General features: G+C 44.6%; 6 protein-coding genes across 16 annotated transcripts; 3 read left to right on the top strand and 3 right to left on the bottom strand.

Moving 5' to 3' along the window:
• Positions 1-23712: 23712 nt before the first annotated feature.
• C23H1orf174 (chromosome 23 C1orf174 homolog) lies at positions 23713-29582 on the top strand. Of its 2 annotated transcripts, none has more exons than XM_075018000.1 (4): positions 23713-23843; positions 24882-24995; positions 26746-27255; positions 28871-29582. In XM_075018000.1, the coding sequence occupies exons 1-4, from the start codon at positions 23829-23831 to the stop codon at positions 28877-28879; spliced, it is 648 nt and encodes a 215-aa protein (XP_074874101.1). In that variant the 5' UTR covers positions 23713-23828; the 3' UTR covers positions 28880-29582. The 2 variants fall into 2 exon arrangements, with proteins under 2 accessions (XP_074874101.1, XP_074874100.1); XM_075017999.1 differs by lacking the exon at positions 28871-29582 and adding an exon at positions 28074-28186.
• Positions 29583-29723: 141 nt separating this feature from the next.
• On the bottom strand, positions 29724-44113 carry DFFB (DNA fragmentation factor subunit beta). Of its 3 annotated transcripts, none has more exons than XM_075017996.1 (7): positions 43941-44113; positions 42636-42762; positions 41374-41562; positions 40497-40576; positions 40116-40286; positions 38967-39067; positions 29724-32338 (listed from the first exon to the last, which is right to left on the bottom strand). In XM_075017996.1, exons 1-7 carry the CDS (start codon positions 44052-44054, stop codon positions 32119-32121), a joined length of 1002 nt encoding a protein of 333 aa, XP_074874097.1. In that variant the 5' UTR covers positions 44055-44113; the 3' UTR covers positions 29724-32118. The 3 variants fall into 3 exon arrangements, with proteins under 3 accessions (XP_074874097.1, XP_074874098.1, XP_074874099.1); XM_075017997.1 differs by having other exon boundaries at positions 42705-42762; XM_075017998.1 differs by lacking the exon at positions 41374-41562.
• An 85-nt stretch (positions 44114-44198) lies between these two features.
• On the top strand, positions 44199-81729 carry CEP104 (centrosomal protein 104). Of its 3 annotated transcripts, none has more exons than XM_074975831.1 (22): positions 44199-44319; positions 47272-47398; positions 49117-49290; positions 51173-51311; positions 53560-53622; positions 54552-54628; positions 56011-56179; positions 56404-56562; positions 58454-58684; positions 60500-60703; positions 61688-61855; positions 62996-63169; positions 69920-70096; positions 70504-70710; positions 72858-72974; positions 73750-73780; positions 74221-74302; positions 74926-75034; positions 77518-77656; positions 78134-78201; positions 78884-78974; positions 79840-81729. In XM_074975831.1, exons 2-22 carry the CDS (start codon positions 47286-47288, stop codon positions 79974-79976), a joined length of 2829 nt encoding a protein of 942 aa, XP_074831932.1. In that variant the 5' UTR covers positions 44199-44319; positions 47272-47285; the 3' UTR covers positions 79977-81729. The 3 variants fall into 3 exon arrangements, with proteins under 3 accessions (XP_074831932.1, XP_074831931.1, XP_074831933.1); XM_074975830.1 differs by having other exon boundaries at positions 73747-73780; XM_074975832.1 differs by lacking the exon at positions 53560-53622 and having other exon boundaries at positions 73747-73780.
• Positions 81730-94844: 13115 nt separating this feature from the next.
• Positions 94845-106427, top strand: LRRC47 (leucine rich repeat containing 47). Its single transcript, XM_075018201.1, has 7 exons — positions 94845-95517; positions 96367-96828; positions 98963-99079; positions 100352-100467; positions 103379-103481; positions 104885-104974; positions 105537-106427. The coding sequence occupies exons 1-7, from the start codon at positions 94858-94860 to the stop codon at positions 105777-105779; spliced, it is 1791 nt and encodes a 596-aa protein (XP_074874302.1). The 5' UTR covers positions 94845-94857; the 3' UTR covers positions 105780-106427.
• Positions 106428-111747: 5320 nt separating this feature from the next.
• SMIM1 (small integral membrane protein 1 (Vel blood group)) lies at positions 111748-117488 on the bottom strand. The gene is made up of 3 exons (XM_074975736.1): positions 117376-117488; positions 113997-114131; positions 111748-112961 (listed from the first exon to the last, which is right to left on the bottom strand). The coding sequence occupies exons 2-3, from the start codon at positions 114098-114100 to the stop codon at positions 112835-112837; spliced, it is 231 nt and encodes a 76-aa protein (XP_074831837.1). The 5' UTR covers positions 114101-114131; positions 117376-117488; the 3' UTR covers positions 111748-112834.
• A 3896-nt stretch (positions 117489-121384) lies between these two features.
• CCDC27 (coiled-coil domain containing 27) lies at positions 121385-137835 on the bottom strand. Of its 6 annotated transcripts, none has more exons than XM_074975679.1 (12): positions 137774-137835; positions 137111-137242; positions 133646-133775; positions 130707-130835; positions 129494-129654; positions 128924-129085; positions 127815-128048; positions 126061-126271; positions 125198-125328; positions 124956-125033; positions 123408-123620; positions 121385-122452 (listed from the first exon to the last, which is right to left on the bottom strand). In XM_074975679.1, the coding sequence occupies exons 3-12, from the start codon at positions 133698-133700 to the stop codon at positions 122075-122077; spliced, it is 1752 nt and encodes a 583-aa protein (XP_074831780.1). In that variant the 5' UTR covers positions 133701-133775; positions 137111-137242; positions 137774-137835; the 3' UTR covers positions 121385-122074. The 6 variants fall into 6 exon arrangements, with proteins under 6 accessions (XP_074831780.1, XP_074831778.1, XP_074831779.1 ...); XM_074975677.1 differs by lacking the exons at positions 137111-137242; positions 137774-137835 and adding an exon at positions 134803-134943 and having other exon boundaries at positions 121385-122251; positions 122348-122452; XM_074975678.1 differs by lacking the exons at positions 137111-137242; positions 137774-137835 and adding an exon at positions 134803-134943 and having other exon boundaries at positions 121385-122212; positions 122348-122452.
• Between the last annotated feature and the right edge of the window lie 3411 nt (positions 137836-141246).

Below are 141246 nucleotides of genomic sequence, written 5' to 3'. Positions count from 1 at the left end.
TGTCCCTAGCCTTTGTCTCTCAAAGGCTGGAAATGGATGACTGGAGAGGTGTCACTTGATGAGTACCTGTTCTATTCAATCCCTCTGAGGCACCTGGCATTGGTCACTGTCAGAAGACAGGACACTGAGCTAGATGGACCTTTGGTCTCACCCAGTATGACCATTCTTATGTTCTTTAACCCTACTAATACCTGGACTTATTTATGTCCATCCAAGTGCTTCCTTTTGCTCCCACTGGCCGTGGGAGGCCAGGCAGTGCCTTGCAGTCCATTACTTGGTTATCTTGTGGTTGCCCCTTTAGGGAAATTTTTCTTCATGCCAAGAGCCAATTCTCCAGTGGTGCTAGAGGTTTATGTTTTGTTTTCTGTTTCCGGAGGGACAGGGGAAGGAGAAAATAGTTTTTTTTTCTTTTATGGGGTCTCTCATGTTGGCTCTTAACATGTCACAATGCGACCACGCACAACCTCTGTCCCTTTCAGATGGCATTTGAGGGACTGAGTCTTTGGTTGAAGAGTGATCACCAACTGCATTTGAGTAAGAAAGTGCCTTTGCTTAGGCTAACAAGCGTGAGTGTCACTGTTATCTCACATGCATGCCTAGTGCCTGTAGTCCTGAAGGTTTACAAGCGGTGGAGCCTCCAGCAAGCCTGGCGAAGGCCCAGTTCTCCTTTCTGCAGGCACACGTCCCATCTGCAGTGCAGTGTGTGTGCACCCCGCCATGCTTGCTCATCTCACAAGCTAATTTGCATCCTTGATGTGTGGGCAGACAATGAGGGTGCACATTTTACAGGCTCAATCTGCACTCAGCATGGAAGGTGTCCTTTCAAAATAAAGTCACACAAATCTCTATATCTGGGTAATGGAGCCGGTAGAGTTCTCCCACAAGTGGATTTAGCCACAGTGGATGACTCCTTCCGAGTGTTGTAAATGCCCTGACTTTATAACCAATTATGCTTCTGAGCTTTAGCTGCTTTAAGACGGCAGTAAGGTCCTGACGTCTTTTCAAGTGGCGAAAACCATGGCAGACATCCCTGTTAGTATTTCCAAAGAGCAACAATCAGCGTGCCTGAAGAATAAGTGGAAACCTGCCCCTTTTCAAAAGGCACAGGGTTGTATTGCACAAACCTCATCTGAAACTGCTGCGCAAATGGACTGCAAATACAGATGTCGTGGAACTGTAAAACCTGCTATTTACTGTGCCACATCTCAGCTATCCGGATGGATGAAGATGGGAAGTGACAGTTTATGTTTATGCCCTCAAAGCAAAGCCAACCCAAGGCTCTGCAGACACATGCTTACAGTGCATTCCTTTCTGCCAGAGTTCATAACTCAGCACTGGCATAGCAGTCAAAAGCCCAGAGGTGTCACTCAAATCAAAACCTCTCCAATGATAAAAGGCTGTTTTTCTTCCCAGCAGTCCCAGGGGTTTGTTTTTCAAGAGAGTTAGTAAGTGGAGGGCAGGCAGGAGATACGATGTAGGTTGTCAGCCAGAATTGTGCAATTTGATAGCACTTTTCATCCCAAAGGTTTTATTATTTAGTTCTGTTTCCAAGTGATTCCGCTTCATGTGCAAACAGTCAGTGTGCCCAGGACAGGCCTAGAGGAGCTTACCACCTGTCCTGGAACAAATGGCTGCAGAGACTCTGTATGATTACAGTCACACAGAACAGGAAGCTGGTGTGATTTACATCAGACCCAACTGGCAGTGCAGAAGGTCTGAATCTGGCCTGGACACACAGGCTACTATTCCAGCTCTTGCAAAAAGTGCTTTTAATGAATCAGTGATGTCAGGTTCCCCATATGGTTGGTAGGAGGATGCTGGGGGTGGGAGCAGTATTTGCACACTAGCAGGTGAAAGCCCATTCTCTTGCGTGGGTGTAATTCATAAGCCATCTGTGTAAAGAAGCCAAAAATGCATGAGAATTTAAAATTGTATGGTAATAGTCTTTGAATCCCTGTGAAGATTCCACCTAGTGATATTCTAAACAAAAAGTTCTCACTGGTGCCTGTAACTGTTTCTGTCACTTCACCGTGACTCAACAGATGTTCTAGGCTTCTAAGTGATGTTTGGAGTTATTGTGTGTTCTAGTTTCATCGTTCTTGTGAGCGGTTGTATAGGTTTTTGGGGGGTTGTGTTGTGCTGGAAGAGTTGTGTGGCTGATGACTTGGGAGGGGAGGCCTCTGGGGAGGGATTATGTGTAGGAGCGTATGCAGGTTGTGTTAAGGTGTAGATGGTTGTATTGATTTGTGTATGGACATTATACTGGGAGATTTAAGTTGATTTGCACATATGGGCTACGTCTACACGTGCCCCAAACTTCAAAAAGGCCATGCAAATGGCCATTTCGAAGTTTACTAATGAAGCGCTGAAATGCATATTCAGCGCTTCATTAGCATGCGGGCGGCAGCGGCGCTTCGAAATTGATTCGCCTCGCCACCGCGCGGCGCGTCCAGACGGGGCTCCTTTTCGAAAGGGCCCCGCCTACTTCGAAGTCCCCTTATTCCCATGAGCTCACGGGAATAAGGGGACTTCGAAGTAGGTGGCGTCCTTTCGAAAAGGAGCCCCGTCTGGACGCACCGCGCGGCGGCGAGGCGCATCAATTTCGAAGCGCCGCTGCCGCCCGCATGCTAATGAAGTGCTGAATATGCATTTCAGCGCTTCATTAGTAAACTTTGAAATGGCCATTTGCATGGCCATTTCGAAGTTTGGGGCACGTGTAGACACGGCCATGGTGAATGAAGCGAGCATGCTGCAGTGAAGAGCTATGTGTGTTTGAAGTTATTCTGTGTGCTGGTTGTGTTGTGCTAGCAAAGCTGTGTAGCTTTGTGTGTCTGATAAATGGGGATGGGTGTAGCATTGAGGCACTGTGTGTGTGTGGAGTTAGGTAGGCCAGGGTGTAGTTTCATGGCTTATGCTGAGTGATTTGTGTTGATTTGTGCTCCTGGCAGTTGGCCCCTTGAGTGTGGCCATTTGCTCAAGTAAACAAGCAGTCTCCTTCCGCCCACCAATAAAATTGTGGAATGCAAATCAGTTGTACAGTCAGGGTGGTAGCTGGTTGAGTCAACTCTGATATCACTGGGGACATGTGTCATAGTATAAATACCTGCCCTACTGTCGCTGTACACCATTCAAACTGGCTGAGAACTTAACAACCAGATAGGCACACAGCCCTAAACCCATGGTGATTCAGCCTAATGGTATCTTGTACCAAAGGGGCCCTCAGCCATGCTTGGAGCTGCTCCCAGAGAGACACACAGACAGTGACATTCGTGGTCTCTTATCACAGAACTGAAGTGTCAGGGAGAAAGGGGGAGCTCTTTAAAGGACACATCTGGTGATGCTCTTTCTCTAGTGTGCACTCATTTGTAATGAGCCTTTTATCTTGTGTGAAGCAGTGAACCAGAATGCAGTGGCTGAAATCCCCACCCTGTAAGACACTGGAGAGAGATATACCTGCCAAGGAAAAAGGTTGTGGGGTTCCCCCACCCCCAACTGTGAGATGCTATTTGACCTAGCTAACTTTGTCATTGCTTGGTGACCAGCACAGAGTTTTATTTCCTATGCTGCTCTGTTTTGGCTGACTCAAATCCACATGGATATGACTCATCTTCTTAGGCACAGGCATTTCTTATGAGGCAGAAATTGAACTGCTGGTGTTTCCCAAACTTTATTTTATTGAATTTTCACAGGATGAGAAATAAAACCAACAATAGTGAATTTAGCATGACAAGAAGGGAGAGAGGCTACATGGTAATCCCTTCACAAAGCAATATGGATAGTGAAGGCTCCCATGTTCTAAACACTTGCTACTGAGCCTGCTCCTCTTTAACACAAGTCTCAGTAACCCACAGCAGAGAATCAGGGCGTGGCCTTGATTTTGCAACAACTTACGCATGTGCTTAATTTAAAATCGAAGACACCACTCAGATGCTTAAAATTAAGCATGCATATAAGTAAGTCTTGGCCAGATCCGGGCTTAAAACAGTCTGAGAAACACTGTCAGAATAAAACTAATATTATTTATTTAAAATGAAATAAAATAATATTGTAGCCATTGCTCTACTTCCCAGTGCTGCTAGTAACACCTTGGGCTGGTGAATCTGAGAAACTTTTCAAATGTCTGTCACAGTTACTGGGCTCATCACACTTCTTCACCCCTCCCACCGTCTCTCTGCATGCACACCCTCTTCTGTCTTCAGTCCTCTCGGGTGGTATTCAGCCAAACAGTGCCACTGGTAGGCCAGAACTCAGTGCACCAGGGCAGAAAGTGATCTGTCTCTCTAAGGGACTGTGTGTGTTTTGTTTTGTTTTAAATATGAGTAGCTGGAGCTAAATATTCACCTGAGACTCCAATGAGGCCCCCTCCGTTTTGCTTTTCATGCCTCAGGCTGGCCCTGCTCACCTGCTCTTAACCACGGTTCCACTTGGAGAGCTAATGTGCTGCACCCTGTCAACTGGCTAGCCAAACACCGATGAATTTGAAGTCATATTGACCTTTAAAGCACAGTTCTTACTTGCATAAGCAAAACACAAACACCTGGGTCCCTAAGGAACAGCAGGAACAACTGGGCATCCTAATGTGTTTTAAGGAAACGTCTTGTAAAGAGGAAAGATGTGTCATGCGTGGCTGGTGGCGCTTCTTAGGGGGTTGCAACCATTATGTTACAGACAGAGCAAAGCCAGCCCCTTTTTCCTACCTCCCTCCTTCCACACCCTTTACTGCTTTTCCTGAGCTAAAAGAAGCAAAGAACCCTGCTTCCCCTCCCCTCCGCTGAGCCCAGCCAATCTGAGAAGCTGCCGTTCTGAGCATGAACAACTGGGGCAGTGGCCTGGAAAACCCAGGACTTAATTATGCAGTGCATTCTAAAGGACTGAGGGATTCTCAAGCTTTTTGTCTTCACACTCACTCACATGCTATAAAAACTCCATGACACTGTTTTTTCTGCATATAAAAGCCAGGGCTGATGCTATGGGGTAGCAAGGAGTATAACTGCACAGAGACCTACACCACAGCAGGCACTGTGAAGTTAAGCTGTTCAGGCTTTGGGTCCTACCCTGGGTGAGATGACTTAGAGGCCCAGATTGCCAGTCCTGCCTGGCTGGACTTTGGCTTTCTGCCCTGAGCCCTAGTGAGTCTGATGACAGCCATGCTTGGCAGCCTGACGCAAGCTGCTCTGGCCCCTCTGTGGGCCTTGGACCCCTGGTTGAGAACCACTGCTTAATAGTATTAGTGAGTCAGTGAAAAGTCCCATGGGCTTCTGAAGGAGCTTTGCTCGAGCAAGGAGTGCTGAATGGAGCCCAAATCACTTGGGGAACTAACACAGAAAACCTTTTCAATATGGCTTAGCAGTAAGAACCTCTTGGGTTTTTCACAGGAAAGAAGACATCACCTGGGATGTCCCATTTAACGTAACACTCCACTTCTCACAAAGAACCCTCTTTGTGACTGAAGGTGGTATGGTAAGACTCCTTCTAGGGTCTGTCAGGACCACTTCCTGCATCTGTCACATCGCTCAAAGCCTCTTGAGAAATGCTCCCTTCCAGTCCCACCTCCCTAGGAGAAGAGGTTCCTGGCTCAGCAGTTTCTCAGCTCATTGTCTGATTTGAACTCTACCGTAACTGTCTCTGGATGCCACATTTTTTTGCCCTCTTAGGAGCTGAAACATGTATCATTTATGTCAGGAGGGAAGTTCTCTTTCAAGCATCCTTCGATTTTTCCCTCTTCAATGCAACATATCCAGTGTTCACTGCCTCTCTATCAGCTTCTTGCTTCAATCCATTCCCTATGGCCAAGTGCACTGGATGGGGACAATGAAAGATACTACATCAACAGTTTAAAAAGTAGAATACCCCCTAAACATGCGCTCCCACTACTCAAGCTTTCAAGGCAGCACAAAGAATGTGCCTTCGCTGTTCTACAGAATGCCGAGAGATTATCCACTGCTTAAAGACTGCTAGAGCCTTGGCTGATGTAAATCATCAATGATTTCAATGGGGTCAAGCCAATTTACCATAGCTGAGAATCTGACCCATCTTATTTTGTGATGTTAACCCCAACCAAGTGTGATCTGGTGGCAGCAGAAATTATTTGCTATTACCTGCAGATGATTACAGGCAGAATGTAGCTCATTACCAGCCCCAAAGCAATCAGCAGGGAGCTTTGAGATGGGTTTTAAATGATCGCTCTGCATAGACCACCGCACCGCTTTTAAAAAACCCTCCTCATATTTAGCAACAACATATTATTGATGGAAATTTAATAAAACTTCAGCATCAAATATTTATCCCATCACACTGGCTTAAGTAATTTAAGCTGCTGAAACCAACATAATGTTTATATTTTTAATGAGCTTTCTGTAAAACAGGCTCCTCTATCACTGTCAGGTGTGTGTGGCAGAGAGCTCCATTTACACAAAGCAATTTTAAGCTCCCCAAAGAAACAATGCTAAATAATGCAGAACATGTACTAAAACATTTTCTGTGGCTGAAGGAACATCAGCATGCAGTTAAGCTTGATATTCATTAGTGTGTAGGATGAATGCTCATGTATTCGTTAGCTATTTCCTTTTACTTATATTCTGCAGGGAGCTTTGATACAGGCTGACCTGAGCAGTTTCAGCCTTGAGCCATGTTTACTGCACCTAATGTTTGAATTTGTATCCTAGACTTGAGATTTACAGAAGTTAGAAGCAGTGTCTTGTCTATGGAAAACTCTCCTTTGCTTCATCCAGGCCGGTGTTCCAAACTTCCGGCAATGAGGTGTCTGGCCCTTCTTTTGGAAGAGATGTGCTGCTTCTCCTAATACTGCAGTTCACTCTGCCTTTCAATCTGTGATCAGAGATCTGACACTAACCCAGCCATGAAATATCTGAGAATGGGAAGGGGGTGGGACTAGTGAGCATAGAAGGTTGGCCAACTTTGCTTCAGAAGCTGTGGAACTGGGGTGCTGAGTGAGGTAAGGCCATGCCTTTGAATTAACACACCCAGGTCTGCTTTACGTGTCCTGTGTCTCTGGCTTTCAAGGATGTCTAAGAACTGGAGAGGGGCTTAAGCCACAAAGGATACACCTAGAATCAAACCCAAATGGGATTTCCCCCAAACTTGGGGAGTGAGACAGTGGCTCACATGCAGCAGTCCAGCTGGGACCTCTCTGCACTAAAACCCCTCCCCACATACAGGCCAATCTTCTGAGCAACACAACTTTGAGCCTTCAGTGTTGTGGGAAACTTTGCGATCAGTTATTGAATGAGGCAGTTGGTGCTCACGGCTTGGGTCAGAGGGCTGCAGCCCAACCACAGAGAACTATTACCAGTCTGAATAAAAACAGAATAATGACTGGAACTAACAGGCCTGGTGCAGGGCAGCAGCCGGAATCCCTCCCCAACACTCACTGAACGACCCGGCAGCCAGTTCCTCCCCACTGCCATCCCACACCTAGATGGCTCCACTTCACCTCAGCAGACGGGAAAGCAGAGCAACATGGCCCCAGCCTGCTCCACTCCCCAAGCCCATGTGGGGAAGGCTGCTGCATCACTCTGCTCCCCGCAGCTCCCTCTGCTGCAGTGAGTGCAGGGGACAGAGTAATCCCTGCTGTCACCCTACACCGAATTCCCCAGTAACATTCTGGGCCTCGTGAGCTAACATCAGTATGGGGAACTGTCCCATACATAGGATAGTTGGGGTGCCTGCCGCGGGCCCTCCTCTTCCCCGCACTGGGCCTGGAGCAGCTGCCCTGAACCATCCTATGGACAGGACAGTTCTGTGCTGATGTTCATGAGCAGATCAGGCAAAGCCATTGGTGAGTGTCTTGGTAGCTACAGCAGTGGTATAATGCTTTCCCCTTGCAGCTAACAGTTGATTACTTCTGTCCTCTTCAAAGGCTTCCAAACCTCTGAGCATTGTGTGTTGCCCTCAGTGTTCCCTCTGTTTCCCATTCATGGACAGAATAAATTTTGTTATGTGCACCAAGGCATGTAGGATGTGCACCATCATAAAAAACACAAGCTGATGACTGTGGATGACTGCGGGTGCTCTGCTAATCATCTGGGTAGCATCTAAATCAGTCCTGGGTGGCCACCCAAGCACTCAGCTTACAGGGAACACTGTTTGCCAAGCTAGTTTATTTGATACAACCTTCTAGAGATCATGTGGTTTTATTGTACCAAAGTGTAGACTGGTTTTGATGCAGTTTTTGTAGTGTTTCCTGGGGTGGCCTTAATTCCAGTGTCCTGGTGCCAATTCTCCATAGAGAATCTTTCTGGGGAGACCGATCAAGGTAGTTGGATTTATCAGCAAGGTCCCAATGCTTGTGACATTTGGAGAACCTCTAGGTTGGTAATTTTGTCTTGGCAGCACATCCCCATAACAGCATGCAGAAATTGCGGATGTCAGGGCTTCAGTTGTCTGATATGCCATTTACATGAAACTATGAGTAGGTGGAAAGTGGTCACTCGATGGTGGAACAAGTTATCTGTTGAGTTGTGTGAAATCTTGCTCATGTGCCCATAGGTGACATACCAGATGTATTTTACACATCTTTCTAAAGTAATGGAGAGTAAATAAAAACAAATAAACCATAGGAAGAGAATTTCTGCTTCTAAACGCAGACTTTTAAGCATTAGCCAAGTTTAGTCCTGCAGCAGACAGGAAGTACAGCTACCAGAATCTGGATTGCTCAGCAAGGTTCCCTCTAATCTTTTCCATCTATGTGCAGAATAATTTTTGTTATGTGCACCAAGATGTGCATCACCAGTAGAAACAAACAAGCTAGCTGTGGGCACTCTGCTCGACAGCTGGGTGGCATTGAAATCTCTCCCGAGTGGCCACACAAGCACTCAGCTTACAGGGAACACCGTTGCTCAGCTAAACTTCAGAAGAGGCAGGGACTCCGGGACCCCGCTGTTTACCTGCACCCAACCAGCAAACAAAAAGAGTGATAATGGACTGAAGGAAACAAGAGTGAAGCTTTTTGATGCCAAGTGCCACGTTGGCTGGGAATAGCAGATTGTCAGAGCTATTAAATAAAATAACAGCTCTGGCTCCGTGAATCCCCATGGGCCCTGTGGCAAGAGAATAGTACTTGGAACTGAGTGTTCTGGCCACCTGCAAGAGAGCTAAATGGCTTAAAGCAGTAGGTAAGTTTCTTTCATGATAATCAGTTCAGTGCCAGAGACCAGCTGCTCCTCACCCATTATTACATTTTTAATATTACATGTTCATTCCCTGTTTGTCTCAAGGGTGCTGAGAGGGAGTCTGCAAACAGAGAAATGGCAAATTGACGTTGTCCCCAGCCTTGCTGTGGCTTTGGGCTGCAGTCCCCTTTACTCTGACAACCCTGGTATTCAAGAGATGTGCTGCTTGCTCCCACTCCTTTTCAATCCCCATCTCTGGGACACCTCCTCTCCTCTCTCACATAGGGACAGCCAAGGTCTAAAACCGCTAAAAACTCAGGGCAAAGAGCGGCCCTTGCTGCCTGCTTCCTTTTCTATGTAGTTAATTTCCTATCTAATACTGACCCCAAGTGTTTGTGATCCTGGAGCGTCAGAGATTCCAACCCAGCTCTCACTATTTGACCTGTTTAGTCTTTACAACGCCAAAGTGAGAGAGGCACCAAGAAGAAAGACACACAGACAAACAGTGGACAAGTAATTTGCACTGAAGGATTAAAAACAAGTACCAGCTCCTGCAAAGCAATCCTGGTTCACCCCAGTGAAGTTTGCTGGGTGCAGAGTTAAGACATTTGACTTCACTTCCCACCTCCTCCACACGTTTTCTGTGTAAATTGGCAGGTCGTTTAGCCTGTCTATGCCTCAGTTTCCCTTCCTTTATACTACAAAAGGGGAGAGTGGAGGTTGTGAGATACATTCACTAAGGTACATTTGGCACACAGCTACTCCAGTCAGGGGACAGTATAAGTAACTAGATGTCTGGAAGCATTCAGTTCAGGTCAGAGCTTAATTCATTTCAGGACATGGAAAGCGATTGAAAAGTGGGTGTTGTCTTGAGTCACTTAGCCATAGTCAAACTAATGGTTAAATTAACTTGGAACAAAAGTTCTGTGGGTCCCTGATTTCCATTGCTTCCTCAGAAAAAACAAGCAGTTCTGTAGAACCTTAAAGATTCACACATTTATTTCTTAGTTATTGCTATAATTATTTGTTAGTCATTAAGGTGCAATGGAACTGCTTGTTTTTTTGTGAAGCTACAGGCTAACGTGACTACCCCTCTGAGCTTGTTTCCTCAGGACAAAATTCATTCCTTCTGCCCTGCTCTGAACGATCAGATGGGCACCTGAAGCCATGGCGGTAATTCTAAGGGGATATCGGTACTGCAATTATATACCTGCAACTCACCTCTCCTAGCTAACTCAGGCCAATGGGCTGTTTCATTACAATGTAGATGTTCAGGCTTGGCCTGGAGCTGGGGTGGGCAATAAGCAGCCTGCGGGCCACACATAGTTTGCCAGAGTTAGCCCTTGGCAGGCTGCCAGATGATTTATTTACCGGCATGTCTGCAGGTACAGCTGCTCACTGCTCCAGTTGGCCACAGTTCGCTCTTCCAGGCCAATGGGAGCTGCAAGACGTGACATGTGCTGGGACACCACTTCCTGCAGCTCACATTGGCTGGAAATGGTGATCTGTGGCCAACAGCAACTGCAAGTGGAGACGCAGGTAAATAAAGTGTCCGGCGGCTCATCAGAGGCTGTCCCTGGTGGGCCATGTCTGATCCACAGGCTGCTTATTGCTCATTCCTAGGCTGGAGTCTGCACAATAGGGCATTCTGGGGGGCAGCGTCATCAGTGCTGACAGCCACTGGGGGCCCATGGGCAAGGTGGGAGTGGGGCTCGGCTCCCCCCCGAAAAGGGACAGGGCCCAGCACAGAAGGGGAGATTTAAGGCAGTCAGCCCTGCCCCATACTCCTTCAGAGCCGTGCACTGCTCTCTGGCATTTCAAAGAGGCCTAGGGGGCAACTGCCCCCTTTGTCCACCCCACCCCCATCAGCAGGCCTGGGCACAGTCCCAGAGCTTGGGTTGCAGCCCAAGCCTGAACTCTACCATACAGTTAAACAGTCCCTTCACCCGAGCCCTGCAAGCTCAAGTCAGCTGCCATGGGCGTTTAACAGCAGTGGAGACGTTTACTTGTAGATGCTTGATGGGCTGTTTGTGTTGGCACAGATTGACTTACATTTGATTAAATTATTTGAAAAAATAAGCATGGCACAAAGTAATTAAGCATCGTGAGAGACGTACAGCTCAGGCCGACCTATTTCAGAGACATCCATTCATGAGCTGAGGTTTGTAAAGTACTTTGAGGATAAGTAGCACATACAAGGACTAAGGATGGCTACTATCACCGAGTAATTGTGCTGATTCCTGAGACTTGTTAAATGGATTCTGTTGCCAACAGCAGGGAACACAGGCCAGGCTCCAATATCTTTTGTAATATCAGAACCATTCAGAGGTTTGCAAGTTAGAACTGTATATTCAGGCAAATAACATTCCCCCAACCGTGAGATTTCAGATTGCCTATCTCCTTCCCTTAGGAGTTTGCCTAAGGTCAAGCTAATCAGAAATCCTCTCCCAGCTAGTCATTAATGTGGAACTTGCTTAATTTTGTCCTTTCTGACCACACCCTTCCAAGGCTTTGCAGTGTCTGAGAAAGATCCAAAGTACAGGACACAAAAAAAGCTATTCATGCAGAAAACTAAAATGCCAAGGGAGTATTTCCTTTCATGTAAATGAGGTCATCAGCAACCTCTGCTTTGGGACTTTTTATTTCTGATGTGAATACTTTGCAGTGATATAAATAAAGGTGCCCTAGTTTGTGTGGCGTCGCTTTGGGACATTTGAGAATTAGACTCCAGAGCAGCACTCACTGTCATTAGTGCTGGGCTGGGATTGCAAGCACCACACCTTAGAGAGTTTGAGGAGCCATATAAGGTTTATTTTATTGGGACACAGATGAGGTTATGTGAGGGTGCCCCACGCAGCTTGGGTGACAAACACCATCTTGACCAAGACAGTAACTTGAACCAGAGAACTGAAGAGCTAAAAGCAAACGTCTGGACAGCTTGAGCTAACGACTTACCTTGCCCAGCTGGGACAGTTTCCAATTGACACTTTTCCAAATCAGGCACAGAAAGAGATGGGTAGCCCACTCTGAGCAGAGGCGTTCTACTGATTAGTAGAAAGTTCCCTCCTCTTCTTGATTTCTCACTCTCAGTACCCTCCCCGCATCCCCACCCCCTGAAGAGGAATTTGGACACCTCAGCTCAAGATTGTTACGTTCTAATTCAGGAAAGCATCACCAAGTACTTCTGTTGGATAATTAGTTGGCCTGGGTGGGGAAAATCTTCCAATCGTTAATAGCCATTACATTCACAGGCAAAATTCATTCCTTTGACTGCTGTCCCTAATGTTCAACCAAATGAGCCCAGAAAGTTATTAATAAAATGGAGCCACTGATGAGTGTGGCAGGCAAAGAGAAATGTGCTGCGACAGACTAATTCACACATTTGGTTTTCACAGCTTGTACCTGGCTTCCCATTTAATAAGATTACAGGCTGATTCCCCCCTCCCACACACCCCTTTGGTTAAAGGCAAGAGAGCTCTCAAAACAGCACTTCACATCTCCCTTTTTTTTAACTTCCTGTCAGTCTGTAGGTTAAAAAAAAGGCACTTTTTAATCTCATTGAAAATACATCCTCTGTTCTGCAGAGTCTGAGCCCCCTGCAGTGCTCTTTGGCAGTCAGCAGTCACATCATAATTTCTCATGTCACTTGTCCCCTAAAAAAGTCTGGACTGGTCTCAAAGGGAATCTCCATTCCCGTCCCCTTTACATGGTGCACTTCCCATATCACATTATAAACATCTATTCGGCATGGTATCGCCACTTCAGAAAAGCTCCTAAGAACTTCAGCTGCAAGAATTCATGAATTCTTTGCTTTGGTCTTCACTGCAGATAAAATGGAGGAGACACCCACTACTATGGGGCATTCCATATTCTTTGTGGGATATGGTTATGAATATAAATATGATGTAACTGGATATACTTCATGTAAGAGATCATTGGAAAGGTTGTAATTTACTGAATATGATTATTCCATTGCATGTATCACTCCTGTATTTAACATTAGAAATATGAAGTATAAACCTGTGTTGCTAATGTAATCACACTAAGTGAAAGTTGTTAATAATACTCAAGAAACTTAATGGCCCAATACTAAAGACAATAATGTGTGAGTAGACATGTTTTTCCTGAAATCCTGGGAGGAGAGGTTTCAATGGCTCCTACCAAGACATATGGGCATATCACCTGATGCTGCGATCCATCCTGGAATGCTGTGTTTTTTCCACAAGAGCAGAGGGAAAGTGAAGGCTGAACACAAAGGATTCTGCTGAATACAAAACCTACTTAAAAGTGAGGAGTGAGGTAATCCAGGCTGTCAGTTCTCCACGGCAATGCCACCCAAGACAACTGCTGAAAATATGCAAGATTGTAGTGGGAGAAGTCTTGGGCCCAGGCTAGAAGGCTTTCCACTTTGTGAAAGAAGCACATTAGAACAACTTTGAGAGTAACCAGTTTCTTAGTGTATTAAGTTTAGCTTTTATGTTCTATTTTATTTTTCTTAGTAATCTACATTGTTCTGTGTGTGATCTCTTACCTTATAACAGTTTTGTTTATTAATAAACCCAACATACCCATATGCAGAGGGGTGCAAAGGGTGCAAACACACACACACACACACACACATATATACACCTGTCATGTCTGGTTTCTCTCCCTTTCTTTCTGCTGCGCTATTCAGGGGGAGTCTGCAAGGCATGATGGGGGAACCCAAGACACCCTGGCAGCTGTCGTTCCTTGGTCATCTCCCCACCTAGAGAAGTGGCCTTGGAGCAGGGGAGGGACTACATTTCCCAGCATTCTCTGGGCCACTAGTGATAGGAAAGGTAAGGGGATGAGGGAATATAGTTTTTCACTTATGATATTACAGCAAGATCCCAAAAGATAATTTCTATAACACCTGTATGACTGCATAAATTTTAGTATATTATAACAAAATCATTTTGCCAATCACTGTGTCTACTCATATTTTCATTAATCTCTGTTATGCACACTCACTGCACAACTATTTGAACTCCTTTATATTTTAAAATAGTGCAGTTGACATTTACTAAAAAAGCACACTCACCCCCACAGAAGTTCCCAGATATGGGTCTGCCCAATGTAAATAATTGTTACCTAGGAGGTGGGGGAGGGAGTCTGTGTGCCTCTCTTAACATCAAGAAAGAAGGTAAATGTCATGAACTTGTACAGATCTCTGTACGGCATAAGATAAGAACATAACATAAGAACATAAGAATGGCCATACTGGGTCAGACCAAAGGTCCATCCAGCCCAGTAGCCTGTCTGCCGACAGTGGCCAGTGCCAGGTGCCCTAGAGGGGGTGGACCAAAGACAACGATCAAGTGATTTGTCTCCTGCCATCCGTCTCCAGCCTCTGACAATCAGAGGGCAGGGACACCATTCCTACACCCTGGCCAATAGCCTTTTAGGGACCTAACCTCCATGAATTTATCTAGCTCTTTCTTAAATTCTGTTATAGTCCTAGCCTTCACGGTCTCCTCTGGCAAGGAGTTCCACAGGTTAACTGTGTGCTGAGTGAAGAAGAACTTTCTTTTATTAGTTTTAACCTTGCTACCCATTAATTTAATTTGGTGTCCTCTAGTTCTTGTATTATGTATCAAGTAAATAACTTCTCTTTATTCACCCCCTCCACACCTGTCATCATTTTACATACCTCTATTATGTCCCCCCTCAGTCTCCTCTTTTCTAAACTGAAAAGTCCCAATCTTTTTAGCCTCTTCTCATACAGGACCTGTTCCAAGCCCCTAATCATTTTAGTTGCCCTTTTCTGAACCTTTTCTAGTGTCAGAATATCTTTTTTTTAGGTGAGACCACATCTGTACACAGTATTCAAGATGTGGACACACCATAGATTTATATAGGGGCAGTAAGATACTCCTTGTCTTATTTCTACCCCTTTTTTAATAATACCTAACATCCTATTTGCCTTTTTGACTGCCTCTGCACACTGCGTGGATGTTTTCAAGGAGCTATCCATGATAACTCCAAGATCTCTTTCCTGATTAGTTATAGCTAAATTAGCCCCATCATATTGCACGTATAACTGGGATTATTTTTCCCAACGTGCATTACCTTACACTTACCCACATTAAATTTCATTTGCCTTTTTGTTAGTCGATCACTCAGTTTGATGAGATCTTTTTAAAGTTCTTCACAGTCTGCCTTTGTCTTGACTATCTTGAACAGTTTAGTGTCATCTGCAAACTTTGCCACCTCACTGCTCACCCCCTTCTCCAGATCATTTATGAATAAATTGAACAGGACTGGTCCTAGGACTGACCCCTGGGGGACACCACTAGTTACCCCTCTCCAATTGGAAAATTTACTATTTATGCCCACCCTCTGTTTCCTGTCCTTTAACCAGTTCTCAATCCATGAAAGGACCTTCCCTCTTATCCCATGACCACTTAATTTACATAAGATTCTGTGATGAGGTACCTTGTCAAAGGCTTTCTGGAAATCTAAGTATACTACATCCACTGGCTCTGCCCTGTCTGCATGTTTGTTAACCCCTTCAAAGAACTCTAACAGGTTAGTAAGAGGTGATTTCCCTCTGCAGAAGCCATGTTGACTTTTGCCCATCAAATTATGTTCTTCTACGTGCCTGACAATTTTATACTTTACTATTGTTTCAACTAATTTGCCTGGAACTGACATTAAACTTACTGGTCTGTAATTGCCAGGGTCACCTCTAGAGCCCTTTTTAAATATTGGTGTCACATTAGCAATCTTCCAGTCATTAGGTACGGAAGCTGATCCAAAGGACAGCTTACAAACTAGAGTTAATAGTTCTGCAATTTCCCATTTGAGTTCTTTCAGAACCCTTGGATGAATGCCATCTGGTCCTGGTGATTTGTTAACATTAAGTGTATCTATCTGTTCCAAAACCTCCTCTAATGACACTTCCATCTGGGACAGTTCCTCAGTTTCATTTCCCACAAAAACCGGTGCAGGTTTGGGAATCTCCCCAACACCCTCAGCCATGAAGACTGAAGCAAAGAAATCATTTAGTCTCTCCGCAATGGCTTTATTGTCCTTGACTGTTCCTTTTGTATTTGTATCATCTAGGGGACCCATTGGTTTTTTAGCAGGCTTCCTGCTTCTAATGTATTTAAAAAACATTTTGTTATTACTTTTTGAGCTTTTGGCTAGCTGTTCCTCGAAACCTTTTTTGGCTTTCCTTATTACAGTTTTACACTTAATTTGGTAGCGTTTATGTTCCTTTCTATTTACCTCACTAGGATTTGCCTTCCACCTTTTGAAAGATGCCTTTTTATCCCTCACTGCTCGTTTTACAGGGGTGTTAATCCATGGTGGCTCTTTTTTGAGTCTCTTAGTATGTTTTTTTTAATTTGTGGTATACATTTAAGTTGGGCCTCTATTATAGTGTCTTTGAGAAGCTTCCATGCAGCTTGCAGGGTTTTTGTTCTAATCACTCTGGCTTTTAACTTCTGTTTAACTAACCTCCTCATTTTTGCATAATTCACCCTTTTGAAATTAAATGCTGGAGTGTTGGACTGCTGAGGTGTTCTTCCCACGACAGGAATATTAAATGTTATTACATTATGATCACTATTCCCAAGTGGTCCTGTAATAGTGACCTCGTGGAACAGATCCTGCAATCCACTCAGTACTAAATCAAGAATTGCCCCTCCCCTTGTGGGTTCCCGTACCAGCTGCTCCAAGAAGCAGTCATTAATGGCATCGAGAAATCTTATTTCCACATCTTGTCCTGATGTGACATATACCCAGTCAATATGGGGATAATTGAAATCCTCCATTACTATTGAGTGTTTTATTTTGGTAGCCTCTCTAATCTCCCTTAGCATTTCAACATCATTATCACTATCCTGATCAGGCGGTCGATAATATATCCCTACTGCTATATTCTTAGTAGAGCTTGGAATATCTATACAAAGTGATTCTAGGGAACATTTTGATTCATTTAAAATTCTTATTTCATTTGATTCTACATTATCTTTCACATACAGTACCACTCCGCCAACCACACGGCCCATTCTATCCTTCCAATATATTTTATATCCTGGTATGATTGTGTCCCATACATTGCCTTTATTCCACCAGGTTTTCGTGATGCCTATTATGTCAATTTCCTCCTTTAATACAAGGTACTCTAGTTCACCAGTCTTATCAGCCAGACTTCTAGCATTTGTGTAGAAGCATTTGAAAGGTTTGCCTCTGCTTATTTGTCTTCCCATCCCAGATTCATTAGATTCTTTTATATGTGATTGTCTGATCTAGCCTATTGTTTGATATCTCCCCTCTCTTTTTTACTAAAGCCTAGAGTACCTCTCTCGAAGGATTCTCCTCTAAGAGAAGTTTCTGTCCAATCCACATGCTCCTCTGCACCAATCGGCTTTCCCCCATCTCTTAGTTTAAAAACTGCTCTACGACCTTTTTAATGTTTAGTGCCAGCAGTCTGGATCCCCTTTGATTTAGGTGGAGCCCATCCTTCCTGTATAGGCTCCCCCTGTCCCAAAAGTGTCCCCAGTTCCTAACAAATCTAAACCCCTCCTCCCTACACCATCGTCTCATCCACACATTGAGACTCTGAAGTTCTGCCTGCCTACCTGGCCCTGCATGTGGAACAGGAAGAATTTCTGAGAATGCCACCATAGAGGTCCTGGATTTCAGTCTCTTTCCTAACAACCTAAATTTGGCCTCCAGGATGTCTCTCCTACCCTTTCCTACGTCATTGGTACCAACATGTACCATGACCACTGGCTCCTCCTCAGCACTACACATTAGTCTATCTAGATGCCTCGAGAGATTCGCAACCTTCGCAACAGACAGGCAAGTCACCATACGGTCCTCCCGGTCATCGCAAATCCAGCTATCTATGTTTCTAACAATTGAATCACATATTACTAACACCTGCCTTTTCCTAACAACTGGCGTTCCCTCCCCAAGAGAGGTATTTCTCTAGGGTTCAGTTCCCAGATGGGCTGTGTATTTGAGTGCTGTAGACAGTTATCTTGCTGTGCTATTTTTGTTAAGGAGCCTGCAGATTTTTGAAAGGGAGGGTGAGGGCTGGACCCTATCTCTATCTTGCAGCAGGCTAGCATGTCTGACTCAACAAGACAGGGTACTGGGGGCCCAAGCTGGCAGTGAAAACAGGCTCAGTGGGATCTCAGTACAGCAGGTAACAGAGCTGGCATCAGCAATCAAGACCCTGCACATGGGGCTGGTGGAGAGGACCCCAGCCCGGTGGCTGGGCAAGACACTGCATGCAGGACCTGGCGATGGGACCAACAACCAAGCGGGACTCAGGGCCAGCTGCTAACAGGGACCCAGTGCCAGAAGTACATTCCCCAGGCTAAGCAAGGGCCAGCACCTGAGCCGTTGTGTGCGGAACCAGCAGTTGAGCAGAACCCATGGCTGGTAGACAGGAACCTGGGCAGCAGGGGCATGTGACCAGCCTGCATAGAACCTGGGAGTGCTACAGCACCCCCGTACCCCTACCTCCTACACCTTTGACTTTATCCATGCTCCATGAGTCCTCCGGCTCTGTGAATGTTGCTCAGTGAGGGAGGCTGAGTGCTGAGTCCTGGGCATGGGGCCAGGAGCTGTAGAGCCCCAGCATTGACCCTGTAGCGTGGGGTGGCAGGAGGAATAGGCTGGGGGCTGCTGGAGCCCATAGGCAACACACAGCTGTCTAGGGCATCGTGGAATTTGGGGCAATTTGGTATCCCAAATTTCATGGTGTCCTGTATCACTGCATGTCTTGAGCATGGGTAAGGACGGCCCTGGCAGTTACAGAGTGGAGTATTAGAAAGGAACAGAATTCACAACTGAGAATGTGACATCTTCCCATACCTGCCTCTGACTCATTATATGAGCCTGAGTAAGTTCCTTTGCCCATGAACACCTCAGTATCCCACTAATAAAAATGAGGATGACAACATGCACCTCCTCACTTTAATGACTGGGGTGCATAGCTCTTTAGAACATGCTTTAAGACCTTCAGAGGAGAGAAGCTGTAGCAGTGCAACGTGTTACATGAAATTACTCCAATCTGAAAAGGAAAACTTGCTAATTTCAGGTGTTGGCCAAGACTGACCAAGGTAAAGCAAAGCTCGGTGTTTGTCCTGATGTGTTGACAAAGCAGGGTATATGTTTTCACTATATACTAAAAATGAAAGTGTTAGTATTGCGTGGCAACAACTGACAATACTGTAAGGCACTAAAGAGCTTTAGAGTGCTTTTGGAAGAGAATACGAATTACATTTCATCTACAGAACAAAGCACAAGACCCCTGAACAGTGTGATGAAATTGCAGAACTACATAGCAGGCATGTCTGTTTACCGCATGAAAACTTTGTGCTTCTGAGAAAAATGTCTCATTTGACTTTTCTCATAGATAAAATGTTAAACAGTTGTTGCTATTTGTTGTTATGACATAAATTGTCATTCACTCTTTTTAAGATCACATGGTGTGGACAAGAGCTATTCTCTGAGCAATGGGAACTTGGAGCAGGAAGGTGGGTAGCAACATCAAACCACTGACTTGTGTTGGCATGGTTTTGAAATGTGCAAACGTATGGAAACTTCCCTGTGAAGAAATCAGCTTTCAAGCCTTTAATCTGTCCAACTTGTCACCTCAGTCCGAGAGCTAGGGTATTGGATTGCACTGTTATTCAACTTCACTTCAGCTGGTGACATAGCAATAAAAGCTTCCATAATAGTCTCGATCCATTGAACCAACAAACAGCAGATGTGCGATTTAACATGAAACTCATGCGCCAGGCCCAAATCCAGAAGCCACTGGAGTCAATCGGGTCTCGTGCCACTGACTCAAATGGACAGGGGTCCAACTCTTGTCCAGCACGTGCTCTGGTTATGCTAACAGGATCAATTACAGACCACAGATAAAAATAATTACTTGAAATGATAAAATACTAAATAATTCTTTTTTCAAAATAACTACATACTTGAATCCAGATGTCTCATTCCTTGCTTCACATGAATTAGTCTCTTTCTATTGGTGTCACTGAAGTCCTCAAAGTAAAATGGAGTTTTGAGTTACTAACATACTTTGCTCATTTTTGCAACCCACAGGGAACAAAGAGGCAAATCTGAATAAGTCCCTAATGGCACAAATTATAAATCAAACAATTACAGAAAGGAGATGCAGTGGGAAGGAAACAGATTTGTAATGTTTAGAACTGGTGGAGCAAGACAGCGAAATCTGTGGGTTTTTTCCAAACATCAGCCCACTAGGGAACAACTTAAAGCAAGATTTTTCATTTTTACAAAAAAGGTGATTTTAACACTGTCATGTCTCTGGGCAAAATTTTTCACTCCCAGCTGCACTGCCAGCCTCCAATGGCTTTTCTATCTGTAATTATAATCAGTTGCTGCTCCACATACAAAATATACACTGGAAAACCAGCATGCATAGGAGACTTTTGTTCTTCTACTATTATATCCCCTTTAAATCTCTTTTTATGCCCTGAACCGTCTCTCAAAACAATGGTGATGGTGAGAGGGCCCTGGTGGGACACTAGTAACGTGGCTCCTGCCCCCTCAGCCCCAAGCCCCTCCCTGCCTTTGCTCTAGCCATGCCTCACCCCAAACTGCCTCTTCTTCCAGAAGTGTCATTCCATTGAGTGCGGGGGGGGGGGGGGGGGGTGCTCCCATCCCTGCCCTGGAGCAGGGAAGCCTGAGAGCAGCATGAACTGCTCTAATTTGCATTGCTTTCAGGCCGCTTCACTCTGGGAAGGGGCAGAAACCTCCCACACTCATGAGAAATGGTGCAGCATGGTGCTGACAGTGAGTGGGGGTGCATGTGATCCCTCTTGTGCTCCCTCATGTCACCCTTGTCCCAAAAGGTACCTTTTCTGTTTGTTTGCAAGCTTCTGGAGAGGAGAGTGGCTCTTCTTTGTTTGCCCTCCTTTCAGATAGGGGTTTCTGTGTTATTCCCACAATGTGCTGGTTTGTTGTTGTTGTTGTTTGTCTTTTACAAAACAATACTCGCAGAAAAAATCATAAATTTACAGGCAGTTAAAGGGGAGAACATTTAAATAATGAATTATAGCTGCATGCGTTGCTTCCTCCAAATCCCTGATGTGAAGGCCCAAGCGTAGAATAAATGTGACACAGACCCAAAGTGGGGAACACACGAAAATTATTCATTCAGGAAATTTCAAATGCTGCAGGATTCCATCATGTTGTGTAATCAGTTTTTGGATAGCACCAATTTCCAACTTCTTTAGTTGTGATGTGAAATAATTGTTCATAATAAGTTTGCCACAAAGGGGGAGGGGAGCATAAGTTCCTTTCAGACTAAAATGAGTGAGGTTCCCTAGAAAGGAGGGACATTTGAGAGCCATGACTCTGCAGGTTTGTGGTGTCATTGGAGTCCTTTGTTTCTGAGAAGGCCAGGACAAGAGGAAGCCTACACCACTGCTGGCCTCCACCCAGATATGCAAAGCATTAGCTATAGTACTGCAAAATCAGGCATTCAAACATCACGAGTGTGGTCCCCCAAACTTGGGGCGACCATATCTCCCTATCCCAAATATGGTTCAGGGAGATATGGGGCGAAGGAGTGGATTCTCCAAGCCCTGGAGAGCTGGGAAGGAGGCAGCAGCCGCGGGGCCTCCCCTGGAGCCCTGGGAAAGCGGCAGCCACCAGCCGTCCCCCAGAGCACTGAGAAAGTTGCAGCCGCCAACAATCCTTCAGGAAAAGGGCAAAGTGGCAGGTGCCCACACTCCCCCTGATTCCCAGAGGTTCAGGGAAGTGAGGGGCAGGGATGGCCCAAATACGGGACAATTAGCCCCTTTTAAAAAATAAGTTGGGATGCCTTTTTGGCATCCCAAATATGGGACTGTCCCACCCAGCGTGAGACGGATGGTCACCCTGCCCAAACTCTTGAGTTTAAAATCATGTTGGTTTTTTTTTCCTAAACCTATAAAGGTGGACTTCCTTTTGCTTTCTGCACTTTGAGCTTATTGATGGGTCACATTTTCAAGCTTTCCTTCATAACCACAAGGAACTAGAAATTTACTATATTTTAAATTAAAGCTGTGATTTCCACATTCTGTCATAACTCCAAGAACTGGAGCTTCCTGAGAAACACCAGTCATTTCAGGACTCCCACTCCAGAGGGCAACACCAAACCTCACAAGAGAAAAGGCATATTTTGACATGGGTTGTGTTGACAATGTCAGCTTAAGGCTATAAAGCGTTAGCTTTTTCAATTGCAGCCTAGACTGTTATTAAATAGTCTCTGACCCCTCCCCCTACAATTGCCCACAACTGATAGCATAAATCTATAAGAAGCTTGAAACCCACTTGCGAAATCTGGCCTTTTGTGTGCTTTTATCCTTTACTATACAGATTTCACAGGGTACATCAGTGTTACTCAAATTGGGAATCCTGGTTAGAGTTGCCAGACATCCCGCAATGTGCAGGACAATCCTGAATTTCCAGGATAAGCCCCACATCCTGCATTAATGCAAAAATGGCCTGTAGGGACAGGATTGCGGGACTTATCCTGGAAATTCCCAGCCCCAGCCAGGTTTCCTGCAGCTGGGGCTGCGCATCCCAGATGGCTCCCAGCCATGGTAACCCCAGCAGCCACACAGCTAAGACTACTGGTGGGGCTTCATGCCATAGCTGGCTCCCAGCCACAGGAACCCAGGCAGCCCTGTGGCTGAGGCGCACAGCCTTTGCCAGCGTAACTGCCCACAAGCAGACTCAGACCTGGGACCTCTGGAGCTTATTACAGGTACTGCTACAGCTTGAGCTAAAGACCAGCTGGTTTTCAGCACAAGCTGTAGAAGACACTTATTCTTTCTCTGTGATGTGGTCTAGGTACCACTACATGGGACATTCTACCACACATAGGTATGTGGGTTACACCAGCAGCCCGAGCCCCAGGGACCCCACCCGTGGGGGTGGGAGAACCTAGGCAGCCCTGCAGCTAGGAGCTGGCTGGCATCTGCAAACCCTCCCCAAAAACTTGGTGACCCCAATCCTGACCCAAAAGGGACTTGCAGGGGGCTCACAAGATTACTTTAGGGGGGTCATGGTATTGCCACCCTGATTTCTGTTCTGCCTTCTGAGCTGGGCGGCCAGAGAGCAGTGACTGTACTGCTGTCCAGGAGCCCAGCTAGCTCCGAGGGCAGCACCCCGCAGCAGCAGAACGGGGTGGTATTCCCATACCCACGTCGCCCTTACTTCTGCACTGCTGCCTTTAGAGCTGGGCAGCTGACGCCATTACATGTAACGTTTTAAAAGCCTGTGACCTTGACATTGACCAAAACGGACCCGATTTGATAGGCCCCTGCACAGCACTGAATTCTGCCCCATTGGCGGCTTATCCAGGGATCCCCCTGCTGACGCCTGTGCCCTTCACAAAGATGGCAGTTGGGCTCTCCCGGCTCCTTCTGAATGCCCCTCTTTAAGATGGCGTCCGCACTCTGCCCCCGCCCTCCCCGGCTCGCAGTGCGATGAGTGCCCCGCACAAAGATGGCGCCTCCTCTTTATTCTTCCTGCCCACCCCACGATGAGCATGCCCCTCATAAAGATGGCGGCCGCTGCGTAAGTGACGTTGTGCCGTGTACACGGAGGGACGGCAACCAGCTCACCCCGGAAGTAGCGGTCGTGGGGCCGGCTGGCGAAGGCAGCTGCAGTGGGGGTGCCCGGCGTCTCATGAGGACCCGAAAGGTGAGGAGGGCCTGAGACTGTCTCGTGGAGCGGAGCTGGCCAGGCTCCCCTGGGAGGGGGCTGCACGGTCAGAGCTCCCCCGCCCCCCGTTACCTCTGTGCTACACGGAGCTCCACTCCCCGTGCTCCATGGAGCCCGAGTTTTCCCCTAGTCAGAGCCCCTCCCCGTTCCCAGAGCTTCCGCAACCAGCTGTACCCTGCGCCCCACAGAACCGCAGCTCCCCCAACTGGCTTCCCCACATGGCACCCAGCCTCCGCCTCCCACAACCAGCTATTCCACCCCCCCGCACCCCATGCGGACCCCTAACCCCCGTCCCATTAGAATTCCCCAACAGTGCTCCCCACGGTTCACAAATCTACCCCCCCCGACCACCACCACGTGGAATATCGGCTTCCCTGCCAACTCCTGCGCCCCACGGAACACCAGCTCCCCCAGCCAACCCTCTGCCCCCCCGCAGCGTGCCCTCTGTCCCCCACAGTGTGACCCTAAGCAGCTCCCTCCTTCCCACAGTGCTCCATTTCCCCCGTGCCACAAGGAGCCCCAGCCTCTCACCAGTGCTCCCACCCTGAGCGCAGTGTGTGCTTCACCTCCATAGATTGCCCCCCGCATCAGAACACACACCCCGATTGCCCCAGTCTTCCCATGTGCTTATTGTCCCCACAGACTCTACTCAATCTACATCTCCTTCTCCGGAGCACTCCCATGTCCTGCCCTGTGGGAACAAATGCTCAGGACAGAGGTGGAAGCTGGTGTGGCAGTATGCTGCAGTTCTGTGGCTTCACTCCACCCAAGACTGGGTTCTTGCACATTCTCTCCTGCTCTAACCACTTCTAATTCTTGGTGGGGAGTAGCAATCTCCTGCTGCCTTATGTCCTTACCTAAATGGCAAGTGGGCTCTGCCCTGCAGTTCTAGAGAATTGTCATGGCTGTGTGCAGAGCTGCTGTCTGAGACTCCTTGTGGTAATGGATGCTTCTCCTGCTAAAGATTTAACAAACCCCCCACATCTCTCCTGCATTGTAAAACTGCATCTGGTTTAGCTTGCAGACAGAGTGCCAACTTCAGTATACCAGGAGGATGGAAACAATGCAGCCACCCAATCTTCATGTCCTCAAGAAGTTGATCTTTGCAAATCTACAAAAACAGTGTGCTTGGTAGGAAAAACCTATTACTTTTGCTGCATGAAATGTTTGAACATTCCATAACTGCATTTTGCAATAAGCTGTTCATTTTGGAATATTATTTAGGTGATTTTTGACATTTAGTAAGGCCATGAAAATAACATTGTGCAGATTTTTTAGTTTTTACAGAGGCAAAGTGGGTGAAGTAGTATTTTTTTGGTTGGACCAACTTCAGTTAGTGAGAGGGACTAGCTTTTGAGTCACCCAGAGTTCTTATTCACTTTTGGGAAAGGTACTCCATGTCACAGCTAAATGGTAAGGAACCATTCAGCAGCAGAAATTGGTCCCGTAAAAGATATGATGTGACCCACCTTAATGTAAGTACAGTTATCGAGAGGAAGGGGAGGTGGAAATAAATATGTATAAAAGACATGCCTTGTATTTGAAATTAATGTTCCATATATCAATATATTAAACATTCCTGGCTGTATTCTTATATGTGCTTGTTACTGTGGATGGGTCAGTAATTTGAGGTCTTGCAGATGAGATACAACTAATCCCAATTCCTCAAGTTGTTAAGGATATGAGAATGGCAGTGGTGTTTGGGATTTTTTTAAGCAATTAGTAATGCATGCACAGAAATAAATGCTTTGGTACCTTTTTACTCTAGAAACAAGTTTTTTGCATAATGTGTTGATATTGTGATTGAACTGTCCAAGTTTTGTATTGTAAAATCTAGGGAATGGTTCTAAGGCAACAGCATACTAGAGTGGAACACACTGGAAGTGAAATCCTGTCTTCCTCTTAGCTTCCATATTGGCATTTAATCAGTTCAGGAGGGTGGTATGTATGTGTGATAGGACTCCAGTAATATGGAGTATCAACTTGCAGTTTATAAAGTGATAACTTATTTTTCCTTTAAACACAGAGTATCAAGGCTTATAATGGCAATAATGAATAGTTAGGGCATTTTTCCTTTCACTTTGACTGCTAAGGTTAATGACTCTCTTCCTTCAGCAAGTCACTAATAGCTAGGAAATAATGTGCTCCCCTCACAATTCTCACTTTCTGTAGAGAGTTTTAGCTATAACAAGTGCAGTGTGGCCTTGTTATGACTGCTGTGAGAACCACAGCTTTTCTGAGGTTTGTAATCTGTCTAAAAACTGCGAGGCTTTTTTTTTTTTTAAAAAGCTTCTAATTATAAACAGGTACAGAATGAGTATCAGTGTAATAAGTTTAGCCTGAAAATTGTTGAATACTTTTTCAGACTTACTGTATTTATATCATGGTCATGCAAAAACACCATTGCGGGAACAAGTTTATACATCTTGAAGTCATTTTTTTTTCCAGATGTGTTGTTCACAGCATAAAGTGCACTGTGGTAAACCATGGGTTTAGGTACTGTTCTGTGAACTCCTATATAATACCTATCTCATAAATAGGGTGTATAAAGTTCATTTGGTTATGCTAACTGTGAATAACATGAAATATCTGATGGCTGGTAATTATTCACATGCTATGTTAGTTCTGTGATTTCCATGGGAAGATATTTCCAAACGGTTCTCAATTGTTTGTAGTTTTATGAAATGTAATTGCATCAAATTTTAAACCTACTCTTAATCATAAAATCAACTTTCCTTAAGGATATAGCTTTGGATCAAACTACAGCCCTCTAGAGAACACTCACTGCTCACTTCATTAAGCTATTCAGCTTTATATCCAGCCTGTCACTAATTAAGTCTATTGTTTGAAGTAGACCTTAAATCTTCTTTCTTTGTGATAGGCTTCTTCACACAAAGCAGCTGACAGACGCCCTTCAAAGAGGCTAAAATGTGAAAAAACTAATCTAGTGAAACTGGATTTACAAGAACTTGTATCTGGAAATGGAAATATTTCCCTACTGAAAGAACCAACAGAAACATCTGATGAGGCTAACCATTTGGGAGACTTGGTTAACCCCAATATGAGGCCTTTGCAGGGTAAAATGAAAAGTGCTCCAAAGATTAATGAAAATATGCAGGGGAATGATGATGATATTTCCATAAAACCATCTGCACAGAAAGAAAATAGCTGCCCATCAAAAAAACAGGAAAGTGAAACTTTCCTGCAAAACCATACCCCAAATGTGGAAGAGGAGAGCAGCTGTGGAACTGCATTTTCAGATGAGTCTGGACAGGAGACCATGGATCTCCAGAAGAAACCAATACAATTAGATAATAGTGCCTTTTTGGATGAGGACAGCAATCAACCAATGCCAGTGGACCGATTCTTTGGAAACATTGAATTCATGCAGGTAAGAAAAATAAAACTCTGAAGTTTATTTTTTGTTGTTTAATTCTGTTCTTATGAACTCCTTTGTAGTCTGTGCCCAAAAAGTGTTAGTGGTGCAAAAACTTTCAATATTGGTCAAATTTACACTCATGTAGAGAAAACATTCTGAGCTATTGCACAGAGCTGTCTGAAAATCTTTCAGCTGAACAATTTGCTGGGGTTTTTTTTTTTTTTTAAAGGAAGTTTCATCTAAACTGAAATTTTGCAGGAACAGTTGATATTGACAGAAGACATCTAAGGCTATGTTTTGTCAACAAAAGTGGTGTTTTGTTGACACCTCCCACGGGCTCCTGCCTCTCCTCGGCTTGCAGAGCCAGGAAGCTAGCCAGGGCTGGTGCCCTCATCAGTTTCCGCACTTCTATTGGGTGGCAGCTGAGAGCATGACTCTCTGGGAAACTGCTCCTATCGGGTCAGTAGCCTGACTCTTCACTGCTGCCTGTGACAGAAGCAGTTTCCCCACAGCTGTCGGGGCAGCAGTTTCATTAATCTGAGATATGTGCAACTCAGTTGTGCATATCTCAGGGGTCTACTGTAAAAGCAAGCACCATACACCAAGGCAGATATTTTTTGCCCTTAGCATGAGCTCATATAAGTAGTTTCAGTAAACTCAACCCTGGACTGCTTGCTTCTGCTTTTACTTACGTGAATAAAGTCAGCTGTACGAGGATAGAGGTTAATGTCTAGTGTATACCAGTTATATAAAGTGTGAAATGTCTGTATGGGATGGCTGTTTGGTTGCTGTAACAGCTGGCTTTTGTTGATCTATCCTCTTTCTTAAAGGATCTCCCATCAGCTGCACCCACATGTACTGTTATGAGTAGGCGAGAACTTAGAAAGCTGCACTTCATCGCAAAGGAAGATGATGATGATGATGATGCACTTTAAGTACAGAATGCAAAAAAAAAACAAACTTCAAAGCTGTTTAAATTGTCTATTTTTCTATAAGTCTGAGATGGAGATCCTGCTATAATTAGCCATTCTACCCATCGTACCTCATGGCATGACATCTTTCTACAGGAGCCTTTCCTAGACAGAAGCTCTTACTTCTGTAGGAATCCTAGACAAAATGCAAAAATCCCGAAGTTGATTGTGCAAGAGAGTGTCTTTACTAGTGAATGTGGAAGTATGAAGTGTGTGGCGATTTAGAAGGCACATCTACTGATTTACCAGTTTAACAGATTTAAAGGACTTGTGGGTTTTTTTTTTAAATGAGTGAAGCAATTTTACTTTTCTTTTAAGAATAACAGCTAGTGGAATATTATGTAAACTTGAGCTCAATACAACACAGGTTGCAGTGGACTAACGTTGGTGATCTTAAAGAAAAATACCTTAAAATCAAAATGTGACTAACTCTTGATTGTTTATTAGTACCATATATGATGATCTTCAAAGGTGCCTACTAAGTAAGCTACTGGTACCCAATACCTAAGGAGTATATCCTGTATTCCATAGTTTAGTGTTACCGTTTGTTTACTTCTGAAATTAATAAGTTCAACTTACAAACCTTTAAATTCTAGTTGCGTTGGGAAAACTGATCGTGTACAAATGTCATTGTGGCTTTTGTGTTTTGTTTGTAGATGACCTGACACTTCTATTTGCAAACAGGAGAGCTATACTCTTTGCCTACTCAACAACTCCACCTGCCATGTGACACAAGCTCGACTTTCTCCCATATTACTAGTTGTAAAGATATACTGCAGGATAAATATTGCACTCATTTATACCTATATAGCCTCACTTTTTTTCTTTGCTTGGTTTACACAGCTATTACTGATGGGATCTCAGTAATAATTGTGTTGATGCTTAAGAAGGAATGAAAATAATCTTTTTGAGCATTCCCTAGCAGTTTAGTAATAGGCGAATTGATGTTGGCTGTACAGAATAAGGATGGTCACTCTGATTTTCCCAGGTGACAGTGGTTTTTGGAAATTAGCAGCTTCAGGTGACTTCATGAAATTTGTTATTTCATTGAAAGTAGTAATTAGGCCATAAGCTTCAAGACTTATTTTTTTTAACTTGAAGTACTTACTCTCTATTTCTAGAATGGTAGGAAACACATCAGCAGATGGCTTACATAAACATTCATTTTCATGGCTATTGCCTATTAAGCATTTACAAAGCTGAACAAATTGTATAGAGCGTGTTCATTCACTTATCTTCATTTCATCTGATATGCTATTACTGTCAATGTCTTACTGCTTTGCTCTTTTCTAATGCAGTAATGTAAAGGCATTTAACTTTTTAAAATCGTGTGGTTCTCATTAAAACTAAACCTGTCTTTAGTCCCTACCAGCTTGTCCTTCCACCTTTTTGGGGATTTATTTGTGAACTGCTGTAACTCCAATGTATATTTAGGAGGAATAACATTTATTTGTAATAGCAGCATCTTGAAGGGTGATAGGAAATTATTTAGGGAACATAGTGTATAGACCACATTACATTTGTCATCAGACCAAGAACAGGATCTTCATTTGTTATATTTCCAAAAATGTCATCCTCAACTAAGTGTGTAGGTTGTTTTTATTTACAGTTATTAAAATATACTTTTTTTTTAACAAATCAAAACAGTTATGTTTAAAAGTTAATGGGGACAGGTAACTATTCAGACTGCACTCAACTGTATAGCAGCAATGCTGAATGCTTATTTTCTGAGCTTTATTCACATTTTTGGTATATAATAAAACTTCCCTGATTTGAACAATAAAATGGTACTTTAGTACTAATCATACCCTACTGATATTTAGAGTAGCTGTTCGAGGAGGAAGAAAGAGAGGAGCAAATACATGAAGAGATCTCTCCAGATCAGATAGGCGTGTTGTGCACATAGCATAAGTGTGACCAGTGCTTCACAAAGTGTAGATACACAGCTTTGTGGCCAACTATGATATTCTAGCCTGACCAATTTATATTTCACTCTCAGAAGTGGGTTTTAGTTCATTTGATTTTGCACTAGTTGCCTGTGGACACGCTCTCCTGTAAAGTTATGTACAAAGCAAAAGATGCCCGAGTTCTTTATTAAACAAATATATAAAAATACATTGAAGAATTACATTTACATAATTCCTGAGAATTCGGTTGACAAGAGGTGGTCTTTTCAAAAATAATCACATGTTACTACATAATTAAGAGGTGAGGTAGAGAGGAACACAAACATGATTATTGGAAATACCGAACAGACAGGACCTTTACTAATAACTTTTCTCATGTACAACACTGCAAGAAAAGCAGCCAAGGAAGCTGAAAGATAGTATTTAAAAAAATAAAAGGGGTGAGGGGGGGAACATGAACCAAGAGAAGACACAACACCCCAACAGAATATTTTTAGAAAAAAGTGTGTAAGATAAGTTATGTTGAAAAATGAGAGTTGGCAGTAGTTTATAGTGGAGATCACTGAGACGTGAGACTGGGAATAACTCTGCCACTGCCTGTGCACAGCAGTGGTCTTTGGTAAATATAAGGCACAGGAACTGTTTGCCCAGATGTAAACTCTGTAGAACTTAACTACCTCACAAAATTGGTGGCATGGCTTAATGTTTAAACTACTATTTAAGTGCACTGGTGTTCCAGAGTGCTAGGCAATTACTGATTTGCAGAAATAACTCAACTTTTGGTTTCTTGGACCTGCATTTCTAATGTAAGAAAAATCAAAGCCTGAATGGGTAATGGGAGATTAAGCCCTTCTCCTCGCAATCCGATCTAGCTTTGAACGTGTTAAGTCTTTAATCTTCTGGCAGTGTGTGGTCAGTTAAGGATATCTTCTGAAGTATTTAAGTACAGGCCCTAATGAATATAAGGGGAACTATACTTCTAACTTCCTGAGGCCCTCCTTCAAATTCTCCCCTGATATTATTTAGTAGGGGCCATACTATACAATTCTTTCCATTTTTGCCACTAGAGTATGAATCTCTCTAGTCTGAAACTCTTGGGTTTGGCACCACCCACGGACAGGCATGATTTTAGTTAGCTGGATGTCTACATCTACACTACAGAGATCTTTCAAAAAAAGCTCTTCCAGATCTCTTCTGAAAGAGCTTCTTTCAAGAGTGTGCCACACACAAAAAAGCAGATCAAAAGAGTGATCTGCTCTTCCAAAAGAGAGCATCTACACAGCCTCCACTCTCTCAAAAGAAGGGGCCAGGGACTGAAAACTCAGACGTTTTTCGAAAGAAGGGCCCTGCGGAGTGTCCATGCACATTTTCTTGAAGCAGGGCAGGACGAGTGATTCTGAAAGGAGTACCACATTCTTTCGATTTTGAAATAACATTTTTTGTGTCTAAATGCTCCATGGGCTCTTTCAAAAGATGAAGCCATCATGAATGTGGTCAAGTTTCCCATGGTCCCATAAAGTTTGTTTACAGCCACCAGTCCTGGCTCTCAGTTTTCTGTGCTGTTATTTAGCTCTAATTTATCCTAAATGTCTGAGTCCAGCAAACAGTGGAATTGTTGGTAATGCTGCTAGACAATAGTGACCTCCCACAATTTGGCAAATTCTCTGGTTCAGTGTTCAAGTCTCAAGGTGCCAGACAAGAGAGGTTTAATCTGTACTACAAAATGGGCCAGGACTGAATTGGTCAGACAGGAAACTTTTTCCAGGCAGCAATGTGGTCTGGCTCCACATGAGTTGGTTGGAAAAGGGTTTGGTGCAGTAGGAACCTAGTGCATGAAAAGTAGAAATGACACAGTTTGATGGCAGCCATATCTCTAAGGAATTTAGCCAGAAGAGATCAATCCATGCTGTTCTTTCACTAAGAATTTCAGAAATATTTAAAAATAGTGTACTTTCATATAATTTAGAAGACTACAGCAAAGAGCCCCCTCAGGGAAATCACTTTGAGACCTTCTGCCTATTATTTCTTTTTCTGTATATTTTAGTTCTGTCACAGGTGAGATTATGGCTGATTTTCTTATGGCAAGCAATGTGCACTAATTTTAGATTATCCAGCGTAAATAGCAACCGATAGAAGTATTCCCAGTCTACTTCCCTTCCATCTTGTTCTTTAACAGCTTCTGCTAGCGTTGGGACAATGGTACGTTTCTTCTCTATTCTGTAATATAAAATGAGGAGAGCATTTCATGTTGTTGGCAGTAGCAATTTTTTTTTTTTTAAGAAACCATGTACTTGCAAAAGGAGTGATGGCAGCTGATTGATGATGTGCCGACCTATTCCGGGTCCCGTGGGGTTTGATACAGCATGGGGAGTCAGGTGGCCCGGGACCGACCACCCCACCTCTATAGCAGCCTTATATAATGTAGCAGCAATATGTGATTCAGTGTATCTACTTTAAAACCTGGGTTTCCACAGTATTATGAGTACCAGGAACAATAACACTCCGATTGTGAACACCACAATGCCCTGTGGCTGTTCTAAGTCCCAGTACTTCTCTATACAGCCCCAGCTAGTGGTATTTACCGATAGTGACTGATTCATTTATTCATAACTACAACTACTTAACACTTGTCTGAAATATATTTATTTATTTGGCATAGGCTAAACACTAGGTTACATATAGCTGTATATAATTACATGTGACTTACCAATAACATCCAATGCTCCCATATGTTACCAACAACTATGTTACAGTGGCCCTTCAAGTCAGAGATACGGGTTGGCTGGGACCTTTCGTGGTGGTGACGTCCAGGTGATCAGGCCGGGGTCTGCTGTCTGGCCTGGAAGATGCTATCCTCCGCCTCGTGTCCAGGAGCCCACACCCTTATTCCTGCTAAATCACCTTTTATACTGTTTATTACTTGGGGGGTTCAATACCTGGCCAATTAAAGCGTTTGTTACCTAATTTGGGCTTTCTATCCTCCCGGTCTGTCAGAACATGTTACAAGATTTCCTCTGTCCTTGGTCATTTTCCGAACCTCCCCCTGGAACCCTCTGATATTGCACAACCAAGATGTTCTCTTTGGGGGCTTCCAGCTACTTGCCCCAGCTGTTCTCTTTGGGGACTTACTATTTGCTTGTCAGGATGTTCTCTTTGGGGACTCTCCAATTACTTGTCAACTTTCTGATTTCTTTCTCCTGACCTGGCTTTAGGCCACCCTGCCGTTGTATGATAGCGTTCCAAGATGGAGTGTATGGTCATTCTGCCTTGCGAGTGAGGCTCGGCCACCAGGTGCTCGTGCTCCCACACTGATCTTTTAGGCCGTGTCTACACTGGCCAAAAACTTCGAAATGGCCAGGGGCCTTCGAAGTAGCCAGGGTCCTTTCGAAAAGGAGCCCCGTTGGGACGAGCCGCGTCAATTTCGAAGTGCCGCGGCCGCCCGCATGCTAATGAGGTGCTGAATATGTATTTTAGCACTTCATTAGTAAACTTCAAAATGGCCATTTGTGTGGTCATTTTGAAGTTTCTGGCTAGTGTAGACATAGCCTTAGTGATGTGTAATATTTTTCTGTACAAATATTAGGATGAGTGGTGGTGGTGGTGGTGGTTTTTTTTAAAATTCGAATGGTAGGTACTTAGCATAAGTAATGTGGACCTGTAAAAGTTTTGCACACATCCTCATGGTGCCTCTAGCTGCCTGGTTGTGGGAATTAGCTCTTCCAGGTCTTGAGCACCCTCCTGTGGCCAGTCTCTCACCTGCTATTACTCGCTTCTCCCAAATCACCACCACTGCATGGTGTCCTGCTCTGTGTCCTCCCAGGCCCCAGCATCCCCTTCCACTGGGTATTGCTGTACTGCAGTGCCTGCATTCTGGGGTCCCCCTGTCCCAGGGAACCTGGTTACCCAAAGCCCACTACTTGCCTCAATGACTGTCATCCATCCTCTAGCTCAGGCATGGGCTATAATTTTCAGTGGGGTTCCAGTCCATCAATGTAGTCAGTGGTCAGGGACCAAACTTTTCTACAACATTAATGAAGGAGGGGCAGGATCTTGGAGTATGGGTGTGGGACAGGACTGGGGTACAGAAGGGATTGTGGATTCTAGGAGGGACTTTGGATGCAGAAGGGGGTTCTGACCTGGGGCAGGAGGTTGGAATGACAAGGGCAGGCTCTGGCTGGGAGGTGCTTACAATAGGTGGGTCCCTGCTAGTTGCCAAGCAGGACTCTTGAGTAGGCTCCTCAGCTTCTGCAGCGCCACGTGCTGTCCATGTCCGCAAGCACTGCCCTCTCAGCTGTGAGGAGTGTGTTGGGGCAGGGGCAGCACACAGAGACACACACACCCTTCACCTTGGGGTGTGCTGCACAAAGAAACACATTGAGCCCAGCAGTCAGCCACTTTGAGTGGTGTGTGGAGCGTGGCAGCTAATAAGCCCACCTGAAGGTTCTGCTGTGCAGTGGAGGGCTAGAGCTAAGTGTTTGGGAGGTTGGATCCAGACCATGGACTGTATTTTCCTGCCCTTTCTCTAGCTCCTTTCAGGGACAAAGTGCAGTCAAACTTGACATGCTCCTCATGGGCAAGCTGGGGGGAGGACTTTCTGCCTATTTATAATCCAGCTGTCCCTCTTCAACCCTAGTACTGCTCAGGCCTTTACAACAAGGTTCAGCCTGGTAGTTTGCCAGGCTGGGGCATCCCAGGTCCTTCTGCCCTTCCTGAGCACTGCTCTGTCCAAGGCCCCCTTATTTGCATCCACAAGGCCCTACCAAATTTGTAGCCACGAAAAATGCATCACTGACTGAAATCCGGCCTTTTGCGTGCTCTCACCGTATTATACAGATTTCACAGGGCAGATCAGCATTTCCCAAATTAAATTGCCTTCCGTCAAAAGATTTACACAGCTGAAATAACACATCTTATAATTCTATGACAGGGAAATTGACCAAAATTGCCTGTGAATTTGGCAGAGCCCTCTGTGAGAATCCTCTCTCCAGAACTGGAAAAGGATTAACTTCCCCCTGCTCTACACTGGGGTCTAGCTTGACTCTAATTGGCTGCCTCACACCCTCTCCTGATTGGCTCCTGGGACAGCACTCTTCCACAACATTTTAATCCGTTATGCGCTAGTGTAAGGCAGCAACACCACCTGAGGACCCTACAACTCTATCTAATTTCTATGTGCGTAACGCCTGAAAAAGCTTTTGGGCGGGGCAGAAATGGAAGAGAAGTGTCAACTGTAAGTTAGTTGAGGGGTGTTTGTAAGACACAGTGAAATTGAGGGGTAAAATAAATGCGGAATGACTGTCATACTGATTGTAGATTTCTATATTGCTATCCATTGCTGCAATGTCTGAGTACCTTCCATCTCAGTGGATTTTAAATAGAACAAGCTGACCAACTGTGGTGGGGCTCAGGGGTCCCCAAGCTCTGTACCCCATCTGCAGGCAGGAGTGACTCATTTAGCAGGTATAATAGTGAGTTTGTTAGCCAACAGGGCACAGCATTGTACAGAGGAGTCAGTGCAGCAGACAGACAGACAGTCCAATCCATGCTGGGGAGAGGAGGCCCCGAGGGGGCCCCCCGAGCAGGGGCCTTGCCTCCTCCTTTGTCTCTCTCTCCCCCAGCCCGGACTAACTGCTTTCCAACTCCCATTTCCAATTCAAACCCCTTGGGCTCCACCACCTCCTTTGTCTGCAGTCCAGACATCATACATCAATGTCAACACATCACATGGCTCTTTCCAAACATTCAGTACATGCAAGGCCTCCCTCTGTCACTGTTCAGTACATGATACAACATTTGGTACATGGTACAATTGCATAGCTCCTGGTAGCAGCACCCATTGGTTACAGCAGTCAGGGTAAGAACAAACCCACTGCAATTATACATTTACATTTCTCTTCGGTATACCACAACCTTTGCATAACATCCTTGAGAATCTGGCATTTTGGGGCTAAATGGCTGAGGCCTTTCTTTGCACCAACACGTTCTAATCTTCTCCCTGGGCCCATGGGGTGGAAATCTGATCTTTCTGGGTCTACCCTCCCTTCTAACAAGAGCTTGGCCACTGTTGATCCTCAGCATGACGTCCCCTTCCCAGCCAGTCTGGGTATTTGCATACCAGACTGCTTTCTGAAAGTTGTTTTGAGAGTCCCAGACACAGAATCCACATGAAGGAATCCCTGTTCATCCCTTACTGGCCCACAGCTCTTTTGTTCTTCCACCTCCAACTTCTGCCTCCCCATGGAATCAGAAGTGGAGTCCATTAGTGTTTCCACCATCTGGAGACGGAAATGCTGGTACTCTCTTGCGTCCTACAGATATTGCCTGTGCAGCTGTTTTACTTGGTTATCACAAGGCTGCTCACATTCCCTTGATAGTTTTCACTTTATTAGGACCAACTTCCAATTCCTGAGAAACGCTTACACTGCCTGCTTTGGACCCTTCCAGAGCACAGCCAGTGGTTTCACCCTCAGGTAGGTCCTGGCCATCAGGAGCTGAAACAAACTTCTCCACAAGCAGAGGGATAGCTCTGGTGCTTACAGACAATCACTTTTCCTGTTCACTCTCCTTCCCTTCACTCCCACTTTCTGCAGTCCCTACGGATTGCTCAGGAAAAGTTTCAGGGAAATTCTCTTCCTCAAGAGCTCCCCCAAACAACAACTCACTCTTGTCTGGCTCCACAAGGGCACTGCTCCCTTGAGCCACAACCAGCTCCTGGGTTTTACTTACACCCAAGATCACTTCTGGCTCATCAGGCGGATTCTCACATAATCCCCCTCCACGTAGACAGCTAGTATAACTACACAAAAGGTTAGGATCACTTCCCTCCTTTCTGCTACCAGCTTCTTTATCTTCATCAGGCACCATAACTCCATTGCCAGTTTGCTTTTCCTGTGTCCTGGCTAGAGGATGACTCTGGTCAGACAGAGTCCTCTCACCCCCTCCCAGTAACACCTAAGCATCAGGCAAAGAACAAGTACCAGAATCATCTTGTCTCTGGGATTCCCTGATGATACTAACTGGATCAGACCAAGTTAAAGCATCATCCTCCCTGAGAGAGACAGAGGCAGGCCCACTTCCTATTTGGGCTTCAGCTGCACTCAGATCCAACTCTGGGATCTTGGACCCATCTCGAGCCCCCACAGGCTCAGAGAAAGGATTCACTTCCCTAGAATCAGAAGCACCATTTCTTGCACCAAGGACCAGCGTCCTTATCAGGGACACCACTGCCCATCCCAGAGCCATTCCCTCTGTGCTAGCCCCCATGGCTGGATTCAGAGTCACACCTGGAATGTTCTTTCCTGGTGGTTCCCTCTCCAGCCACCCCAGGCTGGGGAATCTTCCTCAGACAATGGACTAGTTTCCTCATTGGCACCTTTTTAAAATGCAGGCTCTGCTCTCTCCCCAGGCTGCTGCTGCTGTTCAACACTGACAGACAGTCAGAGACACACTCCTTTGTCCTAGCCCCCCTGGCTGGTCTCGACACACACCCAGAAGGTGAGGCAGCTTCTCTCACAGACAACTTGCCATTCCCAGTGGACAAGCTGCTTTCCTGCACAGACACCCTTCCTCAGCCCAGACCTGGAAAACTTTTCGCAGGCCTGTCTTGGCTGCTAGTAGACAATGGGTTAGAATCGCTCCTTCCCTCTTTGAACTGTGGCAGGCCACTTGGTTCAGAGCTCCATGCAGTCCAGGGTTCCCTGCCTCAATCTGGGCTCATCCCTGCAGGAGTTTTCTTAACCCTCAGCTCTGCCGTTGTACATCCACACTGCCTTGTCCAGCTCCTTTAATCTTGATTCAGTTTCCGGGTGCTGCTGCTTCACAGTGGAGTTGCTAAGCATGGTTGCAGGCTCACAGGCCGATGCCCTCTGCACCCCACTATTCCTGGAAGAATCCCTTCAATGTGCCAGACTCCTTGCAGGTCACAAGCTCCCTGGGGTTAAGCTGTAGGCCCCTCTGCCCTGTGGGTCAGACTCCAACAGACTCCCAGAGGAACCCCTTCTTCGATGTGACAGCCGTTGTCAAGGACCACGAGCACACTCTCTTGGAAAGAACTCATTCAGCGAGTCAACCTCCTTGTGGGTCACTTGTTCCTGGGGGTTGGGCCCTCGGCCCCTCCGGCTTCTGGGGACAACTCCAACAGACTCCCAGGAGTTAACCCCTCCTGGGGTGTGACACCCCCTCTCAATGACTATGACCGCAGTTGCTCAGGTTCAACCACAGGCCCCTCCGCCTTGGGGAACTGCACCTCACTGCCCATCAGCACATCTGGTCTCGCTAGCTCCCCTTCTTCCTCCTGGGCCCCCGTCACTCACTGCTGGATGCTCCATCCTCGGGGTGCAGTAGATCCCACTTCTCACACCAGTGTGATGGGCTTGAGGGGTTTCCAAGGTCTGCACCCCATCCACAGGCAGGAGTGACTCTCACTCAGCAGGTAGAACAGCGGGTTTATTAGCCAACAGGACACAGCATTGTACAGAGGAATCAGTACAGCAAGCAGAGACAACCAGTCCAATCCATGCTGGGTAGAGGAGGCCCCAAGGGACCCCCAGAGCTGGGGCCTTGCCTCCTCCTTTGTCTCTTTCCCAGCCCACACTAACTGCTTCCTAACTCCCAGTTCCAGTTCAAACCCCTCAGGCTCCACCTCCTCCTTTGTCTGCAGTCTAGAGGTGTCACCTGGTCGCCTCGGTTACGCTCAGCAGGAGCCCCACACCCTCTGTGAGACACACACCTATCCCCCGCTATATCACACCAACCATCAGATAAAAACAAGTTGGATGGTAACTTATTTTACACTGAAAGTAAATAGTATGTAACAGGTATGTTTGGTCTAATGTTTTATACTTACATATGATCAAGATTCCATGTACTGAAGAGGATTCTGTTCTCCCTGTTACCATAGGGATTGATGGAATGTTTATACAGGCAGTAATCCCTGTCAAAAGGACCCTGTAAAAAGATGAAGGCAGTGAAATCGTATCCACCCAGCAAAATGTACTCATTGCATAGGAAAGGATATGGCAAGAATGAGGACTGTCCATCGAGAAAGTTTCCCTTTAGAAATACTAGAGATGATTCATGCAAGCTGTGATAACTGCAGCCCACTTTTAAGTTTTAATCATTCTATCCTGCAAGATAAACAACTAATGCCAGTAACCTAACCGAGGCTTGCATTTAAATAGTCTCTCTTTCTTCAAATCCCATCACTACAGAGCATGCCAGCACTTGCTGCAGCAGAGAACTCTGGCTAAGAAAGGACTGCAAAATGCGTGCTAATGTAGTAGGTGAATGGGGAACAGATCTTACTATGGTGGCACTTCCAAAAAGGATTTGAAAGCTAGTTCTGAGGCTCTCCTATTGTTGCTGATTTACAACAATTTATGGATGAGGGGTTCAGGACACAAGTTTTTTTTAGCTTAGGCAGGGCATGAAACAAGTCCTCTTGTCCTCATGCCCTGCTGAAAGCCTAAATGAAATGTCAGTCTAAATCAGACATTTATTTAAATGAAATACTAAATCCTGGAAAGCCCCCCTCCCCTACTAAGGTTTGAATTTGTTCAGCAGTATGACAGTCAGCAAAGAGACAGTGTCAGTTCAAAAACTGTTAAATAGGTTACTCCCATGATTATTTGAAGAGGTAATCTGTCACAAATTTTTCTCAAAAGTTGGATGTGCTAAAAGTAACTAGTCAATTTAATGTTCAGTGCTGCAATGTTTAAAATACTACTCCAAAAATCAAAACAAAACCAAAACAGTTGTTGGTCTCATTTCAATTTAGTAAAAACACCAAATAACTTTATCCAAGAACAAATTCGGCTGGTAATATCCTTTACTCGCTGTAGGAAGGTAACTTGTTTCTCTTCAGTTTAATAGTTTGCAGTGCTCAGAGGCTTATTCTGCCTTTAAATGTATAACTCCCATTACAATTTCTTTTCATGAGCATAGCACATGAAATATACCTTACATTCACTTATTTGTCTTAGAAACAGTCTCTTACTTGACAGGAGAACCATCCATCAGTAGTGCAGAGGCGGACCTCCTCCTCCTCTCTTCTGTCAAAGTAACAGCCATTATATTTAACAGACTTCAGTTTATCCAACATAAAGTCAGTTATTCTTTTATATTCTGCTTGTGCTGCTGGATGAACAGCTGACGTATAACTGCTAACCTTTAAGGAAATAAAAAGCACTATATCATTCCCAACTCAGACAACACCTACTATACTGTGAATCTACTTCATAAATCCAGTAGATTTAAATGTAAAAAATAGTTCCAGGGCTGCTTATAGATTTTTAAAAAAATCAGCTGTTCAGGTCTAATGTAAAGATTTATTTTTAATAACTTGAAATGAACCTATATTCAAAACGGCCGTTTTTACCTCTTTCATATAACTTCGTATTCTGCTTTCACAACTGTATCTCATGTAACTTGATTTATTCTTAAATCGAGACTCTATACCTAAAAGAAATTTAAAAATGTTTTATGACTTTCTTCTTATACAAAAAAATCTCAAGCTGTTTTACTTGGCTGAACTCTGGCTCCTCTTCTTCATGAAACAAAAGCTGTGTCTACATTACCACCTTCCTTCGAAGGGAAAATGGTAAGTAGGGTGTTGGGGGTTTACTAAGGAAGTGCTGCGCTGCATACGCAGCACTTCATTAAGCAAATTCCCCCCCGTGGCAACTATGAAGTTTTAAACTTCCCAAGGCCCTACTTATCCTCCCTTCAAAGGAAGGTGGTAGTGTAGACACAGCCAAAGTGAGTTTACTTGTTTATTTGCTTTGCTTCCCTATTCATAAGGTAAGTACTCTGAACCCAAAAATGCATTATTTTGGCCTTGTATACATTGTTTACACTTTGTAAATTATACAGCAGTCATTGCTCTTGATGTGCCTATAGCTGAAATATGTTTGATTCCAGACATTGCTGGGACATCTAAGGGAATATCTCTCAACGTGAACACAAACATAAATCAGAAACATCTAAAAACTAAAGAGTTGCCCAGAGACTGTATGTGTGGAAAAAATGGGAGGAAAGGGAGAGGAATAACTGACAGATCTACTGAACCATGCAGCAGTGTTCCAGGAAGATAGTGGGTCCCCTTCACTTGAGTCATTTTAGAAATCTCTTTCAATAAAGCACAGAGGAATCGAGGACATAGACCCTATATTCTGATCAAATCAAAGATGGAAAAAAATTTAAATTATCGGTTACACTGCAGATAGATTTAACTGTTATTCTGATACAGAACTTACCTTCAAACCACTTTCTGTCTTCCTCTCTGCTTTCTGCCAAAATGTTCTCACTTAGTGTTTGAATGAAATCCACTAGAAGCTTTTGTCTCCTTGGAGCCTGTTCATCTGATAGCAACTTTTGTGCAGCCTCAACAATGTCATCTTTTTGTGTGTAGCATGTGTTTAGGAAGTGATCTATGTCACTGACAACTGTAGTGTTAAATGATGAAAAAATTCAACTTAAGTAGTTTGAAATGTGTTTCCAGTTAGGATTTTGGTTTGTTCTATAAAATAAGCCTACTGTAATCTGCATAAATAACACTTTAAAAGGGTATTATGCTATTTTTCAACATGGATATAGTTATTAAAAGTTAATCCAAAACTCTTCTATTGACCTTCTAGTCTTTTATAGGAAATCTAGGAACAAAGGGTTTTCAGGACAAATTTCCATCACCTTTTTCCTGCTGAATAGTACCTTGGTCTGAGGGGCCCCCTGACTTTGACATGATGGCAGGGGGAGTAAGATTCCACTCAATGGCTGTTTCTACACTAGCACTAGCACCTCTCCCTTCGAAACGGGTGCTAATGAGACATTTTGGGATATGCTAATGAGGCACTGCAATGAATATGCAGTGCCTCATTAGCATAATAGCACCCCCGGCACTTTGAAAGTGCCGCTTTCTATCATGTGTGGCTTGTCTACACAGGATCCTTTTCGAAAGGACCCTGCACACTTTGAAATCCCCTTATTTCTATAACCAAATAGGAATAAGGGGATTTCGAACTGTGCGGGGTCCTTTCGAAAAGGACCCCATATAGATGTGCTGCACAAGATCGAAAGCAGCCCTTTTGAAGTGCTGCAGCCATCCTTATGCTAATGAGGTGCTGCGTATTCACTGCAAGACCTCATTAGCATATCCCAAAGTGTCTCATTAGCATCCCCCTTTTGAAAGGGAGGTGCTAGTGTAGACAAACCCAGAGTGAGTAAAGGCACCTTGAATTTTATTCTGCACCTGTTCAAGAACCTACCCAGCTCTTCTCTACCCAAGTAACCAACTCTGGAAAAATGAGGGAAATGTCTTTTAACAATACTACCTTAGTATAGTAACATCACTAATTAATAAGTGTGTGGCCCATTTTACACACTGGCAGGCTTTACAAAGTCATATTGAGCAACAGTTGAAAAAAAGAGAGATAAAACCCGATTGATTCCTTCCAGTTGGAGATTTAAAATGTGGAACCCTGTAAGTTGTAAGACAAATGGATACAACTTTCCCACTTACAACCCTGCCAGGTCTCCCCTGGAGCTAGCAGTACAAGGTCTGTATTCTCTGGAATGTGGTGGAAGTAACCTTCAGTCAGTTCTGTCCCATCCTCATACAAACAGAGCCGGCAGTCAGGAGAAGAAAGCTGTTCACGAGCAAACAGACAGGCAAACACTGTCACTTTAATAAACTGAACCAGGAAACAAACACAAAGAAAACTAACAGAGAGGAAGCCATGCTAGTCTATACGCTATCAAAACAAAAAGCAGTCAAGTAGCACTTTAGAGACTAGCAAAATAGTTTATTAGGTGAGCTTTCGTGGGACAGACCCACTTCTTCAGACCGTAGCCAAGAAAACTTTACAAGTGACACCTGCTAAAAGAAATAACCAGAAAGCTGCAAATGCTAGAGTCTAGCACCCCCTGGCCCCTCTGCTCGTACAGAGCAAGCACAGCAGGGTGCTGAGACAGATATTTTAGAGCAAAAGCTTCCGTGGGCGAAGACCTGCTTTATCAGACGCATGAGTGGGGGGCGAGGGAGTTTCAGAGGAGGACTGGAAGCCAACCATTACAAAAGCAGTTTGCCCACTCTTGATGTTCACATCTCCACATTAGCTACTGATAGTGAGCCACGTCCCCCCCTCCCCCCAACTGATCTGATCTCTCGATGTTCACTACTCCATATTAACTGTTGATAATGCGCCACATCCTCCCTGACTGAACTGACCTTGTCAACTCCGGCCCTCCCCTTGACTGAGACTCCCTCTTTAAATCCACCTCTGGAACCCCCCGCTCATGCATCTGACGAAGCGGGTCTTTGCCCACGAAAGCTTATCCTCCAAAATATCTGTTAGCCTACAGGGTGCCACTAGACTTCTTGTTGTTTTTGGAGACAGACTAACACGGCTCCCTCTGTGACACTCGGAGCTCCGATCCGACCCTCCCGAGCGCATTAGCAGATCGCGGCAGTTGAGCTATTTCTCAGACGGCTTTTCTCTGCGAGGGGCCATCAGTGCTACAGCGGGGCTCTGCACGCCTCGCTGCCCAGCGGCTGGGGCGGACACACCCGGCTGCACGAGGTGGGAGCCCTGCACTGCACTCAGGGTGGGGGGAGGCAGGAGGAGGCTGTTCGAACAGGACCGGGGGCGTGGCCGGCAGGCCTGCGGGCTGTGCATCCCCCCTCCCGCAGCCCTGGGCAGGCGCTGTGCCTGGCCGAGCTCGCGGCGGGTGGGCGGCTCTCGCGCAGCCGGGCTCGCGCAATGGGGCTGGGGGGGTTAAACGCTTGTGCAGCCGGCTCGCCCCCATGCCTGCGCGCGGACAGCACCTGCAGCAGCTTGCCCCCCTTGCGCCGCAGCTCCAGCAGGCTCCTCGCCGCCACCCCGAACTTGCGGGGGTCGCGCAGGCTGCGGATCTTGAAGGCTCTGGGCCGCGGGGCCATGGCGCAGCCGAGAGCTGGGCCCGAGCGCCGAGCTGGTTCCGTTTGCGCATGCTCACAGACGCGCAGCCCTGCTCCCGCACTCCGCAGCCAGCTGGGCTGGCGCATGCGTAGATGCGGCCGCCCGCGCGATAGTGCGCCGCGCATGCGCGGGGGGGTGCCCTAAGCCGGTTGCTATGACAGTGGTGGCCCTGGTGATGGAGCTGGAGTGAGGACGAGTAGACCGTGGCCGGGGAGCGTCGGCCCGCCCGGGGTCTGTCATGCCCGGGTAAGCGGAAACGTGCGCTTGTGCCCGGCTGCGCGTCCTGTCGGTCTGGCCCTCACCCGTGGTATGAGCAGCTCCGGCCCGACTCTGGGCACCAGGCCCCTAAGCCTAGGCAGGGCTAGGCCTGGCCCCCACCGCTCCTCGGGCTCAGTCCGCTGCCGGAGCGGCCCGGCTGGCTCCTCCCCCGTGACGGGCCGGTGCTGGGGCAAAAGCCCCTGTTCGTCACCTCCGCCAGCCGCCGGCGCGGAGCTGGGCTGGGACGGCGGAGAGGGGCAGCAGCACATCTCGTTTGTCTGTGACGCCCTCGCTGGAATCTTTGCAGAGTTCTTGTTTGGCCGGCACGCCGAGCCCAGGGCCCGGCCCGCCGCCCTCCCCCCTCGTCCGGCCGGCACGCCCGGCCCAGGGCCCGGCCCGCCGCCCTCCCCCCGGGGCGCCCTGGAGAGCGCGCCTGGTTCTCAGTGCATGAACTCCTGCACCTCGTCTGTGTCCGGCTGCTGCGTGCAGGCCGTGTCAACAAGCTCTCCTGCCCTGGCTCTGGCTGTGTTTTGTTCTGAATAGGCACTTATTTGCATGTATTTTACCACGTGGAGTCCTGTAGCACCTTAGAGGCTGAGGTGATGCCCTAAGCTTAGTCTCTAAAGTGCGAGGCTATCCGTCAGGTATATTCTACATTCACAAGAAACTAAATGTTTCCCTTTAGTTTTCACTTTTATTTTGTGGGGGTGGATAGGAGGGAGTTTGTGATATGGTAGTGCCTGTTAGAAATGTAAGTTACTTTTTTACCTCTGGTCTTGTGGGGAATTTCAATCTGGAGGTCTTATAATGCCACTACTAGTAAAATAACTTTGGATTGTGAAAAAACATTAAAAGTGATGATTTTCTTACACTAGAATTAGACTGGACTGTCTGCCCTGAGCTGATTGCAGAATCAGGGGCTCACTGATGTGGTATTCTAGATGTAATACTTTGTTAATACTGGCCCCTGTTTGGTGAGCCCAGGGCATGATGAAGCAGTTTAGAAGCATAGCAAAATGAATTTTCCTCCAGGAGAACCCTCTTACCCTGTGGATGTGGATAATAGTGATGGGTGAACTGGGTAGCCCATAAGAGAATGTGTTCTGTGGCATTTAATTTGCTCCAGTCACCAATGCATTTGTTCAGGTTGTACTGTTTAGTTTATTTTGTGGTTTTGGGTTCACACTCCCACTATTCTGAATGTATCTTATTTTAATCTAATTATGATATATTTTATTTACTTTGTCAGATATTATAGATAATTTGTTAACTTTCAAAGCATAGTGCAACTAGTGACAAAGAACTTGTGAGAGTTTCAAATCAGGTGAAGAATTTTGAGGCAGCAACTGATGAGAATTAAGGTGCTTTACTTTAGACCTTGTCATATTTGTAAGCAACATTATGTTTGCGGAGCGTTTCTTTTGCAGAGTTCATGAGCTTTACAGGAGGAGGAAACACCACCTCTTTCTGCTGCCTACTGGTTGTGTAAAATTACAATGTGCTCAGTTTTCAAAGATAAATGTAATACTAATAAGTTACTTTGTTGCCAAGTAACCTGTTTGCAGACCAGTCAAGTAATGGAATGACAGATGTGTTTTATAGTCATTGTAGGAAAGCAGGTGTTACATGTTAGCTCTATATCAGGGATCAGCAACCTTTCTGAGGTGGAGTGCCAGAATTTGACCTTTAGACTTGTATGTATGGTCTGAGTCCCAGTGATACTTTTAAAGTCACTAATAGGCCTACTTACAACAACTTCATTAACAGATAACAGAGCTTTACCACTTAGGTGATGGTTGGTAGCACTAGTTGGTCTTTTGTTGATCCACCGGTGGCATGGCTTTGAATAAGCTTCTGGCTGCAAGGGAGGTGGGGGGTGGAGTTGAGGGACTGAAGTCCCACCTTGCATGCCGATGGAAATCGGCTCGTGTGCCACTATCGGCACCCATGCTGGGGGTTGCTAAGTCCTGCTCTGTATGCTTTTCAATGCGAAGGAATTCAGTTTTAAAAGATTACTAGCAGATGTTTCTGGCATTGATCAGGTCTTTAAATGAAGTAATATTTTAGGAAAATAAAAGAAAAATGTGTATGCTTTATTTCAATGATTGTATTTTTCAAAACTGAAAGAACATGAAGGCTGGCAGTAGGGTTCAAGGCTGAAGGGGGCAGAAGGTGGGTCATTTAGGGTAAAGAGTTGGGGTGGGCAGAGGAGGTTCAAGACAGGGAGGTGGGAGGGCCTTACCAGGGCTGCCTGTGATCTGTGCTCACTTCTGAATATGTTGAACACCACAGGTCCCAATACTGATCTTTGGGGGACTCTGCTGTTTGTTGTAAAAACTGACCATTTATTCCTACCCTTTGTTTTCTATCTTTTAACTAGTTACTGGTTCATGAGAGAACATTCCCTCTTCTCCCTTGATTCTGTTACTACCTCTGGTGAGAAACTTCACCAAAGGCTTTCTAATAGTCTGTTTCTAGTTTCTTTTAAATTTAAACCTGTTGGTTAAAATGCTTTGAATTCTTAAAATTGTGTCATCACTAAATAGGTCGTGATACTTTTTGTTGGCTCTCACACTTAGGTGGATATGGAAACTTGGTCACCTAAATACAATTAGATCTGTATAAAAATAGTTTACTATACGGAAATACTGAAACTGTGCTTAAGGCAAATACAGAGTTCCCTTTGAGTTTGGAAATTTTAATGGCTTTATTGAACAATGCTTGTAAAATTAGCTAAAACTAACACCTTTTTAACATTACTGGGGTTTGATAGGATTTAGTTTAAAAAGCTGATGTGCTCGTATTTATTCAAGAAAGTTCCCATGAAAGTCATCAATAATTTTGTCTAAGTAAAGACTGCAGGAGTGGGTTATAATTGTGTAGTTGTAGCTTTTATAAAATGGATTAACTTAATTTTAAAAAGTTATTTGGTTTGATCAGCTCAACTGTACAGAATGCCACACAAAATTGGATTTGTGGTTATCAGTTCATCAGGACATGAAGATGGCTTCAGTGCAAAAGAACTGATGGTTCATGCACCAACAGTCAATGGATGGAGATCACCAAGGTACTGTCAGTGGGGGAAAAAAACTGTATTAAGGAATGTGTCTGTAAAATAAGAGAAGTTATTGTATCATGGGTATCTAATGACATTAGAATAATCTGAGATGGAAAATTATGATTTTACGTAATTGCCAGTCTTTCAAGATCACAGTTTAACAAAATCCAGCCCTAGTTCTGAAAACTAATCCAGGCAGACTCTTGAGTCCACATGACATTCCATCAGAGTCAGCTGCATGGGTCTGTCTGCCCCAAGCTGATTGCGGGGTGAGGGGCCTCACTGGTTGAGAGTTTCAGATGTAATACTGCTTGTGATTGCTAGAGCTGAGGGCACTGGCTGCTAGGAGTCTGGAAGAGCAGGAAACGGGAAGGAGGAGGAAGGGATTAGCCTGGAGCTTAGTAAGAACTGCAAAATGGTACAGCAGCTTTGTAAAGAGGTTTCACTTTTGTAAATAAAGTTCTGTTGAAGTTTGTTAGTACCTTGCTTGCATTATAAAACAATTGGTTGTTAGAGCAATAGATGAGATTGTTTAGTTGCCTTTCATCCCAAACAGCTGTTACCCCTACCCTACCCCCCGCAAAAATGGCGTGTTCTTAAAATGGATACCAATAACTTGAAATTAGCCCATAAAAAAAAAAGAAAAAGGGTTTGAGTGCTGCATCTGCCTGTGAGTCACACTGCCAGTTCTTGTGGGTTTGCAGTCACTTGCCTTATCTAATTTTTAAATGCTTTTTTCTCCATTGTTATTGCTTGACAGGCCCATACGGACAGCAGGGGCACTTGTCTATACAAACTGTTATTAAATACACAAAGTAAATTGAAAGAAAGAATCCCCCTACTCCTCACCCTATTCAAAAAAAAAAAAAAAACTTGCTAGAGTGATATTAGTAGGGCTGCACATTTTGGGGTGCCTAACGTGAAATTTGAAACAGCCGCCATCCTGCTGAGGAGTTACTACTGAGGAAAGGCAGTGGGAATTGGAGAATGAGCTGACACTACATTCACCCCACAGCAAAAGCTTGTTTCCTGTTTCAAAGGGTTGGGCCTGCCTCCCAGGTCTGTGTTTTCTAACCTATTACATAGGGTTGTGAAGTCACAGAGATTTGGTCTAACTGACCCTCTGTTGTGAATGGTACTATGACTTTGCACACCAGGCAGCAATGTCACTAAGTTTGGGGAGCCCTCTCAAATAAAGGGACCTAGGCAAGCTGTCCTTCCTATGTACTTCCTTCCCAGTACCTCCTTCCTTGCTCTGAATCCCTTTCTCCCCCACTCATGCATCTGATGAAACGAGTCTTTGTCCATAAAAGCTTATGTTCCAAATTATTTATAACAGAGATGTAGCCGTGTTAGTCTGTATTCCAACAAAACAAAGCAGCAGAAATATAGCACTTGTAAAGACTAACAAAATGATTTATTCGGTTATGAGACCAGTGGGTCTGTCCCACGAAAGCTCATAACTGAATAAAATATTTTGTTAGTCTTTAAACTGCTACATTTTCTGCTGTTTTGTTTTCTCCAAATTATCTGTTAGTCTATAAGGTGCCACAGGACTTGTTGTTGTTGAAGATATAGACTAACTCAGCTACCTTTCTGATACTTCCCAGTATGGCTCTGCACGTTAAAGCTTACTTGTAGCAATAAGAGTGAAACAATTTTTAAACAAAATGAGATTCAAGTGGGCAATAACTCTTTGATGACTTGAAAGTTTTCTTTACTTTCAGGCTCTGCCAGTATCCACAAGAAATCGTCCTTCAGATGGTGGAGAGATGTCGAGTTCGAAAGTTGCAATTACTTGCTCACCAGTATATGATTTCAAGCAAAATTGAGTTCTACATTAGTGAAAATCTGCCTGAGTACTTTGCACCGTATCAGTCAGAGAGGTTTCGCAGATTGGGGTAGGTCAAAAAATGCTAAATTTTAGAATTATAGTATAGTAGAACTAGAAGAGACCTTGAGAGGTTATCAAGTCCAGTTCTCTGCCCTCACAGCAGGACCAAGTGCCATCTAGATTATCCCTGACAGATGCCTACCCAGCCTGGTCTTAAATATCTCCAATTATGGAACTTCCATAATCTCCTAAGGCAGTTTATTGCGGTGCTTAACCACCCTGACAGGAAGTTTTTCCTAATGTCCAACATAAGCCTCACTTCCTGCAATTTAAGCCCATTGTTTCTTGTCCTATCATAAGAGGTAAAGACAAATAATTTTTCCGTCCTCCTTATAACACTCTTAGGACTTGAAAGGTGCTATCATGTCTTCTCTCCGTCTTCTCTTTTCCAGATTAAACAAACCCAGTTCTTTCAGTCTTCCCCCGTAGGTCATGTTTTCTAGACCTTTAATCATTTTGGTTGCTCTTCTCTAGACCCTATCCTATTTCTCCACATCTTTCCTGAAATGTGGTGCCCAGAACTGGCTACAATTCTCTAGGTCTAATCAGCACAGAGTAGAGTGGAAGAATTACTCCTCGTGTCTTCCTCAGAACACTCCTGTTCATGCCTCCCAGAGCCATGTTTGCATTTTTGCATTAGGGTCACACTTTCAACTCATATTTAGCTTGTGTTCCACTATGACCCCTGGATCTCTCTTTTCAGCTCTCCTTCCTCGACAGCCACTTCCTTTTTTATATAGTGTCATTTTACTCTGAAAGGTAAGATATGACAACATGTATGTCAGTCAGGGATAAAATGTTGATATGATATTCTGCAAAGAGAGAAGGGAAGTTCTGTCTCCAGCTGCACCTGTGGAATGACCCAGTAACAAAGTTGTAATCAGCAGAATTGTGTAGCTGTAAAGAGAACAGAATTTTTCCATTGTCTTTGAGAACAGAAATGACAACTGTGTGGTTTTTTAATAAAAGCAGATATAGACATCTTACTAGACTTATTGACCAATATGGCTTGGTACACAAGCTGATATGTCATCTTTGTAAATATACATGTGAAACTATCACAGCTGTTAAAAGAAAAATCAGGAGAAAGTGCTGTGTCATTATTATTTATTTGTCCTGTGATAGCATTTAGAAGCCCCAGTCATGAACCTCAGTATGTTCAGTGCCATACAAACACATAATAAAAATGTAGTCCATATCACAAAGATCTTCTTAAGTACATGATTTCAATCTTAATATCTTCAGAGAGAAAAGTTCTTTTTATTGAGTTTAAAGGGCTGATTGCCATAATTTCTCATGGTTTTATTCATCTCTATTCTCTGGTATTCTGTTAATAGTTAAGCCTGTTTAAGACACTAGCCCTTTTAATACATAGGCCCTGGTACTATAATTGTTTCCATGTTTCCAGAGAATTTCAAACTGAATGGACCCAGTCCTTCACATTTATGTCGAGTTCTGCTGGGCTCCCTCTGTGTCTCATTTGCCAGCAATAAAAAATGCAACCTCGAGGCATTTTCTCTAAAACCACACTGCTTTTGCGAAACAGTATCCAGCTGGAGATGCAGACTATTTTAGAGCAGAGCCCCAAGAGTTCACTCTCGCATTTTCTCAACACAGGTTCAGGGCTATGGGGCTTATTCTACTTAAGTAATATAGGAACTTATACAAAGCCCTTGGAAATCAGTATAAAAGCTGTTGATTTCAGTGCGCTTGGAATCAAGTCCACAGAGTGCTTTTTTTAAAGAGACATGGCGTTCTTTTTCAGTTCTCAATACCATTTTAAAACTTATCAGAATACTAATTTGAATGGATATTTGATCACACAAAATGCATGTTGTTTATACATGTTTTTACACATTTCATTTACTTAGTCAGTTTTCCTTCCACAGTTATGTGTCTCTCTCGGACAATGAGAAGACTGGATACAAAGCACGGGAGCTGAAGTCTGTATACGTGGATGCAGTAGGACAGTATCTAAAACTCACTTTCCACAAAAATTACATCAATAGATACAACTTGTACAGTCAGGTAAGATGCACTAAAATGGTTATTTGATGATCTAGACTGGGGTCTGCAACCTGTGGCTCCAGAGCAGCCTGTGGACTTCTTTCTGGTGCCTGATGCTGTAATTGCAAAGTTTATTGAAAATAATCAGGAGTGTTTTGTGCTTTTTTTTTTTTTAACTGCAAATGTTTAAAAGCCCAACAATGAACACCTCAGATCTAAATAGCAAACAATATTTGATTTCGAAACGGTGGATAACTTCCCCTTTAATATTTGCAGTGTATTGTGGGATATGACACTGCATCTGTCTTTTGGTCCTGTTGCTAATAAGTCTTCATTTTGAAAAGGAAAAGGAAGCTTGTGGCCTTCCTGCTGTGAAGGGCAACATGTATTTTATGAAAGCAAACTGAAATTAAATGTGAAGTAAAATTGGCGTAATTAAAGTGGGGCTGGAATGGCTTCAAAAAAGAGGAAAATTGAAGATGAAAGCAGAGAATTTCAAACTGAATGGACCCAGTCCTTTGCATGTACATCAAGTTCTGCTGGGCTCCCTTTGTGTCCCATTTGCCAGCAATAAAAAATGCAACCTCGAGGCATTTTCTCAAAAAACACACTGCTTTTGCCAAACAGTATCCAGCTGGAGATGCCAGAAAAAAAGCCATGGAGGAGCTGCTATACAAAGCAGAGTAAAGTAAGAACGCATTTGCTTAATGAGTGAAATCACCAAGTAGCTTAACTGGCTAGGTTTGCGGCAACTCAGGGGATCATGAAACAAGGACACCAATTCATGGATGCCAAATATATGAAAGAGTGCTTTATCAAAGTATCAGAGCTGTTGTATGGTGATTTCATAAACAAAATTGATAAGAATCTAGCATCCTCCAGAGAGAAGGTTCAGGAGCGAAAGTCAGAAAGATAGTGGTGCAAACATACACATATAAAAGTGAGGAAATACAATATGTAAAATGTTTGTGAATGTCTTTCAGTAAACATGTATCACATTAAAAATCATTGGGGTAGCCGTGTTAGTCTGGATCTGTAACAGCAGCGAAGGGTCCTGTGGCACCTTATAGACTAACAGAAAAGTTTTGAGCATGAGCTTTCATGAGCACAGACTCACTTCATCAGATGCTGATGAAGCATCTGATGAGGTGAGTCTTTGCTCACGAAAGCTCATGCTCAGAACTTTTCGGTTAGTCTATAAGGTGCCACAGGACCCTTCGTTGCTATTAAAAATCATTGTGTGTTGTTCTTAAAATAGACATAAATTATGGTTTTTGATGTTATTTATTGAGGACTGTCCAGTATTCCTACACATTGCAGCTCTGGAATGATTGATTTTTATTTTTTTTACTGAACTTGAAAAAGATGGCTCTTCTTGCTAGTTTGGTTGCCGACCCTGATCTAGACAATATTATAGCTGTTAGAGACTGCCATAGCAAAATGCTGTTTTGATTATTTGTTGTGAATGAGTAATTCTCAGAAAAATGTCAGTTTAGTCTGATCTTTTATTTAAGGTACAAATTATTAGCTTCAATTTATACTACACTTAGGACATTTTGATAGTATGAAGAGAACTGTAGTTTGGCACATTTTCATCCAAGCATTGCAGTGTATCTTAAAAATAAATACCTATCTGAAGGTAGAAATTCTCTTGTTGGCTGCTCTTAAATCAGATTGGCCAGAAGTGGTATTCAGTGAATCCAGAACAGATTAATCAAGTATGTAGTTGTATGCTAATTTTCATGTTGAGCTTTTGATAGTGCTTACACCAAGACAAACAGCTTTTTGTGAGGTGGAATGCTGATCTCTTGCACACCACAGTATAGTGCTTTGGGACCTGACTTTTTTCTTCCCGCAAGTGAAATAAGTAGTTACACTGCACAGCTATCCAAAATGAGAGAGGCTGAGAACAGACCTCTGTAGCTATCCATAATTATGCTGTTCTGAATCAGGCTTATTTCTAAAATGGGAGTATCAGACCACTACAGTATGCTGTCTCTAACCAAGTTACTTTAACTAATTTAGTAACTAATTATTGAACTTATGCATTTCATGCTTAAAATGAGCTCATGCCTACTTATGCTTGGGTATATGAATTTAAGTAATTCACTACTAGATTATTTTCGGAAAGTAATAACATTTGAAGTACCAGCACAAGCTGTGTAGTGGCTCAATGCATGTTACATAATGATTTTGTTTGTCTTCATAAAATACAAGTGATTAACAGGGGTCTTGTGCATCAGTGTTTTCTTTTTAAATTCTACCTTAGGTTGCTCTAGTAGCAATAAATATAATTGGGGAACCTGCAGACTACAGCAATGAGAGCAATAATGTAAGTATATAAAGCTGATTATATAGGGAAGTTTCCCTAAAATATAGACTGCTGAATGTTGCTACACTTGTACTTAATAATGTGCTTCACCAAATGTAGGGTGACTTTTGATTTGTTGTTCTTACATCAGTTTTGTTTAAACAGACCCATCATGTGCTCATTTCCTGGCTTTATTTATTCTTTGATCGTTTCTTTTTAACTTAACTTTGAAAATAGTCTCTCTCTTGGAAAAAGTAAACCCAAATGGCATCATGGAACTGTGTATGTTAATATTTTTTTCTTTTTTGAAATGCTCAGATTATTTTGACATGCATGTGTACATGTAGTCCACTATGTAGAGTATTAAATGGTCCCCTTCCTGGATTTGGCGTTACAAACAAAACAACAATAAAGTAGAAAATGTCAGCTTTAGCCTTTTCATCAGGCTGGATAATATTCTTCACTTTGAACTGCTCAACCCACACATCTAGCTTCTTTATCCTAGGAGTCACTTCCGTCTCCTTGTCTGCATAAGTGATGCTCCTGCAGAACCTTCTTAACACACTAACCCTACAAGATTCCCACCTGATAATGAAGTGGGGTGTTTCAGGCAAATGTTGTTATTCCTATAGTATAATAAATATATAGTTTTATTTTAAAACTTTGTGTAATTTGTGCATAAGAGAATAGTTTTGCCATTTTTACTTTGTGCTAAGCAGCTAGTATTTGTCAGCAATGAGGTAAAAACTCTACTAACATTGTGAATTTTTTGTATGTGGGTGTTTGTGTGAAGATATTATTAATTCTGCTTAGTTATTTAAGTCTGAAAATAGAGGCATATAGGAGAACACATGACATGATGGTTCATGTTAATTTTAATTGGTTGAATCAATGGTTTCTAACCTGTTCAGACACATGGTTGACATTACATTAACCTTTTTCTTCCAAAGCCTTCAAGAGAGAAGCTAATTGACCATTACCTAGGAAACGCTCCAGATGACCTAGCCTTAGATGGAACATACCTTGGGTAAGGGTCTCTGCTGACACTTGGATCAGAGGAATTAAAACTGGTGACCAGATTAGGTGTCAGAACTTTGTAATTTTCAAGCTGTGAATTTAACTGATTATAGTTGGACTTCAGCATTTAATTATGTCTTACCTGCTTAATGAACGAACACAGTGCAGTCACATTGGCTATGTCTACATCAGAGTTTTGTTGACAAAACCTGTACAGCATCCACTTTCCCCAGGAATTCTGTCGACAGTAAATCAAGAGAACACGGCACTTTTATCAACAGCGTTCTGCCGCTCCCCCATGAGGCAGGACACCTCTCTTGACAGAGATCTGTCAACAGAAAGCCAGTCTGGACATTCTGGGGCATTTTCTGTTGATAGGTGGGGCTTCGGAGACACCGGGCAGCCCTGTCTGCTGTGCTTCTAGTTGGCTGTTTTGTCAAGAGAGTGGCTGGGCAGTCCAGCTGCTCTCTGCCAACAGAGTGGATCACTCTTTCTATCTGCTTTACAGTCTGGCCGCAGTCTATCGACAGAATATTTACAGTAACTTCTGTTGACAGACTGCTCATTCAGTTAAGTCTTACCTCTTTATCAGCCACCCATATGTATTATTTTTCAGAAACACTGTTTATTCTTCAAATACCAAACTTGAACCCAAGTAATTGTTGTTCTTGGCATCTTGTTAGCCAGCCCAATTTTAACAACCATTTATCTTATTTTTCTCTTTAACATTTATAGTTTAGTTACCATCACAGTGTGTATACTCTTCAGCTAATGTGGCAGCACTACAAATTTGGCCAATAGTAGCTGCTGTCTCAGCTGATAGGAGAGGAGAGTAGTATGGCTACAGACTAGCCTGTATTCTCCAGGGACTAACTAGATCTCCAAATCAGTCCTCTTACCGAGTCAGTCTCCAGCCAATTTATCATAGTAGCAGACATCTAGCTTAGTGTTTCTCAGCCTTTTTAGGCTGAGTAATTGTATGGCCCACATTTTCAAACCTCTGTTAAAGCCATATAAATTGTGCCTGCAGTAGCAGTCTTTTAGGCATGCATGTAGAGTAACTGACAACATTATTGAATGCAAACTGGAAGTTATTTGATTTACACACACTAGTTTTTACATGTGGTGTTAGTGTATGAGCAGTCTGTGTCACTCCTAGATTTTGATATTCTGACTTATATTTCTTGGCTGTTCTGATCAAATTAATCCAGTCTTGGCATTATTTGATCAGACTTGAACCCTTTAAAATAAATGAGGTCCATGGTATACTGAGGAAATAGGAAAACTAATTGTTCTCTGAATATATGTTAATCTTCTGGCACAAAAAGAGAAGGAATATGTTGTAGCTGGTGTTTCAGATTAATCTCAAAAATGTCTAATTTTTTCCTTCAGAAAGCCTGACTCTATTTCACCACTGGATGACTTGGCTTTTGATATGTACCAGGATCCAGAAGTTGCTCAGATAATTCGTAAATTGGATGAGAGAAAGCATGAAGCTGTTCGTCATGAACGTTATGACTATGCCAAGAAACTCAAACAAGCTATTGCTGACTTGCAAAAGGTACTGTTTAGTGGCTGTTATCCAAGAGTTTATTTGTCCATAAGGTGGTCCTCAATCTTTTTAAGGAAAAAGCATTTGTGTTTGGTCGCAGTTCACCCCTTTAGTGTGTTTAAAAATAACAAATGAGAAGTCAGACAACTGAGTTTTGCAGGCTGGAATTCTATATACATTTAAAAGAATGTGATTGCCAGCAACTTTAATGACATGAAAGCATCTTTTTTCAGGTTGGGGAACGACTTGGACGGTATGAGGTTGAAAAGCGCTGTGCTGTAGAGAAGGAAGATTATGATCTTGCTAAACAGAAAAAACATCAGATGGAAGAGTACCGCCTGAAGGTGTACCAGCAACTAGAGCTGCACAATCTTCTGGATCCAGAGCTGATGGTAGGTTTCACTAGTCATCTCAAAATAAACACATGGGCTGGGTCTACACTACAGAGTTTTGTAGACAGAAGGGGCATTCTGTTGACACACCTGAGGGAACATCCACACACTTAAAGCGTTCTCTCAACAGAACTCTGCATTTTCCTTGACTGTTATGCCTCAAATTTTTGAGGGATGCTATCATCTCTGACGGAATACTGTCGATAAAAAGTGCAGCATAGATGCTTCTGTCGACAGAGGGCTTTCTGGTTGCCTGGCAGCCCTGTTTGCAGAGCTGCTATTCCATTTTCTGGTGCCAGAGGGCAGTGCAGCCTGGCAGTTCTCTGTCGACAGATGTAGATTCAATCCATCAATGGAATACTGTCGATTTCTCTATCGACAGTAACTTCTAGTGTAGACGTAGCCATGGTGGTTTGACTCAAGGCTTTATCAAGTAGTATTGTAAATAGAGGTGTGCCTCAGAAGCTAAAATATAAACTCAAGGGATAGGACTCAGTAGATAACTGGCAGAGTATTGCTGTTAAATCTTCACATTTTTCTTGGATTGTTAGTTGCTCATATAGCAGCAGATGTTGGCTTTCTCTGTTCTGTATTCATCTATTTTTTCCAGCGTATCCCCTTAGCGATCTATAAATAATAATGTAAAGACACTAACCAGTGTTCACTATAAGCTGTGTACTTGTGCAGCTGCTCAGAAGAGATTCAGATACCACTCAGTTGATTAGCAGAGCGCACACAGCTAATTTGGTTTCTCCTGCTGATGCACATTTGCACAACCCTCAGAGCATATAAAAAATTATTCTACATGTGGATGGAAAAGATTAGGGAGAATGTTGCTCCTATCATATCGGTTACACACACAGTTTGCATAATTTACAGGTCATCCAGCGTAGTCACAGGTTTTTCAAGAGAGACCTTCAAGTCATTTAGTCTGGCCTAAACATAACCAATGTAGCTTTTTTCATATTTCTAGCACCTCTTGTTGTTGCTAACCTAAATGTGTATGGCATCACTGGAAACCATAAGAGTTCAAAATCTGTTGTGCTGATGTCTCAGCTAAATCCCCTCTAAAATATGCACCGGCCTCTCAAGAGCCATGCAGGTGCTTGGGGTTACATCAGAAGTGCCTCTCCTCTGGCCCTAGTCCCAGAGCAGCTGCTGTGAGAGAAGGCTGGGGCAAGTTCTCTCTCCCTGGGGTAGCCTGCACCTCAAACCCCTCAGCCCCACCCCTGCCACACACAATCTCCATATTTGGTGCACATAACAAAAAATTCATTCTACACATGAATGGGAAGAATTAGGAGGAATTTGATCCTAAGGGGTATTTATAGTTTTCTGTCATACCTGGAAAGAATTATTTGCCAGTTAGGTGAGGCTGCTTATAATCTTGTTGTCTTGTCCTTTGGGTTGCTTTGCTCTTATCCAAGACACCTGCATCTAGAGTCAGGATTATAAATGGAGTCGTACTGATGTAATACAGGTTGAACCTCTCTAGTGTGGCACGCTCTTGTCCTGCAGCATCTGTTGTGCTGCATGATTTTAGTTAGCTGGGTGTCCACTTACCATGGGTGGGGCCAAGTTTCACGTGGTTCCCTAAAGTTTTACAGCCACCAGTCCTGGATCTCAGTGTTCTGTCCTCTTGTTTAGCTGTAATTTATCCCCCAATTCTCTTCTACATACCTAGTAAGCAGTGGAAGTGTTAATAATGCTGGTAGACAATATTTACCTCCTGTGGTTTGGCAAATTCTCTTATTAGGCACCAGTCAGATCCCAAAGGTGCCAGACTAAAAAGATTCAACCTGAAGTGGTGACTGAGCTTCACTTTCACCATTCTATTTTGCAGCAGTGTACAGAAATCTTATAGTAAAAAAACTGCCCTTTCTTTTCTCAGATCCGAAGACCTCCTGAATTGCCCCTTGAGCCTGTGGCTTACTCAGTTATCCCTCGGCAAAAGAAATCTGCTCAGTCATCTCAACATGAGAAAACAGAAGCACAGAAGAACGAACCTTTGCCTCAAGAGGAGCTGCCTGAGACAACTTCTCCTGAACCCATTGTTCCTGAACCCCCTGTTTCTCCTGTAGCCCAGCCACCAGTCTCTGTGGAAGGTTTTCCAAAGATAAATGTAAGTGAAATTGTTTATCTGTATCTTCTCTGATTTGAAGTCTCCCAAATTTCCAAGAGACTGTTCATCATATAATCATTCAAAGCTTGAATTGTCCAGTCAAAAGTCACCTTTCTTGGCTGTTTCCCCAGGAATCTATCAAAGAAAATTGTTTTCTTACTACATTCAGCTTCCTGTGGGGAATCTGTTATATTGATGTCTCGTATGCCGTCAGAAGTCAGCTTACTCTTATGTTAATCTGTGCTCATGTATTAGTAATAACTGGCCTATATGTGCGAAGGTAAGGGGTGAAGCAGCCGGGAATGGGGACGAAGAATGTAAATGCACCCTCCCATCTCCGGTTTCTCCCTTCCTCCCTGCTGCACTGTGCAGGGTGTGCCTGCAGGGCATGATGGGGAAAACCAAGGCACCCTGAGAACTACGGTTCCTTGGTCACCTCCCTGCCTAGAGAGCTGGCCCCAGAGGAGAGAAGTCCCTATATTTCCCATCATGCCCTGGGCCACTAGCAAGAGAAGAGTGAAGAAGGGAAGGGAATATTGTTTTTCACTTGCGATATGACAGCAAGATCCCAGAAGTAATTTCTATAAAATTTTTATTCTATACCTTTTTAGTACTTTATAACAATCATTTTACCAATCACTTTCCACTCAAATTTTCCATTAATCTCTCTTATGCATAGTTGTTGCATGACTATTTTGAACTTCTTTATATTTTAAAAGAAACTCAGTTGATGTTTGTTTATAAAAAAGCACCTCCACAAATAAATTCCAGTGCATGGGCATGAATAATGCTTAGCATCTGTTATGTGAGACCCCTGAAGGCTTTACAAATAGTCAAGAAGACTGAGTTGAGTAAGGTTTTATAGCCAATGTATAAGTAGGAAAACTGTAGCAAAGAGAGCTTAAGTAACTTGTCCAAGGTCACACTGCTGGTTCACTTCAGAGTGGGGCTACAACTTAGCTTGTTCCACTGATAACATTCTTCTTTCAGAAATTATCAGGTAAGTGCAGGCTCAGGGCCAAAACAGCATCAGAGAATGTTCTGGAATTAGACTGAAGAACACAATAATGACTTGGTGTTGCATTCACCGCAAGGAAACGTAATCCTAATAATGTTCTTGGAACCAGAAACAGTAAGAGTATGTTGACACTGCAGTTAAAAACCCAAGGCTAGCCCTGGCCAGCTGGCTGGGGCCACAAGGCTGATTATTTGCAAGATAGGCATCCAGGCTCAGGCTGGAGCCTACACTCAAGAATCCTGTGAGGTGGAATTGTTCCAGTGCTCAGACTGCAGCATGAGCTGGAACATTGGCTCTGCAGTTAAACAACCTCTTAGCCTGAGCCCCTGAGCTCAATCAGTTGGCTCCCACAACCTGTCAGTGCCTAACTGCAGTGTAGGCATGACCAGTAAGGCCAGCCCCACTTCTGCTTAAGCCAGTGGAGACTCCCCCGACTTCGTTAAAAATTGGATTGGATTTAAGAGCAGCAATAATCTCTTTACAGCTCTCTGGAGTAACTGTCTGTTGACTTCATATCTGGAGAGTGGATATAAATGGAACTCCATAATGTTTTTAATCTTATCTGCTTAATGTCACATGAAATATATCCTTTGTACCAACTTCCATTCTGAAAGCACAGTTGTCATGGTAACAGGAAGGGGGGAAAAAAGAAAATGTCCAAACCTGAATGTAAAATGCAGGAGCTACAACTGTGGAAAAAACTCTGGATGGATTGTGTTGAAATGAATCAAAGTAGTAATGAAGCAACATCTGAGCTGAGTCACATTTAGAATTCCTTTGCTTGTCTTTTCCATTAGGTTGAATTTTTGCCTTATGATGAAAGACCTCTTCCAGCTATTCGTAAACAGCATGAAGATGGATTTGCCTACCTTGAGCCGGAGATGAATGAAGAAGATATTAGTGATATTCCAAGAAGTGGCATTACTGGGGAACCAGAACCATTAACTGAGAAATCACTGAGAGAGGCCAGCCCTGCAATTGAAGTTTTCGGAGAGGCCTTGGTAAAGATGGGAAAAATAAAGCACTGTGCATTTATAATCTAGATCTAGAGATTTAGAATTCTCTTTGTGAGGAAAAACATGAGATAATGGCTTCATATGATTAAATAGAACTGCAAATCTAAAGTTTGATATTGCTATAATCTAGTACCTGCTTTCAGCATTCACATGCCTACCTAACTTTCTGTTGCTAATGAGCTGATTTAAATATTTCCAGGGAAGCCTATTAGGTGTAGACAAAATTATGTAGATTTAGTCTATCCATTTTTGGGAATCAGATGTTTGCAGATTATCTGCTTTAGAATTTGTCCTCCTGATGGAATGCCACAATGATTGGTGCTGTGTGAGAAGAGAGGTAATTGCCAAAACCTGGGATAGTTTGTTGAGGTTAAGATATTAATCCTCTTTCCTTTGGCTTAAAATCTCATTTTCCCTTTAAGTGATTTTTATGGTAGACATTTTCAAAGGTGCAAAGAAAGTTCCCTCACTCCCTTTGAAAGTAAATGAGATTGGGTGCTAAATTCCCAAATTTCAAAAACAGATTGCAACAAGAAGCTGCTGAGCTGGAATTCATATGCAAATTTGATACAGTGAACCAAAGACTAAACAGACACTTGGAGTGGTATTCATATTACAGTAGGCCATTTTCTAGTCAGGTTTTTGTCACCTTTTCTCTGTTGGCAATGAGCTATGTACGCTCTGATTCCATTAGCACTGATGTCATACTCCCTTCTCTGTATCATTGTTTTTTATTTCAACATCTGAGGCGGTGAGTTGTAGCTCACAAAAGCTTATACCCTAACACCCTAATAAATTTGTTAGTCTTTAAAGTGCCACCAGACTCCTTGGTGTGTTTGCTGAAATAGTCTAATATAGCTACCCCTCTGAAACCTGCCATCTTTGCTTTGCAAGTGTCTTCCTCTGCCAGATTAAATTATGGGTTGAGTTTCTAGTATTGCCCATTTTAACAGGTTGTATCTGTATCAGGTTGCAGGAGCATATTCCAAGACATGGTCATATCGAGAAGATGCACTACTTGCTGTATATAAAAAGCTGATGGAAATGTCTGCTGGCACATCTAAGGATGATTTAAAGAATATGCTTAGAGCTGCTGTCTTTCTTATAAGAAGAGCTATAAAAGATATAGTGTCTTCGGTGAGTAATACTGTCTCATAATAAAAATCTTCATTGAAGCTCCAGTCCTGTTCAACTCTGTGCAGGGCTGAACTCACATGGAACAAGTTGCAGGATCACGGCCTAGTAAATTAAGGCTTTTAGTGGAGAAAATAATTGTAAACATATTAAATATCTGAATAGCCTACACTCGTGCTGTTGTATTAATTTTGGCTTTGAATTTTAAGTGCAATTTTACAAAAATGTGAATTCCTGCAGCTTTTTGATTGTTGCACAATTTAGTAAAATGCATAATATGTAGGACTAAATATTTTAATAGTTTAGAAAATATGAGTATCTTTGGTTGTCTGTATATTGCACACAACCAACAATGGAGACAGGGTTCAATAAATTTTTACCAAATTTTTTATACAGAATATAAATTCTGGAGTAGAATGAAAAATTTAAATTTAGCAAATATGTTTTATGGGTAATGTATCCTGTAATTATCCTCTGTGCTTCACACAACATGAGTGAAAGATAAGAATCCTAAAATTGATCTTAATTTTAACAGTTTTTTTCTATAAAATACACTACATAACAAGTAACAGTTAAATTTGCATAGAAGGAGGGTAATTAAGGCTACTTGTGTTTTGCAACAAATAGTTTTTGAACACTTTTTCCAAGTGAATAGAGAAAGGTAGAATATCTGCCTTTACTCAAATCATTTAATCTAGTGTTGGATAAAATCAAGGCAATATTTTTCACATTTGTAGAATTCAAAGTTAAGCAATGGGCTTGGAAAAGGAACTATTGATACAATATGTACTAAAATTGGGCTGGACTGCTTTATAAAGCTGATACAGGGAACAAAATGGGTTGAAGAAGGTAACCTTTTAGCCTCCAGCTATGCCTCAGGAGATTTTAAAGAGCTCTTTTTCAAGAACTTGCTGGGTGCTATAGAAAATTAATGGAAGGTATTGTTTGGCCTTTCATGTTAGGATTTAAATCATATTTTCTAAGTGGAAAGAAACACCTGAGGTCAACTCCATTACCATGCTTTCCATTTTATTAATTTTAGAATTTTGCTGCTGCTTTTAATTATAGAAAACCAACCTAATATTATTACATGGAAGCAGGAATTTCTAAAATACTTTTGTTTTAATAATTTTTTTAATTCAGGTTTTCCAGGCTTCCCTGAAACTTTTGAAAATGATCATCACACAGTATATACCAAAGCATAAACTAGGTAAACTGGAAGCAGCTCATTGTGTGGAAAGAACCCTTCCAAATCTGCTTTCTAGAACAGGAGACTCCTCAGCCCGTCTTCGCATTGTGGCTGTGAACTTCATTCAGGTAGGAATGTCATCTGGAATTTCATATTAGATTGACTTTTAACACAACATTTAGCTGTTTTACCCACACATAGACAGATTGAGAATGCTGCAAAGAGAGGGGCTGCCTGACATCTGTCCAAAATCAAATGTAAAGTTTATATATGAAAATGTAATAAGATACACTGGCTCTGCAGTGTTCAGTTTATCTTGCTGATTTAATTTAAATAAGCCCCATATCGTGGCTGTAAACTTTTACTAAATATTAATCACCCTTTTAGGTTTTGAATTGAGTATTTACCAGAAATACCATATTCCAGATTCCACCATCCTGTTTTTATGCAAATTGTTCTGGGCTACCAAAGCGCTTCAAGATTCCTGGGCTACCTGCTAACTGTGCTGCTCTACTTCCAAGTAGTCAGCTGTGGGAACCAGCCACCCCACCATCAGAAAGCCCTCCATTCCCAGCCTAAGTTGCAAAACTTGGGAGCTCCAGCAACTGCTCTCTGAAATTGACATTCTTGTCCATTTCACAGCTGTAGCAATGGCTGAGCTAGTAAGAGAGTGAATTTTAGTCAACAGCAACCCTGAAGGAAGCATGTTTCTTTTTTGGAAATGTCACGTGTGGTGTATCAAAAGCAAAATATTCAGGATTGCCAGTTCACAAGAAATTTCAAAATATTGTACTGAATTGGTGTTAAAACATAAGTGAGTGTTTTGAACTATCTCATGAACTGAAATTCCTGAGACTGATCTTGTACTTCTTGTGAAAACAGGAGACAAACTCTCACAGGATTTGGGCCTGAATTATGGAACTCACAAAGGAGATAGTGACCATGAACCTCACAGTTGTTTGCAGTAACACCATTTGTTTGACTTGACCCCTCTCAATTACTTTTTCAGCAGCTTGCTCACATCTACTGCCTGTGGAGTAATCTGCTAAATTTCAGTCTAGTCCTGCAGGAGCAGAATGGTGGGAAAGTTTAGCTTATTGTTCTTTTCTATTAATTTGAGTGGTACTGCCTAGATATTTCCAAAGCTCTTATCAACATTTCATCCCAGGAGATATGCTGCCTGCCAGGGGCCCGTATCCGAGACTTTACGGAGGCATTGTCGAGGATTATTCCACCCTCTGACTACTATCCCCTGCTTCTCATCCATGTGGGCACTAATGATACTGCAAGGTGTGACACTGAGCAGATCAAGAGTGACTTCAGGGCTCTGGGGGCACGGGTGAGGGAGTTTGGGGCACGTGTGGTATTCTCCTCAATCCTGCCTGTCAGTGGTAGGGGGCCTATGACATCGTTGCCATCACAGAAACTTGGTGGGATAATACACGATTGATATATTGGTATTTGAAGGGTACAGCCTGCTTAGGAAGGATAGACAGGGAAGAAAGGGAAGCAATGTTGCCTTATATATTAAAAATGTACATACGTGGACCGAGGTGGAGGTGGACGTGTTGAGAGCCTCTGGGTTAGACAAAGAGGGGTAAAAAGCGAGGGTGATGTCCTGCTAGGGGTCACCTATAGGCTGCCTACCCAGGTGGAAGAGGTAGATGAGGCTTTTTTTAAACAACTAACCAAGTCATGCAGGGCCCAGGATTTGGTGGTGATGGGGGACTTCAGCTTTCCAGATATGTGTTGGGGAAACTAATACAGCAGGGCACAGACTATCCAATAAGTTCTTGGACTGCATTGGAGACAATTTTTTATTCCAAAAGGTTGTAAAAGCTACCAGGTGAAAGCTGTTCTAGATGTGATTTTAACAAATAGGGAGGAATTGGGTGAGAATTTGAAAGTGGAAGGCAGCTTGGGTGAAAGTGATCATAAAATCATAGAGTTCACAATTCTAAGGAGGGGTAGAAGGGAGAACAGCAAAATAGAGATAATGGATTTCAGGAATGTGGATTGTGGTAAACTCAGAGCTGGTAGGTAAGGTCCCATGGGAAGCAAAACTGAGGGTTAAAACAGCTGAGGAGAGTTGGCAGTTTTTCAAAGGGACATTATTAAGGGCCCAAAAGCAAGCTATCCCGCTGCAAAGGAAAGATAGAAAATATGGCAAAAGACCACCTTGGCTTAACCAGGAGATCTTACATGATCTCAAAGTAAAAAAGGAATCGTATAAAAATGGAAACAAGGACAAATTACAAAGGATGAATATAAGCAAACAACACAAGAATGCAGGAGCAAGATTTGAAAGGCTAAGGCACAAAATGAGCTCAAACTAGCTACAGGCATAAAGGGAAACAAGAAGGCTTTTTATAAATACATTAGAAACAAGAGGAAGACTAGGGATAGGGTAGGGCCATTGCTCAGTAAGGAGGGAGAAACAGTAACGGGAAACTTGGAAATGGCAGAGATGCTTTATGACTTCTTTGTTTCGGTCTTCACTGAGAAGTCTGATGAAGGAATGCCTAACGTACTGAATGCTGGTGGGAAAGGGGTAGAGTTAGAAGTTGAAATAAAAAAAAGAGCAAATTAAAAATCACTTAGAAAAATTAGATGTCTGCAAGTCACCAGGGCCTGACGAAATGCACCCTAGAATACTCAAGGAGCTGATAGAGAAGGTATCTGAGCCTTTATCTATCATCTTTGGAAAATCATGGGAGACAGGAGAGATTCCAGAAGACTGGAAAAGGGCAAATATAGTGCCCATCTATAAAAAGGGGAATAAGAATAACCCAGGAAACTACAGGCCCATCAGCTTAACTTCTGTGTCAGGAAAGATAATGGAGCAGGTCATTAAAGAAATCATCTGCAAGCAATTGGAAGGTGGTAAGGTGATAGGGAACAGCCAGCATGGATTTGTAAAGAACAGATTATATCAAACCAATCTGATAGCTGCCTTTGATAGGATAACAAGACTTGTGTATAGGGGAGAAGCTGTGGATGTGGTATACCTAGACTTTAGTAAAGCATTTGATATGCTCTCACGTGATATTCTTTTCAATAAACTAGGCAAATACAACGTAGATGAGGCTACTATAAGGTGGGTGCATAACTGGCTGGATAACTGTACCCAGAGAGTAGTTCTTTATGGTTCTCAATCCTGCTGGAAAAGTATAAAAAGTGGGGTTCTGCAGGGGTCTGTGTTAGGACTGGTTCCGTTCAATATCTTCATATTTAGATATTAAAATGGAAAGTATGTTTGCAGGTGATACCAAGCTGGGAGGGGTTGCAAGTGCTTTGGAGGATAGGGTCATAATTCAAAATGATCTGGATAAATTGGAGAAATGGACTGAGGTAAACAGGATGAAGTTTAGTAAGGACAAATGCAAAGTGCTCCACTTGGGAGGAGCAATCAGTGTCACACATACAGAATGGGAAAGGACTGCCTAGGAATGACTACAGCAGAAAGGGATCTAGGAGTTATAGTGGACCACAAGCTAAATATGAGTCAACAGTGTGATGTTGTTGCAAAAAAAGCAAACATGATTCTGGAATGCATTAACAGGTGTGTTGTGAACAAGACACGAGAAGTCATTCTTCCGCTCTACTCTGCGCTGGTTAGACCTCAGCTGGAGTATTGTGTCCAGTTCTGGGCATTGCAGTTCAAGACAGATGTGGAGAAATTAGAGGGTCTACAAAAGAGCAACAAGAATGATTAAAGGTCTAGAGAACATGACCTATGAAGAAAGGCTGAAAGAATTGGGCTTGTTTAGTTTGGAAAAGAGAAGATTGAGGGGAGACATGATAGCAGTTTTCAAGTATCTAAAAAGGTGTCATAAGGAGGAGGGGAAAAAACTTGTTCTTCTTGGCCTCTGTGGATAGAACAAGAGGCAGTGGACTTAAACTGCAGCAAGGGGGGTTTAGGTTGGACATTAGGAAAAAGTTCCTAACTGTCAGGGTGGTCAAACAGTGGAATAAATTGCTTAGGGAGGTTGTGGAATCTCCACCGCTGGAGATATTTAAGAACAGGTTAGATAGATGTCTATCAGGGATGGTTTAGACAGTACTTGGTCCTGCCATGAGGGCAGGGGGCTGGACTCGATGGCCTCTCGAGGTCCCTTCCAGTCCTAGTATTTTATGATTCTATAAGATCGTCTCTGTGCCCTCTTCATAATATGGTAGAATTTTTGATTAAAGAAAACTATATTTACACTCAAACTAATTGGTGTAAAATTGTAAGTAAACTTACCTGTTGTGAGACTGAATTTAAGTCATTTTAACCTAATTGTCATAAAAACCTAAGGGACATTTTAAATTAGAAATAAATTATGTAAATATCTGATTTAGCAAAAGAAATACAAGGATGCCAATTTAAAAATCAATAGTCCATTTGTTTTGTGGAACCAGTGAGAAGCTGTTGAAACATTGTTTTCTGATGAAACTGAGAAGCAGGCAGAGTGACTCTTGGCTTATGTCTACACTACAGTGATCTTTCAAAAAAGTTCTTTCAGAAGACCTCCTATGAAAAAACTTCTTTCAAAAGAGTGCATCCATATACAAAAAGGCAGATTGAAAGATCAATCTGCTCTTTTGACAGAGAGCAGCCACACAGCCCTGTTCTTTCAAAAGACTGAGCCAGGAATTGAAAAATCTGGCACCATGATGACTGCTCTTTCAAAAAAGGGCCCCTGGGGCATCCACACCTGTGTTTTCCCCAAAAGAACCTTGTGGAAAAAGGCGGTCTTCCTCATCTGGGAGAGCAAGAGGGCTGCTGGAAAAAGTGCCGTGTTCTTCCTATTTCAGATCAAAAGAATGCATTTTGTGTGTAGATGCTCCAGAGGTTTTCTAGAAGAAGGGCCTGCTTTTCCAAAAGAACTTGCTAGTGTAGACCCAGCTGCAGTGTGTATGTGTGTATATATGTGCTTAATATAGTCCCATCAGGGCCCTAAGTTAGGTGAATTACTGTCTTATTTTATCATTACATGCATCCAGGTGGGGAGAAAAGTCTTTCCTTTCATTGTTGACAGATTTTAATAGGGATATTGCAAGAACTGCTCTGATTTGTCACACTAATCCTAACAGTGGCTTGTTATTTTATGAATACGTCTTGGCTTATCTACAATAGATTAGTAATTGTACACTTGAAAGAACATGAGGTAACCATTACTGATATAGTTTTGTAGCCAGGACAACAGAGTGCTTGGCTTAGCAATGGAAGATTTATTTTCCATATTATTGCTATTAGAAAACAAAAATATTAATATAAGCCAAAGAATAAAACTTAAACATTTTGAGCAGACAGTGTAACTTAACCATAGGGTGTGTTTTGCATGACTTTTCCCTCCAGGAGATATAAAACGTGGTCAACCAGCACTTTTATTTTTTATAACCAATAATATGTTTTTCAGCAGATTGGCCTCTCACTGGAATAGTGAATGCAGATCATTAGATCATCAAGAAATATGAACTAAGTTTGCTTTATAATCACTTAAAACCAACCCAATTTATGAAAGAATCAATTTCTTTAGTGTTGCTACTGCAACCACTTTACTCCTTTGGTACACAGGTCGAAACCCACCTCCTCAATTATCCTGTGCATGGGTGGCCTCTAGGTCAGTGTTCTTCATCTATACGTATCCTTGCATATTCTGTGGATCCTGGTGGCAAGCTGTATTGAATGTTTTACTTCTTTCTGCTATAAGCTGTTTCTCGTTTGAAAGAAAGAAGCAGCGTACAGCAGAAAAGTCACTGGCATCCAATATTGAATCAGCTGGCTGGGCAAGATCAGTAGTGTCTCATGGTCTGAAGTTCACTGCATCTCAGCTGTTAAAATAGATTCCTCTTTGTGTACAACCTGCCTGAAGTAATGTCTGGCTCCTTCTACATTCCCTTGCCTTCTGTCCTCCCTACCCACTTTTTTCAGGTTTGCTCACAAGAGGACAAAATGCAGTGATTTCAAGGAAATACTACCTGGCTTTAATGCCTCATGATCACCGTGGTGCCTGTACTTCCATAGTCACAACTGACTTAGGTGTTTCTTTTAATCCACTTAGTGTTGGCCATGCCTTACACAACTCAAGAAACCTTAGCTTAAATATACTTTTCTCCCTTTTTCTGTGACCTCAGCAAAATTAAAGCACAGCTGCTCAACTAAATCTTGAGGACTTTTGTGTTGAAGACGGTAATGATGCTTGGCACCACACTGACCGTAAAAATAAGTGAATCAAATTACAGATGTTACCTGAAATGTTAAAAAATTTAAACCAAAACCTTACCTTTGAGTTTTGGCATGGAAGAAATGAAATGGTCAGGCAAGTTAGTGTAATTTGAACATAAATGAGTCCTCCAATTGCATTGATCATCTTTTAGCATTTAGAACTGTTCTGTTGGAATGGAAAAGTGTCTTAGAAATGTGCATTTCTTTTACCCTTCATAAAAGCACAGAAGACTTGACAGTGCTAATCTTCAGTGTTTGTTAATGGAAGGAACGGTTCTTGATTTATACAGTAGTATTTATTCACAGGGAAAAATAATTGTTAAACTTACTTGATGGGTCAAATTCTGATCTTTTATGATGCATTCAACATCACAAGCTAGTGGGTTAAGTCCAGGCTTATGTTGTCAATGAAATCAGAATGTAACCTAACAATTAAAATGTGAAGTAAGTTATTTTTTGTCAAGTTGTTAAAATTATTGGTTTTGCTTGAATTAGATACAGTCTAGCATTGAAAGGATCGAAGAGTAAGCATCTTAGGACAACAGAATTCAGCTGTGAGGCTGTTTCCTTAGTATGAGATCTAGAATATCATTTAGCTTTGCAAACCATTTCATCCTGTGTTTCAGCATTTGCCTGTGCATATTAACTCTGAATTTCCCTACAGGAGATGGCACTATGTAATGAAGTTAAACCTCTTCAGATCATTCCTGTTCATCTGGTCCAGCCATTGAAACCAAATTCCCCTACTCATCTGGCAATGAGTCAGGTGGATTTGGTGGAACGCCTTTTGAAAGATCTGGGAACAGAAAATTCTGGGTTTACTATTGACAATGTCATGAAGGTAGGAGAAATCTATAGTATATTAAGTCTCTCTTTCTTGGTTGAATGTAGTTTTGTGTTTAACATATACACCAATTAATGAGGACCAGTGAGCTTCTCTGTGTGGTATTAGTCAACCTTAGTATTAGTCAACCATAATTCAAAAGAGTGCCGACTCATGGTACTTGGTTGGAGAAACATGTCTGTCTGTCTAACAAGACAATCACAATGCTGCTGTTGCAGTGGGCAATCCAGATTAAGGTACAGATCCTTTGATCTGACTGATCTATGCTCAGCACACAGTGGAATGGGGCTGCCAAAGGATGTTTAAACTTTCCTTTGTTTTTTCCCCAAAACGTGGTGAGACTAGACAGGGATAGTTGAACTCCAGGATTGAACTAGAATAATGTTTTTCACCAATATTTTCAGTTTGCAACAGGGGCATTGGAGCACAGAGTATATGAGGTGCGCGATACAGCATTACGGATTATCTTCGATATGTACAGGCAACACCAGACCATGATACTGGACTATCTTCCTCCAGATGATGCCAATACACGCAAGAATGTTCTCTATAAAACACTCTTTGATGGATTTACTAAAATAGATGGTAGACTAACTGAAGCTGAGCTTAAGGTAAGTAATAAGACAGTGGAAAGTGTACAGCTATGTTAAGTTTATGTATTTTCAGTAGTACCTTGCTGGAAACATTGAATTTGTAGCTGCGCTCATCAAAAACATTTCTGATAATACTCATCTCAGAATTTCATATTTGTAAATATCTTGGTTGCATAGTTAAAAAAGACTAACACTCCCTTTAATCTATATGAATCAGTTTATACTAAATCACTGCTATGACAGGGATCAAACATGAAAAAAGCACAAATTATATTTCTGAAACAGTAACAATTTTCTACATCAGTAATAAAAATCTAGGTGTCAGTGCCAGTATGATCATTCTGTGACCATGGGATGAAGGAAAGATATGTTAATTTATTCATTATGTCTTCAGTTATTATAAGACCATCTAAGTCATAATGCATTTATTTAAAATTAGTACAGGCTGAACCTTCTAAAACCAGCACTCTTTGGTTTGGCAGCGTCCCTCATTTAGTAGGACCATAGGGGGAAGCTCCTGGACCAGAGAGCCGGGGCAGGAGGGCAAGCGGAGCCAACCTCTTGTCAGAGCCACAGGGGTCATGGGGTTGGAGGCAGCAGCCTTCAGCAGCCCCATGCGAGGCTGAGGCAAGGGGACATTAACCTCCCCTGGTCTGGCAAAATACATCATTTGGGACCACTGAGGTCCCAAGGGTTCTGGACCATGAAGGTGTAACCTGTAAAGAAAATCCTTTTTTGTTTATATTGTAAGGGATCAGTTGCTTTATACACAGTAAGAAAACATTTTTTATGTACTGGATTAAATTGAGTTTATTCATCCTTCTTTGTATGAGAACGTATTACAGAACCATTATAGCGAAAGAAAAAGCAGTCAAGTAGCACTTTAAAGACTAGCAAAATGGTTTATTAGGTGAGCTTTCGTGGGACAGACCCACTTCTTCAGACCATAGCCAGACCAGAACAGACTCATATTTAAGGCACAGAGAACCAAAAACAGTAAGCAAGGAGGATAAATCAGAAAAAGATAATCAGGGTGAGCAAATCAGAGAGTGGAGGGGTGGGGGGGAAGGTCAAGAATTAGATTGAGCCAAGTATGCAGACAAGCCCCTATAGTGACTCAGAAAGTTCCCATCACGATTTAAACCATGTGTTAATGTGCCGAATTTGAATATAAAAGCCAGCTCGGCTGTTTCTCTTTCCAAAACGGTGCGATAATTCCTTTTCAGTAACACACATGCCTTTCGGTCATTGACAGAATGGCCCATTCCATTAAAATGTTGACTAACTGGTTTGTGGATCTGGAGTGTTTTGATGTCTGTTTTGTGCCCATTGACCCTTTGTCTAAGGGAGTTAGAAGTCTGTCCAATATACAAAGCATCTGGGCATTGTTGGCACATGATGGCATATATGATGTTAGTAGAGGAGCATGAGAAAGTGCCCATGATTCTGTGATTAACCTGGTTAGGTCCAGTGATGGTATTTCCAAAGAAGATATGTGGACAAAGCTGGCAGCGGGCTTTGTTGCAGGACAAGGTTCCAGGACTGGTATTCCTGGGGGTATAGACTGTGGCTGTTAGTGAAGATCCTCATGAGGTTGGGAGGTTGTCTGTAGGAGAGGACAGGCATGTCACCCAGGGCCTTCTGGAGTGTGGCATCCAGATCACAAACCAGTTAGTCAACATTTTAATGGAATGGGGCATTCTGTCAATGACCCAAAGGCATGTGTGTTACTGAAAAGGAATTATCGCACCGTTTTGGAAAGAGAAACAGCCGAGCTGGCTTTTATATTCAAATTCGGCACATTAACACTTGGTTTAAATCGTGATGGGAACTTTCTGAGTCACTATAGGGGCTTGTCTGCATACTTGGCTCAATCTAATTCTTGACCTTCCCCCCCACCCCTCCACTTTCTGATTTGCTCACCTTGATTATCTTTTTCTGATTTGTCCTCTTTGCTTACTGTTTTTGGTTCTCTGTGCCTTAAATATGAGTCTGTTCTGGTCTGGCTATGGTCTGAAGAAGTGGGTCTGTCCCACGAAAGCTCACCTAATAAACCATTTTGCTAGTCGTTAAAATGCTACTTGACGGCTTTTTGTTTTGATAGTGTATAGACTAGCACGGCTTCCTCTTTGTTACTATTATAGTGAAAGAGTATTTCTTAACAGGCACAGAAAAAAGCAGCTGCCGAAGAAGCAGAGAAACAGAAGAAAGAGGAGATTAAGGCTCTGCAAGGACAGCTGGCAGCACTGAAGGAGATCCAGGCAGAAGTTCAGGCTGGAAAGGTCAATATAATTTTTAATCAGATGTCCTGAGCTGAAATTATCTTGTAATGGTAGCATAATTACAGGTACTGCTCCTATTATTTTTTTTCCTGATGGATACTGGAAACAGATTAAGCTGCTGTATTCTCTGAGATGAAAGCTGCTTTATAACAACTCTGGTATTATATTAAGCTGCAAGAATTTAAACTGAAGTATATGAACATATTGGCCTTTACTCTTAGCAGGAAAAGAAATTCCGTGCTATGTTTTTCATAGCGTTGTACAAATTTATGTCCTCATAGATTTGTTTGATCCATCATGTGATGTTTGATGGATGCTTCTACAGGCTTTGGATTTCCAAGTATTTTGTTAGAGTAATGCAAGGATAGTACGCATAACTCATATAGTCACTTAAGAACAATGCTATACTATGTAATTGTCAGCAATTGGAATTGTACATAGTTGACTTTAAAGGTTAACTGTAGAGGAGCTCTTGCCCACCCTGATTGAAAGGTTGCCACTAAAGTATATGCACCTGTGCCAAGGTATGGGCAGAGTTATGCGTACTAGAGAGGAATACTGTTGTGTCCCAGCACTCTGGAGAAATCCACTTTGGGAAGGGTGGCTGTCTGCACCACAGCCTTTGCTGCCTTGACTTTGCTTCTTGTTTCTTCACTGATTGAACTTACTTTGTATTTATCTGTTCTTGCTCTCTCGGCATTTCAGAAAGGATTCTTTCCTGGCCAGTGCTTTAGTTACTAATGGAATTACTGACTTCTATTTCTCTGTTTAGCAGGAGAAAGAAAATGATTTTCAAAAGACTCATGGTAGGTATAGCTTAAAACCATTCAATGAAACACAGAAACCAAATTAGCCTTGAAATGTTTTGAATGAGGAAGTAGTTAGAACACATAGCATCCAATATGTGATTGACCATGACATAATGCATGCTAACTCTGAGTTCAGAAGTGCACAGATCCTACAGCTTTGAACTGCCTGAGACTCAATCTGATAGACAGTCATTCTGTCTTCAGGGGACAACTGACCATTTATTAAGCTAACATTGGTTGCAATCAACTAGGCTGGGGGCTTCTTCCTACTATATGCAGGAATGTTGCATTATGGTGCTGCATATGCTTATAGTTGCTTTTCAGTGTTTAGGGGTGTACCATTGCAAATGGGGGGGAGGTTGGGAAATTATTGTTTCTAGTTGTAATGGCAGCTGGCTAAGAATGATCTATTGAGTTTAACAGGTTCCTTGTTACAGGTGAGCAGGTAAAAAAAGTCACCCTGTCTGCAGCAACAGAGATTCCAGATGATCATTCCTTGGTTGCAAATTATTTAGATAAGTAAGTAAAACCAGCAGCTGCTAGCCACTTCAAAAGACTAATTGCTAAAGAGTAGCTAGTGATAATCCAAATGCAGATAATTGTTCTGATGTTTGTAGACAGTTCATTAACACTTGATTTAAATCGTATTTAATGGAGTCATTTTGATTATTTTATTTTCTTCCTCCTTATTCTTTATCTTCTAAAATACAAATAATTAAGGCTGAGCAAATCAGGATTACCCCAACTATACAAATAGTGAAGAGCATGTACATGTGTTCTGAGAAGTTGTCTGTGGATTAGAAAACTATCACAATATGACTGTTTATCACTGTTATGGAAACAGGCCAAGCTAAGACTAAGAAAGCTCTTTAAGATAGGATAAACTGCCCAAGGGAACTTTTTGCCAGTACTTATGTCTAGTAATGTGTCTCTGTTTGACTGAACATTTTGGTGTAACTACAACTTTACAAAAAGTCTCTGTGTGATCCCACTCAAAGCACTTATTCTGTAGGGATGATATTTTGTACAAACAAGTCTGTTGCAAAAAGATTGTAAACTGAAGGGATGTTTCCCCTTGATTTGGATTTCATATTTCTTTTAGTAATCAATAGCATTTGTTATCATTCTTCTGTCTTGTCCAGTTTGTGCATTTTTTGTGGTGAAAGGGATGAATCATTCACAGAAGAAGGCTTGGATCTCCATTACTGGAAACATTGCCCTATGTTGACAAGGTGTGAGCACTGCAAACAGGTCAGTCATTGGACTCCAAAGTCTGCATCACTATATAACATAACGTACTGTGACAGACCCAGGCCCACAGCCAGCTACAGCACCCTGTGGAAGGGGAGATATATAGGCAGCTGAGTGTGCATCTTTTATGTTCCCCAAGGACTAAGGCCCAGGAAGGATCAGCCTGCAGCACCAGGGTGAGCCAACACCTGGGGCTAGTTAAGCAGCTGCAGCCAATCAAAGCCTGTGGGGCCCTTAAAAAGGCTTCCCCCCAGGAAGGAGGGGGAAGGAGATAGAAGATGGGCTGGGGAGAGGAGACTCACCAAGGAAAAGAACTGTAACTATCAAAGGAAGGTAGTGCAGTTGTGTTACAAAGCGGTCTGGTGGAAGTGGCCCAGGGAGGCAGGCGGTGGCACTAGAAGGGCCCAGAGAGGGAAGCTTCTCCTGCCTGAGCTGCCTAGGGTCCTTGGGCTGGAACCCGGGATGTGGGATGGGACCGGGTTCCTCCCAGACCACCCCACGCATCAGGCCAGCCCTAGACAGGCAGTGGGTAAGGAGCACACCTCCTTCCCAAAAGACTGTGGTTTTGGACTAGCCAGTGATGAGAACAGCCCAGTGATGCTGTGAACCAAGCCCTTGCGAGCACAGCAAACAGAGTGAGGGACACAGTGGGCCTCTGAGGTTGCTTTTAAACTGCCACATAGTGCAGGGACCCCCAAGGACAAGCCCTGGGTTGTGTCACAATACGCATTCCAGAACTAGAAGAAGCAGTGAATTATTCTGTTGTCAATCAATAAGGTGCAAAAAGTGAACATTGCTGTCTAACTGAAAGTTCAGTTTGTGGAAGAATCATTGTCATGGACAAATAACACAAGGAAAAGGAGCAATATAAGGAACCAGGTTAACAACCAAAGTGTATCTGCTCAATATACTTGCTAATTTAAAATGTATCTTCACATTAAAATGAGGAAACTGGAAAGGAAGGGGATCTCTATCCTGGGTTAGGACAAACACCTTTTAAATAGTAACGGAGAGATAGCTGTGCTAGTCTATATACTATGAAAACAAAAAGCAGTCCAGTAGCACTTTAAAGACTAACAAAATAATTTATTAGATGATGAGTTCTTCGGATCATAGCCATACCAGAACAGACTCAGTATTTAAGGCACAGAGAAAATTGCTCACCTTGATAATATTTTTCTTATTTGTCAACCTTGATTACTATTTTTGGTCCCCTGTGCCTTAAAAAATGAGTCTGTTCTGGCATGGCTATGGTCTGAAGAAGTGGGTCTGTCCCACAAAAGCTCATCACCTTATAAATTTTCTTAGTCTTTAAAGTACTACTGGACTGCTTTTTTGTTTTGACCTTTTAAATAGTGTTTGGAAGGAAAGGCGGTATCAACCAACAGAGGAATTGCTGCTGTGCAGTTTAAGCTGAAGGTGCATGTGTGAAAATCGGAGCTTTTACTCTTCATGAAACTCTCAATCATTTCAGATCAGGTCAAATTTACTTTGGTATTTACAGCTGCTTTGTAAACAACTTTTACCTGAAGTTCCACTTACAACACCATTTGTGTCCCCAAGACTTCCATGGGAGTTACACCCATTTATTGCAGGATGAATTTGGCCTAGGAACTTTTACTGAGGTGTTTTTAATGTGAATTGTTCATTGATTTACTCAACCACTGGCACTGTCTTGTCTGTAGGTGCTGCTAGCTATACTGTGCAAGACTATCCCAGAAAATATATGTATTCCTGTTTTGTCCCAGTGCCAGCCGGTACATACAAATTAATATTGCATGTATGTTCATACACAGTATAATATATGGAATCATGTGTAACTATATTTAAATGTCAGAGTAGCAGTAAACACAGTATCAGGTTTTAAGTTACCTTTCATTGTTTTATTTTTAAGCCCATAATTTATAGATTTTTGCTTTAAATTTGCAGGTTGTATGTGTATGGAACACAAGCAGAGTGTTATCTGACTTAAGCATTTTTGACAGTTTACTCTATGCCCCATTTTCAAAGGTGAATTAGAAGACCAAGTCTCACTGATTTTTTTTTTCCGCCCCCCCCCCCCCCCCCCCCAGTGACACTTAGGGTGAATCTATATTTAGTGGTTGTCCAGAGTTTGATTTTTGCCAGGTGTTTTAAGATGCGCCAGAATCAATCTCTCTGGGTTCAGCTGTCGACCCTGGTACTCCATGCTATTGTGTAGAGAAAGGGACATCGGCGCAAGCCTAAAGAGCCCTGATTTAGACAGAGTAAGAGAGTCAATTCTGATACACAATTCAAGCTACACCATTAGTGTAGCTAGGATCGATGTATCGGAAATGGACTTAGAACCCTAATGTAGATCTAGCCTTAGGGTCATGTGTGCCTAAGTCACTTTGAAAAATGCTCCTTGAACTCTAAAGTTGTTAAAGATCTAACAATTTGAAAGCACACCACATGTCTATATACATATGTCTGTTGTATTCTCAGACACCTCTCTGTTGCAGGTGGTAGAGATAGCAAGCCTGACAGAACACTTGCTGACCGAGTGTGATAAAAAAGATGGCTTTGGGAAATGTCAACGCTGTAGTGAGGCCCTTCCAAAAGAGGAACTACCCAAACACGTGAAGGGAAAAGCTTGCAATCGTGAGTAGCTTCAAATGGATTGAGAGAGGCCTGGGAGAGCTGCAAGTACTCAGCACCTTGGGAAAATCAGGGTACTTCTACTTAGGTGCTGAACTATGGATATGGAATCCTAACAAGGCTAAAGATTGAATATTTTTAGCCTAACCCTCCTTGCCTTGACGTGCTCCCTGCGCTCACCTCCTGTTAATGCTGGTGGGAATGTCTTGTGAGCAAGAGCAGAAAACTTGTGAAGATGACTCCACAGTTGAGATCATCCACATCACTATAGTACAAGCTGCACACACGTCTGTGATAACTGTTCTTTTCCTTTTCATTTTTTTCTTTTGATTGATTTGATTTTTTTCTTTTACCTTTCAAGAAACCATTTCCATCTCTTGTTCACAGAAACTGGCAGAGATCAATCTGTTCCTCTTGCATTTGGCAAAGCACGTGGTAATAGCGCCTCTTCCCCCCACCCCTCCTTTCTAATTTTTTCAGCCGCAAAGCCAGAAAAGGTGGCAAACCATTGTCCCTTGTGCCATGAAAACTTCGCCCCCGGAGAGGAGGTAAGAGAGAAATGAGTGTAATGTCAAATTGGGCTTGCTAGTCTCATCACTAAGACTTCAATAATTAATTCTTTAACACTGGAATTACTTACACTGCCTGAATTTAACTGTATCAAAAAGTAGCTGGGTACCTGTGACTTCAGATTCTACTGCAATGATAGTAAATACAAACTGGTAGCAAACTACTTTCAAAGGTAGTGCAAAACAGGCTTGTAATGGCTGCCTTTCTTCTTCTGTTATCAGCCTTGGAACAGGAACTGCTGCCTCTAATTCTTCTATTTCTCCCCCCACCCCCTTCATTTGATTTGTGAAGTGATTTAACTGTCTCACATTTAGGCTTATTCAGGTTACAGTTGTTCTTGATTATTCCACTTTTGGCTTTCATTCAGAGGTCTAAAGCTGATCAAGACAGTATTTAATAAGCAAAAAAAAGCAAGTGTGTTCACTTAAACCCAGCTTGACTGTGAGATATTCCTGATTTTTCTCCTTCATGCAGGCAAGAACAGTTAAAATATGCTTGCTTTTCTTAGTGAAAGGATACACAATATTTCATTTTTCCTTTGACACTGTACAAAGTGTGTACAGGTGTGTGCGCATATGTATAGATACAGAAATACTCTTTGTATGAAAACCTGCTGTTTCTCTGCTTTTTTAACAATATTTGTTTCTTAATTGATCATAGGCCTGGAAATCTCACCTAATGGGCAAAGATGGCTGTAAAATGAATCCACGGAGGGCACACACACTCAATAAAACTCTGCTGATGCAGCCTGGTATGGATTTCCTCATGATTAGTATGCTTTTCTCTTTGTTCACTTTCTTAAGGAGAAGGCTCTATTCTAGAAAGCAAGTTGAGCCTTAGTCAGTAAGTGTTCTGTGCATTATTGAAGTTTGTATATATGCTGACTCTTTGTTTCTAATATGTTGACATAGAATAGCACATGCACAGGGCAAATTACCTGCTGTTACTCCAGTGAGTCTCAATGACATTGACACAGATGCACTGTTGTAATGGAGTGGAGAAATTTCCTCAGTTTATATTTTGTCTTTAGAGTTTGTGTTGTTTTATGGAGCCAGCATACCCCCAAAAACTCTCCTTGCTGTAATTGCCCTCTTCTGTCGTAGGGTGCGCTATGAACTGAGCAGTCAGCTGCTTAAATGCTATTCGGTCAATGTACCTCAGGCTTGAGAGGGCCAACTGAAGTATGCTAATCTAATCCTAAAAGTGGAATGGAGGGAATTGAATAAGTAATCTTTATCTGTCCTTGTCTTTCGGCTTACACTTGTTAGGGAGAAGAAGGGGATTGTGATGTAGAGATCTAGAAACTGGTACAGTAGGTTGAAAAACATTATACAAAAGCCTGAGGTAGGTAGGCAGATAATTGAACTCTGACCATGGACTCATGTCAGATACAGTGGGTCTCTGAACAAATTGATATGTTGATGTCAAATGTTAGTGAGTACTCCCTGGCCTAGATTCAAACTTGCAGTCCATCTTTTGTTACTACTCACTTGAATAATCCTGCTCCCTCCAAAATCAATATTATTTCTGTCAATGTTGCAGCTAAGGTATGTACCTAAAATGCAAGAGTGATGCTGCATTTGTTTGTGATGGTAATCTGTATGTTCTTTTTTCAGGCAAAGCAGCAGGATTAAGCTTAACCAAATCAGGGTCTACAGGAACAAAACTTCGATCTCCCTCTGTAGGAAGCAAGATCCCTACCCCAAAAGGGGGCCTCAATAAAAGCACTGGCAGAACATATGCAAAGCGATGACATGAGAAAGTATTTGTTTCCTTTGTCTCCATTACTGAGCAAGTTTTATGGGATGCATGTTTCCACGGTTGGTTTTCAAGTGATGGGACCCCCATGTCATCCAATTCATCTGAACTACACATTGCTGTTTGTGAACCACAAATAGTGTTTGTCTACTTCATTTATCCAGTAGTTAAACTTGTATATTCATTCTCTCTGTGCAGTGTTGTATAAAACTATCCCAAGAATCTGCATTTCACTAACAGTGAAGGACACTGTTGGGGACAGAGGCTCTGTCTTTTGGGGACAGAGGCTCTGCACGCCCTTTGCGCTCCCCCAGCAGCACAGAGAGAGCAAAAGCAACTGCCCCTTTGATGAGGATTCTCTTAGCATGGGGAGTCTTAGTAGTATAGATCAAGCATAGCCAGATCCTGAGCTCTATCCACTACAGCAGCAACTAATACAGAAATCAGAGGAATAGATGTGTTAGTCTGTATCCACAAGAACAACACGGAGTCCTGTGGCACCTTAGAGACTAGCAGATTTATTTGGGCATAAGCTTTCATGGGTAAAGCTTACGCCCAAATAAATCTATTAGCCTTTAGAGTGCCACAGGATTCCTTGTTGTTTTTGTAATGTAGAGATTATGGCCAAAGTTTTAGCATACTTTAGCTGTGCCTGGTCAATGTCTTGTCCCATGGGATCGGGGGAAAGCTAGTATAAACAAGAGCATGGTAGATGCCAGGACAACTAAGGAAATAGGTGAAGGATCACAAAGCCACAACTGGCTCTCTTTTGGCCCTTCCTCTGGGCATAGCAGACTAGTCCTCCTAATTCAAATTATATCAGGTTTTCAGAAGAAAGCTTTGAGGTATCTGTTCCGTAGAACCAAAGCTTAATATGTGCTTTAAAATAGTCCCCAAACATTTAGGGAACATAATCAGTGTATCATGTGACTTTATTATGTTTAATGGAGTCACTGTAAAATTTGCTGGTAATTGTTGTCTGCCAAAATTTGCTTGGTTGTGTGGCACAGTAGAAGAAATAGTTTCACTGCATATCAGATTATGGTGAAGAAAGCTAGTCATACAGATAGAACTATAATAAGATATTTTCCCACAGTGTAGCTCTACTATGCATATTTCTGCACTGCTTCAGCCAATCAAAACCAATCTACAGAAGAAATATCCTCTTTAGGCTTTGAAACACATCAGTGAATATTATAAACACAATAGCTGTGTTGCAATCACAGTAGCTTTGCTGTCAATAAGTTTGTTACAGCAGTGTCACAATCCAACTGTTCTAATGTACAGCTAACAAAAGTTAAAGTAGAAAGTAAGTGTTGAGCAGCTAAAAAATATTACTTTGCTAGAAAGCTTGAAATTCTCCAGCTGGCCAATGTTGTGTAGCCATAAAATGATGTGGGTAAACAACATGCACTTTCTAGAAAAAATTTTAACTGCTTTTACATTCTTTCTGGTTATCTGTTTTACCTCTAACTCCAAGTTTTGGTATGATCAGTATAATAAATACTGTGTATAATAGCTTTTTTATAACTTCATATACATGGAAGAAGGTACCTGTTAAACTTTTATGCAAGGGCTTAGGCATGTTTGAAAAAAATAGATTGTCCTTCCGAAAATTATTTTACAAACATGGTTGGACAGGGTTGTGTGAACAAATACATTCCTGAAGCAATGAACTTGTGAAATAGCAGCTTCCCTAAACAAAACTCTGCAACTGTGTCTACACTAGCTCCGTATGTCAAAGGGAGCATGGTAAGTAAGGCATCAGGAGATTATTAATGAAGTGCTGCGGTGCATATGCAGCCCTTCATTAAGCTAATTCTCCCCCACGGCAACTTCGAAGTGTTAAACTTCAAACTGCCAGCTTGCGTGCAGCCGCGGCTAACCCACCGGTACTTCCAAGTACCCGAGCAACTTCAAAGTTCCTTTGCTCCTCAAAATTTCAATCCCATGGGACAAGACATTGACCAGGCACAGCTAAAGCGTGCTAAAACTTTGGCCATAATCTCTACATTACAAAATTTTGAGACGCAAAGGGACTTCAAAGTTGCTCAGGCACTTGGAGGTACCAGCAGGTTAGCCGCGGCTGCACGCAAGCCAGCACTTTGAAGTTTAACACTTCAGAGTTGCCGCAGCAGAGAATTAGCTTAATGAAGTGCTGCATATGCACCGTAGCACTTCATTAATAATCTCCCAATGCCGTACTTACCATGCTCCCTTCAAAGTAGGGAGCTAGTGTAGACACAGCCTACCAGATGTGTTTTAATTCAGAAATAATGTTAGAGAGTCCCAGCGCAGGCCAGGAACATAAAAAATTGAACTGTGCAAAGCCCAGTCTGTAGTTTCTCTTTCTCTCTCTCTCTACCTTTTAAAGTGCCCAGTTTTTAAGCAAAACAAGAATCTGAAAAGTTTTTGCCAACTGCCTTGGTCTCTATTATCCATCATAACATCCTGTAAAGCAAAAAGTCATCCCTTTGTCTGGAAACTGTATGTATCCATTACGCCATATACTGACATGATTTGATAGTAATTCTCCAACGCCCATTAATGGTACTATAGTTAAGATTCAGTCAATATGTTTTACAGCAATCCCATCTGGTCAGGGGTTTCTAATCATCCTAGGAAGCAGATTGTTGGCTGGCAGCGCAAATTTTGTTTTAGCAAATGTGGATGAAATAATTTTGGCCATTTAACTTACGGAATTGTAAAAAGCTAACCATTTCTTTTGTATACTTGCACTCAAAATTCCTGTGTTTATAAACTGAGATTGTGCAGAGTAATATGTAACAAGTGTTTTATGCTTCATTTAGGGTCTAATCTGATTCCCAGTGAAGTTTATGGAAAGCTTTGAGGTACAAAGCTCAAAGATACAAAGACCCATTGACTTCAGTAGGTTTTGCATCAGCCCTTATAACAATACATGTCTGAGTAAAAGCTACCAGGAAGGGTACCTTGGAAAAACAGTTTCTCAAGGAGAGACATGAATGTTCAAAGGCTTTTACTACACTCTTTTTTTTTCCTCTGTGGGTTTACTACAGGTATTTACTGTGCACAGTTAGTGCAGTACATATACCCAAATGTGTTTCTCAAGTAGACAACAAAAGTCCCCCAAATATTTTAATTTGTTCAGTCAGTAAAGTGCCAGGAAACCCAGAAAAGTTGCTCTTGTAATGGCCTTTTCAACAACCAAATTGTCTCCATGAGTGAATCTCCATCCTGTTTTTTTCAGGCAATGTAGTGCTTTTGATACCCTGAGGGCTATTAGAAATCTGCTACCAAAAATCTATAGAGTGGGAGGGGAAATGTCGGTTGCAGAAGAAAATACTTCTTGATCAAATTGCAAATTCCTGTGGTTATGCAGCTTTTAAAATTGACACTAGTGTAAAAGTAAGTGAAATGTTGAACTATATGCACTCCCTTTTGTGTGGGCAAGCAGCTTGCTTATGTATTAGCAGGAGAACTGACTGCATAAGAAGGAAAAAAGCAGTATATCTCATAGTCTGTCTCCAGGAGATTTTTTCACCTGTAATTTGCCACCTGTGTAGCTCCCCTGCTGGTAGCAATGGGGTAGGTATAGTCTTGAGACTGACTTCTTCACCCCTCTCCCCCCAAGCCCACGTTGTAGCCGAGCCCACCAAAATGATGTTTGGAGGTGCTAACAGAAGGTGTGGTATATACTGAGAGGACGGACCTGCTCCCTCAATACAACCTGCCCATCTGGCCCATTAGTCATAAGTCTAGACTTTTTGAAGAGGAGTGACACCTGAATCCTTGTTAATGCCAAGACCTGAGCTCTAAGTATAGTTCTAGGAGGTTGGTTGACTATTGCCCTAAAAATGGGGAAGGGTTTGGTGAACTCTGATTACTAAAAGAAGTAAAAAGTCCCTTTGAAAATATCTGAATGCTCTAGTGGCTTCCCCGGGCTGTTTTTAGAGCCCTAATTTCACAATAATTTTTTCTCGTTAGTTTTAGTTTTAGTAAAATAAACATTCATAAATCAACATTCTGCTGTATGAACTTGCTTTTAAACAGGATAGAGTTTTGGGGTGTGGTGTGTTAAAATTCATGCAAACCCTGGAGTGGCACTTCGAACACCTTTCATGCGTTGTAAATTTCAGGACATTTCCTTCTCAAATAATTTATTGTTCTGCACCACTTTCCACAGCAGGATCCAGAAATATGGAATTATAGTAATTTGAAAGCAGTATATTCTTTTGCCATATTGATAGGAATATGCTGTATTTATTGTACTTTGTATATACTATACAGTACTTGTAGTGTACAGTTTTATAGTGTGTGCGCTCTGTACATTTCTGAATTTTATAAGCATATTGCATTTTGAAATGCTGTTGTCTGTAACCTTTGAACGCTTCTTCACATCTTTCTAAGAAATTAAATTATGTCCATTTTAGAACCTGATCTTGGAGTCCCTTATGGAGGCAAAAGTCCTGTTGACTTTGCACAGAGTTTATCCTGTGTAGTGACTGCAGAGTCAGTTGCTAAGATCCCAGAGTACAGCTTCCCTTTGAATAGCCCAAACTGCTTATCTTTTATACATAGACTTCAATAGACCTACTTCTGTCTGGAAAGGTTTTTGTGCATGTAAATGTTTGCTGGATTGGGCCTGCCTGGGGTGCAGTACATTAGTAAATGTGACCCTTCTTACCATATGTTGTCTTTTGAATCAGTCAGGCAATTAATTAAGGCATGTAATTAAATCTTTCACATAACAAAAGCAGCAGATATGCTGGATGTCTTTTAATCTGACTGGAGGGCAGTCCAGGAAATATTTATTTTTAGACTTTTATGACCTTGTTTACAGATTAAGACCTGGGATTTGGAATAAAGACTATATTTTCTTTTGTTACACGCCATTTTGAATCACTGATAAATTTGGGGCTGAACTTGGCATTGTTTTGGGGAATTCAGTGTTGCTTCTTTCTGGCATCTTTAATCTTTCTGTTGGCTGGGACTTGCACAGTTTAGACAGGTCATCTAAGCATCCCAACTTTCAAAACACATTAGAGATGAGCATCTTCCTATTTCATGTGTCAGCACTACATAGCAGAGGTCGGAACTCCTCTCCTACTATCTTAGCAGTGGTGGGCCTGCAGCCTCTCAGGCTTCTATGGGTGATTCACAAGACATTTTATTTATTATGGCCCATGTGCAGGGTTGTCAGTCTGCCAGTGTCCATCTGCATAGCTTCCCCCAACCCCAGTCCATATTACTGATATTACAGGGTGAAATGAGATGCATGCTGATTGCACACAAGGTTGACTGTGAGAGCCATGCACTCTCTCTGCATCCAATCAAAGCACTGCTATGATTCATTCAGCACACCCTGCAAATCCTAAGTACTCAAGCACTGTTAGTAAAACTGTCCTGTCCCAGGAGACTGTCTTGCTTACAACAATCATGCAAACCACTGAGATGACAGAGGGCCACTTACCTGGCTTACCTACTAGCCTGTGTTGCTCAACACTGATCTTAGGCTGCTTTCTAGTTTAATTCGTTTGCTCATCTGTGCAATAAGTACCTGGCGTCCTTACATTCTCCTAGTCACTGCTAAATACTGGTATATTTGTACCTGCTAATGCAAAGACACAAGGGAAACGTCAGCATTTGTGCACATTAGTAGGACTGGGGATTTCCATAAATCGACAGAAAAGTTCTGAGAAAGATGACAAAAATGAAGCAGGGTGTAGAAGGGTTTCTAGACAGACGGACATTAAGGTTGTTAAAGCTTTGAAAAGAGATGACTTGAGGAGATATGACCGAAATCTACAAAATCATGTGCTGTGGAAAAGATGAATAGAAAAGTGTTGTTTACTCTTTCACACAATACGAAAAGCATGGTCACCTGATAAAATTTATAGGCAGCCAGTTAATACAAATAAGATGAAGGATGTTTTCACGGAAAGCCCAACTAGCCTGTGGAACTAATTGCCATGGAATGTTGTAATGGCTGAAAATAAACTTTAGTTTAAAAATATATAGATGATAATATGGAGAATAGACTGATCAGTGGCTTAACCAAAATAATCAGGAATTCAGTCACATGCTTGGACAACCATAAACGTGACTGCCAGAAGTCAGGCTTCCCTGTTCTGTACACTTGCCCTGAAGGTCTGGTATTGGCCACTGTCTGAGTCAAGATACTGGGTTGTATAGACCATTGGTCCAACCCAGCAAGACAGTTCTTACATTGTTTTGGTTATTTTTAATGTTGCATATATGTTTTGTGTTGTGTAAAGGAGAGTTGTAGTACTTTTTTCTCCAGGCTAGCACTATGAAATTCTCTACATAAATAAACTCAGGATTATGTATGGTGAATAATTTGCTCTTCTCTTCTGATGTTCCAGACTTCTGAGACAAGCAGAATGGATCCAAATTTCTGTTGGTTCCCTTTGCCTATAAAACACCAGAGCTGTAACTCACTCTTGATGGAACACTCATTCTGTTCTGAGCAGGCCTGTGCCAGTCAGGGCTTAAAGTACGGGCCAATTACCACTGTTCCACTCACACTATTTGTAGCACCAGAGGGGCTGCATCTTGCTAATGTCATTCAGCTTTTGAGCAGGGTTGGAGGAGACAGTAACAAAAAGCTGAGCCCTGTACTACAGCTTCAGTATCTGCTGCCTGCAGCAGTTCTGTGGCTGCTGAGTTATGGCTACAAAATTTCAAGTGTAGATCCTACTGAAAGGGATGCTGCTTTGTCACTTTGTAAAGCTTGTAAATGGCTCTGTATGTGTGCCTGTGTGTGTAGGTTGTCCCCAGTGACTGACCTCATCATCATCAATAACCGTGGGCTCAGCGCCCGTTGGTGTCTAATGCCTCTCTATTTCCTTCCATCTTTCCCTATCCAGTGCAGAGTGGCTTAGTTTCTGTAGACTACCTCCGCATCAATCTACTACATCATCTATCCATTCTCTGTGGGATCTGCCTCTCCTATTCGAGCCATCCATTATGCCGAATACTAGGGTCTTGATTTTTCATTTGTCATTCATTCTGCAAATATGTCCAAATAGTTGTAGCTTCCGTTCTATAACCTTCTGCAGCAGGTTCTTTCGGCTGTATCTTCCTATATAATTCCTCATTGGTGACCTTCTGCATCCATCCTATTCTCAGAATCTTTCTATAACAACCCCTTTCAAACGCCAATATTATTCTTTTTGAATCTTCCGTTATCACCCATGTCTCACATCCATACAACATGCTGCTGAATATACACGTTTTCAAGATGCCCAGCTTCATTCTTACGCTAATGGCTTTGCTTTTCCAGATCTTATCCATCGCCTTCAAACTCGCTCTTGCTTTTGCTATTCTAGTGGCTATTTCCTCCTTACAGACTGGATCATACATTATGTTGCTCCCAGATATGTGAACTTCTCTACATTTTCTAGTTCAATACCATCCACACTGATCTTCCTGCCTATTTCCTTATCTCCAAATACCATTTTTTGTTTTATCGATGTTCATAATCAGTCTGTACCGCGTCCCTTCTTCGTTTTAACACCTGCACTGTGTTTGCTAGAAATACAGGGTAAATGATGAAATGTAAATGTGGGTTTAAAATTCATCACCATCAGTAACTGTGGGCTCAGCACCCATTGGTGCCTGATGCCTCTCACTATCCCTTTCCATCATTTCCTCTCTAGAGCAGAGTAAAACTGTAGTAGTGTAAATATAAGAGGGTAATACCTACAGGTTTAATAACATAGGAACAGATATTTTCTGATCTTTTTACCACATTGTCTCCACTGTTTTACCAAATCATACTGCAAATTGGAAAGTGCACTCACAGAAGGAGATGAGGATGCAGCATGTTGTGTCACAGCATTTAAAACAAAGGTGGTGAATCTGTGTTCCAGCTCACCTGGATCCAGCCCACGAGTCTCAGCCCCACTCTGCAGTGGGGAGCCCTGAGCCTCACAGGCCAGATCCATGATCATACAAGCCTGTGCAGGATCATGCCTGCAGGTTCTGCACAGTGCACCTCCCTCCTACCCCCAGCCCCAGCTTGGGGAACAGCAGAAGTAAAGGCCTGGAGGCTCTGCCCACCTCCACCCTCACCCCTGGCTCCCATTGGCCAGAATCATGGTCAAGGGGAGCAGCAGCAGGTGGTACCTGGGAACAGTGTGTGGCACAGAGCCGTGTTTGCCCCCAGAGAGCTGTGCCAGTAAGTGACCCCTCTCACCCAGCTCTTGCACCCTGGCCTGGTTCTGCACCCCTTGCCTGCCCAGTCCCTGCACTCCCACGCCCAGCCTGCTCCCCAGCAGCCCCCTTCTGCACACTGACCCTCTCATTTTGGCCCCACTCCAGAGTCAGGTGGGGGCACAAAATCTACTAGCCCTAGACCCCATGATGAGTTGATCTGGCCTGAGGAAAGCCCTAGAACCTTGGTCCTCCCTCCCTTCCTACCCCATGGGGCTGCAGTGCAAGGGGAGTGAGGAGTCTGTTTGGCCACATTAGTGAGGGCTGAGGTTAGGGGAGTTTTGGCTTCTCAGTTGTGTGGCCCCTCACTGGGATTTTTTCAAAAAAAAAAAAAAAAGTTTCCAAACCGCTGATTTAAAGTAACTGTAAAAATATGTCCCCCTTGGGAACATCTGAAAGTCCTTAATTCCTTCCATTAAATCCAAGGTAACTTAAAGGCTTGTCAATCTTCTGCTTTGTGTAGCTGCTATCTTGGTCAATCCTCTGGGGTTTGATTTAGTGCGCCTCATAGGAATGCACGAAATCAAACCCTGAGGCACCCACCTTGACCCCGGTACTCTTGGCTGTTGCTGTTGCAAGGAGTAAGGTAAGTTGGCAGGAGAGTTTCTCCCCCTGAGCTCCCACAGTGGGGCCAGGCCAGAAGTTCGATTTAAGGTACATCGACTTCACCTATGCAATTCTTGTAGCTGGAGTTGCTTATCTTAGGTCTAATTTCTTTTGTAATGCAGACATGCCTAAGCATTTTGCAGTATCCTTTAGGAAGTGCACACTTTAATAATGACTTTAGCTTGTGCAATAGTGAATAGGTATGTGAGCACATATTATGAAATCAAAATTGCAATCCCAAAACAGAGGTTTAATTTCCTTAAACTATCCAGAATTAGAAACAGTTTAGTGGTAGATACATGAACATTTTCAGAGGCTTCAGAACACATTTGTTTTTTTAATACTATTTTATCGATATAGTTGTAAATGATGATAACTTAGCAGGCCTGCTTCCTTTTTAAATACACAGTCTGTTTTCCATCCTTTGGTAAAATAAACTCCTGATTGAAGTAGAAAATGGGGTATATTCCCTTGCTATAAAAGAAGAAAAATTGGGGCTTGTAGTGGCTTTTGGAGTAAAATATTCTGGAGCTAAAACTATTTTGTAGTGTCACATCTTGTGGAGTAAAATAATTCCCTCTCCTCTTTACCCCCACCACCAAAAAACAAAAGCAACCTGATTGGCAGTGCTTTTTTCTAGGGAAAAAAAATGCTGGAACTTGAGTCTGATGATTCCTCATAGGAGTTACGGTGTTCACTTTTAATGTCACGGTCCCCATATTGCTGCTGGACTAACAGGGGCTTCTGCCTGGTCCCCAAGCTGCTGCAGAACCAGCAGTGAAAATTTTTCAGGTGTTCTAATGGAAAGAAAGTGCTGGAACTCTAATCCCGTGCATTCCCCAAGTTAAGAAAAACCCTGCAGATTATGATCCATAGCTCAGTAATATTTTGCTATCCATACAAAAGAGGAGAGGCTTTGGCTCTTACGTTGGCTTTTCCATTTTAAGGTACTTGGCTCCGTGAATATCTGTTAGTTTTTTATATCTGTCTAAACTGAAGACTATTCAGGAGCTTACAGAATTCACAGTCTCCATCAGTCCACTGGGCTCCCAGGACCTCTGGTTGGTGGGGCGGGGACAAGGAATTCTCTTGCTTCATAAGAAGAATGTCTCTCTTGATAGCAAGCCTGATCCCAGAGGTCTTTAGCCATCACATGTAGAGGAAATACACAAATTATTTTTTGCTATACTTTAGTAAATGTCTATATATTTTAGCAAGTACTGATGGTGTCTCTTCTTTTGAAAGCATGCTGTGTCCTGGGTGGGCTATTGTCTAGCAGGCATGCTGAGCTTACCAACCTGCCACTGGTTTGATTTCTGGTTCACTCAGTTCTCACACGCTACCTTTGCCGGTGATCATTAAAGTTGCAGGCACATCTCAGTGGAACTACATCTCACCTTTCAGGAACGTTAATTAGAAGGGAACAAAGACAATGCAGCTTTTCAGCTGTTTTTCTCAAACGACACCTCAATCGTTTTAATTTTTACCTCTGAAAATATTTCAAGAGGAAATCCAGAGAATTTGAGGTTAATCAGCATGAGCAAATCTAACTAAAAATGTTTCCTTTACAGTCTAAGGAGAGACCCATGCTTTATGTTGCATTGTAAAATTATGCTCTGTTGGCTATTTTGCCTACTATGATATCCCTAACTCCCTGCCCTGCCCCACCACACCACCATTCTTTGCCTCCCTGCCCTAAGGTACAGTGATGTCCATGGAACTTGCATGATCTCTGAATCTGTCCCTATATCTTGCAGTCAGGTTTAGCAAACTGATGACTCGAAAAGCCTCATTTAGTGATCACACCAAGCCCCCTCCCAGTGCCTAGTTTAAAGCTGGTCTCTGTTGTTTGAGGCAGTAGTGTGCTGAGGGTTGAGTTCCTCGATTTTGTTGGCAGCTTTCTGAGGAAGCTACAGGAGAACAAATGTTGAAGTGAGCAGGCAACATAAATGCAGTGAGACAATGCCCAGTTGTGCTGCAAAGCAAATGAACTCGCTCTGTGCAGAGGAGCTCATCACAAGCCCTCTGTGCACCAAAGCTACTGGGCCCTTGTGGCCACAGCTTCTCAAGTTAAGTGTAATGAACTGTCCTACCATGGTCAATTCTTTTGTTGTGCCCAAGCTCCCATATCCTTAATAATGCCTCTGGGGTTATCTTGTGCACTAGCTGCAAGCTGTTGTAGACGGAAGAATCCCTGTTCACAACACAGCTCCTGTACCTGGCAATCCCCAAAGTCCAGAAGCCTGTGTGGGCCTTGTGCACCCTACTGCTGTGCCTCGGGCACGTGCCCAGGAACATGATGACCTCAGAGGCCAAGAACAATCTGGCCAGGGGGAGGTTATGCAGAAGTCTTCCCCACCAGCTTACAGGAATACAGCTTGTCACAGAGCTTTTCAGCGCTGTGGTATTTGCTCTGCTCTGCCTGTTCTGCAGGCAGAAGGCCTTGCTGATGATGTCCCTGACAAGTGCCAGAGATCTCTGCACCAGGAGTCCAGGAAATCCAGCATGTTACCCGTGTGTGTGTTGCTGCCTTGGAAGATGAACTCAGTGTGTGGGCAGCACTGGTGGAACCAGCCGAGGAAGTTGACTCCTCGAGGGTACCCAGAAGAAAGAGGTCCAGACCCTGTAATCCCAGTCACCTCCACTTTGTGGCTCCACACACCCACCTGCCACATGAACTGCTCCTGCCCTTACTCGATGTGAAGAGCAGGCCAGTGAAGTCACCCATCCGCCTGCTTGAGGTGCCTAACACCACACAGCATAGTGCCCTGCCCTTGGGGAAGGGTGCAGCAGCTCCCATGTAGAGCCCTGGTTTGGACTACTATAAGTCATTTGGAGCCAGCTCCACAGGCCCAGTGGTTCCCAGGGTCCAGCTGCCACAGCTGGCACAAAGTGAGCAGCAAGACCCAGAAGCAGGAGATGCTCAGGCCCATTTTCAGCACTGTGTGTGCACAGCTGGCAGCTGCCCTCTGAGCTGGGCAGGGTGTCCCTGTAAGCAATGAGGCACCTGTGCACCCTGCCTGGGCCCCTATACTCACAGTGTGCTGGGGCACCAGCAATGGGTCTGGGTCCAGATTACTGCTTCTCTGGCCCAGGGCAAACCTGCCCCACCTGCCTGCCCCAGGTGATAGAGACAGGGGCAGAGTGCTCCTGGCCAGGGGCCAAATACTGGGTCCCTCCCAAGGACGGGCCTGCCCCAATAAGACAGGTTCCTGAGATGAACTCTGGCATGGCCCATATGGTGCCTGTGACCCTGTGTGTGTGAAAGCTGGGGAGAAGGGAGTCCAGTTCTTGTATGAGAACTAGGAATGAGGGATTTTTAATCAAGTCCATTTATTTTACATCTACTGTAACAAGATGTTACTGCTCCACTCTCAGTGAAGTAGCACAGGGAAACCAGAAAGCTAGTCAGCCCTGAGTGAATAATTAACATTCAGATCTCTAACTTGAATTTAAGCAAGTTCACAACTATTGGGAAGCTGAGACTGTTAACGCCCCTCACTATTAAACCTCTTTATAACATTTTCTTGCTCTACTTGAGCAACATATGGCAATAGTCATCTTGCTTTCTGGTACTGTGAAGGGTTACACATACATGAAAGAGATGTGCCCTCTATTGGCAGACCAATAGATTCAACTAGCTGTGAGGGACATATTCTGAAGACACAGAGGGGTTGTAGCCATGTTAGGCTGTAGCTTAAGTCCTGAAGTGGGTCTTACCCACAAAAGCTCATGACCTAATAAATGTGTTAGTCTGTAAGGTGCCACAGGACTGCTTGTTATTGGTGAAGACACAAATAACACTGGATTCTGTTTCTGTAATGCAATTTTTGAATTTTTTTAGTATGACAAGCAAATGTAAACTGATTATTTATGATACCAAAATAGATTATATTTAATTATCTTACTTGGTGTGGCCTTTTGAAATATTTGACTGTTATATTGTCTCTTAAGAAGTTTTACTTTATATTTATTATATTTTCATGCTTTGAAAAAAACCCAGGTCCTTTCATTTTCTCCTTATTGGGATATTAAACAGTTATTTTATTTTAATACATTTTATTTTACATGCAAAGATTACATGTTGCATAATGAAGGTTGAATGTGTGTGGATTTAAATGGATAAATTCTTTGGGGGAAAAAACAGTATGTGCATGTGTAATTAACAACTGTATCATAAGCCATATGCAGAAGGGAGATGAATACAGGCTGCATAGGCATTTCTGGCATTTTGAAACTTCATGACTGATTTTGGACCTTAATGGTCTTTTTCTTTTTGCTGTGCAGTTGGGAAAATAGATGTCTGGGGGAAGAAGAATGATCTCCTTCAACCCCCACCTGCCTTGGCTAAGGAAGTGCATGCTCCCTTTCCTTTCTATGTCTTTAACCACACCTATTTCATGTAAATATGGTCCCACTGAGGTGAGTGAAGGGACTTCCCATTCTCTGAGGTGAGAAACCAGGCCTTACCTGCACTGCCACCTTGTGACAAAACGGTGCAGCAAGGCATCATCCACATGAGAACTGTGTCCTTGGCTTTGCGTGCACAGTCAGACCAGGTCTATGGTTAAAAATTAGACTGAACCAGCTACACTGCGCAGGACTGTGAATACCCTGGGCATGCCCTGAGTGATGTAGTTAGATCGCTCTAACCCCACTTGACCCAGCTGCTGCCTGTACCACCTCTGGAAGAAACAGGTAAGCTGTAGAGTTGCCAATTTGTTTGGACGTATTCCTGGAGGTTTCATTTCATGACATAATCTTTAACCATTGATTCCTAGAGACTTCAGGACAAGCCTGCCACCTGCACCTCTTTTCAGAGAGGTGGCTGGGCTGCTGTGAGTTAATTCCATCAGTGGAAGATCCTTTCTGGGTCTGCAGGAAGGATCTGCACCAGGAATGGATTTACAATTAAGCACACTGTTCTGCGGCAGGGGACTCCCAACAACAGGGCCCTCCCCTGAGATGCAGCAGCATAGCAGGGCTCAGGTCAGCTGCCTGCATGCCATGTCCAGTGGCCAATGTGGCTGCTAGAAGTGGCTGGCTGCTGACACATCTTTGTGAACCACTGGCTGGGGGAAGTGGCTCCATGCACATCCCATCACCCCAGGCAGTGCCAGGAGACCTGCTGACCTCTCTGTCCCCAAGCAGCACACAAAGATATGCCACCAACAGCGCTAAGGTGGCTCTCTGCCCCCTTCCCTCTGTGCCTCTCCCAGGTGCAGCCAGAATGTCCCTGGGGCCCCATGAAGGGGTGTCCCTGCACATTGCCCTCCCCCAGCACTGACTTCCCAGCTCCCACTGGCCACGGTTCCTGGACAATGGGGGCTGCGAGGGCGGCGCATTCAGGCTGCTTGTGTGTGCGGAGCCCCCTGGAGCTGCCGCCCGAGGGGTGCGCCCATTGCTGCGGGACAGCACAGCCCACGGTACGGGCCGACTCCCTGACCCCCGACGGCTCCCGAGTCCCCCAGAGGCCGACCCCTGTCCCAGCCAAGGCCCCTCGCTTTCTTCTCAGTTCCATCCTGTGGCTTACGCCGGGGGGAGGGGGGCTTAAGCAGGAACGTCTCTTTTCTTGGCTGAGTCCAGCGGGGGGACAGAATGAAACTCGACCCTGCCTCTACCCCACCCCCGGCGCCCTGCGCTATGGTGCTACAAGGGCACAGCTGCAGCGGCTGTAGTGTAGACAGGCCCTCGGCTCCAGGCACAGGCGCCCGCTGGGCAACAACGGCGCTGAGCTTACCCCGCTCCCCCGCGAGGGGGCGCCTCTTCGAACGAGGCACGTGAGCACGAACGCAAAGACTGGTAGGACGCTCTAGCCTCCCTTTGCGCTGATCTCTATGGAAGCCACGCCCTCCCCTCGCCCCCGGAGGACGCGACCTTCTGGCCACTCACTCTATGGCAGCGCGGGGAAGCGGGAGTGTAAAAAAATCACCGGTGGGACAATCTACCTCACCTTTAGGCGCCCTCTATGGTGCGACGCCCCGACCCCTGGTGAGCCCCGGAAGCAATGCCGCGAACCGGAAGTGTGTGTGAGCGGGGGTGCGCCGGGAGGCATGATGGCGGAGCCGGATGGCTGGCCGGAGCTGGAGGCCGCGGAGCGGGAGCGGCGCCGGGCGCTGGTTCTCTCTGGCGCGGCGGTGGAGGCCCGCATCCGGAAGGGGGGCGGCCGGTTGCCCCCGCGGCTCCTGGCTCTGCCGCTGCTGCAGGCGCTGGAGCTGAGCGGCTGCGGGGCGCTGCGGGAGGTGGGCCCGGAGCTGGCGGCGGCGCTGCCGGCCTTGCAGACCCTGGTGTTGAGCGGGAACGGGCTGGGCCCCGCGGGGCTGGGCGCTTCGGGGGGGCCGGGGCTCGGGGGTCCCCTGCCGGCCCTACGGGTGTTGGACCTGTCCGGGAATGGGCTAGAGACGCTGCCCGCGGCGCTGGGGGGAGCCTCGGACCCGGCTGGGCCCTGCGCTCCCGGGGGGACCCCGGCCTTCCCCCAGCTGCGGAGCTTGAACCTCACCGGCAACCGGCTCTGGGAGCTGGGCCCGGGCCTGGCGCGATCCGCCCCCCAGCTCCAGACCCTGTTGCTCTCCGGCAACCGCCTGACCGCCCTGCCTGGCGGCCTCCTGCCCCCGGGCGCCTCTGGCCTCTTCCCACTGCTCAGCCAGCTGGAGGCAGCGGACAACGGGCTGCAGGAACTCGGCTCTTCCATCTCCAGCCTGCCGGCGCTCAAGGTCAGGCAGTGAGCTTGGGAAGCAGGGGCTGGGCAAAGAGACTGGGAAACCCTGGGAGAGGTGAGGTTTGTGGTTGGTGGGGAAGGGGTTGTGGAGCTAGGGCCCCTCTCAACCAGGAGAGTGGCTATGGTTTCCGGGAGGTTGTCATGGAGTAAATGCTGGATTTCAGTGGGGAGGGAGGCTTGTGGTTTTGCCAAACCCACTGTGCAAATAGCATGTGTTACATAGTTTAAAAATTAATGTGGTTTTAATACACACATATTTGGGGCATGGGGGTTCTTGTGTGCATGTTCTAGTTTCTGAGCCTTTAGATTCAGATTGTCAAGCTTTTCTCCACAACAGTGTGGTCTAGAAACCTTTTTGATGGAAGATGAGTCTCACTAATTGATTATGGATACCAGGGCTTTAAGAAGGTTAGAAATGTTGCATGACTAATTAGCGTTGTCAGCATTGGTAGTGACTGAACCTTCATGAGAAAAAGTTGGTGGTTTGCTTCTGCTAAATTGCAAATGCTAAAAGTGGTGGGTGTTGTATGGGCGAAATGAGTGCTCGTGAGTGGAACTTAGAGAACTCACGAGCTAGGTAACAGTGCATTGATAGAATGAAGTACCTTGGTTAGTGTTAGCTAAAAAATGATCTCTTGTTTTGGGGAAGAAAAAGTAACTAATCTAAATGCAAATATTTTCATCGTTGTCTAAGGAGTAGCTCAATGTAGACATTTTTATACCAAGTATACCTTTTCCTATGGTTCCCAGCTGCCTTCTGAGCAAATGGCATGCCAAGGCTGAGCTAGGCCTAAGCCTTTTAGAAGCACCCAGTGTAATTGTGTAAATGTTTTTCCTCCCTTAGATCCTGGATGTTTCCAATAATGAGTTATCAGAAATTCCTGTTGAGCTTGCTGACTGCCCTAAACTGAAGGAGATCAACTTCAGAGGGAACAAGTTGAAAGACAAGCGGCTGGAGAAAATGGTCAATAACTGCCAGACAAAATCCATCCTGGAGTACTTGCGGGTTGGAGGCCGAGGAGGCGGCAAAGGAAAAGGGAAAGCAGATAACTCTGATAAGGAGGAGAGTAGGAGGAAAAAAAGGGATAAACGCCAGAAAAAGGATAGTGGAGATGAGGAACAGGACAAGCTGGAGGAGGTGAATAAAATTATGATCAAGATTCTGCACATTGCTGAAAATCCAGCTCCATTGGTGGTTAAAGTTAGTCCAAATATCAAAGAAGTTCGGCCATACATTGTTTGTTGTGTGGTGAAGGGAATGAATTTGAAGCCAGGAAATGCCCTGAAGAGATTTCTTTCTGCACAGGTAATTATTGAAGGTTTAAGTTAGAACTTTTCTGAATGCATTTTCAATAGGATTGTTTTGCTCCTGTTCCAAATGAATGGAAGTCTGTTCCTGAGTATAGACTCAATTAAAGAGAAAATCAGGTAACTAAAGAAGCTCTTGCACACAAGCCTATACTTCAAGGGCAGCTTCTCTGTAAATATATAACTTTAGTTTTTAGGGAAAGATTGCTTTTTCCCAAGCAAGGAAGTAACTTACCAGGTGTTACAAATAACTCTTACATTTTTGTGCGCTTCAACAGTAAAAACAACTTTCATCTATTCTTATGTTCAGTTTGCTTTTTTAGATTCAGCCCCCAATTTCTGCTGAACTGAAATTTGCAATAGATGATTAAAAGCTTTCTTTATGAAAAATGCATTAGGAGTTTAGATACTTTTGTTGGGGAAACCACATAAGTGCACAGATTTCTGATTCCAGTTTAAAAGATCCTTGCAGATTTTTCCATATACATTTTGTACTGGGAAGGAAGGATAAACATGAATCCATGTTAAAATCTGAGATTGCAAAGATTGTTTTGATCAGAGATGGTCAGAACTCAGTGGTTCAGGAGCCAAATCAATGATTACCAATATCCTAAAGAGCCAGAGTAATGTGAATTCATTTTTATTCACTATAATACCTACATTCATATTTAAAGAGTATGACAGTAAATATTTAGTTTGTCTTGCAATGAAAATGTCTATAAAATATATTGAGTTTGACATGGGTCTTCTCATGCTGGCTGATCTACCAGCCTGTACTCTGTAACTTCTAAACTGAATCCCAAGGAAGTAATTTCCTGTTCTTTTATCGATCCTTTATTAAGTTGCTCTGTAACACCTAGCAAGCGAGTGTGTGTTATCACTTTATTTGTATACTTTATCTTTTGTTAATAAATCACCTTTTTTAAAGCAGTGATTTCATTCCTGTGTCCTAAAGGAGGATATGTGTATGTGCGTGCATTAAGACTGAAAGGTCATCTGTCAGATTGCATCCTAATTTTTTCCTCTTTGTTTTCAAACTCTCTCCTAAACGAGGAATAAGAGCTTGGGGTTACTCCACATAAGAACTCCCAAGTGTGCCTTCATGGGTTTTAAAAAGGGGGTTTCTCACTTGGGTGTGGCAGGTACCTCCCAGGGTCAGGGAATCTGTGACCTTGGGAAGCTCTTCAGCAGAAGCCTATAGAGGTGAGGAATTTTAAGGTCTCTTGTGGGTTCCACTTTCTGCACTCAGAGTGACAGAGTAGGGGTCAGCTTGGACAAGCCCCATAGCATGAGCCTAAGTCATTGACCTGGGCTGAGACTTGCTGCTGCAAGGCTTCTTGCAGTATAGATGTATTCTTAATTTTTACAGTTGCTGGAAATGAAGCAGGGATTGGGGTCAGGGCAGCACTGACAGCAGGAATACAGGGGACTTCCTGCATAGCAAAAGGGACCGAAGGTGCAAGATGCAAGGAAGGCTGTGGTCCTGGCCCCAGCATGCTGCTGAACAGTTCCTGCACAGGGATGCTTTTTGGTGGGGCTGTGACAGTAGAGCTGCAGAGGGCTCCCTGGGGTGGTGACATTGGATTTCTGCAGGCACATGAGGCACGTAAAACTGTTATCTTGATATAGCAAAGTAATGACCCCAAGCTGGTGAGAGCAGGGCCTGACAGCGGGCTGCAGAGGGCTCCCTGCACTATCACAGAGCTGGTGATGCTTTGTCCTTGTTGGCACAAGGCAGGGAGGCTGCACTCCCGCCAATTTACTAATCCATGTATTTTCCTCGTCTGTTTCAGTGCATCAATTGAAATTGTTTACCAGCATCTGTCCTTGTAAATCAAATGTTGCCAAGCATGGTTATAATCAAAGAATGAGTATTCTTCCCAGTGCTATGTGAACAGTGGTGAAATACTTTCTTCAGCCAGAGAACTGTTGCTTTCAACCCCATCCAAAAGAGGAAAAACAAAGTCTTGTCAAATGAGAGAGGACAAAATTGATTGAAAGGAAAAACGTTTTGATACTGAGGGATGAGTTTAATAAGGCAGCTTAGAGTAAGGTTGAGGCTGGTAGTGGTACAGGAATGCTGAAGGATCCTGGCTATTAACCATATTTCTGTGTCCTGCAAATTTTGCTAGATCAAACTTCATGAAGATATATGTGAGAAACGAACAGCAGCAACCATTGCCACACATGACTTGCAGCTGATAAAAGGGCCCCTGCTGTATGATGCTCAGTCACCCAGTGAATTAAAGGTAGGATAACCACCTTTTTTCCCTATGGCTTTATCAAATTGTGGAGCGTACAGAAAAGGGAATAAGCTATTTTGTACCCTGCAGAGATGAGAAAATTTAACTGGAGCCAGTAGGTTAAGTTTGGAAAACATGCCCGCTTTGTAACAGTTCCTCTCTAAGTTAGGCTCAGAACTCCTCACTGATCTAATGTCCTTCAGAAAGTGCATGTTTATAAAATTACCTGATTTGCCAGTTGGAAAACCTCTAGCACTAGTTGAATGCCTTCAAAATTGAAACAGAAAAAGCAGTCCAAAATCATTTTCTCCATAATGAGTATTTTGATCTTGCATGCTGTGCACCTTTCGCTTAGGATGACAGAGGTCTTAGTGTTTCCCTTCTAACAGTTTCACTGCTAGTCCTCCTAGCTGTGTGAGCCAACAGCAACAGCCAAGATAATGTTCAGTGGGACATCACAAAATATTAGGATATACCTGGAATGTTGTGCCATGTAGCAGGTGTTCATTTACATCAATATACCTGGCATGACTGGCAGCAGTCTGAGGTAATCAGCTGAACCAAATTCAGGATCTCTTCACCAATTCTTTCCTCTCTGACAATTCTTACTTTTTACTGATTTATTTTTGGTGTGTTTTCCGTATTGCTTCTCCCTCTGCCTCTGATTTGCTGCAGTCTGTCTGTAGCACCACTGAGAGGGCAAACTGCAGAGCAGGTTAAATAGTGAGGGACCATGGTCACTTCTTGAACATGTAGTGACAACCATCCTTCATTAAAACATTGGACAACTAGAAAAGATTTAGCAGCACTGATCAGGGTCGAGGTAATTTTCTAAACTTTACAAAATAAAGAGCTGTAGAGCTTTATTGTAAAGTATAAGCTGAGATAGACACACATCTTGAATGCCTCCTGTTCATTCAACTCTCAGATAAACATTCTGAAAGCTCAAGAACGTGTCGTAGTTAATAGGAATGTCTGTTTGGTGTGGTAACACAACACAAGAGTTCTGACATCGAGTGTAAACATGTCTGAGTATGAGGGATGTTTTAAAGGAGAACGAAATGTCACAACTGTTTCATAAAATCCCTTGTGTATGTTCCAAATAGTGGTTGAAAGAGCAAAAATAGTTATGAGAAACTTTCGGCTGAATATGAAATTATAATCACCCAGTGTTTCTCCTCCCCCCCCAGCCCCTTAGCTCTGATGAACTAGCTCAGGTGGCCCAGATGTCAGTGAGTTACTCTTTGCCTTTATGTATTTGCTTGCTCTCTGAAACAGATAACACCATTGGGTAGGAAGGAGATCAAAGCAAAGGATCTTGTCCGTCAGTTGCAGTTAGAGGCTGAGGAACAAAGAAAACAGAAGAAGCGTCAGAATGTCTCTGGACTGCACAGGTCAGTTTATTAATGCATATCTTTTTTTCCCCAAATTAATCAAACACATTTTAGCCAACGTACAATCACATGATTCTCGGTCTTCACTGAGACATCTGAAGGAATGCCTGACATAGAGAATGCTAGTGGAAAAGGGGTAGGCTTAGAAGTTGAAATAAGAAAAGAACAAATTAAAATTTACTTAGAAAAATTAGATGTCTGCAAATCACCAGGGCCTGATGAAATGCATCCTAGAATCCTCAAGGAGCTGATAGAAGAGGTATCTGAGCCTTTAGCAATCATTTTTGGAAAATCGTGGGAGACGGGAGAGATTCCAGAAGACTGGAAAAGGGCAAATATAGTACCCATTTATAAAAAGGGGAACAAGAATAACCCGGGAAACTACAGACCAGTCAGCTTAACTTCTGTGCCAGGAAAGGTAATGGAGCAGGTAATTAAAGAAATCATCTGCAAGCATTTGGAAGGTGGTAAGGTGCTAGGGAACAGCCAGCATGGCTTTGTTAAAAACAGATCATGTCAAACCAACCTAATAGCTTTCTTTGATAGAATAATGAGTCTTGTGGATAAGGGAGAAGCGGTGGATGTGGTACACCTAGACTTCAGTAAAGCATTTGACACGGTCTCACATAATATACTTATCAATAAACTATGCAAATACAACTTAGGTGGGGCTACTATAAGGTGGGTGAACAACTGGCTGGATAACCATACCCAGAGAGTAGTTATTAATGGTTTTCAATCCGGCTGGAAAAGTATAACTAGTGGGGTTCCGCAGGGGTATGTTTTGGGACCGGTTCTGTTCAATATCTTCATTAACGATTTAGATATTGGCATAGAAAGTACACTTATTAAGTTTGCAGATGATACCAAGCTGGGAGGGGTTGCAACTTCTTTGGAGGATAGGGTCATAATTCAAAAGGATCTGGATAAACTGGAGAAATGGGCTGAGGCAAACAGGATGAAGTTTAATAAGGACAAATGCAAAGTGCTCCACTTAGGAAGGAACAATCAGTGTCACACATGCAGAATGGGAAAGGACTGCCTAGGAATGAGTACAGCAGAAAGGGATCTGGGGGTTATAGTGGACCACAAGCTAAATATGAGTCAACAGTGTGATGCTGTTGCGAAAAAGGCAAACGTGATTCCAGGATGCATTAACAGGTGTGTTGTGAACAAGACACGAGAAGTCATTCTCCCACTCTACTCTGCGCTGGTTAGGCCTCAGCTGGAGTATTGTGTCCAGTTCTGGGCACCGCAGTTCAGGAAGGATGTGGAGAAATTGGAGAGGGTCCAGAGGAGAGCAACGAGAATGATCAAAGGTCTAGAGAACATGACCTATGAAGAAAGGCTGAAAGAATTGGGCTTGTTTAGTTTGGAAAATAGAAGATTGAGGGGGGACATGATAGCAGTTTTCAGGTATTTAAAAGGGTGTCATAAGGCAGAGGGAGGGAACTTGTTCTTCCTTGCCTCTGAGGATAGAACAAGAGGCAATGGACTGAAATTGCAGCAGGGGAGGTTCAGGTTGGACATTAGGAAAAAGTTCCTAACTGTCAGGGTGATCAAACACTGGAACGAATTGCCAAGGGAGGTGGTAGAATCTCCATCACTGGAGATATTTAAGAAGAGGTTAGATAGATGGCTTTCAGGGATGGTCTAGAAAGTGCTTGGTCCTGCCATGAGGGCAGGGGGCTGGACTCGATGGCCTCTCGAGGTCCCTTCCAGTCCTACTCTTCTATGATTCTATGAAAAGCAACAGTACTGTAACTGCAAAGAGCATCAGACATGCCCTTTGTGCTTGGCTGCATGAAAAACAACATCTAATGGTAACAGTGTACATGGGCAGTTAACATGAGCTCCTGAAAATTTAGAGGAGAGTGCCGTTTAAAAATAAGAGTAAAATATGGTTGTTGAATGACGTGGCATAATGCCTCCAGTTATGTCAAGAATTCATGTGGTAGTTGTCATTGTTCTAAAGTATAAATTGTGTTGAGAAAAAATGGATGTTCTGGCAGGAGTGAACAGAGGGAAACTGAGTATGAATGTAGGCAGAATACGTTTTTTAAAGTCTAAAATTCTGTCTGGGAACAACTTGTAAGAGGCTGAAATCTTTATGACTGTCCATCTAATTTGAAGGAAAAGTGACACATCGCCCTTCCCATCCCATTTGTATTGTGATCATCTCACATGTCCATCATCATGTGTTTTGGGGAAACTGACCAGGTAAACAAAGTGGGCACTGCGTAGCTGTGTGAGTGGTGGAGACGGGTTAAAAAAAAAAAAAAAAAAAACTTCAGTATGAGCTTGTAGCATTAATAAAACAAGCTTTGAAATGTTGTTTATACTTTGAGCGCTGGAGGGGTAGTAAAAAGTATTGAGAACATGTTTGCTCACTTTAAAGTACAGGTTGAACCTCTCTAGTCTGAAACCCTTGGGACCTGGTGCTTAACCAGAGAATTTGCTGAACTATGGAAATTCAATGATGTGTGGTAGCATTACCGATACTTCCACTGCTTACTGGGCTCTTAGAAGACATGAAGGGGTAAATTAGAGCTAAATAAGTGCACAGGATGCCGAGAGCCAGGACTGGTGGCTGTAAACAAACTTTATGGGACCGCAGGAATCTTGGCCACACCCATGATAAATCGACATCCAGATAACTAAAGTCATGCTAGATTATAGATACTAGTGGACCAGAGGGGATGCCAGTCTAGGGAGGTTCAACCTGTGTTTCATGATATTGCTTCATTACTCCCTTCCAGTGCGGGTCATGCAGTTGTTGTTAGGGTGCTGTAGTTAGGGGGTTTTTCTATGTATTGTATCAGAAAGGTGTTACCTTAATTGTCCCACTCTTGTCATATTGTTGATTGCTCTTTCTGTTATCTTGATTTTTGTCCCCCACCCCCGGATATAGGTATCTTCAGTTACTGGATGGGAAAGAGAACTACCCGTGTCTAGTAGATGCTGATGGTGGTGTGATTTCTTTCCCACCAATCACAAACAGTGAGAGAACAAAGGTACGAAAGTTTCAATCCACTTATCTTTGTCTCAGTAATGGTGGAAATGGGCTAGGCTTCAAACCTAAATCAGTTCAGTCCTCTCCTTTTCTGGAGATACACAGAAGTGCTATGGAATAAGTACTCCACATGTTCAGGTCTCCTTTGAATGAGTTTAGAATCTGATCTGCCGAGGGCTAATGGTCATGTGCTAAAAGCACTAGATTTTAAAAAATGAGTTCAAGTCAATCCATGCATGTTTAGTGCTAAATGCAAAGTTATGTCAAGCTTTTGAGCAGTGCTGCTCAGCTGCTTTGGGCTCAGGAGCCGTATGCGCAACTTGAAATCCTGGAACAACCCAGTAAATAGGTTAACTGTGGGGGAGGAGAACCTGGCTTACGAAGAAGTTCCTAATTTTTTACCTAGATTATATGATGCACATTAGTGTAATAAGTACCTGGTGGGCATCGTAACAAGGGTTCCTATCCCCTGAGGTTGGCTTCCCAAGCTGGATGTTGGAACCTTGGGGTTTCAGGGCTACTTACTCAAATTTGACCCAGCCAGAAATCCATCCCCATGACAGAGGAGTGACTAGGTCAAACATGGATGTAGCTACCTGCTCTGGCCCCATGCAGCACTTGATAACGCCTGGAATGGGGACCTGAGCCCAACCAGCCCTGCAGGATTGGAGCTACAAGAGTCACCACTGTAGGATGAGTATGGAGCAGGTTCTGCAGCCCCCCTTTCCTGCCCCACCCCAGGGCCCCCAATCTTCCTGGTGGCAGGAGCTGCCCACTTGACTGTTTGGCTACATCTATGTTGAGAACTGGAGATATGACTTCCCCTGACAGTGTACATATACTTGCACCAGCCGTCATTGAACTAGTGAGTATAGATAACAGTGTAGCCATCACACAACAGGCACAGCTAAGCCACACTGAGTACATACCTGCCCTGGAACCAGTGGGTCTGTTTTCAGCATGGCTGAGCTGCGCCACTGCTGTTACTACTGTGCTGTAGTGGGTGGACTGCAATTTATACAGCTAGCACAAGTGTGTGCTCAGAAACCAGGATCACACACCATTAGCTCATAGTGTGGACCTAGCCTTCAATGCAATCTGGCTGCTCAAGTCTGGGTGGCGACCCATGGGCTGAGAGATCATGTTCTGTAGTCATTCCGAAGGTACAATGTCTTGGCCTGAGGCAGCTGGTTACTGAGCTGCCCAGATAGGTGTAAACATATAGTTCTCCCTTCCCGAACGATGTGGGGTTCATGTGTGCACTTGGATGTTCATCAGCTCCCAGAGATATTCTTTGAAAAACCAATGCAGCCATGTGTTTTTGGAGCTATGCACTCTAGTTTCCATTTCATTGCATTACTGTGCAGCCTTCCCTGTTCTGAGTACGTCTGCAATGCTTTTCAGGTTAGAAAAACCACTTGTGATCTATTTCTGGAAGTCACCAGTAGTGCCAGCCTGCAGATATGCAAAGATGTCATGGATACCCTCATTCTAGTAAGTATGCCCGCAGGCTGACGCTCTCGTTCTTAGTGTGCCTCTGAATCGGAGACCAAGTTGGAACAAAGAGGTACATGCAGCTTCAAGGGAGAAATGATTTATAATTTTGTTTTTGCACGTTATTCTGAAAATTTATCATTGGTAACTTTCCTGCATGTTACAATGTCACTCCCTAAGCAGGAACCATCAGGTGCATGACTGCCCATTGGAAATGCATGCCTTGGTGTAGACTCCTGGTCCCCAAGACTGGGAGGAACAATTGCGATCATCTAATCAGGACTCCTATATAATGCACCACAGAACGTCCCCCAAAATAATCTGTAGGCAGAACTTTTTTTAGAAAAACATCCAAACTTGACTTTCGAAGTGTCATCTATCTCAAGCCTTGGTAAGCTGTTCCAGGAGTTAAGGCCTTTCACTATTAAACATTTACACCTTATTTCTAGTCTGAATTGCTGTAGCTTCAACTCTGGCCATTTGGATTGTAGTAAACCTTTTCTGCTTGGTTGACATTCATGCTGTATGTTGAAATTTTTGCTTCCTTTTGTTTCCTATTCAGAAAATGGCAGAACTCAACAAATACACTTCAGAGAATAAGGAAGAAGAATCAGTCTCAGATACTGAATCTGATATAACTTCCGACCCCAGGAATTCCAGCCCCAGCCAAAATGCAGAGCAAGAGCATTCTTCATTAACGGTGGAACAAGTTCGGGTGGTGGACATGGATGGGAACTTAAAAGTACTTTATCCCTCTAAAACTGACCTGACTCTGGTCTCATCTATTTTAACCATAATACGTTAACATCTATCAAGGTTCTTGTCAAATGCATTGATTGTGAATTTATTTTTGCATATTTTACAAATACAGTTTGTATATGGTAAAAATTAAATTATTTAGACCTCTCTGTCTTTAAGAAAATGTAAAATGTTCTCCTGGATGCTTAACTCTGATAGATTTGACCCCACTATGGCAAAGAATGCTACATTCTTTCCAGTCATAGTAATGAAGTCCCAATGTTATAATTGGCTGATTATACGAATCAGTCTTTAAATGCTAAGCTTGGGCTCTAAGTATTTCACATACTTTTGCCCTGGTTCATCTAGTTCTAACATAGAACTGTGACCTTGGAAGTCGAAATAACACTGACCAGTTCTGAGAAGCTTTGGAGCAAACTAACCAATTTCTGAAATTAATTTTTTTTTTTTTGGGAGTGGTGGGGAGGCACTTTTTGTTCGTGAATTAATGTGGAAACCTATTTTGTGACTTGTGTGAATGAATATGATGGAAACTGACCAAGTCTGTATCTCATCTACCACTACTAAAGACTTGATGCAAACACCATTTATCAGCTGCCCAATATGCTAATGCTGCTGAGAATCATTTGTCTTGTGTTTTTGATGCATCTTTAATTTGTAATGTTTTGTATGGGACTAAATCTGAATCACAGCATACCCTCTAACCACTTTTTTTTAAAAACTCTTCAGTCTAATGGCTGGCAAATGTCTGTGTGTTAAATTTCAGCAAGAAGCTTTTCGTGTGGTTGTTACTCCACCTGGTTTCTGTAGATGTGATGCTGCTTCTCTTGCTCACCAGGACACCAGCTTCAGGGGCCCTGGACTGTCATGCTGCATTTTGACGCTGTAATCCATTTGTATGGATGTACCAGCCACTCATGAACCATTGGGAACCATTACGTTATCTCCCTGTTGCTATTGTGCAGAATTTATACTATGCTCCTGCGTTTGAGGTTTCTTGTTTTCCTTGGTGTTTCCCTGGCACTGTGCATGTCTCCCTTAGACCTTCCACACAGAGAGTACTGCTGCCCAAGAGTGACTTACTATCTGGCATGTCTCTGAGGCGGTCCATGGGATGCACTGGGTAAAATAACAAAAAGCCTCTTTAAAAAAACTGGGTAAATGTAATGGAAAAACTAACCAGATCCTTCACTGCTGCTCCAAACCCCTTTCACTCCTAAACTAAAGCAGCAGTGACAGAGCTGTTGAAGCTTGACTACACTTTCCTCTCTCCCTTGCTGGGGCTCTGGGCCAGGCTGAGCTCTCAGTGCCTGCAGGGGGAGAGGTTGCAGACCCTGCAGGGCAAACCGCTTAATGGGCAATGAAAGAGGTGCCAGGCCTCAGCCAAAGTTTTTTACCCTCATAACTGACTGGGAAATACAAACTGTGGGGTCAGGTTGTTGCTTGGAAAGTAACCTTGGGCACTTGTAAAGCCAGCCACGATTCTTGCTGTTTGCTGTGTGTGCTGTGAGGGCCGCCCCTTCTAGTCTCACACAGCCTAGGCTAACTGCAGCTGAGTGCAGGGCTTGTTGGTGGGGAATCAAGGGCGTGGCAGATCCTGCAGGACCTCCGGGTTTCACTCTGAAAAGTGAGCTCATGCTGGCAGAAGGGAAGTCTGCATTAGTTTGTGGTTCTTGAGGGTCCTGGAGCCGTGCTGCACTATTGTGGTGGGAGGGGGAAGTGTACTTTTTTGTACTGCCGTTGAACATGGGAGGGTTTGTCTTTTGTTCGCTGGCTTTCAGCACCCACACTGTAAAACATGTTCTAGTGCCACTGGCTGAGGAAGGGTCTGGCCCACTCTCCCCTCGCAGTTGGTAGTAGCTGTGCCTGAGGAGCAGATGCTGAGTGACAGCGTAGGTGTACTGGCTGCAGGTGGGACCAGGGGCAGAGGAGGAAGGTCTCTGCTGCATGATAGGTACTCCCAGGGCCAGCTGGTGCTGCTACCCTATGTCTTCTCCCCTGCAGGGCTTGGCAGAAAGTGGAGGCAGCTAGCTGGGGGAGGCACCCACAGCATACAGGGACTGAGCCAGTGGGGCCCAACCAGCAGGAAGAGCATGGCCTCTACATGCACCTGCTGGTTAGGGAAGGAGTTACGCAGTGGGGAGCCAGGCTGGGTGGAGCCAGCGCTGCCCAGACCCTAGTTGACCCCTGACAGCAAGTCAGGCTGCTGCAGGTCAGTCAGAGCCACTTTGCCTAGGGCAGACCCATGCTGCAGCAGGACACCTCCAGCCCAATCACATAATTAGGAGACAGTCTGGACACAGACAGGGGCTGTGCATGGAGCTGGTGACCTCTCCGCTGCCCCCATCTGGGTCTCCCATGGGGGAGCTGTGTGGGGACTTAGCTTTTGTTCCTACTGCCAAAATACTCCCCCCCACCCAGCCCTGGAGCTACTCACTGGCCCCATCTGCTGAATGGTGAGAGGGATCAGCTTGAGGCTTTGCACTGGTGAATTTTCCACTCCAAGCTGCTAGCAACACGGAGAGGCTGGTGAAATAAATTACCCAATCAGGGACCAGATTCAACACAATGTGACTAATGTAACCACCCCAACCCAGTGAAAGTTTGCAAACAGCAACCTGCACCTGTACAAGACCCAGTTCACAAGTAACTGCGAGTACCCACTGTTGCAAATTTCTTTGCAGTCAGTTCACCAAGAGGAGCTGAGGGAGGTAGGCTCTGTAGAATCCCCCCAGTGCTAACTAGAGTATTTGGGAGGGATGAAAAATGGTGGCCTCCGTCTTTCTGTGGTGTAAATCAGCATCACTCTGGTCAGGTCAGTAACACTGTTCTGAGCTGGTCCAATGTGTACACACACACAGTATTGCAGTGGGCTCCAGAAATGGGACATGCTTGCCTTGTGATTGCTGCGCTAGAAATGTGCATCTGGGTGGAAATGTCTTGCTGTAAATGGCCATCAACGTTGCCAATCTTTCAGCAGGACCATGTGGTGTTAGCAAACATTGGCATGTCACTAGTGTTAATTAATGGCATGCAAGGGGTTTGTTTGTTTGTCTTTTGAAATAGATATTTGAAATGTAGGAGGCTTTTCTTTCCCTAACATCAGGTTTCTGGATCAAGAAAATGGGTTGATGACTGTCCTTTTAAAACAAACCAGAACTCCAGGCCTTAGCATTCAGGGGCTATAGTGATATCACAGTTCAGCTTGGCCAAATTGCTGTCTCATTATACTTTTAAGCAATAAAGCTCCTGAGCAACACATTTGTCCCTTGGGACTGTGCTGCTTTAGTAGGTGGGGAAAAGACTAAATACACAATACGCTGGTTCTCAAGATAAAGCAGCAAATGCTGCACCAGAGAGCAAGAACTGAGGTTGCATCAGAACCTTGACCTGTGCTATTCCCTCCTGTGCAAAACTGCTTCAGCCCATAGCAGTGTTCCTGAAACTGGCAGCCATGAGGTCAGTACATACTCTGATAACTGTATTTCACAATTGCTTCCACCCATCGTTGCTGTCAGGCATAAGATACAGGAGGGATCAGCCCACAAATAGCTTAGCTAGATAAAGGAGTGCAATCACTGTGTGTTTATGTAGGCACGGGATCAGAAACTGGCTCAGGGTGCCACACATCAGCTCTCCTAATGTCTACACTAGCCCCAAACTTCAAAATGGCCATGTAAATGGCCATTTTGAAGTGTACTAATGAAGTGCTGAAATACATATTCAGTGCCTCATTAGCATGCAGGCAGCCACGGCACTTCGAAATTGACACGCCTCGCCGCCGCGTGGCTCGTCCTGATGGGGCTCCTTTTTGAAAGGACCCTGCCGACTTCGAAGTCCCCTTATTCCTAAGAGCAGATGGCCCGTCGGGACGAGCCGTGCCAATTTCAAAGTGCCGTGGCCGCCCACATGCTAATGAGGTGCTGAATACGTATTTCAGCGCTTCATTAGTAAACTTCAAAATGGCCATTTACACGGCCATTTCAAAGTTTGGGGCTAGTGTAGACATAGCCCTAATAAGGAGCCCCAACACCAAAGGCTGGGTGCACTCACACCCTGTTTGGAAAAACAATTGCTCCTTCTAGGCTCAGAACTTTATTCTCCAGCATGCTTAATGCAGATCTCCAGGCCAGCAGCCACCCCAGGCCTGAGTGAGATCCTTTGGGTGGGGCTTAGCCCAGTTCTGGAAGGGATAGGGAGTCGCATCACAAAAGTACCATTACATCTAGCACCTGTGAGCGTTCCTGCTTGTGGCCTGTTGGGAGAGAGCACAGGCTTGGCATGGATTGTGGAGACTGAAATCCCGGCTCATGCCTAGAAGTAGCCCCTGCCTGATGAATGTCAGCTGCACAGGGTGGGGGGAGTTGACACTGCTGCTAATGGGTATCAGCTGTGCAGGGGAGGTGGCAGTTAAGGCTGCTGCTGTTGGTGCGGAAAGGCCACCTGGCTCCTAGCCTTTCAGGCTAGCTCTTTGGATAGGTACTGACTGAGGCCAGGACAGGCTTGCTGTGTCAGACAGCATGTTTGGAAAGAGAACTTACAGTAGTACCACATTTCAAGGCAAGTGAGGAAACCAGCATTAACTCAGGCAAGTAACCACAATTGCTAGGGGAGAAATGTCAGGTCTTGTGGTTTGTTCTTTCTGCTGGCTGATAGGCATAATTGTATGCATGCCTCTGTCAGCCTCCCAGTCAGGTGACTGCCTGCTGATTAGGCTAGGAATTCATACTGCTCAGAGGATAGCTGGTAAACAGTTATTTTGGCAGCTAAAATCTCATGACCTGTTAAGCAATACCACAAGACAAGGCAACGTGGCCAGGTGTGACTTACCCCCACCCCCAGGTGCTTATCTTCACTGCAGTGGGATGAGTCTGTCTGTGATCAGTAGCCTGATGAAGGCACTGCTTGGAGCCCCATGGCTGAAAAGGATGCTGTGAGCTTAATGTACCTATTAAACATCCCCCAGCCCACTAGCTCCTCAATAACTAAGATTACTGAGCCCTATATATGAGTGTCCCAGGGCTCTGTTACACCAGTCAGCCGATACAGACCAAAGTTCCAGGCAATACATGGAATTGGGGGTAGCATCAGCTGGGAGAGTTGAGCAATGTGTACAGTGAATAGCAAACCCAAAGTGGTCCCTTGTTACCCTGAACTCTCCAGAGTTCCTGCCCTGACTCTGTGCCCTGTTCTTTGTTGCCTGATACCCACAAGGCTGCTGACCAGCCCTTGGTGAATACAAATGCCCCATGCTGCTCTAGATAACAAAGAAATGCTGCCTGTTAGACATGGGAGCAGGCTTCTGTCGCTCTCTCTTGCGCACAGTTGCATCCTTGGCCTATCTAGTGTTCCTGCTAATTTTTCAATCCTTCTCCAGAATAAGTTTTGCTCTGTGCACTGAGGCATGTGTGGATGTGCACCACCCATAGAGACACCCACTGCCAGCTGTGGGCACTCTGTTAATCAGCTGGGTGGCTGCCCAAGCACTTAGCTTATAGGGAACACAGCTTGTGTTCTAAATCCCTGAGTCAATTGCATCAATCTGTCTCCTGTGCTTGGCTGTGTCTGGACAGGCTACACATGTGTGTGGCTACAGTCCCACCAGTGGCTGGGAAAGAATTTGTGTATGCTATTCGATCAGACCTACCAGCCAGGCCTGCCTGGAGGACAGGAACTGGGGTTGTGCTTGGCTGGGGTGAATTATCTTGTCAGGATTGTTTAGAAGAGGAGTGAGCTCAGTTTTCTGTTGTAAGTGGAATGGGGTGATGCTGGAATCTGGATGTCACCTGTACTTTTTTTTGGGGGGGGGGCCTTTACCTCCAATTAGTTGAACCCCAAATACACAGTCTACAGTCCCAGGGTAGCCCCCATTTCCCTGATATTTCCTATTCAACCTGCAGTTCCAGGAAGTCTGTCTGAGGCAAGAAGATACACATCAGTGGCTTCCCTGTACATGCTTTTCCATTGGGACACCTCTTCTAGCACTAATCAGAGATGGGGGCAGCCTGCTGGGTTTAAATCTACTTTTATTACTTACAGTAATTTGACCGTGGTGCAGACATACACAGCTCTAAACACCTGCATGGTTTGCAAAGCCTATCAAACCAGCAACGGGCAGGCCAGTGAGGTTAGGGTTAAACTCTAAGTTCCCATCCCACTAGGTTAGAATAAGGCTAGCTACACTGGAGCTGGCGTGCAGCTTTGCTGGAGGGTTGCAGAGGTGCCGTGAGCAAAAGCCTTTAATCCCCTGGCTGACGTGATTGATGAAGCAGAAGGAAGTTTCAAAGGTTGGAGCAGCAAGTCCTGGGAGTCCAGGCAGTGCCCTCTCAGCCGCCATGAGAATGAGGGAGAGGGGATGGAAATAAGGACTTGAGAGAGAGATCCCTAAAGCGAGGGGTCTGGAGCAGCTTCTGGCAAAGCCACAGGTCAGACAGAAGCCAGTGTGCATTGACCAGTGATAAACAAAGGGCTCCAGTAACTGCAAAGGAGTTCTGATTAAAGTCCCCCGCCCAGGCAGTCAGGCGCACAAACAGGGGCACCCAAGGCCTGGCTTGTTCCCGCAACTACTCATTACATGCTCCCAAAGAAAGATGTTTTTGGATGCAAAGAGGAGCCAATATAGGTGCCCTTAGGAAGCTTGTGGAAAACATTCCCAGGCAATACCAGTACCCAGCTCCACTGCTGACAGGCATGTCCTTAGGGCTAGGGCTGGAAATGGTGCAAGGAGCTGTTCTCATGGCAACAACCAGGCAGCCTGGCCAGGTTTGGGAGCCCTAGTGCATGCTGCTGATGCATGAGGCAAAGTCTGTCCATCTCTAGTTCCGCTTTGCTGTGGAGCCTTCTGCTGAGACTGTACCGTCAGTTCTTGCACAGGCAGCACGAAGGGCTGATTCCAGCACAGGGGCTGAGGGTCTCCCTAGCCCTGCAGCCCATGTTCCCTTTGAGTGGTCCTGTGACATGCCGAGGGCTCCTGCACCCTGTGTGCACGCCTGCTGACTCGCCTGGTTGGGGCTGAAGGGCAGGAGCTGGACAGGGAGTTCTGGGATTTCCTCGTGGGTGAAATACAGCCCAGGCTCCTGCACTGGAACGATGCTGCTCCTTCTACTTGCACTTGTGCACGTAGTAACCCGTCACATAGCCAATGATGAACACAGTCCAAAGGAGGATGTTTCCTCCGATCACTTTAACGGCGATGCCTGTTTTCCCAGTGCACATCTTAGTGTAGATTCTGGGGAGATAAACATGGAAGAAGGATGGAGGCCATCAGCTGGCAACCTGGCTGTGTTACCAGGCTCTGCAGCACTGGCTCAGTTTAGCTGGGAGAGCTGCTAGAGAACACCAGTGTGGCACAGGAAGTGGTGCTGGTGATTCAGTAGGTGGCCCCTGGTTACTAGAACGGGGCTGGGCCATCCTGTGTGTGAAATGTAAAACCAAGGGTGTGACACTTGTGGTCACTGGAATAGATGACCTGTGAGCCCTAACTCGGGGCCTGTTCCCCCTTGAGTATTATTCTCCATCCCCCTCAACCTGTCCTGAACTTTCAGTTCCACCCAACAGTCTTCACTGCCCTTCCTCAGTTGTGGTGCGGTGTGGCCATGTTTGGGCCAAAGGTGGCCGCATCTCAGGGCAAGTGAAGTTACCCTAGTTCATTGTGTAGCCCCTTAGGGTGAAGGGTGTTAGAGAAATCAATGTTATCCTTATTATTGCAGAGCCCACAGATGGGCAGAGAGACTATTTCAGCTCCCTGCCCATGAGTGGGGGAAAGAATTGTGACTGAGAACTTCACAGCGTCACTCTTTGCAATTTGCCTTAAAATAAAAGGGAATGACTGAGGATTGTGTACGGACAATGCAGCTTTAAAAATAGTAACAGGGCAGCCAACTGTATCTATAACTGCAGCTGGACTGTGAATAGACCCCAGTGTCTCTTCTTTAAAATGTCCATATTTGGTTCCTGCTCCCAAAGTCAATACTCAGGTTACAATCTCTTAAGACCAGAGCAGCAATACAGAGTTGGGCCCATTTGTGTGTCTGGTTCTAGAACCCTGCATGGTAGATGTAGGGTTACTCTGCTGACTGACCACTGGCAGCCAAACCATGTGGGTTTCACTAAGTTCGGCTCAGAAGGATAAAAGGTTGGCAAACTCTACAAGGCTCAGGAGTAGACAGGAAGTGCTATCCATCAGGTGGAACACCCTAAGGAGAGGAACAGGTCAAGGACAGCAATTCCGTGTGTGCGCGTGTGCACACCACAGGGTTCTCACCTACTGCATCCTGACACCTCGGCAGTGGGTACGTTCACACTGACTTCTTCATGACTACTGTCGTTCCACCTGCTGTACTGAACACCAGTGTCTTGAGGCTGCATCTTGTCAAGGAACAGATTGAAGGAAAAAAGACTGGGAAGAAGGCAAAGGCAGGTAAGAGTTAAACTGATGCTTGACGTGAGGGAAGAACTTAATGCAATTTCCTAACTTTTGTTTGTTCTCTTTTATTCACTATGCAAGTGACAATTACAGTCAATTATATGAAATCAGGCATGACCTGGTGTGGTTACGTTCTCTATTACTAGCCCCAGGTCAGTAGCTGTCAAACAATGAGACGTGGGCGTGAAGTAATGAGACAATGAAACCTATCTATTGCTACCAGGTATAAAACAGAGCCCCCGAAGAATCTGAGAGGACTGGATCAAGCCTAAAAAAAGCATCTGTGTGACTGTGGAAACTCCTCTAAAATTCTCTTTATAGACCCAAATGCATCAATCAAGTGGGCTGATGTTTATTTTTGGTATGTAAACACCTGCCCACTGGCAACTAGACAGACCATGCAACCAATTCACCTGGGACAATAAGCCTACAAGTGGGGGGGAAAGGCTTCACTGAGTCACCTGCTCTCATATACACAACTGACATGGGTGCAGGTTCTCTTTTCCAGCAAGTCGGAGAAGTGGGCAGGTAACTATTTGTCTTGCACTGAAGCACACTCCTGGAACAAGCTCGGTTTCATTCCTGCGAGAGAGAATTCATCGCTCCAGAGAGGACATATCAAGTGTTACGACAAGTAGAAATGGAAACTCTCTGAAGGGGGTGGGATGTTTGGCCTTTGGAGGAAAGAGAAATAAAGGAGAGCTGGTAACTCCCAGACCCTACCCTGCAGTTACATTTCTTGGGAAACTGAACATTGTGCAACAACAAGAGGTCCTGTGGCACCTTATAGACTAACAGATATTTTGGAGCATAAGCTTTCGTAAGCGAAGACCCACTGCGTCAGAGGCAACATTAACATTGTGGATGACATAACCACAGTCAACTTGACTCTTCATTATTCTGAGGCAAAAAAATGAAGTGCGATGCACTTTCCGGTGGATCCTTCAGATGAAGCTTTTAAAGCTTCAGCTCTGTCCCTAAACAAAACTATCCCTGGGAACTTCTTATCACCTATGAGCCTTACTCAAAAATTCCTCTCCCCATGGAGTTAAGACTGCCTGCTGTCCTCTCTCCACCACCCCTCCCCACCGCCTCCCCTTCAGTAAGGAGATGTAGGTATGCCCTATGGTTTTTTAAGTATATTGAGATTCTAATGGAAAAAGTCACCCTCCCAAAAATATAAAATCTTATTTTATGAAGCCTACCTACAACTCTCTTGCTCAGGCTCCGTTATTTAAAGTTACTCTTTACTCTAGGTCTTGCAATGCAGCTTGTGTATCTGTTTCTCATATCGTAAACTCTTCCAGACTGGGCACACCAGACAGTTGCATCTTGTACAGAACACACTGTCCGCACATAACAGATGCTGCTTTACTGCAAACAAGCTGTTGTAATTTTAAAATTGTCCTGTTGCTGCCACCTCCTTTATACCCCAGTCATCTGTCTCCTGAGCCGTGAATTGCAGAACCCCATGCTGTGGAGACACCCAGGCCTGGCAGAGGGGGCTAGAAGAAAGGGTAGTCCTATGGCAAGAAGCACAAGGATAACTAGAAGTGCCACTAATTGACATGTCTGGGCAGGAAAGGGGATGTGGAGAGAGATAAGGCAGTACCCGGAGAAACTGAGGAAGGACTGGGAGGGATTATGCTGCCCAGGGGACTTTACAGTTTGCCCTTTTTTCTGTGATTATTTCCCCTCAGCTCCTGGCACGTGTTTTGTAAATCGGGGACCTCACGTCCTTGGATTTGCTGACGTAACAATGTCCCTTAAGGACCAAGTTCTAAGCTTGCTAGCACCAGCAATGGCCCCGGGAGAGCGGTTGCTAAACACTGTGTGAGAGATTAGACCTAGCAGCTCCCAATCCACTCCACCTCCCCCACAAAGTTTTGGCTCTGCAATCTGCATGCCTCCTCGTGCATATCCCTGTAGCACATTGCAGGGCTGTGCTCTGGGGCTTGGCACGAGTCCGGCATATTGTGAAGGAGTTTTAAAAATGTTTCTCTGTATTGAAAAATGACCCTTCCCAACGAGCATGGTACCAGCTTGGACGGGGGCAAACGTGGCTCTAACCCAACCTGTTTTAGCGATGGGTGCTATGGACTGGGGACACTGGAAAGTAAGTTAGAGCAGCCTGGGGCTATTCTAACTTGTGCCCATCTCCAGAAGCCACAAAGGACTCTCATAGGCTATCAGTGGGATACAACAGTGTCCTGGCCAAGGCTCCTCTTCACTAGGCTGCACATCCTGTGCTGGGGAAGGGGGCATTGTGCAGGGTAGGAGGCCCCTGGATCACAGGAGGATTCCTCCATGTCACGAGACTCACTGTAGCTTGACCTGGCTGGGTTCTATGACTGCTTTGTGTTGGTGGACCAGCTGCAGCCCAGCTGGGAATCTGGCCCCCATCTTTCTTCCAATATTAGAAGCCAGATTGTCCATGGGATCTAGGCCCCCACCTCTCCCCTTCCCCACTGCACCCCCTGGCACGGCTCCCCCCATCCTACCCTAGCTCTTGTCATATGGGGGTGCCTCTGACCTCCACCTTCCCCTCCCTGATGCACCCCTGTAGTCCAGCTGCCCACATCCTACTCCAGCTCCCCAAGCTCTCTTCCCCCTATGCTGCTGCACCCCTGGGGCCTGGCTGTCCACATCCTACCAGCCTTTGGCTCATGGGGTCAGCCCCTGATACCCATCTCCCCATCCCTGCACCCTCCTTCAGATGCACTCCCAGCCTGGAGAAGCTTATGATTATGAGAACCACAGACACAAGCTGAATGGCAAGACCTTGAGTAAGGAGTAACTTCAGATAACTCCATCTTGGTGAGAATTTCAGTCAGGCTTCATAAATCACAAGAGGAGCCCGCAGAACGGTGGCTCTTGCATTTTGGGGTGTTGAGCAGCTGCTCCTTTCAGGCTCCTCTCCAGATTCAAATAGTTGATGTGTTCAAATAGCACATTGCCCGGCTGGCTATTGTAAACACTTGACTTCTGGCTGAGAAATTGGTCAAATGGAGCCCATTCTAGGTGTGTCTTTCCTCCCTTCCCCCAAACCAGCCAGTTACCTCAGGAATGGGCTTAGATTTTCTATGCCTCCGCCCCTCCTAACAGCTACGCAGCACAGCAAGGCCACTCTGCAAACAGGCTGGAGAAGTGGAAAAAAGTCAGAAGAGTGAGTTTGCCAAAGACTGTGCTTGCAGCTGCAGCTGCAGCGTGCTCTCACCTGAGGATCAAAGTCCTCTGCCTGCGCCCCGAGCTGTTCCTTGGAGCAAACTCCGCCTTTAGCGCCTTCCTGCCTCTGCCGACGGCGAGCTTTTGAGCCCCCCTGTGCGTGTTGCTGCGATAAACCAAGATTCGAGGAGTGGCAGGGAAGGAGGCGGGAGCCATCGGTTTAGAGCCTTTCAGCAGTTTTCACCACTGCCAATCACCACGGGCTGACTGCACCTTCTGACGTCACCAGCAAAATAGCCAGGACAACACTTCTACAGCTCCCACGTACAAATTCTTTAAACCCCTCAATCTGAAGGCACGTGAAAGATGAAGAGGTATCCGGTACCACCAGAAACACTGACCTTCGCCAGCCCAGCCCATCCATTGTCGCAGGCTGCTGCCAGCGTTACAGCACTGGGCACGGCGGGGCACAGGGGTCGGGAGGGAACCTCTTTTCTGTAATCCCTGAAATCCTGTCCACATCTGACACACACAGCCCGTGCTGCTTCTGGGCTAGATCCAGAGCTTCTCCGTCTGTCCTCCATTGCCATGAATGGTGTTGCTCCAGATTTACAGTGGTGTTGTCAGATGAGAATAGGTACTGGGCACCAGAGAACTAGTCAGTGCTGCAGTCTAAAGCAAAATCCTTCACATCTACTCCTCTGTTTAAGGGCACAGTAAGGGGACTGGACAGCTGGGGGTCAGGGGAAGGTTGCTGACAGGACACAGAACCTTCCACTTGGCCGGCTTGTTTGCTGCAGTGCAGTTCTGGTCTGTTGATGCCAGCTGGAGGCTGTCTGGTGCCCTCTGACATGGGTTCAGTATTGTGTGGGTGCCATTGTCAGCATCCCAAAATCACCTGTGGAACTGGCAGCTCGGTCACCTCTCTCAGCGGAGTGGGCACCGCTTGATGGGGCCTACGGAATTAACTCCTGTCTTACCCCCAAGAGATGGTCCACTCCAGGCTGCAGTGGAGGCCCAATGTCTGGATTCTGCAAAGCTTTCCCATGTAGGACCCTCAAGCCGGTATCTTTCATCAGTCGTCAGTTCACAGGGGAAAGAAGGAAGTGGATTGTATGTTTAATTGTATTAGAAATATTAAAACTGAAGACAAAAGCAATGACACATCCCCCACAGACCCTCTGCAAGGGCGTTTTCAAAGAGGCATTCAGCTGTGTGAGGATATCCCCTAGAGAAATGCAAAGATCAGACTGAAGAGGGCAGTGGGGACTTTAGCCATGGAAGTTCACCCTTGCACTTAGCTGAAGTGGAAAATGTACTTTGGATGGCTGAATTGTGCTGTAGACGTCTGGATGCAAGAGTTACAAAACTCAAGGCAAAGGGCTGGGCCTGACCACAGAGATAAGTCTCATTCCCAAAAAAACATGAGGCAACCAGCTGAGCTGCAAACCTGTCATTTGGTGCTGTAGCTGAGAAGAGGGCTGAGGATATTAACCTAAAGGCTTTGGGTCTGAATCTCTTGTTGCCTTGGGCCCATTTGCCAAGTAGAGGTGAAATGGTAAAAGTGAGGGGAGAATCCTGATTTGGCAGCATTTCATCCCTTTACACCAAAGTAGATGAGGTCACAAGGTCCAGGGCCTAGAGAACTGGACCTTTATTTACTGTGACACAATTCAGCCAGAAATCTCAGACTGGCAAGGAGGAATAATTTTGGAATAACTTTGTCCAGTGGGAAATTTGTAAGTGTGGCTTTTCATTAAGAGTAAAATCCCAATGTGCAATTTCAATATGTAACTGGCTTTGGAGCTACCTGTTGACAGCGGGGAATTTGGCGTGAGGCACATGGGGAAGTCTGTGGGAAGTAGATATTTGACCTGTTCTGTTAGTTAGAAGCAATAACTGCATGTCAGGGTAGTGATCAGCACGTTGAAAGTGGAACTGATTTAAAAGCTTGGTCAGGTTTCTAGCTTGTGGCTAGTAATGGCAATCAGGTAGAGTAGAAAAGTGACTGTAAAAATGGCAGAGCACAGTTCCATCTTTGTTGCTCAGTTTGCAAGTCCAAAAGATTATTTTTCTAATCACTGGTCCTGCAAACTCACTCTTGGTATCTGAAAGTCATCCTGTGACTCAGACATCACCAATAAAAAGATTCTGCAATGGGAATTCAATAACTCTGCTAAGGGTGAAAGAGTCAGTCCCTGTCTCAATGTGGTATGACCCCTACAGAGCTCAAAAGTGCAACCTTATTTGAAACAGTGAAGTCAGCAGACTAATTGAGTAAAAAGGTATAATTCCTGTTATTAGGAAGAGCCACACTTTAAAATGCTCAGCGTGGTCCATGTACCTTTTCTTGAAGTGATACTTTAAATTCACACCAGAGATTAGGGACTCTAAACCAGGCATTACTGAGGTAATTACTTCATCACACAAGGGTTAAAGTCACTTGGCCTTGAAGTTGGAAAGGGTGACCTGGGGCCACACCACTTGCTGTGTTTATTGCAGAGGAAAACTGAACATTGTGCTTTTTAAGGCCACTTTTTCAAGCCCAGCTCTGAGACTTGGGCTTGCAGGAACTAAACTGCAAGGATAACTTTCTATCTGCATTTATTTGTGCTGATATTTTAGGCCCTGTAGATGTCTACGTTTCCAGTTGTACTCATATATATATATTACCCATAACTTGTGTCCTCCAGAACAGAGACCAGTATCAGAATCTGGGCCTAAAACGTCACTGGAATATTTAGTTTGTAAAGCCATTTTGAGCTGTTGTACTTGATACATGCACTTGGGTGAAGTGAAGGCACTTGGTCTCATATTCCATAACACAGCCAAGGCATCTGGAATAACTTCATACCTCGACAACTGTTGTTACTGACACATCACCCTGTAACTTTTTTACATACTGTAACTATTGTACATAAAATTTCCCTGGGCTTGTCTACATGGCAGGATGCACTGTGTAGTGAGGTGGCTGGACAGAGGGAGTCTGTGCAGAACCCAGCCACTTGGAGATGAGGTTATTCAGAGCCAATAAGGAGAAAGCTTGTTTTAACAATCCAAATATAAAAGGCTGCTCTAGAGAGCAGAAGGCAGCCTGTCCCTGAAGGGCAAGGGAGAAGGACTGGCTGCCTTAGGGAGCACCCAGGGTAAGACAAAAACCAAAGAAAACTCCAGCCTGATAGCAGCCAGACTGGGACCCTGATATAAAGAGTGGAGAGGGTGCAAGAGTTATGGTAATGCAGACCTGGGGAGACAGGCAGTAGAAGGGAGTGTAGGAAGGTGGTAGGTGGTTTCTGCTCAAGGTTCCCTAGGTCAGGGCCCATGGTAGCAAGTACAAGGGTCCCTTTTGCCCTCTCCTGGCCACAGCTTGCCCCTGAGGTCTCCTTGAAATGGGGGAGAACTGAGCTGGGGCACAGCCCAAGAGGGTAGTGCCCTAAAGAGGACACCATGGTCCAGAAGCAACACCAGTCCAGAGCTGAACTGGAGGACACAAAAGGTGAGACAAGAGGGCTCATGGGAGCTGACCTGAGCTAGTTCCCAGATGACCAGCAGGAGGCATGGAGGTGGTGAATCCAAACCCTCTTACACACTGAGCTAACTGAAAATGTGAATTTAATCCATTTTAGGCGAGTCAATGCAAACTCCTGCAGGGATGCTTATTTCACATTGGCTTAGAGTAAACCAGACAGTCCAGACTCCATGACGAGTTCAAGGGTGCACAGCTGAATGGGAGGCTGCTAGTTACAGTTCATGACATCCTGACCCAGAGGCTCATCATCAAGGCTGGGAAGGTGATTACTAAAGCTTAGTTTGTCAGTGCTAATGATGTCTAACAGTGGTTGGGAACCAGACCTTTGTAAGATATGCCCAGAGATGATCTGGATTTGATTACTAGAATTTGGTGAGTTTGGAAGGCCTGTTTATTTCAAGCCAGAGAAGCTGTGATCGTGTAATTATGCCTGCATCATGCATATCAAAGGAAGACAATGAGCAGCAATAGGATAACCTTGCCAAAACAGGCACTGAGCCCCATAAAGGTGGTAACTTTTTATTGTCTAGCTTCTTTTACCCAAGGAGCCCAAAGCACTTTTCAAACTCAACTTGTTTGTGAGGTGGAGATTATTCCACAGATGGAAAATCTGAGTGAGCGATTGATGGCAAACTGAGCCCTGATTCCAGTCCCCAAGTCCAACTAGGAGACCAGTGTAGACCAATTAGAATCATAGAGTGCTATGCCTGGAAGGAACCTCAAGAGGTCATCAAGTCCATCCCCCTACCCAAAGCAAGGCCATCCCAGCCAGGACTTTGTCAAACTGGGACTTAAAAACCTCTAGGGATGGAGAGTCCCTCACCTCTCTTGGCAATGTATTCCAGTTCTTCACCAGCCTCCCAGTGGGTTTTTCCTACTATCCAATCTACCTCTTCCACACTGTAGCTTGAGATTATTGTTCCTTGTTCTGCCATCTATCACTAATGAGAACATCCTCTCTCCATCCTCTTTAGACCCCCACCCCGCAGCCCTTCAGGAAGTCGAACATTGTTATCAGATCGCTTCTTGCTCTTCTTTTCTGCAAACGAAGTGAGGGATCAGATAGCTGAATGGAACTTGTCCAAAGTCAGATTCAATCATTTACTTTATCAATAAAAAAAACAAACACTCAAGAACAAACCAAAGGGCAACTGGGAAAGCGCCTCAGCAGAAAGCACCTTTCTGACTCAGTGGCAGGAACCTGCTCTCAGCCTACAGGATGCTATTTCACAGGACTCTTTTTGTTGGCCTTAGAATTAGAAGAGGCCAAACTTGGTGACTCGGCGCTGAAGAGAGGCGGGACCTTCACACCCTTCTGTTTCAGCATCTGATGAAAATCCAGCCGCTCACTAATTATTCTCTGGAAATCAGGCATATTCACAGGAGAATCCAGCATTAGCTGGGGAGGTGATAGGATCATTAAACTCATCCTCCTTCCACTTGTCCCCAGATCCAGGGGCCAGGCAGAACCCTCCTTCCCCACTGAATCACATACCTGCATGGCCTCCAGTACCTCCTCCTCACTGATTTCAGCTTGCGGGGATTTGGTACCTGCTGCGCTGTATGTGGCTTGAATTATTTTGCTTCGAAATCTTTCAAACTTTGATTTTAAAGAGGGGGAAAAAAAAAACCTACCTGAGTTTAGGCTGAAATGTTAAACACGTTCCCACCAATTAAAGATAGTTGTTTGTCTGCTACAAGCAAAGACTGTCTCTCACTTGAGGGTAAATTTGAAGCTATGCCAATCAGAGGGTTGGCATGAGAGCTGGCATGCCTGACCGGTTCTTCTGCCTCTGAATGTCCCTGGGAAACCAGTGAGAGGAAATTCTGCCCCCAGCTGAGTATGTGCAATTTCAGGTGGTTTCCACGAAGCACCACACAAACACCTCATGGCACCCTGTGTCTGGATTCATAAGAGAAGCAAATCCAACCTGAAGCTGGCTGGAGTTGCACATGCTTGTAGCAGGCCTGAATATAGCCCTGGAGGAATAAATGTGGAGCAATGTCTTGTCATTGGGACTCTACTTGAGGGAAGGGATCACCAGAAGGGTTGGGAGGCTGTGGAATAAAAGGCAGAAGTTTGGTGAAACCAGAGAGGGCCCAGCCAGTGAGCAGGGCCAGAAGTGGCATGCTGGGAGCAGGGCTTGTAGAGTGAACAGTGGATGCTATAGTCAATATGAGCACAGGGCCCTAAAGGTGTGGGGCCCAAGGTAACCACCTTGCTCACTCTGCCCTAAGGCCAGGCCTGTCTGAAATCTCTGGGTCTCTTTTTCTCAGTATCCCCACCAGACTCCTAAGTGAAACGATCGCCTCTGGCAAGCCCAGGAGCCCAAGCCACCAGGGAAAGGTTGGGGCACAAGTGGACTGTTAATTGTCAGCCCCTCCATTGCTGCTGCTGGAGCTGAGGTGCCAAAGAAGACAGGGCCAAGGAGCCCCATGCTGTCCACCCAGCAGCTGTGTCTAAAGATGGCCCTGACTAACCCAGGGCCTTTGATCTTGCTAGCTGCAGGCCCTCCCTCTGGGGAGAAGCCTGCAGTGAAGGAAGCCATCTTTACCCTGGCGCTGATGCACTCCAGTGCAACTTTGGCCTGCTGCTCAGCGTGCTGCAAGGCCTCGACTTGGCTCTGCAGCTCACTTTGGTCACGCAGCTGCTTCTGGATGTGGTGCTGGGCTACTATCACCTCAGCCTGCAGCTGGCTGATCTTGCTCTGCAAGTCATCAATCAGTTTGGTTTTCTCAGCCAGTTTGGATTCTTGTTCCAGCAGGTCCTGAGGGGAAATGTGGATCAGGAGAGATGGAAGAGGCAGCCACCTAACTCAAACACGTCTCGCTAGAGCAGCTGTCTCAAACTCAGAGTACCTCGGGGCTAGTGCCAGTCCTCAAAGCCTTCTAGTGGGCCAGTGGGCACCTCCTCTGGCAAGGCTCAGAGGGTGGAAGACTCCTGGTCCCACCTGACAGCCTGTGTGTTCCTCCCTGTGCATCTCCCAGATGACTTAAAACTCCCCAGGGACCTCCACCTCCCTGCCTCCTCCCCACCAGCTCATAAGGGCTAGAGTGGCTTCCAGCTGCATGTCCCCGGGGCCTGCAGGAGGTGTGTGCAGAACCATCCCATCCAGAGGACGGTGTGGCATGGCCTTCAGGGGCCCCACTCATTCCATGTATGGGATGATCCCCCATAATCAGGTTAGCCTGCAGGGCCCTGGTGAGCTTGGCCTGGCAGCAGGGATGTCCATCCTCTCCCCCTACCACTCGCTGTGGTGGCAGGAACCGCAAAGAAGCAGAGCGATGCAGCAGCCTGCTCTGCTCTGGCACCATCTCCAAGGCCTGCCCAGTCACGAGTGCTGGGGGCCCTATCCTTGCCATCAGCCCATGCCAGGCCCCGCCAATAATGTCATGGAAGGAAGCTTGAAGAAAGGGGTATAACTGTGGGGAACAGGGTGGAGCAAGAGTTGGGCTGGGGTAAGGATACAGACACACACCCCTCCAGGGCCGAAGGTACTTACATCCTGGCAGCTGCATGTGGGCTGAACTGTGGAACTGCTTGGGTCACAGCTGGCCTGCAGGCCATGAGTCTGAGATCCCTGCACTTGAGATTGTGCCCTGCTATGCCAAACACTTCCTATGCTTCCCAGCGGGCAGCAATAGCACATGCCAGCGCTGAGAAATGTTCCTGGTTTGGAACTTTGTCACCTCTCCCTCCCCTGGCTTAGCTATAATAGCTAATAACTGTTCTAATTAAAAGCCCTCAAACAGGTTTGTTCCCATCTTCATCAGTTCAGGCTGCTTAGAAATGTTAAACTGAACAATAAAGCCTATTGAGGAACTCAGTATCCCAGGGCTGGTCCCGCTCTGATTTTCACAGGACTGACTCCTCTGCAGAACAAGGGAGGACGTGGCTGGGATTGGTGTTGAGAATAACTAGCGAGAGAGACACAGAACAGCAGTGCTGGAGAGAGAGCAGAGAAGGACTGACTGGAGCCCAGAGCCCTCCCAAAATTGTATGGTTTGAATGGACACTGGCTCAGGCCTAAGTGGGGCAGAGCAGAGAGAAGGAGGGTGTCGGCTGCTGTAACCGAGCACAGGATTGTGTACCAAGGAGTCACCTGTCTGAGTCTGTAGTTCTCACTCTCTATCATTCCCATCATTTCTTCATGCTTCCGCTCTTCTCGAAGGCTGGAAAACTGAGAGAACAGGCCCCAGTTAATGCCCCCTCCCTTCTTCTACACACCCCGGAATCAGGATTTCCCAAATTGTTAGAGAGGAGAACCAGCTCTCCCACAAACGTAAGTCCCCAGTTTGTCACATAGTGAAGTCCCCCAGGCTGTGCTGTGTCCTGTGCCTGTACCTTGGCAGACATGGCTTGTAACTGAGTTCCCCGCTCTCTGAGTTCCTTCTGCAGCATTTCCTTGTCAGACTCAGCTCTCCGTAGCTGGGACTCCTGGAGTGCCAGCTGCCTTTGCAAAGAAGTGATGGCACCTGTAACATGCAAGTTGAGTTTTGAACCAGCTGAATCCCTGTCAAAGCCCACAGGAGGCCTCCCCAAGTGATTGAAAAGGGGCCAGTCATTTTCTTCTGTAATCCAATAGTCACCTGGCTGTGGACATAAATCATCTTAGAAGTTCAGTGTGGGTTAACATGCCAGCTGAATGATACTTCATCCTTCATTGCATCACCACATTGAAGGGCCCATTTTTAATACCAGCCAAATTCCTCTTGTGCAAGGGTCAAAACACACAGAAATGGTCTGATATGCAGACACTCCCTCCAGGGTAGTGACAAAAGCTGGCCATGTCACAGAGTGGCTATAGAGCTATGGCTCCTTGCCCAAAAGGGGCTCTCGATCAGCACCCACGTCATTCAGTGGTGCCGACTTTACCGAGCACTTTTAAGTAGAATCTGCCCTTGGTTAGTAAGGGGAGTCTATCGGGCAAGCTGCCAAGGGAAATCATTCAAAAATAGTTTCTGGTGTTGGCAAGCTGCCTTTAAAGCTGCAGAGGGAAGAGAAGCTGCAGCCTTTCAAGGAAGATCGAATTTAGATCCTTCCTAAACAGTGGGATCTGAGTTACCATAATGACTTCCTTTTGCTCCCCCTAACCAGTATACAACCTGTTCACAGAACAGGGGGAAAGTCTGGGACCTAGTCACTAACATTTCAGATATTCTCAAGTTTCTAGCTGTCCCATGTTCCCCAGATGCTAGCCCTGGTACCTGTGGCCATGTCATAGTCCATTTTTGCTTTCTCCAGTTCTTTACAGAGTTCTTGGTTCATTTGCTGGAATTCCCTGAGCTTGATCAGGGACGCCTTCTCCTCCGCCTCTGCCTTGTTCTCCTCTTCAGAAGCCTCTTCGCTCTCTGTGCCACTGAGAAGCTCTTTTTCCATGTCTTCTTGCCTTAAGCCCTTTTGTTGCATTTCTGAATACTGTAATGACAAAAGGACAGGCAAAATTTTACAAAATACAGCATTATGTGGAGACAGACTTGTGCTAAAATGCTCCTTCTCTGGAGATGAATGTTTGGAGGGACACAAGTCTAAATCTGGAGTTGCATTTAGAGCTCCTCTCTAACCCTGAGCAGAGACCTAATAATGGAATAGTGTAACTTATGGGGAAATATTGACACAGGAAAATGACCCATTAACTGCTGCAGCTTAATTACTGGTTCCCTTTTAATCTCTGAGTTCTAACCCAAATGCAGGAAACTGCCCTTCCTGTTCTCTATCCAAGAGTGCCTGTTGTGACCGGTGCTAGAGCCTCTGAAGATCTGACCAGATCTAGATATTAAAAACCATACAGTCATGGGTGTCATGCTCCCAGAGGCACAGCCCATAAACCAGGGGCAGACCTGGAACAAGATTACTGGAAGTTCATTATTGGGGCTCCTGACCAATTAGGTTCAAATGAAAACAGACCGTGAACTTGACCCAGAACCAGGCTATATCTTCAGGTTACTATAAGAGAAGATGAGTCTGACTATTTGGCACTTTTAAACATGAGCACCTGCAATGTGTTTACGCTGGAACTCCTTTTTGGATCTGTGAGGTTAGATGTTCTAAAGATCTGTCTCTAGGCCCCTTCTGTGCAGTTAGAAAGACTGATTTATTTTAGGATCTGTCCACAATGCTCTCTCTAGCTTCTCTGGTTAGACAATTTCCCTAGGATTTTCACAACCGTGCACTTGGGAAGGGGGATTAAATTATATGAATCTTGTTGTAGACCACAGAAATCCCATGGAAAACTACTCCCAAAGCACACGCTCTCAAAGTGGAGAGAAATTTTTCTCTAGGTTCTGCCGTTAAATCTGGTGTGCCTTCATTTGTACTAATGTAGCTGAAAGCAGAATTTGGTACAGAGATGTTAATTTAGTCTTTATAATGTGGTTTCTAACTGCTCTGGTTATCTGTACACACCTTCCCATGTCTTCAGATCAGAGACCCAAGGGTGATGGAGGAGAGAGACGCAGTCACTAACTCCCACATAAAGCAGTAATGTGAAAAGCAAATAACTGCATAGACTCCTCTCATTCTACAGGTTGAAACTCTCCTGTCTGGCAACACCCATTGTCCAGCAGGACCATGGTTGTTGCTGGACCAGAGAGCCCCAGCCAGGGCCAGAGCAGAGCCCTGCTGGTGGCTTGGAGCCCTGCTGGCGGCCCGTGCTGGGGAACCTCAGGGCAGTCCCAGGGCAGGGTGCCAGGTTGGGGAGCCCAACTGGTGCTGAGAAGCCCTGCCAGCAGCCCCACAGCTGCAGGAAATCCAGCCCAGTCAAAGGAGCCCAGCAGCCCCATGGGAGAGCTGACAGGAGTGGGCCCCTCCTCCAGGCAGCCTGGGGGCCTGACTTCCCCTCATCTGGCAAATCCCCTCATTCAGGACCACTCAAGTCCTGAGGGTGCCAGATGAGAGAGGTACAACCTATATTGTCAGTTCCTTTAGCCCATGTCTGGACTAGGGCAGATCCTCCTTTCACCTCCTTTTCCAGCTGCCGTAGCTCATCCTGGTCTTTTATCAAGGACGCGGACAGGCTTGCAATCTTGGAGTCCAGCACTTTATCAGAGTAGCTTAGTTTTAATTTTAAGCATGCCACCTCCTCTCTCAAATCCTCCTTAGTGCCACTTGGTCCTAAGCCATCCTGCACTGAGCTGCTGAGCCGAGGCGTCTCTGTCTTGCTGTCATCAGCTATGGGTTCGGAGGCTGCACCTTTCTGCAAGAGAAAATTTAGCTTGAGGGGAAACTACCTAGGAAGCTAAAAGTGTAAAGCTACTTTCCACAGTCCTAGCTTGCAGCACATAAAGGTAAGAGGCTGGTGCAGTAACCACAAATGTACCTCACTTCGTCGGTGAATTCTTAGTGCTAGGTTCTGGGGAAGCTAATCACCTGTTTGGAAAATGATGCACAAAGGAGCCCTCACTGCATTCCATTCTGCTTCAGACTGCCTCCGACCAGCACAGTCGGCAGCTTTATTGTGTCTCTTATGAGCATCATAATCAAAGTGGGACTCCAGGTCGTGGGTGGGGGAAAGTTATCTGCATATAATTACTCAGAATGCCATTTGATCTCATTGTGCTACTTGTGAATGGTCACAGAGAGGTAGCCGTGCTAGTCTGTATCTTCACAAAACAAAAAAGCAGTCCTGTAGCACTTTAAAGACTAATAAAACAATTTATTAGGTGATGAGCTTTTGTGGAAAAAGAACTTCCAGCTCTGAGGAAGTGGGTCTGACGCACAAAAGCTCATCAACTAATAAATCATTTTGTTAGTCTTCAAAGTGCTACAGGACAGCTTTTTGTTTTGTGCTACTTGTGAATTCCGAGCACAAGAAGGGCCTTAAATAGCTTTTTATTGAACCTCATTTCCTCAATCTTTTGGCATTTTGTTTGGCTTGTGTGTGTGCATGCATCTGTGTGAGGAAATCCCCTTTCTGCTTAGAGCTTAGAATCATCCAAGCAGAAGGGACTGCAAGGGTCTTCGTCAGCTTTTTCACTAGCTGCGGCCACTGCTCGTAGCCATTCTGTCTCACTATAAAGTCTATTTTAAATGCCCACTTTGTTTCATACAGGGAAAATGAGCATAAATCACCTCCTCTGTGATCACACTTTTCCTTTTGAGTAGGTCCAGATGCTTCTTCATATACTCCATCTCCTCCCTAAGGATAGAGATCACATCATCCTTCCTTGCACATTCCACCTCACATTTTGAAAGGCGATTGATCTCTTCTCCCATCATCAACAAGCATCGTTCCTGGGAACAGAAGCAGGCATAGTGGCCACTCAAACAATGCATCTCGATGGGATATTGGTGGGTAAGAAAAAGGTGGACGAGTGGCATACAAGTGGAGGATGTACTGTATTTTAATACCAGCTAATTTATAGCAAATTTAAAGACATTCGTATAAGGTACTAGGACCCAGGACTCCTAGATGTTTTTTCTTGTTTTGGTGTGGACTTATTGCCCTTCCCCACTAATTCATTCTTATATTTCACTTTGCTTTGAAAAATAATTTTGAGATCCTTTGGTGAATCCATTTATCCAAATACAATTATATTAACTTTATTTACATCACACCTTTAATGTTAATTTTATAGCTGGATCACTTGCGATTAACTACATGCTTGATCTGTTCTTTTGGAACTATTATAGCAATCTCACCTTCTCACGGATTACATCAATGTACCATGGGATTTTGCTCTCTCTGGATCCTCTTCGTTGTTTAGCTAGAGCTACTCCTTCTGTGAAACTTTTCCATTTAGAGATACCTGTGAGACTTTTACTGGGTAAGAGCTGGCCAGCTCGTGGGGGAGAAAAATAGGCTAAAAGTGGAAAGAGCATTTATGTAACTATCAACCAGAAACATGGAAAACACATTGTTCCATCAACAAATCTCTATGAATAGTCTCAACTCCTTGGGTTCCACTTCATGGTATCATTTTAAAACTGCTCAGAAAATATGATTTAGCGTATTGAATGAAAATTAGTGACACAGTCTGCAATGGGTAGGCTTTAAAAGGCAGTTGCATACTCTGGCCTGTATGCAGGAACTTCTGTGGGTGGGGAGTGCTGTTTTTGTAAATGTAGACTGAAATTTTTTTAAATATAAAGGAGTTCAGAATAGTCATGGAATGAGTGTGCATAAGAGAGGTCAATGAAAAAACTGAGTGGAAGCAGTGAGTGGTAAAATGATTTTGTTATACTAAAATATACAAAGTAATAAAAGTTTTATAGAATTATCTTCTGGGATCTTGCTATACTATTGTAAGTGAAAAATAATATCCCTCATCCCGCTCCCTTTCGTGTTGCTAGCAGCCAAGGGCATGCTGGCAAATGTAGTCCCTTCCTTGCTCAAGGGCCAGCTCCTTAGGCAGAGAACTGGTCAAGGAACTTCAGCTCATAAGGTGCCTTGGGTTCCCCCCATCATGTCCTGCAGGCTCCAGCACAGCAGGGAAGAAGGGAGTAAAGTCGGACATGGCGGTGCTAGGGGCGGCGGATGTTCTCACCCTTCACAGCCCTTCTGTAATACAGGCCTGGTCTTGTTCAAACTGTCTGCTGGCTACAACCTCACAGCAAAATCCTCCAAATTGTGTCTGAACATGTATGCATCCTGCATATAACCACACATATACTGGAATAGGGACCCTGAAGGACTATCGGTAGAACTTCTATCATGTGATGCAGGTTGCTGTATGGAATATATAGCATAGAGATCATGTCATGCCACCAAGTAGTTCAAAAGAGCAACCAAAGCAAGTCTCCTATAGGAAACACCAGTTATGTAACACACTGCCTTGCAAAAGCACCAGTTACACAGCAGGTTTTCATCCTTATGGGAAAACACTCATGCATACAGTCGTCCTCTTACCCTTACCTGGGGAGGCTGAGTCTGATGAATATACGTTCTGAAAGGCAGCATCCCACTCTTCAAAGTCAAGTTGGGAGGACAGAGTAATGGTACTCATATTATAAGTCAAATCAGATATCTCTGGTAAAGTGCTGTCTGCGTTTAAAAAACAAATACTTTGTTACCGCTAAGTCATTTTTCTTTTTTGTTATTTGGCATGAAAAATATTCGTTTGGTAGAATCCAGATTCTCAGCACTCTCTGGTTTATACCTTCTGTTACATAAAGTGTTGAAATACTGCCCAATTCAGAGAAATGAGGAGAATGTGAGTTTTATGCAAATGAGAGACTGACTTAAATATTATACATTTATACTAAATTCCTAGCTCAGATATGTGAGGAACCAATCACATTTTAATATCCAGCTAGATTTACGTGGTCAAGGTAACACAAACTCAGGATCAAATGAAAGGGGCTCAGAGCTGGGACACCTCACCCTTCTGAGTAAGAAAAAGTGTGTCTTCACAATCACAGCAGTTAAGTTAAAAAGGGAACAACAAATCACCCAGAAACTAGTTCTGAAACTGTGTTCAGCACCATAAAACTGTCACAGCCCAGTGTGAACCCGAAGGTTCCTTACCCTGAAAAATGGGGCTGGTGTTCAGGACATAAAGGCTACGTCTACACGTGCAGCCAACATCGAAATAGTCTATTTCGATGAATAACGTCTACACGTCCTCCAGGGCCGGCAACGTCGATGTTCAACTTCGACGTTGCTCAGCCCAACATCGAAACAGGCGCAGCGAGGGAACATCTACACGTCAAAGTAGCACACATCGAAATAGGGATGCCAGGCACAGCTGCAGACAGGGTCACAGGGCGGACTCAACAGCAAGCCGCTCCCTTAAAGGGCCCCTCCCAGACACAGTTGCACTAAACAACACAAGATACACAGAGCTGACAACTGGTTGCAGACCCTGTGCCTGCAGCATAGATCCCCAGCTGCCACAGAAGCAGCCAGAAGCCCTGGGCTAAGGGCTGCTGCCCACGGTGACCATAGAGCCCCACAGGGGCTGGAGAGAGAGCATCTCTCAACCCCCCAGCTGATGGCCGCCGTGGAGGACCCGGCAATTTCGACGTTGCGGGACGCGGATCGTCTACACGGTCCCTACTTCGACGTTGAACGTCGAAGTAGGGCGCTATTCCTATCTCCTCATGAGGTTAGCGACTTCGACGTCTCGCCGCCTAACGTCGAAGTTAACTTCGAAATAGTGCCCGACGCGTGTAGACGCGACGGGCGCTATTTCGAAGTTGGTGCCGCTACTTCGAAGTAGCGTGCACGTGTAGACGCAGCTAAAAAGGGAAAAACTCTTCTCAGTAGGACTACCCTACTCTGCTTCTAGCCTTTCAAAAGACAGTGTGGAATAGCTAGCATAAATAGCCTGAGTGCAATCAAAAAGCACCCTACCCTGACAAGGGGACAGATTTAAACATGGAAAGGATGCTGAGTGAGAGAAAGCAAGAATCAAAAGTGGTGTTGGTGATCCTGTCCCCTCCTCCCCTAGGTAACCAAAGAGATGTAGGTCTTAGAGCCTGTTTTCTGATTTAAAAGCTTGATTACTCTGACTCAGCCCTCTGAGGTGAGGGCCTTATGAACTTAAATTGCTCCTTTCCTGATCTGTTGTTCAAGGGAAAGGAAGACAGACATCCTGCCTCCTAGAACAACAGGAAAAGTTGGAACTCTAGATGGCTGGAGTGGGTCTGGAGGCCCTCTGAAGATTTTTTTTGTTTGCTTATTTAAGTAGTCTTGGCCTCCCTCAGTTGTATCCTGTACACTTGCCTTTAGGTTTTTCAATTGCCACTTGCCAGGCTTTTCACTTTTAACTTTATGGTAGTGTTGAAGAAATGCTAAATAAGTTATATTCTCAAAAGTGCCTACCAGGAAATACCCACTGGTAAAGTGCAAGATCCATATAGAATGTTGAAGCTATGCTGAGGGAATCATTAGTACTCTAAATACCAGCAATTAGATGAACGGCTAAACAATTTGTAGGACCTAAACAGGAGTACTGGAGCAATAAGAACTGTCGTAGAATCATAGAATCACACAGCTGGAAGGGACCTCAAGAGTTTGAGTCCAGCCCCCTGCCCCAAGAAGGATCAACCCCAACTAAGTTATCCCAGACATGACTATGTCAAGCCAGGACCTAAAAACCTCTAGAGATGGAGCTTCCTCCACCTCCCTTGGCAGGGCATTCCAGTGCTTCATCTCCCTCCTGGTAAAGTAGTTTTTCCTAATATCCAACCTATTCCTCTCATTCTGTAACTTCAAACCATTGCTCCTTGTTCTGCCATCTGACACCACGGAGAACAGTTTCTCACCATCCTCTTTAGAGCTCCCCTTTGGGAAGTTGAAGGCTGCTATTAAATGACCCCTCCGTCTCCTCTTCTGCAAATTAAACAAGCTCAAATCCCTCAGCCTCTCCTCATAGGTCATGTGCTCCAGCCCCTTAATCATTTTTGTTGCCCTCTGCTGAGCCTGCTGCAACACATCCACATCCTTTCTATATTGGGGGGCCCAGAACTGGATGTAATACTCCAGATGTGGCCTCACCAGTGCTGCATTAAGGGGAACAACCACTTCTCTAGATCTGCTCGAAATGCTCCTCCTAATGCACCCCAATATGCCATTGGCCTTCTTGGCTATGAGGGCACGCAGTTTACTCATATCCAGCCTTTCATCCACTGTAATCCCTAGGTCCCTTTCTGCTGTACTGCTGCTTAGCCAGTCAGTCCCCAGCCTATAACAGTACTTGAGATTCTTCTATCCCAGGTGCAGGACTCTACACTTCTCCTTGTAAAACCCCATCAGATTTCTTTTGGCCCAATCCTCCATGTGGCAGAAATAGTGCAATATATTATAGGAGAGATTACTTCAGATTTGCTGTTCTCGCTCATGAGCCTTACCAAGCTGGGTTGTTGAAGTTGCTTTGTTACTAAATCTAGGACATCCAGGACGCATTAGAAAAGATCTCTGTAATTCCTTCACCTGGGGTTCATACTCTGACTCAGAGAAGCCAGCAGGTTTGAGATCAGCCTGGAAAACAGAAGTAAATTAGACCATTAACTGGATGTGTCTTATTCAGAAAGTGCTTTTTAACAGTGGTGACTGGACAGTCGCCTCTCCTCAAATGCTGATGAGCTCTAGCACCTTGGCATTGCTTCAAGTAGGGGATCACCTGGTGCATAGAGCAGGCATGGTCACCTGGAAAGATGCACTCAGAATATTCCACATGTCACCAAGCAAACAGGAAAGGAAATTTTCCAATTCCCAAAGAATATAAAGGGCAAGCCAGAGTGTCGGTCACCTGGAGTCAGGGCAGGAGAGTTCAAACCGATGACCAGAGAGGTGAGAAGAGGCATTGTGGGACAGGTATCAGAGGCCAGTCACAGCACTGAAATATACCCATGTGTCCATACAGGAACTGAAGCCATGGAGCAAGAAGCTTTACGCCTTTCATTGAGGTGGTTTGTGCACACCAAGTGCCTTGCCTGTGTGGACACCTCAGGAGTTACAATGCTGGGAGCTGATTTATTGTACTGTAATTTGCCAGTGTAGACAAAATGTAGGAATTTTAGCATTCGTTGAACACTTTCTTTTCTCCCACTTACTTTCCTTTAACATTTTCAAGGGAGTTAGATGCCCAAATCCCATTGAAACTGTGTGCCTAGCCCCTTTTGAAACTGCCAGTATTAATCGTGATAGTGAGGTTATGATTTTGATGATAAACAAAGCACTGCAATTACATAGTAGGGATGCAAATCCACTTATTGCCATTATCTGCATATTGCAGTTGGCCTTTGCTGCCCTTCCCCTGAGAGGCCCCAATGTTCTGTGGGTAAGCAAACGGCAAATTATCTGCTCCTGTAGTGCACAGAATTCATTCTGCTTAATAGGATCTTCCTTTCTTTGGCGCTCAAAAATGAAGCTGCTGCCCACGATGCCATCCTGCCAGGTGCTAGGTACTTCACAGAAGGCGTATAGCGTATAGCCCCTTTGCTTCCCAAATCAAATCCCAGTTTATCGTGTTTACAATGTGATTAAAGAACAGCGTATTAAGTACTTGGTTCTCATAGTAGCGTTTGACTGCTTGAGCCGATTTACTCAGTGTGGATCTGCCGCTGGGAAGCTTCCATACTGGTGTCTCTTGCTTTCGCCTGCTCAATTCCTGGAGCTCACTGAAGCCCTTTGTCATTGAGTTCATCTCTCTAATGGTGTTTCAACAATCTTTGCCTTTCACAAAATGGAGAAAGTGAAAATTAAAGGGAACTGTAAAAATCTGATAATTTATTTGCTCATTTGTGTTCCTGGTAAGTTTAACTTGGAGGTTTTCAGACTATGAGATCTGCCCCAACCCCCTCCCGGGCAGAAAGGAACTTCCCTGGGGATGATCAGTGACAGCAGCCCCATGTGGCAGGACTTAGGGAAGAAGCACCAAATTCTCCCCCCTACTCAATGCCATAGGCTACCCCAGCAAGTGGCATTTGTCTATTTTTGTCTGGGTTGAGGAACTCAGCTCAAAGAGTTTGAAAACTGCTTGTCTAAATTATCATAATCATGAATCCCAGTCATTTTCTGCTCAGAGAAAACGAGCCTCATCTCCCAGAAATGGTATGAACTTTATTTACCCTTGTACAGAACACACACTTCTCTTTAATTAGGGAAAGGTGATACAAGACTCCCAGAAATATTTATAGTAACAGAGAGGGAGCTGTGCTAGTCTATATACTATCAAAACAAAAAAGCAGTCAAGTAGCACTTTAAAAACTAGCAAAATAATTTATTAGGTGAGCTTTCGTGGGACAGACCCACTTCTTCAGACCATAGCCAGACCAGAACAGACTCAATATTTAAGGCATAGAGAACCAAAAACAGTAATCAAAGTTGACAAATCAGAAAAAAATTATCAAGGTGAGCAAATCAGAGAGCAGAGGGGCGGCGGGGTGGGGAAGTCAAGAATTAGATTAAGCCAAATATGCCAAAGAGCCCCTATAATGTCCCAGAAAATTTGCATCCCGGTTCAAACCACATGTTAATGTGTCAAATTTGAATATGAAAGAGAGTTCAGCAGCTTCTCTTTCTAAAGCAGACTGAAAATTCTTCTTCAATAAGATGCAAACTCTTAAGTCGTTAACAGAATGGCCCACTCCATTAAAATGTAGACTAACTGGTTTGTGGATCAAGAATGTTTTGATGTATGTTTTGTGCCCATTAACACTTTGTCTGAGAGAGTCTGAAGTCTGTCCAATATACAAAGCATCTGGGCATTGTTGGCACATGATGGCATATATGATGTTAGTTGAGGAGCATGAGCATGTGCCTGTGATTCTGTGAATAACCTGGTTAGGTCCAGTGATGGTATCGCCAGAATAGACATGTGGACAAAGCTGGCAGTGGGCTTTGTTGCAAGGAAAAGTCTCAGGACTGGTATTCCTGCAGTATAGACTGTGGCTAGTGGTTAGAATCCTCATAAGGTTGGGAGGTTGTCTGTAGGAGAGAACAGGCCTGTCATCTAGGGCCTTCTGGAGTATGGCATCCTGAGTAAGGATAGGTTGTAGGTCTTTAATAATTCGTTGCAGTGGTTTGAGTTGGGGGCTGTAGGTGATGACCAGTGGTGTTCTGTTCTTGGCTTTTTTGGGCCTATCTTGGACTATTTTGGTCTATTAAAGACCTACAACCTATTCTTAATCTAATCCTTGACTTCCCCACCCTGCCACCCCTCTGCTCTCTGATTTGCTCAACTTGATAATTTTTTTCTGATTTGTCAACTTTGATTACTGTTTTTGGTTCTCTATGCCTTAAATATTGGGTCTGTGCTAGTATGGCTATGGTCTGAAGAAGTGGGTCTGTCCCACGAAAGCTCACCTAATAAATTATTTTGTTAGTCTTTAAAGTGTTGCTTGACTGCTTTTTTGTTTTGATAGAAATATTTATGTAAGAGGTAGCTGTCAGTCATGTAATATTTTGTGACCTCCAATTCTTTCCTTTCTATCTCCATTCAGTTGCTTAAAGCAAGTGCTTAACATTAGTTCCTGGGGCAAGTGTCTTCCTAGACATACACAGAGTTTCTGCAGATGTGACATTTAATTCACCATTGCAGTTATGCTGTTTGCACAAGGTTTCTCTCGGCCTTATGCAGCATAACACAGTTTGAGTAAATCCTTCCAGTAAATGTATGATCAAAGCAAGGGAATCCACGTGAAAATCAGGCTAATAAAGGGACCATAATCAAATGAGGGCTATATGCCATGTGCCCCTCAGGCTTTTGTATCTCTTGTCAGTGCTGAAGCCAGTGTTGGTAAAATAGCATATTGGGATTTCAGCTGGGAATAAACTTTACTTAGTAATCATGCAGTTCTGACCCTATGCACCTGTTACTTCCTACACCTGTGGCTGAACGCTCAGGATCACTGCAGCACACTGGGTGTCACAGCTGCTTTGTGAAGTTGTTCAGACGGAGAACGCAGGGCGAGGCATTGGGCTCCTGGGTTCAGCTCCTGGATCTGTCGAGATTTAAGATGTGCAACAAGACAAACCACTGAGACTCGAAGTAACATAAGAGGCTTCTGGTTTGGGGTGCAGAAGGTAAGGTGGCTGGGTTTGAGAACCAGGAGGGCTGAGCAGCTGTAACAGGACCTGGGGATGAGCAACCCCTCTGATAATGGAGCCTAGGCGCCTGTTGTGGGACTCCCCTGCCAGAGGCCGAGTTTGAAGAGCTGTCCCTGCCCCATTCTGTGCCTCAGTTTCCCCACCTATAAGATGGGCCAAAGCTGACAGCCCAGCAGACAAAGGGGAAAGCTGGGGGTGGGGGGCTGAGCCGGGTAAGGGGTCAGGCGGCAGCAGATAGGGGGTGGCTTGCGGGTTGGGAGCGGAGGGGGGCAGGTGGCGGGGGGAGGGATGGCTCAGCGGTTGGGGGCAGGGAGTGGAGGGGTCAGGCTCGGGGGTGGGGGGGAGAGGAAGGCGGGGCGGTGGGCTGGGGGGTCAGGGGGCTGCTCTAGGGGTTGGGGGGGCTGGCTGGGGGCGGGGCTTCTCACCTGCTGCGGCCCCCGCCGGCGGCGCACTCATCCAGCCTTTGCTCGACCGGCACAGCCTGCCAACCCCCGGAGCGGGGCGGGACGGACAGGGGCGGTAACCAATGAGCAGAGGGAAAGGCGAGCAGCGGGCGGAGAACCGGTCCGGCTTGTGGACGCCTGTTGCTAAGCAACGGGCGGAGGCTGGGTGGGGTGAGAGAGGCATCTCAGAGCGACCGCAGCTGCTGCGCCCCTGGCGCCTAGCGCGGGCACTGCAGGCTCCCTCCGCCGGCCCTGCCCGCACTCTGGCTGCACCGCTCCCGTGGCCGGAGCTTGCGGGGGCAGCATGGGGCCTGGGCCCTGATCCTGGGCGCTGGGGATCCCGGGGCCAGCCTCCGGCATTAGTTCTCCCCAGCCGGGCAGGAGAGCTGCAGGGCACGCACCGCCACAATGCCCAGAGCCCAGCGGTCACAGCCCTCTGCCGGGGGGGGGGGGGGGTACCCCGGAGTTAAATATGTCCCTCCTAGGGCCGGGGGTTGCCCCTGCCTCTGCCGCTGGTTTGCTGCCGGGAGCTGCCCCTGGAATCCTGGGGCCCCGCGGTAACTGCCCCCATCCGCCCCTTCCTCTCCTCTAGCGCCCGGGTGTGCGAAGGCCCCCCCACTCGGGGGTGAAATTTCATGGGGGAGGGGTGCAGCACCATCAGCTGCTTGGTCTGGGGCTCATCCGTCTCATGAACATGCTGAAATTTGCTGCTGGGTTTAGGTCTGTGCAGTGACCGTTATAGACCCTTTAACAACGGTTTTCCCTTCCACCGACTTACTGCACCCGCCCGAAGAGTTTTCCTGCCATATCATCCCCACTGACATGCCCCTGGGTTTGCATTACGGGGGGGCGGAGTCTGGTAATCGCAGGGATGAAAAATGGGGCCTTCCTTAAAGTTTGCTCGGTCCTGCCCTAGGGCCACTGTACCCACCCGCAGGCAAACCGCACCCTCCCAGCCCTGCAGCAGCACCTGGGACAGCCGGGCGCCCAGAGCCGGGGTCGCCTCGCTCCCTAGCGGCAGCCGGAGAAGTGAGCCACCGACTGGAGCAGCACAGGGGACACGGCCGGCCGAGGGACCGGGGCTCCCAGGAGGTAGGTCGGTGGGTGGCTGGTGCCCCTCGGGCGGGACCCCAGTGCGCTCTCCGGGAGCAGAAGGGGGCGAGTCCGCGGGAAGCAGCCGCCCGCTGGGGAAGGGGCGGTTCAGCACCTCCGCCTCCGGACAGCTCCTCGTGGGGCCGGCAGCCCCGGCTGGAATCCGAACCCTCGGCCCACTTTGAACGGAAACAGACCCGCCCTCCGCCCACGCCCCACGCCCGCCGATGGCTCTCTGGGCGGCTGGCGCCTGGGGAGCGTCTAATCCCCCGCCCCGAGGCAGCCAGGTGGGAGACTGAGGCCGGAAAATGCTGGGCAAGTGGGTCATCCTCCTGGGTTTAACCACCCAGATTCAGAGCAGAGCCCTGGGTGAGTCGTTCACTAGCAGAGGGCGTTAACCCCCGATGCTCAGCTACCACTGCGGAGAAAGGGTCCTTAGGAGGCCCGGGTACATCACCGTCCTGGGTGAATCTAGAAGCCTGGAGTCAAAACTATCTTTTACCCTTTGCTTAATCGGGTCTCCCTCGGCTAGGACCGATTCCCCGAATCCTAAATTCCAACCAGGCGGAGGCATTTTACAGCTAGACCTGCTGCTGAACGGCGAGATTTCCACAGTGCAAATGTCCTTGTCCAGAAGCTGTTAAATATGTCCTCTAAGAACACAGCTGCAGATGAAGACTTCACCCAGCAATGGAAAACATTGATCCAGATGAACTCCTGTGCAATTTGTTTCTCATCAGGAATCTAGATTTTTGGAGTGATTCTATTTAAAAGAAAATTAAATTACCCATTTGTGTGGGTGATTCAGTTTCCAGACATGCCGCGGTGCAGCTCCCAAGCCTTATTGGCCTGACCCATGGCCCCCTGAAAGTTGTTGGAGATTCTCCATTAATTTCAATGGGCCAGACCATATGGGACTTTTTTGATTAAATCATTCTATCAGCTTTGCATACTGCTTAGGAGCAGGGATGGGCTGGGGAAGAGGAAAGGTGGTCTAGGTGACCTCTTGAGCTTCCAATGCAATCCTACATTTCTGTGAATATTTATCTGTGCTGTAAATAGTCTTTCTTTTCAGATCCGTACAAGCAGGAGTGCAGTACAAGGGAAATCCAGTGTCATCCACAGGCCATTTGTCAACTGGATGAAGTGACAGCCAATTTTTATTGCCAATGTCTGCCAGGATATGAGGGTGATGGCACTAATTACTGCCAAGGCAAGTGATATCTTGAGCTACTTCTGACTGCTTGTTTAGGGGATCTCCTTTCACCAGGAAGGTGCATGGATCTATGCTTTAAAACAGGGGCCCAGGAGTTAGGACTCCTGGTTCTCTTTACTTTAGTGTCTCACCTTGACCAAGTTACATTATCTCCTTGTGCCTTGGTTGACTTACCTATACACTGGTATAATAATGCCCACGTCCCTCACAGAGGTCCTATAGCAGTCAATTAGGGGTTATTGGTTGCATTGAGATCCTTCCATGGTAAGGACTAAAGATGTACAAAGTATTATAGTATTATTGCAGGTAAGCAAATTTATGTACAGTAAAGACATAGACTAGGACAAGCCTTAGAAGGATAGACCAATCCATCTAAACATGAACAACTCTCCCCCTTGCCCCCCACCATGGGCTTCCTGTGCCTGGAGGTAGTTGATACTACTCCTATTGTGAGAAGGAAATAGGCCAGACTTTTGCAGTGCTTTCTGCAAGTGTTTTTCTGTGTATAGAAGCACCATTGGAAACCACACAAGCCATATGATTGAAACGAAGATTGGTTTTTGACATCTTCTATCAGTACTGATTCCCTAAGATAACAGTAATAAACAAGGGCAGGTGAATGCTGCTTGCCAGGGTTCTAAATACAAAGGTGTGTGTTTTTTTCATTTCTAGAGCCTGGTGTCAGCATAACTGTTTTCAATAAATCTGCTTGTGATGGCTTTGGAGAGCAGGTTTGTCTTATCAAAGTAATGACTGGAGGAAAGGTCACTTTCAGGGTCTCTATCACTGGGAACCACCAGCCTTATCTGATACAGTGGTACAAATTCTACTCAGCCCAAGGCCCCCAGTTCCACAGGTATGTGGAGATTAGATGTTGCATTGTATTACACATATCATATCATAGGTTCATCTCCTATAGTGCTTATTACAGGAAATTATCTATTTTTACAGGTGGTTGTGTCACTGTTGGCCATGCTGGGGAACAGTTTGGATAAAATAAGAACAGCCAATCCCAACAATATAGGGCTTGGAAGGGACTTTACAAGATTATCTAATCTAGCACCCTCCGCTATGGCAAGACCAAGCACATTTAGAGTGATCATCCCTAATAGAAGTGTGTCTAACCTGTTCTTAAAATCTTTCATGA

This window comes from Carettochelys insculpta, chromosome 23 (assembly GCF_033958435.1).
Source record: "Carettochelys insculpta isolate YL-2023 chromosome 23, ASM3395843v1, whole genome shotgun sequence".
Taxonomy (NCBI): domain Eukaryota; kingdom Metazoa; phylum Chordata; order Testudines; family Carettochelyidae; genus Carettochelys; species Carettochelys insculpta.
This window is presented reverse-complemented; position numbering and strand designations above follow the sequence as displayed.

Excerpts from the sequence above, each read along its gene's own strand:
- C23H1orf174 (XM_075017999.1), top strand. Across the intron at positions 24,996-26,745 it reads CTACAAAAACAGTGTGCTTG|GCTTCTTCACACAAAGCAGC; the intron begins GTAGGAAAAACC and ends TCTTTGTGATAG. Across the intron at positions 27,256-28,073 it reads GAAACATTGAATTCATGCAG|GATCTCCCATCAGCTGCACC; the intron begins GTAAGAAAAATA and ends TCTTTCTTAAAG.
- DFFB (XM_075017996.1), bottom strand. The coding sequence starts at position 44,054 with ATGGCCCCGCGGCCCAGAGCCTTCAAGATCCGCAGCCTGCGCGACCCC. Across the intron at positions 42,763-43,940 it reads AGGGGGGCAAGCTGCTGCAG|CTTTCTTCTCCTGACTGCCG; the intron begins GTGCTGTCCGCG and ends GCTCGTGAACAG. Across the intron at positions 32,339-38,966 it reads ACATGGAATCTTGATCATAT|AATAGAGAAGAAACGTACCA; the intron begins GTAAGTATAAAA and ends TTTATATTACAG.
- CEP104 (XM_074975830.1), top strand. The coding sequence starts at position 47,286 with ATGCCACACAAAATTGGATTTGTGGTTATCAGTTCATCAGGACATGAA. Across the intron at positions 61,856-62,995 it reads TAAAAGATATAGTGTCTTCG|GTTTTCCAGGCTTCCCTGAA; the intron begins GTGAGTAATACT and ends TTTTTAATTCAG. Across the intron at positions 63,170-69,919 it reads TGGCTGTGAACTTCATTCAG|GAGATGGCACTATGTAATGA; the intron begins GTAGGAATGTCA and ends ATTTCCCTACAG.
- LRRC47 (XM_075018201.1), top strand. The coding sequence starts at position 94,858 with ATGATGGCGGAGCCGGATGGCTGGCCGGAGCTGGAGGCCGCGGAGCGG. Across the intron at positions 100,468-103,378 it reads AATGTCTCTGGACTGCACAG|GTATCTTCAGTTACTGGATG; the intron begins GTCAGTTTATTA and ends CCCCGGATATAG. Across the intron at positions 103,482-104,884 it reads CAAACAGTGAGAGAACAAAG|GTTAGAAAAACCACTTGTGA; the intron begins GTACGAAAGTTT and ends AATGCTTTTCAG.
- SMIM1 (XM_074975736.1), bottom strand. The coding sequence starts at position 114,100 with ATGCAGCCTCAAGACACTGGTGTTCAGTACAGCAGGTGGAACGACAGT. Across the intron at positions 112,962-113,996 it reads GAGGTGTCAGGATGCAGTAG|AATCTACACTAAGATGTGCA; the intron begins GTGAGAACCCTG and ends TTATCTCCCCAG.
- CCDC27 (XM_074975675.1), bottom strand. The coding sequence starts at position 134,943 with ATGAACTCAATGACAAAGGGCTTCAGTGAGCTCCAGGAATTGAGCAGG. Across the intron at positions 125,329-126,060 it reads GGACTATGACATGGCCACAG|GTGCCATCACTTCTTTGCAA; the intron begins GTACCAGGGCTA and ends TGCATGTTACAG. Across the intron at positions 123,621-124,955 it reads AGAACTACAGACTCAGACAG|GACCTGCTGGAACAAGAATC; the intron begins GTGACTCCTTGG and ends ATTTCCCCTCAG.